The sequence below is a fragment of the Durio zibethinus genome, chromosome 14 (assembly GCF_047325235.1).
Source record: "Durio zibethinus cultivar Kanyao isolate XHJ-2024 chromosome 14, ASM4732523v1, whole genome shotgun sequence".
Lineage (NCBI taxonomy): Eukaryota > Viridiplantae > Streptophyta > Magnoliopsida > Malvales > Malvaceae > Durio > Durio zibethinus.
In genome coordinates, this window is record NC_143175.1 from 702,507 (window position 1) to 827,323 (window position 124,817).

Sequence of the window (124,817 nt, forward strand, 5' to 3'; positions counted from 1 at the left end):
AACACTGGAAGAGAAAAACAAATGATGTTCACAAGGAAGAAGTACACCGTTGCTTTATATTCATGAATTATTGTTTTTTGCTTCAAACATTTTTGTTTTTGGATAAGCACTGGAAATTTTGATTACTGCCTCCTAATTTTAACTCGGGTTTTGGTTAGATGTTCATTACATCCTGAATTAAGAAATTAAAAAACAAGAAAGAGATTGGACATCAAAATTTTACCACGGTTTTCTGATTTATCCTGAAAAGTTACAGCATGAATGATCACAAACTGGCAATGTAAAAATTTTCTTTTCTTTAATGTAATAAAGATTAACAAAGCATCTCGATGTTGTGTGGAGATTCTATGATGTCAAAATTTTTTCTTCAAGCCAGAATCCACTTTTAAGTGGCAAAAAACCTTGTTCCATCTCAGGAAATCAGGGCCCAATGGTGTCATCAACCTCAACCTCAGATAAAAGGGTTTAGCTCTTTTCCAAGAGTGTGGTTACCATACAGAATGAACTGATCTCTGCTACAGGGACTCTGCCATAATAATCAAAGAGAAACGGTTCTGGCAATAGCCCTTGTTCACGATGTGATAATGTTACTGCCTACCCTCGTACGAGATTGTGGTATCAGGATAATCTGGACGCTAGAGAAATCAAACTAATGACTTGATCAAACAAGGTAACTTCAATGTGCAAGTGTAAACATAATGTTTAAGCAATGGTTGGTCTATTCTGAATTTCATTTGAACTCTTATGGGATTTGTGACTTTTCTCCACCTGATTCTTACTGCTGTTACAAAACCAATGATCAGCATGAATCTACATAGAATGCAGGGTATTAAAACAAATAATCTTGTATCATGTATCAGCACAGAACAAATTGTATGGAACATACTCATCATGTTTCCGGTTGATGTGCTTCATAGCCAAGCACATAGCCAAGCACATAGCCAAGCACCTTTTCAGACAGTGACTAGTGGTTTAAGGTATGGTAATTCCTTTTGCCAAAAGATGTTATAAGAGCAATATCTCACATATGAACAACAAAGAAATTGCCTTTTCCAAGATAAACTTATTGTAAGAGGCCAAAATTTTGCTTCGAATTTGGAGTTTTGAATGTGGATGACATTTGCTTTATCAAGTTTGTGGAATAATCTGAGAAAATATTGAAATAAACTATGGTTGACATCTGAATTGGAAGAGGCAAAGCAAGGCAGTTGGTGTACATGTTTTGCTTCTTACATCTTATACATATAAATTTTTTAATGTCAAGTTGCCAAATGCCAAGCAGTTTAAAAGAAAAAAATAGTTCCTCGATGCAATTTTTGTTAACCTTGGTAGATCTGAGAATGGACTTACTTATCTTTTCACGAATAATAGGATAGCAAAAGTTAACGTGGTATTTAAAAACATAGCATAAACTGAAAAGCAAAGACTGAGAAACAAACCCTAGACTCTGAAAAACACCCATAGGGAACCAGCTGATAAGAACATAAAACAAAAGCCATAGAAGCCGAAGTTACAACAACTCATCAGGTTGAAAATTTATTCCTTATTCCTCTGCTCTGTTGTTTGTCAAGTCTGGTTGGCAGACTGATCCTCCCTCTATAACCATGGTTTTGCATGTGCGTATGGACAGCTGCCAGTTCATTGATGTTGCAAACAAGCTGTATGGTGCTAAACCAAGCTACGTTTCTTGCAGCAACTTGCGTCTTTCGTTGAGCATCCCGTGTTGTAGCGTCAGCTAATCTTGACGCCTCACTAGCCTGAATGATGGCTCGCAAATTCAGTGTGGATGCTGGCTGTGGTGGTGGTCGTGCTGGTTGTAGGTTCTGGTTTTCCATGGAGGATGGCAGAGTAGCAAATTAAGGGAATGACTTATAAGAGCAAAACAATAGCAAATGAAGTTAGTTTGATGATTCTTCTGGCTAGAGAGGAGGAGCTATTTATAGAGGAAGTCTGTCCTGAGATATTTATAAAATGGGAGGAATATTGAACCGATAAAAACCGGTTTTTATTCAATTAAACCGGAATCTTTATGGTGACTTTCCATAATAAATTTATAGATGGCTCATTTTCACTATTATAGTAAGTGACATCAAACATGATGGATGACATGAACCTTGTTAAAGACTTAAAAATATATGCATATCAAGATGCCTTGATATGCATGAACTGGTAATTTTATTTTTAAATTCTTGCCGATCTTTAACCTATGTGTCCAACTGCCCATAGTAAAATCTTAAGAAGAGACACGGGAATCGAAGTTAAGGTGACTGGTACTGCAAGCAGCGAGTGATGAATTGAGAGGAACTGCAAGAAAACAAAACCAGGATGGTGAAACATGAATTCTCCAATAAATCGCAGGCGGCAGATTTCATTAGTAACAAATTGAAAATGAACACTAAAATCAGATTGTTTCCGTGCTTAAAAAATCTGATAGCATGCCAATATTGTTGTTGAGAGCTGCTCCATATAATCTAAACTCTCCAGGGAAAGAGATTTGATAGTGCATATTAAAGTGCTAATGTGCAGTGCACACTATACACAGATTTCATTTGTTGTTTCATAAATCGTTGAAGTTTCAACTTTCCATTTTATGAAATCTTTACTTCATAATTGTTGAGCTTTAGAAAAAAATAATATGGAAATTTTGAGTTGGAAACCTTGCCCTGATCCTGAAATAATGGGATGACTAACAACTTGTCATTGCGCATTACTTTCTTACTTTTCCCTCAGTTTAAAGATTCTGAATGAAAAGAACTTTAATTTTAGTGACACACATCAAATGAAATTTGAGTTTTCGATTAGGCTTAATTTTCTGTTTATTATTGGATTAATCAGTAAATTGGCAAGTCCATTAATTAAAAATGATAAAATTAGACTAAAATTAGTTGGATCGTATAATTATTTTTAAAAGATAAAATTTAATAAATTTAAATTTATATTTATATGCAGCTTATTCTTTTATTTTTCCTCCATTTGACTCATTTTCTATTTGGAAGTAAAAAAAATATACACCAATCCCCAATCTTAGTCTCTACTTGATAATAAAGATGAAAAAAGATGGTGAAAATTTTGTTAGTTTAAAAGTTAAAATTTATAATAATTTTCTTTTTTTTTAATCTAATTATTATATTAACAAAATTTTTCATCCTCAATTCTTTTCATCTTTCTAATCAAACAAAGTATTAATTTTTCACTAATAAATCCTAAATCTGTCCTAATACATTAATTAAAAAATTTTATATTTATATGTAAAAAAATTATTTCATATATCCTTCAGTAAAATTTTTGAACTCCAAGAATAAAATTAACAATCTATACATACTCTTTAAAATATATTAAAAAATAATAAAAATTAAAATACGTGACGATTTTTAATTAATTTATAAAATTAAAAAATTTTCAAATATATAAAAATTAACTCTTATAAATATGCTTCTATTTAGTTTTAGAATTAGTAGTGTCAAAAATTTCCTTTTATATTGGCGATCATTCTCGATATTAATTTGTATTCACCAAAGAAAGTGAATTAATGTTCAAATATACATTGTTAAAATTCTATTTTGGTGATATTTTTCTTGGAAAACTATTACAATATAATTTGATGCGTCAAAAATGTGAAATGTAATAATAAAATTTTGACAAAAAAAAAAAGAAATATAATAGGAAAATATGTTTCTTAATTTTCATTTTTTATTAGTAAATGCAAGTTCAAGTAATTTGAATTTTTTTATTTTTTATTATTATTTTTCTTAGCATTTTTGCTATATTTAAGTATATATTTTTAAATTAATTTTTGACTCATGATACATAAGTTAATTTTATTTATTTAATTATGTGATATGTGCTTTAGTATCAATAAATATTTATATAAAATGAGTTCTCTTCTCATTTATTAATATAATATTGCAATTTTTTTTATTACCTACTGTTTAAGGCCTGCAACTAACAAATTTATCTTTTAAAATAACAATAGACTAACATTTGGTCAAATCATAGCCATTTATCTTCTATTTGTAACATTTGTAATTTATCTTGTATTTATAGCATTTGTTCAAATCATAGCCCTTTATTTTTATCTTACTTTCCTATATAAATTGGTATGTATGTAAACTTACAATTTTATTTTTTTAGAGAATCTTAAACTAACATTTGCACATTATACTTGATGATTGATTTGATCCCTATATGAATACTTAAGGGCAAAGAATGAGAATAAAACATTATGTCTTTTTGTAACTTTACTAATAACCAAAATTATTTAATCTAGTTATGAAAATCTTTTTATCACTCATTTAAAAACAGAACTTTTATGAATATGCATTAAATAACACTTTTAGATTTGTGAAATATGAGAGCAACCATTATAAACAAACAAACAAAACTAAATTCATTATAAACAATAATACTCAATATAATAACAGTATTCAGCCATGATTTCATATAGAAAACGTTTAAACATCAAAAACAGTTATAAGTCTATATAATAAAATTATTCAACCATGATTCCATGGAAAAAATAAAATAGAAGTCTAAACCAATCAATCTCAACGCCTTATGAATCACGACCAAGCATAAAGTGCCTTAGACCTAAGAAGGAGAGAGCTGGGGCTGTGTGTGGGTGACGGGCCAGAGAAAAAAAAAACTAAAAAATGAGAAATTGAAACAGACAAGTGTGAATATTGTGACTGTATGAGAGGTAAAAAGCTAAAATATACTCGCAAGGAGATAGGTTGATTGCTTGGTGTCCTTTTTTTATGTTAAGTTATATATATTTTTTTTATTTTGGATACCTTTTGCATGATTTTAAATGAAAAAGAATTGACTGTTAGATTTTAACCATATTATTATAGTAATTCCACCTATAAAAATTTTTATTATCTACATTAACGTTTTTTAGTATTGAAGAAATTGGGTTGATAAGAATAGTTTATTTGATAAAGTTGTTGATGCTTTATTTGAAAAGATGTTAAAATCAGCTATTTGTTTACTTATTTAATAAGTTTTTGGATGAAAATATGATGCATTTGAATAATTACATTGTTTGTTGTGAAGGTAACAACATTTAGATTAATTCAAATTAGTTACTTTGCTATGTTTTTTAGATTTGTAAAATTTTGACAATAATTAGACTTCAGAATTAAATGTGGTTGAATTGGTGTTTTTCTCTTTTGTTGATGAAAGGATTCTATGTGAGAGAAGGCCTTAGTAGTAATTATTGATACTTTCAATAGCAACTTGTTGCATGATCAGTTTATGAAGAAGAAGTAAATGCCTGCTATTTTAAATCTTTCTATCTTGGTCTTAACTTATGTTGATTGCAAGAATTGTCGAATGAATTAAGAGCATAGTTATAGGTGTATCTAAAAATATTTTTTATGATTCATAATATATGGTTGAATACTTGAATTTGTGTGCTTCTAGTGATCATATTGTTATTTTGGGTTATTCTCTAAAGTTGCTACATTGCTCCATCTGTCTCTGAATTGTATCAAGAATGGGTCTGGTAAAGAAATATCCTTGGCATCTTGTAATATTGGTTAGTCTTAAATGCTTAATATTGATAACTTCAGAAAACGCTCATGCACACTTGCATAGAAAACATAAGACTTCAGTAGTCAAGTTGATAATTTCTCTTGGTAAATTTGTTGGCGTTAACTGTTGATCTAAAAGATAATGCATGAGAAATATTAGAAAAATCAATTGCTCCTCTTTTGCAAGCTTTTAAATCTGGTTTTGAATCTTCTAAGATAACTTTGGTATGAAAAAATTGAATAAGGATTATAGTTTATTCTTCTTCTAATATTAGTTGGCATTAAGATGCACAACTAATTTTTTTTTTACATGATCTGGTATGTCATTGTAGTTGCTGGACTATTTGGCTGTCATCACTTTTATTGGAGGAATGATCTAGAGGAAGTAGAAAAATCAATGCAATATATGTGGCAGTTGGTTTATCCTAAACTTGCTTCTAATGTAAATATACATGTCTAATTTTCCTTCATTAAATAGCATTTGATAGATGGATTTGAGGTTCTATATAAGTTATTACTTGCAAGTTATTAATTAAAAAACATGATGTATTGATGCATAGTTGTTTTGTTTTATTTGAGGAATAATTAGTTCTGTTTGACTTGTAGGTTATTACTGTTAAACCTTCTGCAACAGAAATAAGAGCAGTTATTCTTACCTCATCATTTCTTTTGACTACCATGGATGGATGGAGACTTAGTCCCAAGCTTTGGTTAGAGTGAGTTAACTCTCAAAGTCATACTTTTTTTTTTTTTTAATATGATAATTTATTGTCTTTACAATTCCTTCATCCATAAGATTTTTAGTCAAATTAATTGTCAGGATTTAAATTTTAGGAAAATTGATCAAATAACTTTTTATGATTTGAATTATATTCCTATAACATAGATAATACCTAACTATAAATTAAAAACACAAAGTTAAGCAATTTTAATGGGCAAAGAGATTGTTTGGTCTTTGGAAGTTATGTAGGTATATTACATATTTAATTTTTATGCTATAGGTAGAGACCAACATATTATTATAGCAACTTTATTTATAAAAATTAAATATTATAAAAAAATTACAATTCCATACTAAAACAAAAGAGGGAAAACTAATGAGGAATATTTGTGTCATGTTGAAGGTGGCTCGTTCATACTGGGATTTTATATATACAAAAAGTGTGAGGACGAGAAAGGTAATAAACCATAAACAAAAAAAAAACAGAGGCCAATGCATATTGCATGGAGAAAAAAAATCATATTCCATAGAGAAAACAAATTACTTGACCATCATATTTAATAGAGAAAAAAACATCATATCCCATATAAAAAATAAAATATATAAAAGTCTCCATATATAATCAAATTACTTAACCATAGAAAATAAAATATATTCCATGGAGAAAAAAATGAAAACAATATTATAGAAGCTTCCATTTATACCAAAACTACTAAATCAAAAAAAATAAAATAGATAGTATACTAGACCAAATTAATCTCGAGCAGATCCGTCATAGTGGAAAGATGATCAACCAAATCTGTAGAAAACCCCGAAGCCAGACTCATCTCTGTAACGCCATTATATTTTGTGACATACTCGATGTATGCGTTTATGTCATCAAAGTTGTATATCAATATAATCCCCTTGTTTTGCTCAAGAGGATTATAGACTTTTTTACTGCATAGGTAGACAAGTTAGACTCCTGGTTAGCATCATTCAACGAAATAAGGGCGGGCAACCATGAAACGCTTTAAAGCTAACGATGAGGGGGTCGAGGCTGTGCGTAGACGTGGCCGACATGACATTGTAAAAAAAGCAAGAGAAAAACACAGGACTGTGAAAAAAACTAAAGAAATAGACAAGAATAACAAATGAAAATTAAAACAAAGAAACGCTGAATAGTGTGTCAGAGGAAAAATCTAAAATATATAAACAGCTAGTGGGGGTGGTGCTTTGAGCTTGTAAATTAAGAGTGAAAAAAAATTTTATAATTTAAAAATTGATTTGAAATTGTAGATTTTTTGTTTGGTTCGGATTAATTTTTTTATTCGATTTAAATTAAATACGAATATTAAATATGTATGTGAGATTTGGATTATATTTTAAATTTAAAGATAAAAAATAAAAAAAAATTGAATCGAATTAAATTATATATTTTTTAAATTTTTATAAAAAATATAATTTAATTTTAAAATCTATTTAAATATATTAAAAATTTATATTAAAATAATATATAAAAATTAAAAATCAATAAATCAAATCGAATTAAATTGATAAAATTCGATTTAGTTCAATTTAAATCAAATAAAAATTTTGATTCGAATTCAAATTAAATTTTAAAATTTTAAAATATTATATAATGTCTAAAGGTATTGAATTTGATCCGAATTAAATCGTTATTACTTTTATAATTTCATATTTTCTTACATTTTTTTCATTTATTAATAAAAATAATGAAAGCTAATTGTTCAAAAGTATTTTGAACAATTAAATATTTACTAATAAGTTAAAAAAAATGGCTTGAATCACTCAAAACGCAACAGTGGTGAGATTAGCGTCCCTGCCTTTTATGCTTTGATTACATAAGTATGAAACGCCTTATGAATCACGGACAAGCGTGCCTTAGAACTAAGAAGGATAGAGCTGGGTTTGTGTGCGGGTGAGCGACAGAGAAAAAAAAAAAAAGACTAAAAAATGAGAAATTGAAACAGACAAGTGTAAATAGTGTGACTCTATGAGAGGCAAAAAGCTAAAGTATACTCGTAAGCAGCAAGAGGTGGGGTGTACTTTAAAAAAATGTTAGGGGTCGTGCAAAAGCTTTGAGGATATAAACTGCCACGTCCTCTAATGTTTCAGAGTGAAAACCTATAACTCTTAGTAGCAAGTTATTCGTATTTACTTACAATTTTTTCATTTATTAATAAAAAAATGATCCTTTTTTTTAAATAACAAAAAACAATACTTGACAACAACTAAAGAGAAACTAATTGGAGGAAAGATTTACAAATCCAAGTTCAGTTTTACTGAATTTTTTTTTAATTCACTTTGAAATATATCAAGATTCATCTCTTTGATCATTTAATTTTTGACAAATCTTTTTAATAAAACATTTTTTATATAATGCGTTCTGCAATAACATTAATTTTTGTTTTTTAGAAAGACAGTAAAACAAGCACACTAAAAAAAAGCATGTGGAAGAAAAAGATCTATAAAAAAAAAAAAAGATAGATGGAAGTAAATAAAATTCTTTTTAGGATAACAAAAAATGAAACGAAAATGTAGAGGAAAATAACTAAGATTTTTAAGGTGTCCAGGATACCACTAGCGAGGACAGAGATGAACAAGCCAAAAGCTATGCATGACATTGAATTGAGTGGGGTTGAGATAAATTTTTAATTCGTATTAAATTTGATTTGATTTTATATTTTTAATAATTAAATTTGATTTGATTTGATGATTATTTTTTATTTTTTAATATTTGAATCTAAGCCTATTTAATATAATATAAAATTATACTCGATTTGATTTGATTTAAAAATAATAAAATATTATTTTTTAATATAAATATAAAATTAAATATATATAAATATATAAAAATAAAATTAAATAATTAATTAAAAATAATTTTTTTATATATATATTAGATAAGAGCAGGATGGGGCAAGATGGGTTTGTCTAAAACTTGATCTCGATTCGATTTGAAACTTAATTTTTTTAAAAAAAAATATCTTAAAAGATTGAGTCGGATCAAAATCCGTCTAGTACGAATTGAGCTATCATTTCTATCAAAAGCTAATGTAGCTAATTAAATTTTTTACTATTCAAATCGGATCGAATTTAGTTTAAATTTTTATGATAATATACAGTCTTATAAAATTTTAAAATTTGATATAAATTTGAATCGATATTTTTTTTAAATTGATTTGATATGAATCAAATTTTATTGATTTAATTTTAAATTTAATTTTTTATTATATATTATTTTAATATAATTTTTAATCTATTTAAATAAGTTTATATATAAATTAATTTTTTATTTACAAAATTTTACAAAATATATAAAAGTTAATAAAATATATAATTTAATTAGGTTTAATATTTTTATTTTTATTTCTTGATCTAAAATTAATATATATTTAATATTTAAATTTGATTTAAATTAAATAAAAAATATATCCCAACTAAATGTTTATAATTTCAAATTGATTTTTAATTTTTTTGATTTATTTTCTCAGGCATCATGTGATTAACCCCTCAACAAAAATTCAGAAGATTAGAACTTTAATTTTGTTTCTCACAAGAACCATGAAACAAGCCCATTCAAATCAAGTCAGTTTTCACCCTTTTTGTTTTGTTTTTATTTTATTTTATTTTATTTTTCCAATCTTTCAACCCTTTTGATTATGTGCAGTACTATGACTCGAAAAGTTTTAACTGACTCTTAAAATTGTCGGTCTCAGCTTCGAAACTTAAAAAAAACTGGCATTTTGAGAGTTTGATTATCCAAAAGCATCTCTCGACACGACTATTGCTAGCATTTCTGGAAAAAAAAAAAAATCTTGCCCGTCACAGGTCATACTTTTGAACAACAGGTCAATTTGTTTTTTGAAGTTATTAAATATTTACGAACGGAAAGCCATAAATCAAGCTAAAAGATGATATTTAGCCCAACGGTAAGATCACATCTCTTAACATGGTAATGCAACAACTTTATGCTATCAAATCTCTTTTTCTAGATCCTCCCACCCAGTTTAGAGAATATGGAGCAGCTCTAATCATCTCTACCAGATTTTTTAAGCGTAAAAGCAATTATCTGTTTTAGTGTTCATTGCCCACGATCTCATGGGCCCCACTTTTCTCACCTGAAACATCAATTCATCACCGTCAAATCCAATCAACCCGCATACCTCACCATACTGCTTCGTAACACAAATTCTTTGTACGTTATTTTAATTAATTTAATTTATTTAAATTATAAAGTCTAAATTTGAGTTTTTTTTTTTTTTTCAACTTGTTAGTATAATTATTATTATTTTAAATGGAAGTAGGGTGTATTATTTCTGTTATCTACATTTAGATTATCTTTGGTTTTTCGTGTTTTGTATATGCTTAAAATATTTCAAATTCAAAATAATTCAAATTCTTATGAATTTGAATTATTTTGAATTTGAAATATTTTTAAATTATTTTTCAAATTCATTTTAAGTGCTTTTCAACTTAATTATAATTTAAATTTTTATGTTTTGTATTTTAGATAATCTCAAATTCGAATCAAGTTTAAATTATTTCAAATTTTGAATGTTTTAAATTATCGTTCATGTAATTTTAAATAATTTTTGATTTAAATTATTTTAAATTTAAAATTTTGATTTTTTAATCAATGTGAATTGAATTAGTCTTCATTTAAGACTGTTCTTGATAATTTTGAAAATTTTATTAGATTTTATCATATTTAATCAAATATTGCTAATGAAAATTTTTTCATAACTTAAAAACAAATTAGTGACATAAAATTGTGTTCTTTAAAATGAAATTTATTCACATTAATAAACCATTAAAGTAACAACCTAATTTTTTGCTTACAATGTAACCAAAAAAAAAAAATTTAAAGATAGATCATTATTAGTTATAAGAAAAACTCTATTAAATGAGCTAAATACTAATCATTAAATCAACCAATACTTTTTCATAAGTGCAACTAAACTTAATAATTTGGTTTTTTAAGTCAAATTTGATAATATTCCAACTTTGTCTCCTTTTGTGTTATAAAGAAAGTAAGAAACTAGGTTTAGTTTGGTCAATATTCAATCATTAATTTCATAGTAATTTTTAAAATTTTTTAATTTACCTTCAAATCCTTATTTTGATATTTACATATAATATGCTCATAATTTTTTTTTTTTAACTCACAACCTTTAAATATTAATTCTAAAAACATGTTAATTGATTTAAAAAATAATAACTCGTTATAAAAACTTTTTTTTTACTCCTTCAAAACTGTTTTTTTAAATGGTACTCCTTCAAAATTTTTATTAATCTCAACTTGTATATATGTTTAATTTTTTATTTGTCATATTATTAAATAAAAATAATTTTTGTAGGAAAATAAAATATTTTAATGTATTTAATATACAAAATTAAGAATCACATAGAATAAAATGATATTATGAATATAATTAAATTAAATAATATAATTTTATCTTATATTTGATATATGTAAATATTATGATTGAATAATTTTATTTATTGAATAAAATTATCTTTATTTAAAATTTATATGATTTAAATTATTTATATAATTTTTAAGAAGATAATAAAATATATAAATTTAATATCATAAATTAAAAATAATTATTTTTATTTTAAAAATAACTGAATCATTCTATGCCAAAAAAGTAATTAATTTTTTTAATTATATTCTTATTTATATATATATATATCAAATATAATATAAAATAATTATTATTTTATTTTATTTATCATTTTATGTACTAAATTCGATTTAAAGATGAATTATCAGAAAAATTTTAATATTTTAAATCATGGAAATTTACATGACTAAATACTAACAAATAAAAAGAAAAGATAGCAGTAGAAGTTTCTACACGTAAGCTCATATAAGCCCAAAATTTTCGCCATCATAAAATTTTTTTTACTGCAATTAAAATTATAATTTATATAAAAATATACTTTTGTTTTTTTTTTTTTTAATTTATTCATCATCAGATTCTTTTCTGAGAGGCCACAAAATCGGTTGAAGATCCAACCAATGCCAACCTCTGTCTAGTGTTTCTCTATCAAAGTTAGCATTTTCCCCTTCTTTCAAGCTCTCCTTTTTAATCCATAATTTTTCCTGTCCCTAAATTGTCCACTCAAAAACCCACGTTGTTACCTTGCCCAAACTTTCATTGCTTTAGGGTTTTGGTTAAATTCTTGATTTTTGAGGTCAGATCAGAGCTCGAATTGGGGGTTTTTGATGGTCCTTCCTTTTTTGGGTGGGATTTTGGGGTTTGTTATTAGCCGTTTAATTTGTTGACTTTTGTGATTGAATTTGTTAATTTCTGGAGGTTTTGATTGGGTTTTGTGGGTGCCACATGTAGAGGATTATTGAAGCTCGGTTGAATCTTAGAGGGTTTCTCATTGAAGATTTTAGGGTTTGGTTTTTATCTAATAATTATAAAAAAGTGATCCTTTTGGGGTATGGTTTTGATTTGGTGGCTTTTAATGTATAACCATTAAGGGGTCCTCTGCTCTTTGTTGTAGAGGATCCCTATTGAAAAAAAATCGAAAATTTTATGATTTTAAGTTACGAATCTTGATCAGTCCAGGTGAAAGTTAGCAAGTGCTTTTAATTGCTTGAATCTTAGTGCTTTCGTGGTGGAAAAGAGAAAAAGTCAACTGGGAATTTGTTGAATTTGAGTTTGGTAGATACATAATTTTGTATTGTGTAAATTGTGGAGGAATGTTCGCTTCTGGTCCAGAAACTGGCCATGAAAAGAGTGGAGCTTCAGGGTCACGTTTGATTCCAATGCGCTTCGTCTGGCCTTATGGGGGCAGGAGAGTGTTTCTCAGCGGCTCCTTTACTAGGTGAGAGCTGAAAATGATCAAAATTTTGGTTTTTATGTGTTTTCCTAGACTTATTTGTTAAATTTATTATATTTGAAGGGTTTTTCACTAATTTAGGTTGGACATGGCTATTGATTTTATTTATCATTTTGTGCACAGGTGGTCAGAGCATATACCCATGTCTCCAATGGAGGGTTGCCCCACTGTATTTCAAGTTATTTGTAGGTTGAGCCCTGGATTTCATCAGGTTAGTCAGTTTTTTATGATCATTATCTGTAATTCAGATTGAAAAAAGCCATACTTGGAATTGAATTCTTTTGATAATGTGATGAAGTGTTCTTGGTTTTGCTAAATGATTGTGTAGATTTTTAGATAAAATTTTTGGTCCGGCCTGGGTCTGTATAGAATAATTGGACCTGTTTAAGGAACATATTTAACCCTATTCTCCTGTAAGGAGCACTTGATACTAAATTTTTAATCTTTCCTATCCAATTGAGTAATTTTGGAAATGACACTGAAATTCATTGGAAGTAAATGCTGCAAGTACCTTTATGTTCTGTTAATAAGATCCTAGTTGAGTTATTAAGTTCTGCATCCTAGAGATATTCCTGGATTCCTGCTAATGGTAAACTAAGCTTGTTAAGCTGTACCTTCAAATAGCTCATGTCCTGCTTTACAATATGTGTTGACATTTTATTATCATAAAACTATGACCATTTTGTAATTGTTTTTCTTTTTTAAAGTATGTTGTGTACCAACTGAAGATTTGGAGAATACATGAAGGAAATCTCCTTATATCTTTGCTCATCTGTGTGGTATCATGTGGATTCATGTGTAGTCCTAGCTCTGGGATGGACTTCTATTCCTAGCTCTAAAACTAATTTTCAAGCTTTATTCTGTTTACTGGCAGTTTAAATTTTTTGTTGATGATGAATGGCGGCACGATGAGCACCAGCCCTTTGTAAATGGTGATTATGGTGTGGTTAACACTGTCTTTATAGCTAGGGAACCAGATGTGGTTCCTCCAAGTCTTAGTCCTGCGACCCCGGGCAACATGGACGTTGATGATGTTTTTATTTGTTTGGTATTCTTCTTCTTTTTAAACACTTAAATCTTTTTTGTGTGTTTACATTAGTCCATTATTAAGTTGTTGTCATTTAGCAGTCCTTGTTCAAGTATTGAGGACCTTGAGGTGCTTTCTATAAAGGAATCAGGCTGAAAATTAATGTGATATGCTAGAGATTAGATGGATAAGAACTTATGTTCATTTATGGGGTAAATTATAGGAACCTGCTCCAACAATATCAGATGCAGATTTAGAGGTCTCTCGTCATCGTATGGCTGCGTTCTTGTCGAGACACACTTCTTATGAGTTGCTTCCGGAGTCAGGCAAGGTTTGAATGAATTACCTTTCTGTGGGAGCTGTTTATGTGGTAATTTATTGGGATGGCTTAAGGCTGGTTCTATCTGAATGTGTCCATTGTTGCAGGTTATTACCTTGGATGTTAATATAGCTGTGAAGCAAGCATTCCATATTCTGCACGAACAGGTAAATCTCACTTGCAAACTAAAAAACATGCAGGAAGGAAAAGAAATGCAAAGACACTCCACATAAAGGTTCCACTTCAAGTGTTTCCTGTTTTGCTTATGTCTGTCATCCAGAGAAAAGATAACTTTGTAGTGCAGTTTTTTACTACCTCTCTTTTCTCTTTCATTTTTATGTTTTTACTGTCCGCATCTTATTTGAAGTAATTCTTTTTTCTGTATTTTCTTTGTTATATATCATTTACTTTTTATTTAGATTTTTTACCTATTACAACTGTTTGCAATTGTCTAGGCAGATATCATCTTTGTTGATTTGTGTTACTTTCAGGGAATTCCCGTGGCTCCTCTCTGGGATTCTTGCAAGGGCCAGTTTGTTGGTGTTCTTAGTGCACTGGACTTCATTCTTATCCTAAGAGAGGTGAGTATGGAAGAAAAAGTTTTCAATTTTCCCCTCACATGTTAATCTAAGCTGTGAAAAGTTTAAGGAAAACTTTATTTGTAATTGAAATAAAAATTAGAAACTTTATTAAGGCCAATGTCCTTTTAGAGACCCAGAGATGCATGAATTAGGCAATTAGGGAAATGAACTTTCATGTAATAGATGGGTGGTTGTTACTTTCAAAGGAATCCTGGCATGAAACTAACCATGCTTCTTTCTTATTATTCTGAACTTGGTGGGTGTCCATGATTGTCTAGAGAGAGAAAGAGTAAGAGAAATATAGGAAGGAAAAACTGGAGAGCCACCTAAAACTGGAGAGCCTCGTGTACTTATATTAAGAGATTGAACATACAAATCAGTATATGGCCCTTCTTACTTAAAACAACCCCATAACAGTGATGGCCTATAGCTTACCTATATTTGATAGAGAGATAATGGTTTGAGGAACAATAAAGTTGTTCTTTTTAAAAATATTGGTGAATTTTGCAATGTTTAGATTTATTTAACCATGAGTACAAGTTTCTGTCAGTAAAGATTTCCTTCTGTTCTCCATGGCTAACTGTATGTTTTAAGTACCATAAAGCAATGGTATGGTAACATATTTTTATAGGAGTACTAATGAGGTGTTTTTTAAGCTTTCTCACAAATACTAGTTGAAATGTTGAAATACATGCTAGTTTTTCCTTATTTGCAATAATTTACCTCAAGTACCCTTAACATGTATAACCCTTTGAAGGACAGTTGGGGAATCATGGTTCAAATTTGACAGAGGAAGAATTAGAGACACACACGATATCAGCTTGGAAAGAGGGAAAGATGCATCTTAGCAGACAGATTGATGGCAATGCAAGATCATATCCTAGACGTCTTGTTCATGTAAGTGCTTCCATTTTCAGGATTATCTAGCATCTTTAATTCACCATTCATGTTTGTCTCTAATTTATTTTACATGTTTCCTCTTTTTGGGTGATTCATGAAGCTGGTAAATTAACTCATTATTACTTCATCACTCATTATTACTTCATCCTCTGCTTGTATGTTAAATGAAACTTCTAAAGTTCAACTACTGCTTTTGGCTAGAAAGATGAGTTAACTATTGAAATTATTACGATGAGCTGTTTTTGACCATTTGATCTTGGCCTGTTGCTTTTTGATAGTAGACTTTTCTGGAATCTGTTCATTACAAAGAGAGTGATTTCTTAGTCCTGCAATTCCAGGATGATTGTTTGGATTTCCATGATACTGAGGTTATGCAATCTTTATATTTCTCCCAAACTTTAGAATAGAATGAATTACCTATTTTTTAAGCTCTTGGAGTCATTCTCTTATAGCCCATGTTTCTAAAGAATCTTCATTGTAATTTTATTTATCATGTATTGACTAAAACTTGTTTGTGTAAGGTAATCTTTATCGCAAGAAGAGTACTTCTTTTGCTAATATTTGATAGGACTTGGAATTTACTGAAGTCTAACTTTTAGAAGGTTTGGTTACTTTTTTATCAGTACGATAGCATTTAGTACCATTGTATGCAGGCTGGGCCTTATGATTCTTTGAAGGATGTTGTTCTGAAGATTTTGAAAAGTAAGGTGGCTACGGTTCCCATCATTCATTCTTTGTCACAGGATGGTTCATTTCCACAGCTGCTACATCTTGCCACCTTGTCTGAAATACTAAAATGTAAGCTTTTCTTTTGTTGTTTGCTGATTCATACTTGTTTGTTGAGGGTGCATGAGTTCTTTCTAACCAGAAACTAACTTTCAGGTATATGCAGACATTTTAAACATTCTTCTAGCTCCTTGCCCATTCTTCAACAACCAATTTGTTCAATTCCCTTGGGTACTTGGGTACCAAAAATTGGGGAAGCAAATGGTCGGCCGTTGGCTATGCTGCAGCCAAATGCCTCTCTTGGTGCTGCCTTATCATTGTTGGTTCAAGGTAACCCATACCCATTGTGCTTATGGTTTCCGCTGCTGGTGCTCATTTTACAATAAGATAGAAATGATCACTTAGCTAGCCAAGTTAGACAGTTTTAAGCATTCTTTCTTGTAATATTGAATTAGGAATGTTACCTTTTGCATCTACATCTTTTCATTGCATGTTGAGCTTATTACCTTAGCCTTATTGGTAAAAGTTCTAATGTTTAATTTGACAACTGATATGTAAGTAAGTTCATTCTAGATGTTACAGATGGACATCGTTGAGGAGTTATGGCATCATCACTAATTTTATTTTTAGAGGCATTTTTTTTCTCCTTCCCTTAATTCCTTTTGAGAAGGATTTTTTTAATGCTATTAGAGTTATTAGTGATTGTCAGTATTTCTTGGCCTTTATGTCCTCTGTCCGGTTCTTTCTTTCCTCTCTCTTGTCTTTTCCACTTTTCTTGTTAATCATATTACAATATCACACCTTGTTTTGCAGCTCAGGTAAGTTCGATACCAATAGTGGATGAGAATGACTCATTGCTTGATATATATTCGCGAAGGTAATGCCTTTCTCTTTCAAGTGGGAAATGAAAAAAAGAAGAAACTGTTAGGATGCCAAACTAATTACTTATGTTCCTTAACAAAGGTTGCCATCTGCTTGTTTGCTTGACAGTGATATAACTGCTTTGGCAAAGGATAAAGCTTATGCACAGATTCATCTCGATGAAATGAGTATTCATCAGGTAATTGTGAATGCCATTTATGCATGCAGTGCCTGTTAGGTTAATTGCAAGTAGAGAAAGAGCTTTTCTTACTAGCCTAAATGTCCAAGCCCTTGAAAAAAATGTGGTACTCGACTTTTGCAGGCCTTGCAACTGGATCAAGATGCAAATTCGTTCAATGGACAAAGATGTCAGATGTGTCTAAGATCAGATACTTTGCACAAAGTGATGGAGCGGTTGGCAAATCCAGGTATCCTTTTCATCCATCCTCTTGATGAAGAAAGCTTCCTTTTTGTCTGTTTCTTCAATGAGAGGTACTCTCTACTATTGCTTTATTGCTTGTATTCTCACAGGGGCTAGGAGACTTGTGATTGTGGAGGCTGGCAGCAAGCGCGTAGAAGGAATTATTTCATTGAGTGATGTGTTTAGGTTCTTGCTTGGTGTTTAGCTCAAAAGGGTCGAGCTGTAATTCCCTCCGAGGGCTTTCATGTGGTGGCATCGTGGAAGATCCATTAATTTCATTGACTTGTGTTTTTATCTGCTCCACCATCCGCCTCTCCCATGGTGAATGGTCTTATTTGTTACTCAGTCGGGCTACATGACTTTGATCCCCAACCCCCTTTTTTAGGATAGAAGTTTCAAAGAGCAAGAAATGAATTTGTAAATTGTGAGAATTCCATTTTTCCCTTTCATTTCAATAACCTAATTATTGTCAACTCAATCATGCTGCTGGAGCAGCTCCCGTTTCTGTGTCTATGCTAACAACAGCAACAACAACAAAAAAAATGAGGTGCTGAACTCTACGGTGGCACACCATGCTCTTGTTGGTATGTACTTAAAAAATGGGTGGTTACTTTTTAGCTTCTGATCATCTATTGTGGCTCTATACAGTGTATTCACTTGTTTAAGTTCATCTTACTAGTAAAAGCCTGCTCCTTACCGTCCTATTCCAAGCTAATGAATTTTTTTTTTCTCCCACTGGAGGACTCCTGAAAACGAAAAAGGAATCAATATAATTTATATTTTTCTTAACATGTGACATTACGATATGTGATAATATAAAAATATGGTATAAACATGATATAAAAATAAGATACAAAATAAGAGACATGACTTAAAATTTTAATAATAATCATGAGTTTAATAAAAATAAAAAATATATATTTTATATATTTTTGTTGATATAAATGGTAACATAATTTTTGTACAAAATATAATATAAATATATGAATTTTAATATTTTATATAATAAAAATACACAAATCATCAAGATATTAGCATACACAATGATAATGAGTTGAGTTAAACAATGAGTGAATTATCTGTTCATTAATTTCATTTCACTGATTTCAATATTAGAACTCGAAATGTTGAAAAATAAGATTATAAACGATATATAATCATATATAAAAGCTAGAGCTAAGACCAAAAAAATGAAACAACGGCCAGACTAACTTAAAATGGGCTTCTTTTTTCTGTAAACTACCAGTTCATTCTAAATCCTGGAGCTACCCAAACCCAAATTTTCAGAACAGACATGGGCTATCCAAATTCATGTTGAAAGCTTGAACTAATTTTTTGAACCTTGGGCTTTATTGGGATTTTATGTCTCAAGTCAAGTCTCAAACGACCTAGGGCAGCCATTCTTGTCCTTCCTCTATATATAAAAGATCACATTGGCGATTCTCTCTCCTTCAGCTCTGCCGCCTGAACAGGTTAGAGGGTATTCAGGTCGCTCTTGAAACATCTAGCAGCCAACCAAAAATGGTCTGTTCAAGCTCCTCTTTGTATTCTTCTTGTTTCTTTTATGTTGTTTTTAAGCATTGAACCTGATTTGGTGTTGTTTAAAACTTGGAATTATTAGGTTCTCCAAAACGATATCGATTTGTTGAATCCTCCAGCAGAGCTTGAGAAGAAGAAGCACAAACTCAAGCGTCTCGTTCAGTCTCCCAATTCTTTCTTCATGGTAATCTATTAGGACTTTCTTTTTGTTTCATATATATTGACCCTTTCATCTATATCTTTGCGTATGTGTGTTGAGATTAACTTGTTCTTTTACTGCGTGAAGGATGTGAAATGTCAAGGCTGTTTCAACATGTATGTTCCTAGATTGTCTTTATTGTCTTTGGATCTTTAAACTTGTGGTTTTTGAATTATCTATGGAATTCATTTCATTCTTACATTTGTTTTTGTTTCTCTGGTTTATGCTTTTTTCTTGGTAGTACAACTGTGTTTAGCCACTCTCAAACTGTGGTGGTGTGTGGTAACTGCCAGACTGTTCTTTGCCAGCCTACAGGAGGTAGAGCTAGACTCACCGAGGGATGCTCTTTCAGGAAAAAGGGGGACTGATGTGCTAATACAATTGGCAAGAGTTTCAATTGGTCTGAATATGGGTCATCTTTTTGTTTCCTTATGACATATGTAAGTTAATTCTTGGAGTACGTTAAAGGATATGATTCTAAGCTTGTTTCTTCATGGTTTTGATCAACTATGGATTTTCTTGTTGCGGATTTCTTTTTGCTGCAATGAATGTTTTGAGTTGCATTTAATTGGTTTTTGGAAACAATGTCTATTGTTGGTGTAACTCTATAGGTATTGTTCTTTTATGCATGCCCAGTCTTATCTCTTCTCTAGTTCTAGAGTTCATTTGCATTACTAACTGATGCTTTAATGGAGTATTTTGGGATGTTTCTGAGTTCATTTCACATGTCCACTTGTGTATGTTTTATGCATAACATATCCTGCGTGGGTTGCATCTTTTCTATGGTAAGTCTGAGACATTCTCTTTCACATGGCAATGGTCCTTGGGGAAATCCCTTGGATTTAGTTGGGACGGCGGCTGAGAAATTAGTTAAATTTTGGAACATTTCCCGGACCTAATTGAATTGTAGACATGGGAACATAAATATGGCTAGAATGAGCATGTGCAATTGCATTTGCTATGTCTATCCCGACCTTCAACCTCTATATCAATGGCATTCTGGTGTAATAATTGAATTCATAAACAGAAACAGGGTCTTGTTTCTTCGCATAACATCCTATGAGCTCCAACACGTTCTTGTGGTCCTTCATTTTTGACCCAAGTTATCATTATAGACCATTTAGGGATCACATCGACATCATTAGATTTGATAATAGCAATCATTTCTGATTTAACTGTGACAACAGAAAATAATACTAACAAACAGAATCTGAGCAGAAATTATGATTTAAAGCAAAATGAATTTTCTTGCCTTCTTCCTACCATGTTCCCTGATCTCTGATTGAGCTTGAATTGTTATGAAGATAAAATAATAGGAAAGGGCAGAAAAATTGCATTACCCGGTTAGACGAGGATCATTGAGATTTGTATAATCGTTGATCTGTTTTAATAAAAGCAAAATAAGACACTCGAATTTAATCCAATTAGTTTATTAAATCATTCTTCAAAATTGGTATTTAATAAATTTGAACGAATATTAGTATATATAACTCAATTTTTTAACTTCAAATTACGATTATATATATATTTATATAAAGAAATTAGAAAACAAAGCATCAAACTCGAGTCGGTATCAAAGCTAATATTTGAGTCATAATTCTGCCCATGCACATTCGTATTTCTCGGTAAAATAGGCAGGTTATGGGTACAGCATGGATGCAAACTTGTAACAGCCGCATAAAAAATTTGAGCCACATCGTCTGGGGGATATTGTTGTTCTGTACATGTCTGCGTGTTAGATGAAAGCAAAGATCAGCACAAGATTGCAGTTAAGGAAACAGGTATGCAGAGCGTTCTGGTCTTCAGGCTGGTGAGAGTAGCAATTACGTCAGAAAAAGAATTTCCAAATTACCTGTATCATAAGCAAAGTAGCAACATTTGATGTGATGGGTTCTGAAGGAACTTGTTCCTTGTTTTTTGCAGAAGCCACCTGCAACTTGGGATTAGGGGCGTAACGGGCAGGCATTGTTCTTGATTTATTGGAAACCAAATGATTGTGTTAACTGATACAGCCATTCTCCTGCTCTGTTGACTTGATCACTGGCATCCTAATGTCAGGCGTAAATTGTTGGTTATAGTCCAAAGCTTCTCCAATCGTCGTATATGCATCTTCACCTTCCTTCATAGATGAGATGGCCTGAATGATAGTGCATCATAAGGGTCATTAAACCATAAGCCTGTGCATAATAATGGTCATTAAATCATAAGCTTGGCTTTTAGGAAAAAATAAATAAAAGGATGAAAAGATACTTGTGCCTTAATAGCAGCATCCACCATAGAATGCGCTTTTAGTCTTAGCCTTTGACAATTTCACTCACAACAGATCCTGATTCTGGTAAAAAAAGAGAAACTGTCAACAGAACTTGTCAAGCCACCAAAGAAATTGGAATTAGTTGGGGGTTTCTGTCATGGTGACAGGGGGTTTGCGGGGTAAGCATTACGTTGTCTCAAGTTAAGTAAAGCAAAAGAAGCCTGCACAGAAAATGATCAATTCAAAGCTATCAAAGAAGAGACTTTGAAATGGAAGAAATGAATAAACCACCGCTATCAATTCATGGAAGCCATGCCCGGTGTAGACACCCAATTTAGTTTAGGTCCAAATCAATTGGGTCGAATTTGGTCCAAATGGATAAGTTCATTTTATATTTATATTTATATTTTATTATTATTTATTAATATATATTATTTATTATTTATCTATTAATTATTAATATGTATTTTTTTGATTTTATCTTGATTGATTTTTGGCTAGGATTAAGATCAGAAAAAATTAGATTTGACCGTGAAATTGGAGGCTAGCAGAATCGAGATTGGATTCAAAGATTGAATCTAAATCCCAGAAGGAGTTGGGATTGATTAAGAACTCTTCTGATCAATCCCTATAAATAGGTCCACAAAGAACACAAAAAAAAAACAAAAAATACACAGAGAGGAAACAGAGGCTAAAAAAGGTTTTGGTGCGTTAGAAACAATTTTAGGAATTTGTGAGAAATTTTTTAAAATTTTTGAATTTTTTTTTTTGAAAAAATTTTAAAATTTTTTCAGAATCCGACGAAATTTTTCGGCAAAATTCAAGTTTTTTGGCCAACTTTGAAGTTTTCGACCTATTTTTTCAGATTTTGACAGACATTCAATTGGAATATGGATTTTGTTTAGAGAGAAAGAGGAGAAAAAGGAAGAAGAGAAGGGAGAGAAAAAGGAGAAAAAGGAAGAAGAGAAGGGGAAATGAAGCAATCTGTGAAAAAACAGAGGTTGGAGCCTTTTATACCTATCGAAAACGACGTCATTTTAACCTTACTATTCTCAGAGGATCCGCGCGTTTTGAAATCGGGCAACCTGACCCGAGCGCCAACCCGATCAACGATCTGCGTCTCTGCCTGGACCCCAGTCGAGCCAAGCTGAGCCATTTCCAGTCGAGCCGCACGTTTAAACCACTTCTGTCTCTCAAGTCGAGTCGCATTAAACCGAGTCAAGTCGTTTCAAAAGTTTTTTTTCTTATTTATTATTATTATTATTATTTATTAGATTAGAATAATTTGGTATTCCTTATTTTATTTTTATTTTATTTTATTTTTTTAATGATTTTCTTAAAATAAAATTCTAAAAAAAATATTTTCGAGCGAAAAGTTGAAAGTATCAATTTTTCTTGAAAATAATTTTTTAAAAAATATTTTTGAGGAAAAGGTAAAAGTATCAATTTTCTTTAAAAATAAATTTTTTAAAAAAATGTTTTTGAGGAAAAGTTAAAAGTATCAATTTTTTTCGAAATTAAAGTTTCAGAAAAACATTTCGGGAAAAAATTGGAAGTGCCAATTTTCCTTAAAAAAAAATCGTTTTGAGAAAAAGTTGAAAGTATCAATTTTCTTTGTACAAAAGCAATGAGTTTTTCAAAAGAAAATGATTTATATCTAAAGCTGAATCATTATTCTTTTTTTTTTATTTTATTTCTTTTCCTTTTTGAATTTTCTTTAATGTGAAATAATTCGACGATAAAGCATTTGTAAGTGAAACAATAGTTTCCTTGCATACTCTTGAGGTGAGCAAATTTTTTCAATTTTTTGCTAAAAGTGTTAGAGTCAATTGAGAATAATTTTCAATAATTAATTACTTGGTAAATTTTTAAGGCTTATTGGATAACACAAAATTAAGCTGGTACCATTTTTCGATGGGCGTTGTGAGGGTGCTATAACCTTTTTCACACGTAATCGTACTCTTGAATCTTGCTCTGGTTAGTAGACCTGAACCTATTCTTTTATGGGCCGTTAGGCTTAGGTGTTCCTTAAAATGATAGATTCCTTAGGTGACCAATCACACATAGATAAAAAAGATTGGTGGTGACTCTTAAAGATAATGTCTAGCGATGGATCTCTGGATCTAGACGTTATGATAGTTTGACGACTATGCTAGAAAAAAGTCGAGTCAGACCAACAACTAAATTTGTGTTATCCGAAAGTCTAATAAAATTGAACCTTTTTTGTATAGATTTTTTTTATTCATTCATATTTATTTACTTTTGTTAATTCTATCATTAATATGCATGTGCATAATATGAGCTCTATACCTGAGCTCTGTCCCTTTCGGAGAGAGTAAAGTACCTATTACTTTCGTGAGGTTTAATGCCTCTGCAGTGACTAGCGAAATACTCTTACTCAAATTGAACCATTTTCATTTGTAGCCTGTAATGGGTGAAGATTGAGGTACCTTACTAGTCTGTAATGGACAATGATGTAAGGAGCAATTTGGGAACCTTTAGACTTTAACCTTAAACCACATATATGAACCTTATAAATGCCTAACTTCTAGATAGAGCCATTTTCTTCCCTTTAGAATTGTTCAAAAGCATAGGATTCATTTTTCTTATTGGGTGTAATGTTCTAATTTCTTTAGTTATTTATTTACCTATTTCTCTTTATGTGATATGCTAACCTCTTCTCTTATTCATGTTTGCATGATTCATACTCATATTATGAAGTTTCATAAAGAACATTTGCTTGAAAGATGATCTTTAACAAAAATTTTTCACGGACTACACAAAACGACTAGTTTATTCTTCATTTGTATTAGCTCATTGTGAGTCACACAACAAAGTAAAGGTCCAGTTAGAAAAGATTCAACTGAAGATGAGGGATTATTTACCAATCGAATATGATTTTACCTTATCTCAAGAAACATCTATCCTCCTCAAACAAAATAATCTAGAAGATTTGGTTGAGATATGGAAGAAGATGAATCCATCAAGACAAGAGTAATTTTGCCAGAGACATGGGCATATAGCACACCTTCTTACAGTAAATGTCGATAATCAACTAGTTAAAGCTGCAGTGCAATTTTAGGATCCTACATACAAGTGTTTTATCTTCAATGAAGTGGATATGATGCCAACCATCGAAGAATATTCGACCTTGTTGGGCCTGTAACTCAAGACTCTTGACAAGATATATGTTAGAAAATACAAGTCAAGATTTCGTAAAGATTTGGCCCATCTCATAAGGATAGACAAGGAGATTATGAATTCTCACATAAAGAAGAAATAAGAATAGGTTTGCCTAGCTTGAAAATTCTTTCATGATTTCTTAGTGTAATATGCCGACGAGGAACATGGATTAGATGTATTTGCCTTAGCCATATACGGAATGGTGATATTTTCAAAGGTTTTGGGTCATATTGAAATAACAGTGGTTGACTTCTTCGAGAGTGTGATCAATGGCTGTAACCTTTCAACGGTAATATTAGCAGAGACTATCAGATCTTTGAGTTACTATCATCAGAATGGAAAATGTTTTATAGGCTGTATACAGTTATTATACTTATGGATGAAAGGCCACTTCGAATGGAGAAAATATGCTTTTTCGAAGCTTTATGTCCACAATCGAGCTTCGATCAAGGAATTCTGTGAAAGTGGGTGGTCAGAACAAAAGTCTAAAAAGGAATGGGTAGCTTTCTTACAAAATTTGATAGGTGCCAAGGTAAGATGATTGGTTGTATGGATGAATCATGAGCCTTTGTTATATCAGTATAGAGATAACACTATGTTCCCATTTTTAGATCTATGAAGAGCAACAAGTTATGCACCACTTCTAGTAAGAAGATAGTTTGGGGCAGAACAGTTCATTCCTATGACACATAAGTTTCATCAATTAGATTTTTCTTACAGCGAGCCTAAAGCATTTCAGAGGATGACTGAGGTGATTAAAGCATGGAAAAATCCTCGTAGAATGAGTCATGGACCATTTACTGATAAAGTCACTCCAGGGTATTTACTTTGGAGAGCAAGATGAAGACAGAGAATGATATTCACTTATAAAAACTTTTAACCGCTAACAGAGGGAGAGCTTGAAGAGACACCATTAGAATTAGAGCTTGCGACAAAAGAATTTGAGTATGAAAAAGATAAGTTAAAGTAAAAAATCCAGAAGCTTCAAGAAAAAAAAGATCAGTGGAAAGATAGAGCTGAAAGACATGAAGCTAGAGTTTGCAAGATTGCTAGAGAACGTGATACAGCTATTGAAGACCTAACAGAGCTACACCAAGAACATAAGAGGTTATGTGTGAGAGAAAGGGCTAATGAAATAACAATTATTGAGTTCACTGAAGAGAATAAGCAATTGAAACAAGAATATGCTGAATTAAAGGAAGAAAGTACCCAAGTACAGATAGAAAATAACATTTGAACAACTACTTAAGCAAGTTGAGACAGAGGTTGAATGAACAAGAAAACTACATTGCTGCATTGGTTAGAGAGCATAGAAAGTTATTATACCAAGTCTGGTGTGGTAAAAGAGAGAACCTAAGAAGACAAAAATACATTGAGCACCTAATGACCCAAATTTGTAAAGGGGTATGCAAAGTAAGAGAGATGGTAGAAGAGGTAAAGGCATTGAAAAAAATGGTAACCTCAGTAGAAGAATATGGACAGCATCTCTTGCACTTCATCAAAGAAGCCAAAACCAATATGAGCAGATCAAATGATTTTATGGTTATAACTTTAGGATGATAGATTCGATGTAAATGAAAGTTTTTTGAAATAAATGAAATCTTTTGGTTGAACACTGTCTTAAGGCAAATGTTCTCTTCATGCATTACATTCTCATTCAATACATTAAACAAAGTAACCATGAGTTAGTCATATAAGCTTGCTAATTCTAAGATATGGTATTCAAGGTTCAAAGATAGCTCCATCTAGCAAGAACCCTATCCATCGATATAACACAAGAGCCAGAGCCAAATAAATGGAGCAAAAAAACTCTCACCAATTTGAAAAATTAAAAAAAATACATGAAAAGATTAGATTCTAGAAGCTCTCAATAAGTTAAACAAAAAAAAAGGGATAAAAGAAAATACAAGCCAACAAGGCCCTTTATCGTAAGAAATGGTCGACATTTTATATCCTTCAGGTTTTGGTCCACAACAAGCTCAATCCATACAGGATATACTGTCATAATAGTTCGCATATCCTGTATACCCTGAAATGCCATCAGCTTCAAACCTTGGGCATTACTATGTGAACCTTGTCTTTACTGAAAATATAGTAGAACCAATCCAAGTTTCTGATCTAGATAACTTGAAAGAGAAAGAGAAAAAAAGGGCAAAAATGATAAAGTCTCAGGAAGATTCAAAGATTAGTATGCTTGAACAAAGATTACGGGCTAATGAAGGGATTGGATTTTATGGTTTTGTCGACGCTGTTAGGCTTTGTTTAGTCTCGGATGTAGTCATTCCACCAAAGTTCAAAGTATCAGAATTTAAGAAATATAATGGTACGAAGTGCCTAAAAACTCATATCACCGTGTACTATCAAAAAATGGCAGCCCATGCTTATAATGAAAAACTATTAATGCATGTCTTTCAAGATAGCCTTACAGGCTTTGGTGCCTGGTAGTATATCTAGCTGGATAGAATTCGTATCCTTTTTTGGAGTGATATGACCCATAACTTCATCAGTCAATATTGATATATTATGAATTTGGTTCCTGATCGTTTATCTTTACAGAACCTGAAGAAAAAGACAAATAAATCTTTTAAAGAATATGCCCAGAGATGGAGAGATGTAGCTTCTCAAGTGCAACATTCTTTGACTGAGAAAGAGACTATAGTGCTATTTATTAGCACTTTAAAATCTCTATATTATGAAAAGATGATAACGAATGCAACCAAAAACTTTGCTAACATGGTGATTTCAAGATAAATTATTGAAAGTGCCATAAATAATGGCAAGTTGAAAGGAGGTGAAGCATCCAACAAAAGAGCCCCAAAGAAAAAAGAAACTGAAGCTCAGGCTGTAAGCTTTGATAAACAGCAATTCGGGGGTTATCAACCCTACTTACCATAAGGATACCTTTCATATTATCCTGCTATAAATAACACTTCTCATTACCCATACCAACCATTCGCACAGTCATCTTATCCCCAAACATATCAACCTCCTTTTAGGCTTTAGAATACCACATATAGTCTTAGCACTCAACCTATCCCAAAACCTCAAACTCGTTTAGCAAGCCTAATTGGAGGTTATCGAAAGCAACAAACTACTCACTAAAAGCTTATATTTGACCCAATCTCTATGACCTATACAGAGTTATATCATGAGTTTTACAATAGTCATCTGATTGCTTCAAGTAAGTTAGAGCCACTCAAGCCACCTTACCCTAAGTGGTGTGATCTCACAGCCCATTGTGACTATCACTATAAAATTATTGGTCACTTCACTAAAAATTACACTGTCTTGAAACACAAAGTGTAATGACTGATCAAGGATGAAATGATTAGTTTTGATAGAAGAAGGGTAATTGCACCAAATGTTAATGGCAATCATTTGTCTAATCACAATATGAATGCTCTGAGTAATGAACAAGAGCATCATTTAAAGAGAAAAGTTACAGATATTAGGACCCCTTTCAGTCAGCTGTTTAATGCTTTGAGAAAAGCTGACACGATACAACCAGTGAGTCTACACTGTTATCATGGAACATATATAGTAGGCACTAGTTGTAAATATCATAGTAGGGCAATAAGTCACCCTATCGAAACTTATGAGTAGTTTCACCAAGAGATACAAAAGTTATTAGATTCATACCAGATAGAGGTATATGAAAAGAAAAAAGACTTAGAGAGTGTTAAAGTATCTATGATTGATAAGCCCGTAAAATTATTTTAAAAATCTATGACGATTCACTGTGGGAACAAGTCAAAGTCAGTTCTAGACAAACTCATTCCCCGATCGATAACTTTTAAAGTTTTGACTCTCTTTCCATATAAGAATGATAAAGTTATACCTCAGAAATATGATTATGATACAGTAATTCAGGGGCAAGAAGAGAATGTCTCTAAGACTGATGCCTCCAATATAACTGGTGTAAGAGGTATTACTCGAAGTGAAAGATGCTACACTCTAAAAATATTAGAGAAGGCTAGAAGAAAAAAAGTTAAGGTAGGAGAAGAATGGAATAACCCTGAAGTGGAACCTGAAGAGGATCGTCTGAAGTCGGTGTCAGAAAAAAAAGCTTGTGAATTCCTAAAGTTGATAAAACATAGTGAATATTTAATTGTTGAACAGTTGAACAAAATGCCATCACGAATCTTATTATTATCACTGCTATTGAATTTGGAATCACATCGAAATGCTCTGCTGAAAGTATTGAACTAGGTATATGTGGCACATAATGTATTTGTTGAATATATGAACCACTTGGCTAAAAATTTAGTCATTCTAAATTATATTTCATTTAGTGATGATGAGATTCTTTCATAGAAAAAAGGAAGTACCAAGGCTCTGTATATCACAGTCAAATGTAAGAGCCATATCATGGTTAAAGTTTTTATTGATAATGGCTCTACTATCAATGTCATATCTATGTTAACTTTGGTAAGGCTACCTATCGACTACTTTCACATAAAAGACTGTCAAATGATAGTGCGAGCTTTTGATGGGACCAAAAAAAAAGTCTTGAGAGATATCGAGATGCTCTTGTAAATTAGGTCGTGCACTTTTAATGTGAAATTTCAAGTAATGGATATCTTTTCGACTTATAACTGTCTATTAAGAAGATTATGGATTCACATGTTAGGGGTTATTCCTTTTACTTTTCACCAAAAAATTAAGTTTAATCTAAAAGGCCAATTAGTGGTAGTGTTTGGGGAAGAAGACATGCGAGTGACCCAACCTTTGAATGCCCCATATGTGAAAGCTACTGAAAAAGTGAAGGAATGTTCCTATCGATCTTTTGAACTGGTTAACTCTGTGGGTGAAGGATTTAAAAATTAATCTTTTTCAAAGATAGTGATGAGCCAAGTCATCAATAAGAGTTGGTATCCAGGAGTAGGACTGGGCAAGAACTTGCAGGGAATAAAGGAGCCTCCATCAGTGGTGGACAATAGTGAAAGGCTAGGCCTAGGCCATGAAGTACCAAAATGAGAGATCAAGAGAAGGCCAATAGGTAAAATAGTAAGATTAATGATTATCTCACACATGTATGAGACTTTCAGGCCTGGAAGATTTATATACCCAGATATAGAAAAAAGTATGGAAAAAACTTTTGCCTAGTTAACCATCCATGCTATTGAAGATAAAGTGGAGCTTATGTAAGAAAGGTGGGTCTGCTTTTGTCTGTCAGATTATAAGCTAAACAATTAGAGTGCCATTGAAATGCCTTTGACCTTTGAAACTAATTCAATGTAATTGTACATCCCAATAGCTATTGCCAAGATCTTTGGGGTGATCTTTCTTGTTTGGCTATTTATCTTTTATTATTTTAATAAAAATTAAGAAGGATACATTTTCATTCATTTTTTCTTGTGTTTTTATTATTGCCATTTTTTCAAACACATCTTACCAACATATCCCATTTCATTCAATTTCAGGTCCTTAAATAACAAGAAGATAATTATGATAACAATCAAGAGGTTAGTTTTGAGAATTCAATTAACGCTGATGAACTTGACAATGAAGAGAATTCTGAGAATGTTATGCCTCTGGACCTAATGAGATTGGTTGAACAAAAAAATAAGTCAATTGAGCCTCATCAGGAAATAATTGACTTAGTGAATCTAGGAAATGAAGAGAATAAAAAAGATGTCAAAATTGACACTTCACTTTCATGAGGAGATAAGCAACGTTTGACAGATCTACTTCGAGAATTCATAGATGTGTTTGCTTGGTCTTATCAGGATATGCCAAAGTTGAGTACGAAGATAGTAGAGCATAAATTACCACTAAAGTCAGAATGTAAGCTAGTCCAGTAGATACTGAGGTGAATGAAGCTTGAAATGCTACTAAAGATAAAAAAAAAAAGGTGAAAAAATAGTTTAATGTTGGTTTTCTACAAGTGGCTAAGTATCCAGAGTGGGTAGCTAATATAGTACCAATTTTTAAAAAAGATGAAAATGTATAAATGTGTGTAAACTATCGTGATTTGAATAGGGCTAGCCTAAAGGATAACTTTTTTTTACCTTACATTGACACACTGGTAGATAATACGATTAGACATTCAATTTTCTCCTTTATGGATGGGTTTTTAGGGTATAATCGAATAAAAATGATTGTAGATGATATGGAAAAGATTACTGTCGTGACCATATGAGGAACCTTTTGTTACAAAATCATGCCTTTTGGTTAAAAAATGCTGGGACAACATATCAAAGGGCCATGGTGATGCTCTTCTATGACATGATGCATAAAAAGATTAAGGTGTACATGGATCATATGATTACAAAATCTCATGAAAATGAAGATCATATTACTAACCTCAAAAAGTTATTTGAAAGATCGAAAAAATTTCAGCTCAAGTTAAACCCAGCTAAGTGCACCTTTAGGGTAAAGTCAAGTAAGTTACTAGGCTTTGTGGTCAGTGAAAGAGGAATTGAAATTGATCCAGACAAAATACGTGCTATTCAAAGTTTATAGCCTCTGAGTACACCAAAAAAAATTTGAGGTTTTCTGGGAAAGTTAAACTACATTTCACGGTTCATATCTCAGCTTACTTATAAATGTGATCCCATTTTTAAGCTTTTTCGTAAGAATAATCCTGGAGAATGGAACGAGAAATGCCAAGTGACTTTTAATAAAATTAAGTAATACTTGTCAAGTTCTCCCATGTTGGTGCCACTTGTTCCAGGAAAACCCTTAATTTTATACCTGACAGTGTACAAGAATTCAATAAGATGTGTGCTGAGACAGCAAGATGGGTATGGTCGAAAAGAGAAATTTATTTATTATCTGAGTAAAAAATTTATTGAATATGAGTCCAAGTATTTTTTTTTGAAAAAAATGTGTTGTGCATTAGCTTGGACTGTTAAAAGACTCAGACAATACATGCTCTATCACACTACTTGGCTTATAGCCAAATTGGATCCAATCAAATACATCTTCGAGAAGCCTTCTTTGTTTGAGAGAATTGCTAGGTGACAAGTAATGCTCTCGAAATATGATATCATATATGTAAGCTAAAAAGTAGTAAAAAAAGTGCTATAGCTGAGTTTCTTACAGATTGTGCTACTGAATAATATGAACCAATGAGATTGAAATTCCCTGATGAAGATCTAATAATTATTTCCCAATTAAAAAAAGATAAGCATGGAGAAAGTGTTTGAGGATGTATTTTGATGGAGCTATCAATGCTTTGAGACATGAAATTAGGATAATTCTGATCTCTCTAGAAGAACAATACTATCCTGTAACAGTAAGGTTAAATTTTAATTGCACAAATAACATTGCTGAATATGAAGCATGTGTCATGGGTTTACAAGCTGTTATAGATAGAAAAATGAAAGTATTAAAAGTGTTTGGGGACTCAGCTCTAGTTATATATCAATTAAAAGGAGAATGGGAGACGAGAGATTCAAAACGCGATTCATATCATAAGTATATTTTAGATTTGATAAAACAGTTTGAAGATATCCAGTTTGATCATTTACTTCAAAAAAAAATTTGATTATCGATGCCTTGGCTACTCTGGTTACAATGATTCAAATTAATGACAATACTGACATTCAACCTATCAAACTAGATGTTAAAGATATGTTAGCTCATTGTTTCAATGTAGAAGAAAAAGAGGATGGGAAGCCCTGGTATTATGATATCTTATAGTATATTAAGGATCAGCAATACCCAGTTCAAGCAACAGAGAATGATAAAAGGGTCATCCGAAGATTAGCTATGAGTTTTTTCTTAGATGTGGATGTTTTGTACAAAAGAAGCCATGATTAAGTATTGCTGAGATGCATAAGTAAGGCTAAAGTAAGAAAAATCATTGAAGAGGTGCATGATAGAATATATGAGGCACATGCCAGTGGACATATGATGGTAAGACGATCATGAGAGCAAGATACTACTGATTGACAATGAAGAGTGATTGTATTGACTATGCTTATAAATGCCATAAATGCCAGATATATACTGATAAGATCCATGCTCTGCCATCTGTTTTACATGTTTTGGCATCACCTTGGCCATTCTCAATGTGGGGCATGGATGTCATTGGTCCTATCACCCCAAAGGCTTCTAATGGGCATAGCTTTATTTTTGTGATGATAGACTACTTCACAAAATAGGTGAAAGCAACATCATTTGGAAGTGTGACACGGTCTGTGATCTGTAAGTTCATAAAAAGAGAAATCATTTACGGATACGGACTTCCAGAGAGAATCATTTAAGATAATGTCAAGAATCTGAATAGCAGAATGATGCAGGAAATATGTGCCCAATATAGGATCAATTATCACAATTCAGCATTATACCGTCCAAAAATGAATAGGGCAGTTAAGGCGATAAACAAGAATATAAAAAAATTCTTGAGAAGATGATCGATACTTATAAAGATTGACATGAAAAGTTACCATTTGCACTGCATGCATATCGAATGTCAGTGCGTACCTCTACTGAGGCAACTTCATTTTTTTTGGTTTATGAGAAGAAAGCTGTACTACTAGTAGAGACAGAAATCCCATCTTTGAGGGTTTTAAAAAAAGTTAAACTAGAAAAGGTTGAATGGATTTGAGAGTGCTATGAGCAGTTGAATTTCATTGAGGAAAAGAGATTGACAGCGTTATACCATGGTCAGCTATATCAAAGAAGAATGATGAAGGCCCATGATAAAAAGGTTCGACCTTATTTCTTTCGAGAAGGTGAGTTGGTTTAAAAAAAAATTCGTTCAAATCAACACGATAATAGAAAGAAATGAACTTCAAATTGGGAAGGACCACATGTGGTGAAATGAGCTTTCTCGAGTGGAGCGTTGATAATGGCTGAGATGGATAGAAATGATTTATCCTATCCTATAAATTTTGATACTGTGAAGAAGTATTATGCTTAAAAAAAAAATGAAAAAAATGAAATGAAAAAAAATGAAAAGAAAAAAAAAAGAAAAAAAAAAGGGAATGAAAAAGGAGAACTCAAAGCGAAAACTCTAAAAGGGTAATTTGAGTCATAAAGGATTTATCTAAGTTGAAAACCTGAAAATGCAGCTTAGATAAGGAGAGTACAGCATCAAATTTGAAAATTCATTGGTATGAAGGCTAGCAAATTCGGAGGAGCTCTAAGTTGTTAAGTGCATCAGATGATTAGGTTTTCAAAAGAACCTTGAGATGTGTTATCATGATTGTCCGATTGTTCATTTTTGGGCATTGTCTCTCTATGCCTATTTTTGTAATTCTTTCTTGGCCAAAGTTTGCCAACATTTTTGCTAATAAAAAACATTCTATTTCACTATTTGTGTGCCTTTTCTGTTGACTGTTTCCCAACCATTCTTATTCTTTTCTTTTTAATACCTTACAATGGAAGAAATGTGTAAATGCATTATTACTTTTTGAGTTTGAAATAATTATTGATAAATGAATAATGGCATGAAAGATTTCTACATTATACTGAAGAATTCAATAGTGATAAAGGCAAATTTGGGATGTTCAGTTCCTAATAAGGACAATGAATTTGGAAAGAGATTGCCTACAGAAAAGATATGAGAATTAAATGAAAGAGATGATTAAGAGTTATGCTGACTTGGTCTTTGAAGAACAAAGGGTTCAGGGCATAAGAAAAGAGCTTGAAAAACTTAAGTACCGTAATAGAATAAGACTTAATTAGCCAGCATTTGCATAGCATGCATTAAATTTCGCATAGCATATTTTGCATTCAAGAAAGTATAGTACATAAATTCAAGAAGTTGGGATATTTCAGGATCCCATATAAAGAAAATAGATATAAAGACTTTTTGATTTTTCAATTCTCTTTCGAGAAAAAAGCTTGTAAGGTAAGTCTCTAATCCTTGAAAAAAGATATCTCTTGGCATCGGGATTGATTTGTAAGACCTTTGGACATAATCTCCTGAAATTCCTTCAAACATGATCTTTGACTCATTTAGACATGATTGTCAAGGAGCAATTTATTTTTTTAAAGTCGTTGAGCCTCTGTTTATAGGAGCTTTATTTATTTTTCTAAAGTCGTGGAGCCTCTGATTAGAGGAGCTTTATTTATTTTTTCAAAGTCGTTGAGCCTCTGATTAGAGTAGCTTTATTTATTTTTCAAAGTTGTTGAGCCTCTGATTAGAGAAGTTTTGTTTATTTTTCCAAAGTCGTTGAGTCTCTGCTTAGAGGAACTTAATCAAAATTTCAACAAAAAAAAAAAGTCAAGTGGAGCCTTGAATGGGTGTTTACGTCTTTGTACAATTTTTGTTTTATAAAAAATATGCAAAAAAAGGCAGCTGTAGACACCCATTTGGTCCAGGCTCGGATCAATTGAGCCTGGTCTAAATGGGTAAGCCCATTTTGTATTTTTATTTTATTTTATTTTATTATTTATTAATATATTTTTTATTATTTATCTATTAATTATTAATATGTATTTTTTGATTTTATTTTTGATTAATTTTCGACTAGGATTAGGATAAGAAAAAATTAGATTTGACTATGAAATTGGAGGTTGGTAGAATTGGGATTGGATTCAAAGATTGAATCTAAATCTCAGAAGGAGTTAAAATTGATCATAAACTTTTTTGATCAATCTCTATAAAGAGGTCCACAGAGAGTACATAGAAAAAATAAAAAATACACAGAGGAAACAGAGGCTAAAAAAGGTTCTGGTGCGTTAGAAACAACTTTAGGAATTTGTGGGAAATTTTTTAGAATTTTTGAAGTTTTTTTTTTGGAAAACTTCTGAAAATTTTTTCAGAATCCAACAAAATTTTTCGACAAAATTCAAGCTTTTCGATGAGATTTTTCAGTCAACTTTGAAGTTTTTGACCTGTTTTTCTAGATTTCGGTAGACATTCAATCGAAATATGGATTTTGTTTAGAGAGGAAAAGAAAAAAGAAGAAGAGAGAGAGGGGAAATGAAGCAATCTGTGAAAAAATAGAGGTTGGAGTCTTTTATACATGTCAAAAATGACTCGTTTTAGCCTTACTATTCCTAGAGGATCCATGCGTTTTGAAATCGGATGACCCGACCTAAGCGCCAACTCGATCAATGACCCGAGTTTTTGCCTGGACTTCAGTCGAGCCGAGCCGTTTCCAGTCGAGTCGCACGTTTAAACCACTTCTGTCTTTCAAGCCGAGCCGCATTAAGCCGAGTTGAACCGTTCCAAAGGTTTTTTTTCTTATTTATTATTATTATTATTGTTATTATTATTTATTGATTAGATTAGAATAATTTGGTATTTCTTATTTTATTTTTTTAATGATTTTCTTAAAATAAAATTCTAAAAAAAATATTTTTGAGGAAAAATTGAAAGTATCAATTTTCCTTGAAAATATCAATTTTCCTTGAAAATAATTTTCTAAAAAATATTTTTGAGGAAAAGGTAAAAGTATTAATTTTTCTTAAAAATAAAATTTTTAAAAAATATTTTTGAAGAAAAGTTGAAAGTATCAATTTTTCTTAAAAATAAATTTTTTTAAAAAATGTCTTTAGGGAAAAGTTGAAAGTATCAATTTTTATCGAAATTAAAGTTTCAAAAAAATATTTTGGAGAAAAATTGAAAGTACCAATTTTTCTTAAAAAAAAAAACGTTTTAAGAAAAAGTTAAAAATATCAATTTTTATTATATAAAAGTAATGAGTTTTTGAAAAGAAAATGATTTATATCTAAAGTTAATTTTTTTTTTTCATTTTTTTTTTCTTTTTTTCATTTTTTTAATGTTAAATAATTCGACAATAGAATCTCTGCAAGTGAAATAGTAGTTTCATTGCATACTCTTGAGGTGAGAGAATTTTTTTAATTTTTTGCTAAAAGTATTTGAATAAATTGAGAATAATTTTCAATAATTAATTACTTGATAAATTTTTAAGGATTATTGGATAATACAAAATTAAGCTGGTACCATCTTTCAATGGGCGTTGTGAGGATGCTATAACTTTCCTCACACGTAACCGTACTCTCGAACTCTGTTCTGATTAATAGACCTGATCCTATTTTTTTAGAGACCCTTAGGCTTAGGTATTCCTTAAAAGAATAAATTCTTTAAGTGACCAATCACACCTAAATAAAAAAGATTGATGACGATTCCTAAAAATAATGTCTAACAATGAATCTTCGGATCTAAACATTATGACACATGGTCACTAGCTTCCTTTAGCCGTACAAATACCTAGGCAATATGCTTCTTGAAAGGTTCAGAACCTTTTTAACAACTTTCTCCATTTCGGTTTTCCAATATGTCATCGTTTGTATTTCTCAGCTCCATCAATAAAGCTTCCTGCCATATTATATATATATATATATATATATATATATATATATATATATAGGAAGAACAGCTCCGCTAGTGTAATTCTGCTCCATTGAGATCCTAAGTCCGCTAATTTCTTGTATAACAAAGAATACAACAGTCCATGCATCAAAACGACACACAATTAGCACATGATGTACACCACATTAAAATATGAACAACTGATGCTATTGCCAAGGGAAACCTGACTACCTGAGTATTCACCAAACAGCCAAAGGCAAGAGAATAATTTGATCTTAGACTAAATAATCAATTGGAAATTACTCAAACACTTACCTTCAAATACTGTTTGTTCACACTTTTAGATTTTCTTATTGGGGCCATCAATAACTTTCTCTATCTGAAATATTCCCTCATAAAACATAAGCCTGAAAATGTTACCTCAACTCCAATAAACTAGCCAAATAAGAAATTCAACATGATTCCTAGTCAATCAACGTGTTAAAAGCTGATAAAATTGAACACAAATCAAAGACCCCAGCACCAAATCACATTGCATAATCCAATACAGTTTGAAAGTAGAATTCTTTTTGTTAATAATTATAGACAACTTTAAAAGGGAGTTAGCAATGAACTAAAAAAAAAAAAAAGTTTCAATTTTTTCTTAAACCAACAAAAAAAAAATAAAGAACTGGAAAACCTCAAATCCACAATCAAAATTTTATTCAAAGTTGAAAACACCCAAAATTTTAGATATTAAAAAAAAAAACTCCAAAAGAATCTGTTCAACAACTGCTCTAAAACCGCCAAAAAATTTTTAAAAATTAAAACCTTTAGAAACCTAAAAATGAATAAATTTGGAAACCAAAATTCAAATTCAGTAGAAAAGAAGAATAAAGGCAAAGCCAATTTGGTTTAATCAACAAAGTCCCTTGCAAAACTGCTTCAAACGAAGAAAACCAAAAGCACTTTAAAAAAGCAATAAAGATTCAAACTTTTTACCGAAAATTCCTCAAAAAATCCCAAAAAAAACGCACAAGTTGGTCTAAAATCTCAACTTTTTAAACCCTAATTCACAGATAGGAGACAATCCCACTTACTAATTTCCGGCCTTTTAAGATCTGAATATAAACCATGAAAACAAACAAAGGGTTTTAGAGAGTGAAAGAAACAAAGTTTACCCAACAAAAAGAGATTGAGAGAGATTTAAAAAAAAAAAAAAACAAAATTTTAGAGAAAGAAAAAAATTTGAGTGAGACAGAAGGTAGCGTTGCCGCGAAACTTGAATATAAAGGTCGTTTGGCCAATGAGATTATTTTGTTTTTTATTTTAACTTTTTATTTTTTTTGGGCTTTTTTCCGTGAATCTTTTTGCTCTGTGGGGATGATTTGAAGGGTAATGAACGGGTTGCTAATCACCGTACACGTGGCAAGGAGAAGGATTAGATTGATGTTGTAGGTTGGGGATATTAGCAATCAGTCCCTAAATAATGTTAGAAAAAATCATCTATTATTAATAAATTATTTTGACTTCATAAATAACATTAATAAAATGATCATATCTTTTAACAAATATTAAAATATATATATGATAATTTTTTAATTTTGTTCTAAGCCTATTTTTTAAGTTAAAAATTCCATTATCTATGTAGATTGATAAAATAATGGCTGAAATTTTGAACCTAATAATAAAAATGAAGGGGATAATAATTACATCGTTTTCCAAAAAAGAATAAAAGATAATGGGGAAAAATATTCAAGCCAAAAAAAAATGATCAATATAATTTACTAGCTAGTACTCGTAAACTTAAAAGCTAAAACCGTTTTGAAAGAAGGGATAACGGAAAACTTTTAAAAGAAATGCTCCCAAAAATCACTCAATGAGCTTCATATCATGTTTGATATACATATATATAATTCTCATATATATAATAATAATAGAATAATAATGATATAGATTATAGAGCAAAAATCGGATATATATATATATATATAATAGTTGTCAAACTGATATCAAGTGTTCATAAAATAAAAGAAAAAAAAAATAAAGATTGTGACGAGTTAGCAAATTGGATAAAACTTCCAAATCTCCAAAAGTATTTATAAGATAAAATCAAGTTAATTACTACGAGAACAAATAAAAAAGAAAAGGAAAATTTGTCATAAATTCGACTTACCTTTCAATTACAAGCCTACTATTTCTAAATTCACTAGGATCATCCGTCTCCATATTATATTTGTGAGACCTTCCAGGGTGCCTGTTTCTGAATCCTCCATCTTTCCTAGGTCCCTTGAATTTCTGCAAGTTATTCATTTTTTGCCCACGCATTCTCTTGAAACTTCCTATGATCATCTCAAGTGTTATTAATTTAGAATATGATATATTTCACATTAGATAAAATGATTTAATTATTAAGAATAAAATTAATTTTTATATTAATTTTATTTATATTTTAAATAATTATGTTTGGATAAAAATAATTATCATATGATAAATGGTCATAACTATTTGAATAGAAATAAATTATTATTCATAAAGATCATGATTATATAAAAAGTCATAACTATATGAATAAAAATTTATGTATATTCATTCATTATAAATAAATCTTTTAGTATAACCATTTTTGCTATTTTTGATTAAAGGGTTTGAGATTTTGTTGTATCCTAAAGGCATAATTGCTTTTAAAAAAGTATTTTTCATGCCTCGAAACCAAAATTTTTTTCTATTATTTCTCTTCTTTTTTTTTTTAATTTTTTCTAACAATTTAAAGGTAATTATGCCTTTATATTTCGTATAAGTAAGATACAATAAAAAGAAGTTAACATAATTTGGAGATCATTATTAAAGAAGGTTCAAGATGTCAAAGAATTAATGTTTCTATAAACCAACATGTGTAATTTTCATAAAAATCTTCATTAAAGGTATGCATTTTATTTTTTATATAATTGCTAGTAAAAAGATTCACTGAATGAGATAAACATGTTAACAATTTATTTAATTAATGTGTAAAGTCAAAATACAATATATAAAATATTGATTACATTGCATAAGTTTATACATATACTGAAATTGACTCTAAAATTAGGTTTAATGGATTGCATTATATTTATTTGAAAAAATCGATGCTTATAAAGACTAGGATGAGAAATAGCCTGAAAACATAAAAGAGAAATACATGAATTAATTTACAACCAAAAGAATTATTACTTGTTATCAAGTAACAAATTAAATTAAGTTCTAATGGAATGGCTGATTGTTTAATTATCATATCTTGGTTATATATGGAACCAACAAATTATGCTATAGTTTCTATTAAAACAATCAGAAATAAGTAAAAGAATTTACCATGAGAAATTGGATGCAAGTAGAGAATATATGCAAAAAATAAGATTTGGCTACAAAATTAGTTTTATTATTAAATCATGGCAAAAATTGAGATAATAAATTAAGTCAAGCTATTTGTATGATTCTATCTTTATTGATCTTTATAAATCAAATGTTGATATATATATTTAAAATTTATTATTGGTTCAAAATTTGACTAATGTTTAATTTTCATGAAAACCAATTAAAATTAAATTAATATATGTGAATAATTATTATTAAGATATGAAGTTCATGGATTAATTGGTGGACAATAAATCAAATAATGGTTATTATCAAAAACATGGGCAGTGTAACATGTATTTTGCCAGTTGGGTGTATTACAGTATACGTGATTTTGCAAAACAAAATTTTATTATGAACAATCACAAAGTGAAAATCATAAAAAGCCATTAAAGAGTTAATCAATGGTTACAAAAAAGCATAGTTGCTTTTCGCATTTGGGATATTGATTAAATGAAAAGGCATGCCATTAAAAAAATATTGAAGCATTTATCAGTTACTAGTTTTTGAAGGATGTTCGTTAATGTCTAATTGGCATGTTTATAAATTAGAAAAGAACATGTAAATTCAATGTTTCACAGGCATCAATACATGCATGTGTTTCATTTTATTTTGTGATGGCATGGAGAACATTGGTATAGTTTGCCATGTATTACGAAAATGAACTGAATGGGATATAATTTTCTTTCTTATACATATAAGAAAAACGTAAACTATAGAGATAGAATGTCATCATCCAATTAATACATTATTAGTTAAAGACAATGAAGATATTTTTGCTTCTTGTACCCGAAAAAAATGCCTTTTATAAGTTGTTAAATTGAAAAGTAAACAAGTTTCCAAGGTTTTCAATATTTTCATGACAATGGCAAGGATGTGGTCGGTTATATACCATATTAGCATATGGGCTTAGACAATAATATTGGTTGCCTTAGAGTTAGCCAATCAATGATTTAACCAATACAAATTCATCACGAATTTTTACATGAAATACGAGTAGAACTAATATTATAATTATTTTTATACTATTTTATGAAAATGATTCTTTGGATTCATGTTTCATGACTTGCATGAATATAGTGATCTAGATATAAACATATTGGTTACATAATAATTGTGAAAGTATTTGAAATTGGAGTTAAATATAATATAGACTCTTATTGTATTAGGCATATTGGTCCTATGAGTAAAGTTTGAATTTATTATATATCCGAAAATGTTATGACCAATTAAAAGTGGTAAATAACAAAGATATAGGCTACATAATAGTGGAGAAATAAAGTTCTCATAAAATTTGAAATCAATTTTAGAGGTTTCAATAGTCATGAACTTGGAATTGACCGTTGGGCAATTATTATTTGCATTGAAAACTCATGATAACATTTAAAATAGTTGGTTTTCATTAAAAACTATCATTATAAATGAGATAACTTTAATAGCTAAATCTACATGATTTGTAAGTATGAGGTGGACCATTATGGTTAGCTTAGAATAATCATAAGCCAAAATTGATGCCATAATCTTAATCACGTTGTGGAAATTTTTTGTTATGTATATGATCTAATTCATGGATTGTACAAATGATTTATCATTTATTGTTTTATATAGTGAAAATTTCAAAGTATATTTACTTTAAAAGCCATGAGTGATTCAAAGGTCTTGTGAATTTGAAAACTTTTATAATAGCAAAAAGAATATTATTTGATCCATTTGGGTGATAGAAATAGTTTTGTTCATGATAATAAAAAATTATTAATAGTATCTATGATGAAATATATTCATATAAATATTTATAAATTGACATAAAATTCCTAAAAAGAGACCATAGAAGCATCATTATATTTGAAATATATTTATTGATATAAACTCTTATATTGAGTTAAAATATAAAATTTTTGAAACTTTTATTGAAATATTAAGATATCAGCTAGTTATCTTTCACTTAGGGTGGATTTGAAGGCCTCTTACATAAAAAAAAAAACCAAATAGTGAAAAGATAAATGAAATGGTAACTTGATTAAGTATATATGATATAATGATAATTGAATAAGATATTCTTTAATAAAAGAATGTATACTTGCACATGGTAGGGGTGATAAGAATCAAAAGAAATAAAATTTATCACCATAATGTTGTAAGATTTTAGTATAATTGTATGTGAAAATTATACAAGTTAATAAATCTAAACACTTATTAAAGTAAAGTCATAAAAGGTCTTTAAAAATCTTAAAAAGATTAAAATCGTTTGGTTTATTCATTGAGTTTATCTAATTGTACTAGAAGTATAATTGTATTGAAAATGTGTAAAAGTATAGAAATAGAATAGTTGAAGTTAAGAAATTTAGAGTTGTGGCTACAACCAAAACTAACTATTTCTTAAAATGATAAGAATGAGACAACAATGTCTAGAACATATAAATGATATACAAAATGAAAAAGTTTGGGGATATTAGCCTAAAGTGATTATATTAGAGTTTCAATCTCAAATGAGGGGTAATTACCATAAAAGAAAATTGAATTCCAAGATATTTGGTTAGTATTACTACAAGTAGAATAGATTTAAACCCTTATTATTAGATACCAATAATGAGAACCCAACTTTGAATTAGTAACCTCTAATTACAAAGTTTAATGGGTAAAAATAAGTTATTATTATGTGTCTGTTAAACATTAGTAAAATTTTTTCAAATTTTAGAAACTAATGTGACCCATTACGTGGAGAGAATAAGGTTTTATATTCGTAATGAAGTTTTAAATGTTTAAAGCAATTGAGACATAATGAAAACTCTACCTATATAAACATAAAAATGGTGCTGCTTCAACAAGAATAATTAGGATCTCTCTTATAAATGTTTATGAATAGGATAAGCATATGGCCATAATAGTGCTAAAAGTGATTCCAAACCTCTGACAGAAGAATAAATAAGAATTATGTGTGTTGCATCTTCAATTCTAATGCTAGGAGTTGATTTTAATCTACAAACACCATCAACTTCGTTATAATTCTAAGATATACACGTTAATTGAAGGTTTAAATCAAGATATTTTTTTTGTATTTATAATATTTATTTGTGTGAAAGATAAAAATTAAGCACCAACATTTCAAACTAGTGGAAGATTGTTGGTAATTTAGAATATGATGCATCATACATTAGATTGAAAGATTTAATTATTGAGAATAAAATTAATTTTTGTATTAATTTATTCATATTTTAAATAATTATGTTTGAATAGAAACAATTATCATATGAAAAATAGACATAACTATTTGAATATTTATATTATTCATAAACATTATGATTATACAGAAGGTCACAACTATCTAAATAAAAGTTTATGTCTATTCATTCATTATAAAAAAATCTTTTAGTATAACCATTTTTACTGCTCTAATTGGAGAGTTTGAGGTTTTGTTGTATCCTAAAGGCATAATAGCTTTTAAAAAAGCGTTCTTCACACCTCAAAGCCAAAATTTTTTTTTATTATTTCTCTTCTCTTATTTATTTTTTCTAACACCGTGACCCTCCATATAATCTATCAAAATTGTTGTTGGAATAGTTTCTTCCACCATCCATCTTAGTGTTTCGTCTAGATGGTGATTTTATTCGACCGTCAATGTTGTTTTCTCGTCTGCTGGATCCGATTTTACTCCCTCTTGACTCATTTCTCTTGGAATGTGGACTATCATTTTTAGATTCTGAATCAGTGGTAGAACCCCATTGAAAATCAAAACTTGTTTTTTTTCAAAAATTGCCTCTACCATAACTCCCTTGGTCCTCTTTCCTTCATTTAGATCTAAAATTGTCAAAATCATCATTGCCATCGGAGTCTAAATCAAGGTCTTCTGAGCCAAAGCTTAAGTCCTTTAATGCATCATTTGCAACTCTACCCGTATGCTTTGAATCAATTATATGACTTGATTTACAATTATGATACATTAAAAGTGCTTCATCTAAATCAAAATCTAGTTCATCTTTAAAGTCTGATAAAGTTACTTTTCTATGCATGTGTTTAGATGGCTTGCTATAAGATGGAAACCTTGTCATTTGACGAGCAAGAGAATTATCATTAAAGGCCTTGTTACCTTCAGGTTTAAAAAAGGCCTCATTGTCAAAGTAAATATTTGAAGAGGTTTTTTGCCATGGGTTATTTTGCTGAGAGTCTATCTCATAACTATCAATATTATGAAAATCATTAAACCCTATTCCATGTTTACTGCTATCAATATTTGAATACATTCTTTCATGGACCCTTGAGGCTTGGTCAATTGTATCAAAATCATCTTCAAGCCTTTTAAACTTTTCTCCACGAGACTGGTTGGCTAATGAAAATGTTTCACCTTTTACAAAAGAATTTACATACACGAAGGCAACAACATCTGCCCCATCTAATTCATCATCATTGAAGTTAAAATTTCAGGCATTAGAGACCTTTGGTCGATGGGCAGCCTTTTTCAACGTTGTTTTTGAACCATGTTGCATTTCTTGTATTTTACTCTCTATAAATACATCGGGTGGACACTTGCAATCACAATGAAAACATGCCATACACCTCATGTAATTTAAGAAATTGCACCTCAAATAGCACAACAACAAGTAAAAACAATGGAAACAGTGTTAGGATATGTCTTGAATCTCATAATCTCATATCAAAAGTTATAAGAGTTTTATCTTGTATCCCACATCGAGAGTTTAGTAAAAGTATAAGGGGTTTAACTCTTATAAATAAGATGTTTTAGTTTTAGTTTGGTAGTCACAGATAGTTAAACACCGAGAGAATAGCTAAGTAAGTAGGCTATTAAAAGGGTGTAATTAAGTTTTGGGTTAAGTTTTGAGTAAAAAGTTTTTGAAGACTTTTCTCATTCTAATAGTCTCATAGTTGTAAAGATTTATTTGATAGTGAATTAGGTTTAGAGTAGGTCATTTTGAGTTAGGCCGAAACAAATATATTTGTGTGTTTTTATTTTTTATTTGAGTTTGTTATTTTATTCGTGGGTGTTGCATGTGCGTGTTGATTTTCCAACAAGTGATTTTAGAGCTATGGTGTAATCCCTAACAAGTGATATCAAAGCAAGGTTTGAGGTTTAAGGTTCATGGGCCCAATAGATTGTGACGTAGTATTTCAAGATGTCTGAAAAAAGTATGTCCAGTATATCTATGCCTAAGTTTAAGATTTCGTTATTTGATGAAAATAGTAATTTCATGTTATGGCCAAGAGATTGTGAAGCAATGTTTCAAGATGTTTGAAGAAAATAAGTCTAATATGTCTATACCTTAGTTTGAGATTTTGTTATTTGATGAAAAGAGTAATTTCATGTTATGACAAAGTAAGATTCAAGATATATTAGTACAATAAATGTTAGATCAAGCATTAGAGAGTAGTAAACCTGAGGAAATGTCTGACGATAATTGAAATAAAATTTAGAAAAAAGCTGTTAGTACTATTAGATTGACACTAACCACAGAGTTAAAGTATAGTATGTTAATTGAAAGTACTCTAAAAAGTTTATGGGATAAGCTTGAAGGTATTTATGCATAGAAGTCATTAACTAACAGATTATGTTTGAAGATGAATCTGTATTCTCTAAAGATGAAAAAAGGTATGAGTTTAATAGATTGATTTCTCGATTACTGATAATTTTTATTGATGAGTTAAAAGATGAAGAGAAAACTTTAATTTTGCTATCATTTTTGCTCAAGTCTTATAAACCTTTAGTTCAAATTTTATTGGTGGGTAGGTTTACTTTGAAGTTGAATGATGTGACTACCTTGTTATGTGAGAATGAAAAGTTTATGAGAGCACAAAACTTATTACTTGGGGAGAGTACACTAGTTGTATAGGGTTTTGATCGAGAAAGAATTCAAAAAATGATTAATTGATCAAAAGAAAGATCTAAGTCAAGAGACAGAGATTATAGTGACATAGAATATTTTTATTATGGTGAAAATAGACATATTCAAATGTATTGCAAGAAGCTAAGAAGGGATATGACTGCTTTCAAAAGAGTGAATGATGAGAAAAATACAAATGAAAGAAAAAGTGATACTGCTATTGTTATTTCTGATGATGATGATGTCGTTTTAACGACTTGTGTGAATGAGACTCAGACTTTAAAAAGGGATAAAGATTAGGTTTTGGATTCAGTTGCTACAGTCCATGTCTGCAATAATAGAAGTTACTTTGTGGAATTGGATGAGAATGAGAAGTATAGGGATATTGTGGTTGCTAACAATAAAAAGGTACCAATTCAAGGCATTGAGAGTGTTCGCCTTAGATTTCATAATGGTATTATTAGGAAGCTTTGTCATATGAGGTATGTACTTAGTTGTAGCTATAATTTAATTACTTTAAATGAGTTAGATTCTCAGAGGCATACATATTATGATAGTAATGATTAGTTGAAAGTGTACAAGAATGGTAGTATGATTCTATAAGAAAATAGGATCAAAAATCACTTGTATATGCTTGATGGAGGCTCGGTTGTTGAGATCCCTATGATGAAAGAAAAGAAAAAAGGTAAGCGTGTTAGCTTTACAGATACTGCTAAAGTGTTTGGAGATTCAAGTTAATGGAGGATTTGTTAGGATTTACCTTAAATCTCGTAATCCCACATCAAAAGTTATAAGAGTTTTAAGTTTATCTTGTATCCCACATCGAGAGTTTAGTAAAGGTATAAGGGGTTTTACCCTTATAAATAAGATGTTTTGGTTTTGGTTTAATAGTCCCAAATAGTTAGATATTAAGAGAATAGCTAAGTGAGTAGCCTATTAAAATGGTATAATTAGATTTTTGGTTAAGTTTTGAGTAAGGAGTTTTTGGAGACTTTTCTCATTCCAAAAGTTTAACAGTTGTAAAGATTTATTTGATAGTGAATTAGATTTGGAGTATGTCATTTTGAGTTAGACCGAAACAAATATATTTGTATGTTTTTATTCTTGATTTGAGTTTGCTATTTTATTTGTGGGTGTTGCGTGTGCGTATTAATTTTTTAACAAGTGGTACTAGAGTTGCGTGTAATCTCTAACAAACAGTTCAACAATTAAACTAATATAAAGAAACAAATGCATTTTAAACGTTTATACTTGATAAGTATGAGTCATCATCCTTGTTTGGAAAAAGATCACTGAGAAACCATACATCAATAAATTAAGACTATCAACTTCTTACATATGCTCATAAGTCACAATCAACCTCCCACCCCCTTTATATTTTTATTATTTTCATTTTTAAGCAATAAAAAAGAAAAGGAAATAAAGAAACAGACAGATGGGAAAAAATAGACATGAAAAAAAAGTCAAGATCAATATTTGCAATCATCTTTTCTAGTACGAGTTTTCTTTCTTGAGAACAATTGATAACGGAAACTTCAGGCATTTGTTCACATAGTTGATGTTTTTGTTTTTAAATGGGAATGAGATATCTTATATATACATAAAGGTCTCAAGAACCCAATAGCTTAAGCTTTTGGGCTCAAGTGGTATTTAATATATATGTATAAACTCTCTGGTGTACTTTCGTGGGCTTCAAATATGACTTAACTCCTTATCAACTAATATTAAAGTCAAAGATTCGATTTAGATGTAACAAGTGTATGAAATTGAAATACCTAAGAAGGTGATTGTAATGAATCAATATGTGATGGAGTACAAGGTTAAGGCTGTGTTGATTGTCAAGTTTGAGAAACACTGAGAAACCCTAGGTAGGAAGGTTATGTGCTATGATTGATTCCAAGCTTGAGGGGCATTGAGACAACCTAAACTACATAGAGGCAAAGTTAAATACTGGGCCTAAGTGCACTAAGACCATTCAAGACGTGAGGTTGAATCCAAGTTTAAGAGGCTTTGAGACAACATAAACTCATAGAGTAGCAAGGTTGAATGTCGAGCCTAAGGTGTATTGAGACCATCCAAGACATCAAGTTGCCTGACCTAAAAAAATTGTTGCTAAGACTTACTCTCATAGGAGAACTAAGATGGTGGGATGATTCACATATGAATAAAAAATCTCACATTATTAAAAAATGTGAATAAGATATCTTATATATACATAAAAGATCAAAGAATCAAATAATTTAAGCTTTTAGATTCAAATAATATCTAACATATATGTATAAATTTTCTAATGTGTTTATGTGAACTTCAAATGTGACTTATCTTCATACCACTCATTTCCATTAATTTTTAGGTCATTAACTTTGTGGTATATTTTGAGTTACCATCCACAAATAGTTACTTCCACAATTTATAAATAAATTCTACGCATGTGAACAATTTATCATGGATGAAATCATACTAATGTTTTTCTTATTGATTGTGGAAGTGCCTTTTTCTACGTTGTTGCCAATTGGGTCTTTAATAAATGCATCGAAAGTCTGATCATTTTATTGCTTTTCATTGACCATCTCAATTGAAACCCATTGTTCAATGTGTGGTTTAAAAGTAAGATGATGACAAGATCAAGAGACTTATAGCATAAAAGATATGATCCCCAAGAGTTTTTTTTTTTTTTTTTTGCTCACTACCCAAGAAGATTACAGATAGAGCATCCCAAAGAAACCATGAAGCAAAACACAAGAAATAGAAAGATAGAGGAGCCTCAGCTGAAGCATATCCTAATTAACCTGACAATACAAATAAAAAGGAAAAATGCTAATTGCCAAGAGATCAAAACCCCAAAAACAGCTTTATGATGGGAAGCAAACATAAAACCATAGTCATAACAAACAGAAACATCAAGATTCCATAACATCACACTTATTATACGTTAGTAAGCCCTTGTTAACTTTAGTTTAGATTGAGATGCTATTTGGAATTCCCTTGCCAGAGAGTCCAACTTCACCCGTTGGGTAGAGCAAAGTGTATGGTACATTGACAGGACCAACCCGATTCTTCAATTTCTTGTCCATGTTCATCTTTAAAATTTCTCCTTCAATTTCAGCAAGTCTCTTATTAAAAGCTTCAAAAGCTGCCAGTGGTACTGAATGTGTTGTCCAGCCAGGGGTTCGTTGTCCAAGATACACCTCATCTGATGGGTGCTTCGACAGAATTTCTACCACAGTAATGCCAGTGAGGCATTGTAGCTGTGGAGCCATTGTTCTGAAGAAAGCCCTCTCAGGGTTCCTTTCAAGCTCAGAATATTCAGGGGTGCCTTTCTCTGGCATGAACCTGCGGCTGAGTGTTGGACGATTTGGGTAGTAGCCTCCATAGGCGTACTGGCCAAAGTTGACCGCTGCATGGAGAGCAGACGCTATCCAAATGATAATGGTGCAAGATTCTATCAGCTCTTCACGAGTTTGCATTTTAGGCCACCATGGCTCATGTTTCTTGTCGCCATGACCTACCTCTCGGAGTTCCTTCCACCAGGCTTGAAGTTCAGGGTCCTCTTGAACCATTTTATCGGTCTCGTAGTAGAAGGAGCAATAGTCTCTGACCCATTTTTCTAGTGCAAACCAGATATTCAACCCATCAACAGCATATGGATAGTCTGTTATCAGTAGTCGAAGACCATGTTGGGAATTTTCATCATCAACTGCAATTCCTCTGAATATAGTAAATAAAAGACCATGTTAATTATTTCCATTAAAGCATATGTATTAACTAGTTAGCGAAAAGAGGGTTTGATTCATTTTTCACTAAGATTATATTTACCTTTTCTTGAGATCAGTGGGGAGTGCCTGATCCATGAAATTCCAACTCTTATAAATATGTGACGACATCTCCAAGGAATATTTTGACGGGTAAAACGTTTTCTCTAGCAATCCACCCGCATTCACAAGTATTTCCCTGGCCAATGCATTAATAGCCATCGTGTCACGATAGTGAGGGTGGAGAAGTTTATAAATTGGATGAATCACACTCAGCTGTCTGTTTGTTGCAATCACGAATGGCTCTAAAACTGCATGAGTGTTCAACCTGAGATCAAATTGAACGACACCATATTAACGACAAACTGATTACCAATTTGCTTGGTAAAAGATATTTAAGCTTTCTTTGACAGATCCTTATTACCAGTGGCTTATTAGCTGATGATGACCAGAATCATTCACAACTACAAAAGCTTTAGCAAACTGCCAAATAGAACCCTCAACTCCATGATCTGCTGGAGTGTACACCTTGCTAACAACGCCGAATTTATCTCCATCTAGATGTGGCAAGCTCAATTCAATTGCCACTGGCTTCAATGTGCTGTCACCTCTCAAGAAGAGAATTGTCCTAGATGCGTGAATCTTTGTTCCTGTAGTACTGTTTAGCCTCCTGAGGTAGGGTATCACTGAATCATGATGATCCAATATAAATAGCCTATTGCTCCCCAGTGCCTGTGCAATCATAATTCCTTTCTATTAGCTATAAAGTTGATAGTTCTTTGGAGATAAATTAACAAATTACCTCTTCTACACTGAGTCCTTCTAAGTTATACTCGATTTCTTCTTTGGTTATGCAACTGTTTTGGTGACCATAAACTTCAGGATCTAGTTTGCTGGTTGGAGGGAATTCCTGCAGTTAATTTTAGAGTTTTAAGTTGAGATCTAAAAACAGTGTAACCTGTATGTATCTCATTTCAATCCAATCACTAATTTACGACAACAGAAGGGCGTTCTTGGCAGGAGATCAGGCCATATTGTGGTTTTGTGTTTTCTAGTTTCATTGCAATATCATATATATTTCATGGAAAACATGGGAGACGGAGAGGCCATATTATGGTTTAAGCCTTACTTTTAGAAGACGAATGAGAAGGGGGTTCACTCCAGCAACCATTTCTCTGGCGAATTCTTCATCTGTTCTCCATGCAGTAGTCTTATTCTTCTCTGCTCCCAAGTCATTAAAATATTAAAATGAATATATGTTAAGACACAATATATAGTACTATGATTTTGAGCGACATTTAATCAATTCTTTTTACCTTTAATCACTTGAGGCACTGGAAATTTTAAGAGTTGTTTCCCGTCTCTCCGAAAAAATTCCTTCATCATTGGTAAAGGAATTTGACTCACAATCTGATTGAGAGCATTAGTAGGAAGTGGAAGTCCATTGAAGTAGAGATTGTCTAATTCCTTAAAGGAATCGATTTCATTAGGAGTAAGGTCAACAATAGCTTCAAGTAACGGAATGATTTGCTTAACTAAACCTTTCAGACCAAAAGCAACAAAGTCGGACGCCTTCAAGTTACCAAATTGCTCATCTCTAGGGACGTAAACGTTAAAAATTCTAAACGGTAGAAAACACCTGCTCTCAGTATTGGGATCTATAAAGATAAGAAGATTAAGAATCATATTAGACTCCAATAAAACTAATGCTTTGTTGTTTACTTAAAATGTAAAACTTTGCACCCGATGCATGCTTACCTTCATCGGTCCTCCAATGTGTTAATTACTTTATATATATATATATATATATATATATATATATATATTAAATGTAGTTTTCTATATATTGTCTAACCTGATCTTGATGGTGGTCGACTTGTTCTTCCTCTTCGAGGATAAGGATACTCCGCCGACCCTCCGAGAACAGGGCGAGCGTGTTCTGCACCCTTATCAGGATTCCCCAAATCATTGTAGCAGTCATAGTCATATACACGATCCCTTTTCTTGAGCTTTCTTTTCCCATCTCCTCTCAAGACCTTTAGCTCTTCTTCTCTGTACTTAAGCAGCGGTGCAGGCGTTACATGTGGAAGGTATGTCTACAAAAATTAAAAAAAAAAAGTTAATATATAACTCCTAGTAATTCAAGTTTTCATAACAAATTAATGTTGCTTATTACCTTGTTGGAGAAGAAAACTCTTGGTTTTTTATATTTTCTATCAGGATAAACCCAAGAGTTGCAAAGAAAGTGAATTCGACCTGCACCAGGAACATCTTCAAGAGTAATAGTTTTTAAGAAGAACTCAGCAGCATGATTATTTTGTAGGATGATAGCTCCGGGAGTTCCAATCTCCTCATCCCACTCAAAGGAAACCTTATACAAGGAATCGCCACAGGCTAGTGGAGTACATGTCAGGTTCCAGTTCTCCAAAGATTCTAACTTCCCAAGCTTTCCTCCGTTTTCATTTGCTTGAAAACAAACAAATTAACTTAATCAAAATTTTTTACTTTCTTACAAGAGTTAAAGTAAATAAACGCGAGAGAGAAGAACTCACCAGGGTCAGCATTGTCAGCACTGACGAGCTGCAAAGTAACTCCTTTTCCTATTAACTCAAAAACACTATCAGCTACAGTCGTATGGATGGTATTGAAGCCGAAAACATTATTTTTCACTAAAACAACAGTGCCTCTGATGATCTTATGAGATTTCTTCTTCCTGCTGGTTACCTCATGGACAACATCACTAGCAGCATTGAGAACACGCCCGAGAATCATTTTTTTTTCTTTTTTTTTTTGCTTTAGATTATATTTGGTGTGACAAAATGAATGAAATCTTGGGTTTATTTATATCCAAAGATTCACCTTACAATCTTAATTAACTCAAAAAGAAAGATAAACTGATGTTGTAAATCTCATTAAAATACAATTTGTGGAGACCTGCATTAATTTAAAAATATTATTTATTTTAATTTAAAAATTTTATGATTTTATTTCACAAAAATTAATTCACATATTTAAATTTAAATATTTACATATATATCATATCAAATTTTTAAAGCATTTTAATGTGAGATTGAAGTGTTATAAATTTTTTTGTTAAAACTTGATGTTTCCGTTGAACTCAATATAAAACATATAAATTCATCAAATTACACCAAACATTAAGTAAATCTAACACAAAAAACACACAAATCACAAAATCACATCAGATTATAGAGTTAATATCCACGACAAACCTAACACAAACTAAATAGATTTATTGAATCACACTAAATGTTAGATAAATTCAATACAAAACACACACAAATTATAAGTTCATACTAAACATTGAGATTTTAAATATGACACTTATGGTATAACATTTAGCTCTTATAAGAGTTTAAAAATAATTTTTACGATATAATACTTAGTTCTCGTTTGATTAATAATAAATCTGATATCATTTGTAGATATCTATATTTAATTTATAAAATATTATTTTTTTTAATTTAAAAATCTCATAATTTTATTTCATAAAAAATATTTTATAAATTTAAATTTAAATATATATATATATATCATAACAAATTTTTAAAATATTTTAATATAAAATTGAGGCATTACATGATCCATGTGACCAAAAAGAAGAATCCTGAGCATGCGTAGACACAATACTAACTGGGCCTACGATATTTTGTAGAAGAAGCTACAAATGGCTACAAGAGTGGAGCCCGTGCCATTCCGATCAATATGGAAGCGTCCGTGGTGGTTAAATTCTAGATGGCATGGGAGACTATTGGCATACGAGTGAAAGAGTAAATTTCCACGACTGACAATTGATCGTAGGCAATAATTAAAATTAGAGCTGTATCAGATATGGGGGAATAAAGAATATTTTATTTTTGTTTTTAAATTTTATATTATTTTTATTTTTATTTTTTAAAATTTAAATTTATAATTATTTTATTTTTATAGATATTTAATATATATAAATAATTTTTTATATCTATATTTTTAAAAAATTTAAAAAATATTAATTTTAATTAATTTAAAATAATAATTTATATTATTTAATAAAAATATATTTATTAAATATATAAAAATATATATGTTGGATATAAATATAAAATGAGTGTTATATTATTTTTTCTCATTTCTTACTTTAATAAAATTTTAAAATTATATATATTTTCATTCTTATATTTATAATATAATTTTTATTTTTATATTTTTTAAATAAAAAATTAAAATGTTCATTAATTATGTATAAAATTAATATTTCTAACTAAAATATCTGTCGCTTCAGCGAGACTTTGGTAGACTCTCTCGCATCATGTTTAATACGTCAGATAGGTTGTTGTGGAAAGTATTACCAAAATTTAAAAGACTTGGTGGCAGTTGTGTTGTGTCATTTTCAAGTATTTAGTATCAAAATATTTCTGAAAGCTTCTTTATGGATTTTTTTGGCCAATATATTATTATTATTATTATTATTACTATTTAAGTCATCAGTTTCCTATTAGTTTTGCTTTTATAATCAAGATTATTGATTAATTAACTATTATCTAGAGGAAATTAACCCAGCAGTTTTCTCCAACCTATTATATATAAGCTTGTACAAGACCAAGCTGATCAGTTTATAAATTAAATAATTCTTTCTTCGTTTTTTGTTTCTTTAGGTCTTGGGTTTAAAAATGATAAGCATTATAGCCAAAGGAGTGGAGCGCCTTCGTGTTCGTGTTCGTGTCGGTGTTTATTTTTTATTAAAATTAAAATTTAATACTTTATCCATAAATCATAATATAACTGCTAGCATTGCAGATGAATTTTTGTGACTTAATCAATACTTGTCTTATGCTAAACATTGCTCACGCATTGCAAACTATGCATGTGCCAAATATTTGCCACATATGCTCAGATATTTGAGGTTTTTATTTTTAAATTTGGATCCGAGTATTCATCTCCATTATTTTTTTAGGTCATTAATGGATTAATATATATTTTATCATCATTCACAAATAACTTCCACAATTTATAAATAACTTCTATGCATGTGAACTATTTTTCATGGATGAAATCCTACTAATGTTTTTCTTATTTATTGCGAAAGTACCCGTTGTTGTCAATTAAGTCTTCAATAAATGCATCGAAAGCCTGATCTTTTTATTGCTGTCACTAGACATCTAAATTGAAATCAATTATTCAATGTGATTTAAAAATGAGATCAAGATAAGATCAAAAGACTGATAGCATAAAAGATAAGATCCCAACATCATCTTTCTTTTTTTTGGTGGCCCACTAGCCAAGAAGATTACGATAAGGCATCCCAAAGAAACCACGGAGTAAAACACAAAGAAATAGAAGATAGAGGAGCCTCAGCTGAAGCATCCTAATTAACCTGAAAATACAATTAAAAACGAAATTTGCTAATTACTAAGAGATCAAAACCCCAAACATAGCTTTATTCGATCGGAAGCAAACACAAAACCATAGTTTCAATAACAAACAGAAACATCAAGATTCCATACCATCACACTGATTATACATTAGTAATGCCCTCATTAACTTCAGTTTAGATTGAGATGCTATTTGGAATTCCCTTGCCAGAGAGTTCAACTTCACCCGTTGAGTAGAGCAAAGTGTATGGTACATTGACAGGACCAACCCGATCTCTCAATTTCTTGTCCATGTTCATCTTTAATGTTCAGCTTCAAAAGTTGCAAGGGGTATTGCATCTCCTGTCCAGTCAGGGGTTCGTTGTCCCGGATAAACCTCAGCTTATGCGTGCTTCGACAGACTCAGGACAATTACAATTGCTGCAAATAATATGATACATGGGACAAAAAAAGAAGAATCTTAAGCATACGTAATCCCAGCTTACGTATGCACTATGACGAAAACATTCATGGATAAGAGGACCAATATTAATTGCCTGTAGTGTTCTTTTTCTCTCCGTTAATAATAAATAATAATGGCAGAACTTGATTTTATTCAGTATATTTCAATTTAAAATTCATCTATTGGGTTTTACTAAACCCCAAGTTTGTCTAAATGAAATTTCGAGATCGTAATTTTATATAATTTACAAAATTGGCTCGTTTTTTAAATTTTACTATTAAACCTTAGATTTTAATTAATTTTGAATTAGATTAAATGTTAATTTGGAAATAAAGATGGGATCTTCAAATTTGATTTGATGCACTAGTAAGGGTTCTGACCATTTTATGCTGGTTAAATGGATATTTGATTTTTGGGTCCAATTTTGTGTTTTAAACCAATTACCTTCTTATGATTTATTTTAGATTCAATTACTTTTGGTCTTTTTTAAAATATTTTAATATAAAATTGGGGGCATTACATGATCCATGTGACCAAAAAGAAGAATCCTAAGCATGCGTCATAAATTCAATGTTGACTTCTTTTCCCAACGAAAGAAGAAATTGAATTCATTGACTTTAGTATTAGCGACATAGAATAGATATTTCAATAAAAATATCTTCATATATTTATCCGAGAATCAATCATAATACCCTAAAGCTTAAAATTTAAAGTAAATAATATTCGGTAACCCCCAAAAAAAATTTGTACAATGGCAAAGTAAAACAAAAAAATTTATATTAGAAAAACATAAACTAAAAAAATTGTGTTCTACTTTGATTTTTTTTTTTCTGTTCGGTTTAGAAAAACATTAAAAAAATTAATTTGTTTACTGCAGGTTTTGTGTTGAAGCTGTGGTTTAGGAGGCATTAGACACAATATTAACTGGGCCTACGATATTTTGTAGCAGAAGCTACAAATGGCTACAAGAGTGGAGCCCCTGCCATTCCTATCAATGTGGAAGCGTCCGTGGTGGTTAAATTCTAGATGGCATGGGAGACTATTGGCATACGAATGAAAGAGTAAATTTCCACGACTGACAATTGATCGTAAGCAATAATTAAAATTAGAGTATCAGATATGGGGGGATAAAGAATATTTTATTTTTGTTGTTAAATTTTATATTATTTTTATTTTTATTTTTTAAAATTTAAATTTATAATTATTTTATTTTTATAGATATTTAATATATATAAATAATTTTTTATTTCTATAGTTTTAAAAAATTTTAAAAATATTAATTTTAATTAATTTAAAATAATAATTTATATTATTTAATAAAAATATATTTGTTAAATATATAAAAATATATATATTAGATATGAATATAAAATAAGTGTTACATTATTTTTTCTCTTCTTCTTACTTTAATAAAATTTTAAAATTATATATATCCTCATTCTTATATTTATAATATAATTTTTATTTTTATTTTTTTAATAAAAAAATTAAAATTTTCATTAATTATGTATAAAATTAATATTTCTAACTAAAATATCTGTCGCTTCAACGAGACTTTGGTAGACTCTCTCGCATCATGTTTAATACGTCAGATAGGTCGTTTTCTGGACATTTAAAACTAGTTGTGGAAAGTATTACCAAAATTTAAAAGACTTGGTGGTAGTTGTTATGTGTCAATTTCAAGTATTTATTATCAAAATATTTCTGAATTCTTTATGGATTTTTTTGGCCAATATATTATTATTATTTAAGTCATCAGTTTCCTATTAGTTTTGATTTTATAATCAAGATTATTGATTAATTAACTATTATCTAGAGGAAATTAGCCCAGCAGTTTTCTCCAGCCTAGTATATATAAGCTTGTACAAGACCAAGCTGATCAGTTTATAAATTAAATAATTCTTTCTTCGTTTTTTGTTTCTTTAGGTCTTGGGTTTAAAAATGATAAGCATTATAGCCAAAGGAGTGGAGCACCTTCGTGTTCGTGTTCGTGTCGGTGTTTATTTTTTATTAAAATTAAAATTTAATACTTTATCCATAAATCATAATATAACTGCTAGCATTGCAGATGAATTTTTGTGACTTAATCAATACTTTTCTTATGCTAAACATTGCTCACGCATTGCAAACTATGCATGTGCCAAATATTTGCCACATATGCTCAGATATTTGAGGTTTTTATTTTTAAATTTGGATCCGAGTATTCATCTCCATTATTTTTTTAGGTCATTAATGGATTAATATATATTTTATCATCATTCACAAATAACTTCCACAATTTATAAATAACTTCTATGCATGTGAACTATTTTTCATGGATGAAATCCTACTAATGTTTTTCTTATTTATTGTGAAGGTACCCTTTTCTACGTTGTTGTCAATTGAGTCTTTAATAAATGCATCGAAAGCCTTATCTTTTTATTGCCGTCACTAACTATCTAAAGAAAAGAAGAAACCCATTATTCAATGTGTGATTTAAAAATGAGATCAAGATGAGATCAAGATAAGATCAAGAGACTGATAGCATAAAAGATATGATCCCGACATCATCTTTCTTTTTTTTGGTGGCCCACCAGCCAAGAAGATTACGATAAGGCATCCCAAAGAAACCACGGAGTAAAACACAAAGAAATAGAAGATAGAGGAGCCTCAGCTGAAGCATCCTAATTAACCTGAAAATACAATTAAAAACGAAATTTGCTAATTACTAAGAGATCAAAACCCCAAACATAGCTTTATTCGATCGGAAGCAAACACAAAACCATAGTTTCAATAACAAACAGAAACATCAAGATTCCATACCATCACACTGATTATACATTAGTAATGCCCTCATTAACTTCAGTTTAGATTGAGATGCTATTTGGAATTCCCTTGCCAGAGAGTTCAACTTCACCCGTTAAGTAGAGCAAAGTGTATGGTACATTGACAGGACCAACCTGATCTCTCAATTTCTTGTCCATGTTCAGCGTCAAAAGTTGCAAGGGGTATTGCATCTCCTGTCCAGTCAGGGGTTCGTTGTCCCGGATACACCTCAGCTTATGCGTGCTTCGACAGACCCAGGACAATTACAATTGCTGCAAATAATATACATGGGACCAAAAAAAGAAGAATCTTAAGCATACGTAATCCCAGCTTACGTATGCACTATGACGAAAACATTCGTGGATAAGAGGACCAATATTAATTGCCTTTAGTGTTCTTTTTCTCTCCGTTAATAATAAATAATAATGGCAGACACGTGATTTTATTCAGTATATTTCAATTTAAAATTCATCTATTGGGTTTTACTAAACCCCAAGTTTGTCTAAATGAAATTTCGAGATCGTAATTTTATATAATTTACAAAATTGGCTCGTTTTTTAAATTTTACTATTAAACCTTATATTTTAATTAATTTTGAATTAGATTAAATGTTAATTTGGAAATAAAGATTGGATCTTCAAATTCGACTTGATGCACTAGTAAGGGTTCTGACCATTTTATGCTGGTTAAATGGATATTTGATTTTTGGGTCCAATTTTGTGTTTTAAACCAATTACCTTCTTATGAGTTATTTTAAATTCAATTACTTTTGGTCTTTTTTAATTAATCATAAAATTGTTCCAATCTTGGAAGCACATGTCAACCCCCAAGAGTCAAACTTCATCAAGGCCTAATCAAATAAAAAAGAAGTGTTTTAAATTTAGATTTTATCCATTAATTGTTTTTTTTATATATTTAAGATTGTTAAAAATTAAATTTTTATAACTGAAATTAGTTAAGAGTATAACATATTATCAATAGATCACACTGTTATTTATTTTTATGTATGTATAATGAGAGAATGGGAGAGATAATTTATTAAGAATGAAAGAAAATGACTTGAACTTTAGCTGTTAACCAAATGTAATTTAAACGAAAATTATTGGTTGGAATAATTTTTATTTGATTTTAAGCACTAATTAATTTGGTTATACAACCTTGGTAGAGAAAAATGCTTTCAAATAAAAAATCATAAATTTCATGCTAATACCATATAAGCAAATAGTCACTTAATATTTTATTAGACCATATTTCTTGAATTAAGTTATAGAATGTTTCATTGTTCACATAATTATTGGACTACCTTTTTTTATCTATCGTAAATTAAGTAATAAAAAAAGATATCCATGATGCATCAAGAGAGAGGAAAAATACAACGGATTGCATACCTTTGGAATCAAAAAACACAAACAGGTCAGTGTCACATAAATATTGCACAAATATGTTGGGACTTGACTGTAGACACATTTTTTTTTAAAATTTTGATAAAGATAATGAAATAAAAATAAATAATAAAGGCAAAAAATAATCCTAATAGAATTTTAAGACAAGGAGGATTGTATTTTGAAATTATGCTGCTAAGAGGATTTTTTATAAATCAAAATATAACGGATGAATAGATAAGTTTTTTTTTTTTTTGAAAAAAATGGTTTTTAGTTTTTGAATTTGGTTTAGTCCTTGCAATTTAATCTTTATATAAATCATTGATCACGTAATCAAAGGAGAATAGTAGACAAAGAGATAAAAATTTTCAAAGAAGGTTAGAGTTAGTATTCTGATAAATTTTTTTAGAAGGATTTTAATCGTAGTTTTAAGAATTTGATTAGGGTCTAAGTAGTGTTGTGAAGGATCTTAAAATATAGAGAGTTGATTTGGCCTTTTTGTTGAGATTTTTTTTTTTAAGAATTTTGAAAATTCCAAAAAATGGTTAAAGTTTCTGATGAAATTCAAAGTTTCCGACCACTTCCCGGTGAAAATACCCAGTTGTTGCTACATTTCAGTCAGTCTCCCAAAAATCAATAAAATTTTCAGATCCCGACAGACGTCCAGCCAAGTTTGTAGTATCTGGCGACTTCTAGAGAGAGAGTAGCAGAGAAAATGAAATGAAAAGAAAAGAGAGAGAAGTAAATATTCAAACGATTATATTTTAAAAGAGAGAAAATGAAAAAAAAATATTTAAGTGATTATGTTTTAAAAATTATTTATTTAAAAATATCTCAATAAAATTTATTTAAATTGATATATAATAACGATAAAATTTAATGATATCTTATAATTAAAAATTGAGTTTGATACACATAATTCTTGCAAGCATAATCTTCATTCTTAAAAATATTAATTAAATATAAATGATAAAAAAATTTTTACTTAAAAATTAATTACTAATTTCATTATAATTTAAATTTGATCAAAATTTAATATAAGTTAACTACAAAATAATACTTTATTTTTGAATTAAATATTCTTATATGATTTATTTTAAAATTAATTTTTTAAATATATTTTAAAAGATATATATTATACTATTACTCTTTAATAAAATCTAAATGAAATGAGATATATATATTTAATATTTTAATTTCATTTAAATTAAATAAAAAAATCTAAAATTCCACGTTATAATTTCAAATGGATTAGATTTTTTTAATTTTTTCTATTTTTTTCAACCGCACACAAAAACAAAGTAAGCACGTGAAAAAGTATGCTCTTTTGTCTTTTTGGTTGATGCAATATCTGGCAAATCAGACTGAGGACACTATTCCTGAAAAGTAGATAGACTTGGCCAAGTCTTCTTTGGCCAGACTTTCCATTAAAAAGGCAAATGATGCATTACCAAGCGCGTCCGATGCATTGAAAATTAATTTGTACCTATGATAAAATATTAATAATAATCAACTTACTTTCAATTGAAAAAAATAAAAAAAAGTAAATATTCAAATAATTATGTTAAAGTCACTTATTTAAAAATATTTTAATAAATTTTATTTAAATTAACATATAATGATGATAAAATTTAATGATATCTTATAACTAAAAGTTGAATTTAATATACACAATTCTTGTAAGCATAATCTTCATTCTTAAAAATATTAATTAAATATAAATAATAAAAACTTCTTTACTTAGAAATTAATTACTAATTTTATTATAATTTAAATTTGACCTAGATTTAATGTAAGTCAACTACAAAATAATACTTTATTTTAAATTAAATACTCTTATATGCTTTTTTTTAAATGAATTTTTTAAATATATTTGAAAAGATATATATTATACTATTACTCTCTAATAAAATTTAAATGAAATAAAATATATATTTAATATTTTAATTTCATTCAAATTAAATAAAAAAAATCTAAAATTTCACGTTATAATTTCGAATGGATTAGATTTTTTTAATTTTTTTTATTTTTTTCAACCGCACACAAAAACAGAGTAAGCACGTGAAAAAGTATGCTCTTTTTGGCTTTTTGGTTGATGCAATATCTGGCAAATCAGACTGAGGACCCTATTCCTGAAAAGTAGATAGACTTGGCCAAGTCTTCTTTGGCCAGACTTTCCAATTAGGCAGCATGATATCGAATTAATTACATGTTTACTATAAAGAATGGTCTTTTTTTATTATATTTTGAATAAATTTAGCTTATTTATTTCTTGCTTTCTATCAGTTTAAGAATTCTGATATATCATTTACGGCATATCAAAGAAATTGATGTTGGTGTTAATTTGTCGATTGAGTAATTAAATCATACGCAATGATGAAAACATGGTCGCCCGCTCCAGAATTGGGTGAACTTTCTCGCAGCATGTTTAAACGTTGGGTATAGTTTTGTCTTTTGTGGAAATTACTACCAAAGTTCAAAAGAGTCGGTAGAACAAAAAAAAAAAAAAAAGTAGGTAGGAGTTGTTTTGCGTTCATATTTTCAAGCATTCCAGCAGAACTGTGAAATAAATATTTCTTTTGCCAAAATCTTGTTTTATTATTATATCGATTCAGTCATCAATTTCCAATTAGTTTTGCTTTTATTCAATCAAGATTATTGATTAATTAACGATTTGTCTTGAGGAAATTAACCTGTCAGTTTTCTCCATCCTAGTATATATACGCCTGTACAGGATCAAGATCATCAGTATATAAATTATATAGTTCTTTCTTTTTTTTTTTTAGCTTTTGAGTTAAAAAAAGTTAATATTTAATATTTTGTCAGTATAAAATTATAATTATATAAATAAAATTAAAAAACTGACACATATCATTTAAGATATATTTAAAAAAATAAAAATTTAATTAAAAAAATAAGACATGTATGGTTTTTTAATTTTATTTATGTAATTATAATTTTATATTGCCAATATATTAAATATTTACCCTTAAAGAAAATAAGCATTATATAACCCAAAGAGTACAATATTTTTGTTATTGGATCGGTGTTCAGTTTTTTTTATTGAAATTAAAATTTAATATTTTATCAATAAATCAAAATATAACTGTTAGCATTATATATGAAATTTTGTTAACTTAATCAATAATCTTCTTATGCTAAACAGTTGCTCACACATTGGAAACTATAAATGTGCCAAATATTTGCCACATTTGCTCATATATTTGAAGTTTTTGTTTTTAAATTTGGGTCCGAGTAGTCATCTCCAATATTTTTTGGGTCATTAGCTTTTTTATATATTTTGAGTCACCATCCACAAATAATTACATCCACAATTAATTTATAAATAAATTCTATGCATGTGAACAATTTACCAGGGACGAAATCATACTAATATTTTTCTTATTTATTGTAGAAGTGCCTTTTTCTTCGTTGTTGTCAATTGGGTAGTTAATAAATTCATCGAAAGCCTGATCTTTTTATTGCTGGTCACTAACCATCTGAATTGAAACCCATTGCTCAATGTGTGATTTAAAAATGAGATGATGATAAGATCAAGGGACTGAGCATAAAATATATGATCCCAATATTATCTTTCTTAGTTATTTTTTTGGTGGCTCACTAGTCAAGAAGATTACAGATAGGGCATCCTTAAGAAACTATGGTAGCAAAACACTAGAAATGGAAGATAGAGAAACCTTAGCTGAAGCATCCTAATTAACCTGACAATACAAATAAAAAAGAAAAATGTTAATTGCTAAGAGATCAAAACCCCAAACACAACTTTATTCGATCGGAAGCAAACACAAAACCATAGTTATAGGAAACAGAAACATCAAGATTCCATAACATCACACTGATTATACATTAGTAATGCCCTAATTAACTTTAGTTTAGATTGAGATGCTATTTGGAATTCCTTTGGCAGAGAGTCCCACTTCACCCGTTGGGTAGAGCAAAGTATACGGTACATTGACATGACCAACCCGATTCTTCAATTTCTCGTCCATGTTAATCTTTAATATTTCTCCTTCAATTTCAGCAAGTCTATTTTTAAAAGCTTCAAAGGCTGCAAGGGGAATTGCATCTCTTGTCCTGTCAGGGGTTCGTTGTCCAAGTTACACCTCATCTGATGCGTGCTTCGACCGAATTTCTACCACAGTAATGCCAGTGAGGCATTGTAGCTGTGAAGCCATTGTTCTGAAGAAAGCCTTCTCAGGGTTCCTTTCAAGCTCAGTATATTCAGTGGTGCCTTTCTCAGCCATGAACCTGCGGCTTAGTGCTGGACGATTTGGGTAATAGCCTCCATAGGCGTACTTCCCAAAGTTAACAGCCGCATGGAGAGCAGACGCTATCCATATGATAATGGTGCAGGATTCTATCAGCTCTTCACGAGTTTGCATTTTAGGCCACCATGGCTCATGTTTCTTGTCACCATGACCCACCTCTCGGAGTTCCTTCCACCAAGCTTCAAGTTTAGGGTCCTCTTGAACCTTTTTATCCGTCTTGTACTAGGAGGAGCAATAGTCTTTAACCCATTTTTCAAGTGCAAACCAGATATTTAACCCATCAACAGCATAGGGATACTCTGTTATCAGTAGTCGAAGACCGTGCGGGCAATTTCCATCATCAACTGCAATTCCTCTGAATATAGTAAAGAAAGACAATGCTAATTATTTCCATTAAAGCATATATATATATATATATATATATATATATTACTTAGTTAGCTAAAAGAGGATTTGATTCATTTGTCACTTATAAGATTATCTTTACCTTTTCTTGAGATCAGTGGGGAGTCCCTGCTCCAAGAAATTCCAACTCTTATAAATATGTGACGACGTCTCCAAGGAATATTTTGACGAGTAAAATGTCTTCTATATAATTCCATCTGCATTCACAAGCAGCTCCCTGGCCAATGCATTGATAGTCATCGTGTCACGATAGTAAGGGTGGAGAAGTTTATATATTGGATGAACCACACTCAGCTGTCTGTTTGTTGCAATCACGAATGGCTCTAAAACTGCATGTGTTCAACCTGAGATCAAATTGAACGACACCATATTAACTACAAACTGATTACTAATTTGCTTGATAAAAGATATTTAAACCTTCTTTGACAGATCCTTATTACCAGTTACTTATTAGCTGATGATGACCACAATCATTCGCAGCTACAAAAGCTTTACCAAACTACCAAATAGAACCCTCAACTCCATGTTCCGCTGGAGTGTACACCTTGCTAACAACACCGAATTTATCTCCATCTGAATGTGGCAAGCTCAATTCAATTGCCACCGGCTTCAATGTGCTGTCACCTCTCAAGAATAGAATTGTCCTAGATGCATGAATCTTTGTTCCTGTATGATCCAATATAAATAACCTATTGCTCCCCAGTGCCTGTGCAATCATAATCCATTTCATTTAGTTAGAAAGTTGATAGTTCTTTAGAGATAAATTAACAAATTAATTACCTCTTCTACACTGAGTCCCTCTAAATTATAATCGATGTGTTCCTTGATTATACAACTGTTTTGGTGACCATAAACTTCAGGATCTAGCTTGCTAGTTGGAGGGAATCCCTGCAGTTGATTTCATAGTTATAAGTTTACATTTAAAAACAATTGATTCCTTGGCAAACATGGGAGACAGAGAGGCCATAATGTGGTTAAAGCCTTACTTTGAGAAGACGAATGAGAAGAGAGTGCACCTAGCAACCATTTCCCTGGCAAATTCGTCATCTGTCCTCCATGCAGTAAGCTTATTCCTCTCTGTTCCCAAGTCTTTAAAATATTAAAATGAATATATGGCTATTCAAAATATATAGTACTATGTGAAGTCATAGATTAATTTTGAGCTCTCAAAGCCAATATTTAAGCTGTCATTTTGCAATATTTAAACAATTTTTTTCACCTTTAATCACTTGAGGCACTGGAAATTTTAAGAGCTGTTGCCCATCTGTCCGAAAAACCTCCTTCATCATTGGTAAGGGGATCTGACTCACAATTTGATTGAGAGCATCTGTAGGAAGTGGAATTCCATTAAGGTAGAGGTTCTCTACTTCCTTAAAGGAATCAAACTCATAAGGAGTAAGGTCAACAAAAGCCTCAAACAACGGAATCATTTGATTAACCAAGCCTTTCAGATTATAAGCAATAAAGTCTTGACGTTTTCAAGTGACCAAATTGCTCATCTCTAGGGACGTAAACGTTAAAAAAACTGTCCGATAGAAACCTCCTGCCCTCTGTCTTGGGATCTATAAGGAGAAGAAAATTAAGAATCATATTAGAATCCATCTCTATAATTACCAGTCTACACTTCATATGTAATACATTGTACCAGATGCTTCAATAATTTGTTCCATAAGCTGGATTCAAACCCATTCATCGGTCCTCCAATGTCATACTTTTTCTATATAATCTTGAATGTAATTTTCTATTGTCTACCCTGATCTTGATGGTGGTCGACTTGTTCTTCCTCTTCGAGGATAAGGATACTCAGCGGACCCTCCAAGAACAGGGCGAGCGAGTTTTGAACTCGTATCAGGATTCCCCAAATCATTGTACACAGCATAGTCATAGACACGATCCCCAAATTTGAGCACTGCTTTCCCATCTCCTCTCAAGGCCTTTAGCTCTTCTTCTCTGTACTTACGCAGCGGTGCAGGCGTTTCATGTGGAAGGTATGTCTACAAAAATAATAATAATAAATTTATTTAATACTATAACTCTTAGAAATTTAAATTTTCATGACAAATTAATGTTGCTTAATTACCTTGTTGGAGAATAAAACTCTTGGATTTTTATATTGTTTATCAGGATAAACCCAAAAGTTGCAAAGAAAGTGAATTCGACCTGCACCAGGAACCTCTTCAAGAGTAATAGTCTTTAAGAATAATTCAGCAGCATGATTATTTCGAAGGATTATAGCTCCTGGAATTCCAAGCTCCTCGTCCCACTCAAAAGAAACCTTGTACAAGGAATCGCCACCGGTTAATGGAGAGGTAAATGTAAGGTTCCAGTTCTGCAGGGCTTCTAACTTCCCAAGCTTTCCTCCGTTTCCATTTGCTACGTACAAAAAGAATTTAGTGGCAAAGCATAATGGCTTTTGTATCAAAGCATTGATAGGGCCCTGAAGATCATATATGTGAAAGCGAGATAATTTATTTCAATGAATAGAAAAATGAATAAAATTAAAGAAAAGCGAGAGAGGAAAGAGAAGTTAAGGCAAAGTCGAATAAAGAACGCGCACCAGGGTCAGCATTGTCTCCACTGACGAGCTGCAAAGTGACTCCTTGGCCTAGCAACTCAAAACACTATCAGCTACAGTTGTATGGATGGCATTGAAGTCCAAAACATTATTTTTCACTAAAATAACAGTGCCCCTGATGATCTTCTCGGATTTCTTGGTCCTGCTGGCTACCTCATTGACAACATCACTAGCAGCATTGAGAACACGCCCGAGAATCGTTTTTTTTTTTGGAATATATTTGGTGCTTTGGATGTGGCAAAATGAATAAAATGTTGGGTCAAGTTATAGCCAGAGATTCACCTTACAATTTTAATTAGCTCGAAAAGAAAGATAAGATGTTGTAAATGCCTCACGGAAAATATGATTCATGTGGCCAAAAAGAAGAATCCTAAGCATGCGTAATCCATGCTTACGTACATCATGTGCATGGGAGCAGGGATGGAAACATTTGTGGGACGAAAGGACCACCATGAATAACCTTTTCTTTTCTTTTGAAGGATATCCTTATCACTTGTTATTAAATCATTTCAGTTATAAACAGTTTCCTAGCTACAAATATTAGTTTTGTTTTCTGGTCCAAAAAATATTAGTTTTGTTTTTATATTAAATCAAGATTTTTGATTAAGAGTACATTATTTTATTAACAGATTAAGTAATAAAAGAGATAATCTATTTGGAATGAAAAAAAATGCCTTGAATTTTAAGTGGCTAACCAAATGTAATTTAGACGATGTTATACATTGGAACAATTTTTATTTCATTTTAATCACTATTTAACTGATTTATACAATCCAGATGTAGAAAAATACTTTCAAATAAAAAATTGTAAATTTCATGTTAATATCATATCATATGGAGATTTTCACATAAAATATTAATGGCCACCTTTCATGAATTAAGTTATAGGCTGGTAGTGTTCACATAATACTGGATCACTTTTTATCATAAATTAAGATAATAAAACAAAAGATAAATAGATATTTATTCTGAAAAAAAAAAACTTTCACTAACCCAAGTGGATAAATGTCATATAAATATTCCACAAATATGATAGGAGTTGGGACCATCTAATAAGATTGTACCTTATGCCATCATATTAAATTATTATATATCACTTTACTTTTTCAATCGTGCTAGATTTAAGTCATGATAACTCAATCCTATCTAAATATGCAGGTACAATTCGATGTGATAATTAAAATAATTATAATTATTTCCTAAAGTATAACTAGCCGTTTTGATTATTTCCTAGAGCACGAAAAAGCATGAGAAAAAAATACAATGGATTGGATGTGCTTGTGAATCAAAGAACAAATCAACACCCAACTTTGGGACCAGCTGCTTGGATTTTCGAGGATGGCAAAGAGCCTCGAGATTCATGTTCGTATCTACGACTTTTTCTAATATGAACAAATTGATCACCCATTGGTTTTCTCCTAGTATATGCTTTTAGTGGACCAGCATCACTTTATAAATATATATAACTCTTTCTTCATTTTTTTTGTTTTTTTTCCCTTTTGCTGTTGGGTTCAGAAAACGATAAAAAAACTTTTGTCGACAAACACATTAGTTTTGCATGTTTTGTGTTGAATGCTGGGGTTTATGTGGCAATAGACTCAATTTTAGGTAGGATATGTCTGGGAACGTATAATTTTTGTAGCAGAAGCTATGTCCAAACGAGGAAGCCCCTCCCATTCTGATCAATGTGGAAGCGTGGAAAAGTTTTGCATGGCATGGGAGACCATAATTGGCATACGAAAGAAATATTGGAGTAAATTTCCAAGACTGACAATTGAGTGTGAATCCATTACTGACCGTTACGTGTGAATGTGCTTTGTTAGAGTACATCAATTTCCAGGGCATATTTACGTTTGTGCAGGGGTTGTGGGGCAGGACTAGCCTCGTTGCAGGTGAGTTTTTGTACTGAGTTAATCACTACGCTTGTTTTACTCAACATACTTGCTCACTCATAACAAAAGTGTCAAATATTTGCAATTTCTTGCTATCGAATTCATTGGCAAATTTGCTCACGGTTCATTTAATGTTTTTGTTTTCAAAATTCTAGTCATGAAAGTCATTTTAAGCTTTCCAGTACTTAGTGTTCATCACGAAAAAATTTCGAGGAGGATAAAGCAAAAAACCATGTGAATGGTGCACAAACACGTCGGATTTTGGGACCGTGTAATAAAATCGATCGTACGTGGGGGGGCCAACATGTAAAATCATTTTCGCATGGCCTTTTCAATGGAACTCGGATGAAATTAATAACAATGTGACCATTTAATTTTCAAGCAAAGACCTGATCATAAGTTATATGTTGGTGGTACAACGAATAATGTTCAAAGTTGTTAAAATATTATAGAAGTCAATAAAATTGATTTGTTGCACTAATAGCAACATTTATTTGTAATTATAATACAATAGTATAATCAATTAAGTAGGAATAAACAGTAAGGAATGATTGCCCTTCGTAAAGAATTTGAAGAAGCATCAGATTGAGACGCTGTTTGGAATTCCCTTGCCAGTAAGTCCACCTTCACTAGTAGGACAGAGCAGAGTGTATGGCATATTGACTGGACCAACACGATTCTTCAATTGCTTGTCCTTGTTCATCTCTGCAATTCTTTCTTCAATTCCTGAAAGCCTCCTTCGGAATTCCTTAAAAGCTGCAAGTGGTGGTTCATCTAACGTCCATTCAGGTGTGTCTCTTTGCCCAAGATAAACCTCATCCGATGAGTGCCTCGACAGAATTTCTATCAAGGAAATTCCAAGGAGAGTCTGCAGCTGAGCAGTTATTGTTTTCAAGTAAACCTTTTCCGGTTTGGATTCGAGCTCAGCATATTCAGGAGTGCCTTCCTCAGGCATGAACCTGCGGCTCATACTTGGGCGGTTGGGGAGGTAGCCTGCATAAGGATATTGGCCAAAGTTAATTGCTGCATGGAGAGCAGAAGCCACCCATATGATGATGGTGCAAGAATCTATAAGCTCTTCACTAGTCTGCATTTTAGGCCACCATGGCTCATCTTTCTTGTCACCATGACCCTCCTCTCGAAGTTCCTTCCACCAGGCTTGAAGCTCGGGGTCTTGCTGAACCATTTCATCCGTCTTGTAGTAGAAGGAGCAATAGTCTCTGACCCATTTTTCAATTGCAAACCAAATCTCCAATCCATCATTAGCATATGGATAGTCTTTTATCAGTAGGCGAAGACCGTTTGATGAATTCTTATCATCAACTGCAACTCCTCTGAACAGAGAAGATGGAAGCATGGCATTTCCATCAAAAAATAACTAAAATGTACCACAAAATTTCTAATTAAAAGCTTTATATTTTGTAGGATCTGATTCAACGTCAGACTACCTCATAAAATTTCGTAGGATCTGACTCTGACAGGGTGAAGTCTAGCAATTAAATATTCCAAATTAATTAGTATCTGAATTGAGATTTGATTCATATCTAGAATCATTCTTGAACCATGTACCTGTTCTTGAGATCTTTGGGAAGTGCCTGTTCAAGAAAATTCCAATCCTTATATATTACTGACGACATTTCCATGGCATATTTTGCTGGGAAAACTGTACATTCTAGGATTCCACCTCCATTAATCAGAATCTGCCTGGCGAATGCATTTATGTTCATTGTGTCACGGAAGTGAGGATGGAGAAGCTTATGAATTGGATGAACCACACTAAGCTGCCTGTTCGTCGCAATCACAAATGGCTCAATTACTGCATGAGTGTTCAACCTGCAACCAAATTAAAGGCATAAGCATAAATCCCCTCTCAAATCGAGCTAATCATTGTATAATTGGTATATAATTATGTGTAAGCCTTCTTCGGCTGATAGCCATACCAATGGCTTATGAGCTGATGAACACCAGAGTCATTGACAGCCACGTAAGCTTTAGCCAGCTGCCATATGGAACCTTCAACTCCATGTTCTGCAGGTGTGTACACCTTGCTAACAGCACCATATTGATCCCCATTTGGATGTGGTAAACTCAATTCAATTGTCAATGGCTTCAAAGCCCCGTCATTCCTCAAAAGCAAGACGGTCCTAGACGCGTAAGTCTTTGTTGTAGTAGAGTTTATCCTCCTGAGGTATGGCATAATTGTGTCATGATGGTCCAATATGAATAATCTGTTGGTTCTCAGTGCCTGTTCAACCAAATACTTTCAAGTTAGAATGATTTAAAAACAAATAAAAGTTGAATCCGATGACAATAACTCTCAAGTATTCATACACTGTCCTTTTGAATGGAATCAAGAAATATACAAAACATTACCTCTTCTATGGTGAGTCCCTCTAGGTTGTGCTCAATGTTTTCCTTGGTTATGGCACTGTTTTGATTACCATATACTTCAGGATCTAGATTGCTTGTTGGAGGAAATTTCTGCAATTAAGAATTAAAAATAAATAAAAATTAGAAGACTTTAATATAATCTGTTAACCATTGAAGATCAAGTGGAGGAAAAGAATTTAATTCGAGCTCTGAGATACATTTTTAATGTTTTTCTATTTGTTTTCCTTCGATCTGCTTCCTTGACAAACAATAGGAAAAATAGAAATTCAGAGTGGTGCTTAAGCTTACTTCAAGAAGACGAATGATAACAGGGTCGATTCCAGCAAGCATTTCTCTGGCGAATTCTCCATCAGTTCTCCATGCAGTCCTACTGTCTGCTCCAATTCATTAAAATATCGAAGTAAATGGTAATGAACATTAGTAAATATGTGAAAAGTCAAAGACATTTAACTCTCAAATTAGCATATATTTGATGCATTCCTTGAATCACTTGAGGCACAGGAAACTTCAACAGTTGTTCCCCGTCAGTTCGAAAAATTTCTTTGAGCATTTCCAAGGGGATGTTCTTGATTATATTATCAAGCAAGGGGCCAGAAGGAAGCTTAACTCCTCCATAGTAGAGTTTAAGCACATCCTCAAATGAGTCGAATTCATTACAAGTGCGGTCAGTTAGATCTTCTAGCTCAGATATAATGAATTGAACTACAGACTTTAGTGCATAAGCAAGAACATCGGACATCTTCAAGTGTCCAAATCGTTCATCTCTTGGAACATAAATGTTTAAGCTCATAAGAAGTGGAATCCTGCTCTCAGTGTTATGATCTGTTAATTATTGGAGTAAGAAAACATTGTCAGACACGAAATATAAATTCAAAACAAGACAAATGATTATTGATTCCTTAATCCAGATCAATGTAATGTCTTACCCGATCTTGTTGGTGGTCTGCCTGTTCTTCCTCTACGAGGATAAGGGTACTTGGGAGATCCTCCAAGAACAGGGCGGGCGTGCTCGAGACCCTTATCAGGATTCCCCAAATCATTGTAATAAGCATAGTCATAGACACGGTCCCATTCTTGGAGCTCTCCTTCCCCATTTCCTCTCAAGGCCTTTAGCTCTTCTTCTCTGTATTTACGTAGTGGCTCTGGCATATCATGTGGAAGGTATGTCTAGAGAAACATCAAACATTTGTTAGAGGTATAAATGAGCGAACTTTGCTATGTTCATAATCTATTTATTTAATTAATGATCTAACGAACATAAATGAACAGAAAACGGATCTATTCAATAAAAGTATTTAAGTATATACCTTGTTAGTGAAGAAAACACGATCTTTGTGATATTTCTCGTTGGGATAAACCCATGAATTGCAAACAAAGTGAATCCGACCATGACCTGGAACATGTTCAAGAGTGACAGTCTTGAGGTAGAATTCACTGTGATGATTATTTTTAATCAGTACAGCTCCAGGTGTTCCAATTTCCTCATCCCATTCGAAGTTGACCCTGAATATAGATTCCCCTGCTAGTGGACAAGCTCCTGTAGAATTCCAATTCTCCAAATATGCTGGTTTTCCAAGCTTTCCTTGCAATCCATTAGCTACCAACACAATATCAAAGTTAAGGCCTTTAAACAAATTTTTTTTTTTACTTAATCTGCAAACAAAGTAAAAAAAAAATTACTACGAGCCATGTCTTATATAATCGAATCATTGGTTAATTTCGACCAATTCATGATAAAAAAAAAAGCTGTTAAATCCAGCAAACAAATTTGATTTTATATTATTCATGATTAATATATATATTAATAAATTGAAAGTAATTATGTAAAATAGGATATGTAAAAGAAGAAGAAAATGGGAAACTTTAGGGAGAAAAGAGAGACCAATTAACATTGACATTGACTTGGACTTGGTCATTCTTGAATTAGGAGACTTGAGACCCCCAAGTCTTTATGATTTTCGTAGCGAAGCGACCCCAGCTGCATTGATAAATTTTTTTTTCATTTTGATTGAATTATTATAGGATTATAATAAAAAAAAAAGATGAAATGCATATTTCTCTATTGAACTATATCATTTTTATTGCATTGGCACTTATATAATAAAAAGTTATAATTAAATATTTAAAATTTCGTTACATTCGACACTTCAATCCTCTTGACTAACACAGTTAGTCCAAAGATAATATCATTTTTTAAGGCCGATGATTAATTACCAAATATTAGGGGAATTCCTAGTCAACACTACATCATATTAGGGTCCATCACCAAATTAGTATTAGAAAAATATAAAAAAATTTATTTAAAAAAAGAAAAATTTTAAAATATATGTAATTTTAAAAAAAATAAAAATTCAAAAAGTATGATTTTAAAAAAAAAAAAATCAAAATATGGATTAAAAAAAGAATATATAAGTAAAAGATTTTTTCTTATGTTCTCTTTTATAATTTCAAAAATTAAAAATAAAGAGGCCTTTTTGCTATGTATTATGATTTTATGAATGTTTTTAATATATCATCCTTGGATTAAGGTATTAATCAAAAGAGATAAAATGGTTGATAGAATAAAACCTTCGGTATCTAATTGTAATTTTTTATTCTATAAACATTAATATAACAAAAGTAATATAATTCGAAAAGCAAATTAATATTTAATCTTAAAAAATAACAGGTGAAAGGCCCTTGAATCCATTGCCAAACAAACATGAAAGGGAAGCACAAGCATTGTTGTCCTGGATGGATGAAGAATAAAACACAGTAAATTGTTTCATTAAAAACAAACAAGTGGAAAAGCAAAGATAGAGAAATATAGTTGTAACATTTAATTAGCTTTGACTTGTATAGAATTTCACGTTGATTTTAGGTTTTGAATTGATCACATTGCCATGTCTTTTAATTGGAGATAGCTACATGACTAAGTCAGTAGATTTGTTTAATTGGAGATGTGTAGCTAAATTTTTTGTCATTCACCATCATTATATCTAACTGCTGGGGGCTCCATTTCCTTAAAACTTTTTCCAGTGTTTTATTTATTTATTTATTTTTATTTTCATACCTCGTGATGCACGAGTGGAGCTATTTTCATCACTTGAAAAGATACCTGTTTTTTGTAAAATAAACTTAAATCTTATGAAGTTAAAGGTTCATATTAGATCAAATTATAAGACAGAATGATAAGACAAAAAAATAATATAAAAAAATAAAAAAATATAAAATATTTTGTATTTTTATGATGATATGAATTATAATAAATAATTTTTATTTAAAATATTTTAAAAATATATAAATTATCAATATTTTATATTATATTAATATGAATTGTAAAATTTAGTTTAGATAGATAGATAGAATGTACGGTGTTCTAACCATAGTTTGATCGAAAGGTTAAGCGGAAAAAATTCCTGTCGGGTATGGGGGGAGTGAAAACTGTTACCAGCTAGTAAACCAAAAAGAAAGCAAATACTATAAATTAATGGCATCAACAAAACTAGCTTTTGTTTTGACTTTAGACAAGACAGACATGCTTGATATCTTATTATTTTTCAGGATTTTAGGATGAAACAAAAGCAGGAAAGAAGCAAAATTTATAAAAAAAAACTCACCACGGTCACCATTTTCAGCACTGATAAGTTGCAAGGAAACTCTTTTCCCTAACAACTCAAGAACCCCATCAAGAAAAGATTCATGGAAATCATTGAAGTCCAAAACGTTTTTTTTCATCAAAACAACAGTGCCCCTGATCTTCTCCGGTTTCACCATCGTCTTGCTCCCACTGTCACCACCGCCGGCGGCCGCGTTGAGTTGCAATGATTTGCTTCTGTAGGAAGAAAAAGAATATGAAGAAGATGATGATGATGTTGGTTTAATCGAATGGTTGAATTTGATAATTTTAGATAAAGGGGTTTGGGCCATGGAGGAGAATTTGTAGCGAAAAATTGGCCTAGACAGCTTTACCCCTATGTGGAACTGACAGGGAAGCTTCATTTTTGTGTTCGTATGGGATCGGAGAGTTTCTGTTAAATTTCCCTCCAATTGAAAACTTGGTTGAGAGTATAAAGCACTTTGGTCTTTATGCTTTTTATCTTATCGAATAAGTTCTCTCTTTTGAGATTGACCTAAAAGAAATTAACTCACTTCGAAGATTTTTTTTTTTAAATTTTCTTAGTTATATAATTTCTATTTTTTTGGGGTTATTTGAGAAACATGGAACCTTAATTACTTGGTAGGCAATAATTTTTGGAATTTAATTTTAGATCATAATGTAAGAACTATTTATTTTACATGATCATTGAACCAAAACTTGAATATGTCATATTTTGTAGATATTTTATTATGACAACTTATACGAAATATTATAGGTGAAATTTATGAAAGTTTTTATTAGAAATGAGTAAATAAAAATTTTTTAAAAAAATTCAAACCAATAGATTAATGAATTTAATGTAAAAATCAATAATATGTAAAAAAAATATTACAAATATTATTTATAGATGTCCTATTTAGTTTGAGGTGTTTTTTAATTTAATTTTAGGATTTTAGTATTTTATTTAATTTAAAATTATTTATTTTGTTAATTAATTGATTTATAATTTAAAAAAAAAAGAAAAAAATTTGATTCAGTTTGAAATATAATATTTTAATTGAAAAAGGAATGTATTAATTTGATAGGTGTACTTGGATTAAAAATCTAAAATTGACTTTGACTAGGAGATTGAAACCAAGAAAACCTTTTTTTTGTTGTGATTTGGATTAGAGACCTATAAAAAAATCTCATTAGGATCAATTAGATACAAGGAAAAATCAATAAGAAAAAAATCAAGAAAGAAAGTGTAAAAAAAAAATTAGAAAAATTAAAAGTTTTTTTTAATAATCTTTTTTGGTGTTTTGAGTTTAGATAATTAGGAATTTCTTTTAAAGGTTTTGTATTAAGAAAAGAAATTAAGAAGAAACACAAAAGGGAGGCATTCAACAAAAAGTTTTAATAGCAAAATTTCGAGGGTTTTAGAGAAACAATAAATAAGACAAGGTAATTTCTACTTTTTTTCTTCTTTATTTGTATATTTATTTATGTTACTTAGTTGTTTCTCTTTTTTCTTTTATGCATATTTAAAATAACTTTTTTTATAATAAATTCATGATTCCTACAAAATGATTAGATGATTTAAATCTTAAATTATGAATTCTCCAAATGATTGGAGAATTTCATAATAATTTTTTTGGTAAAAAATAAAATAAAATTTTAATCTTACTAAACGATTGGAGGATTCAAATGCCTTTTAAATCTTACCAAACTATTAGAGGATTTAACGACTTTTTTTCCAAAAGAAATTTTCAAGGTTTTCAAATAAAAATCCTACCAAACAACTGAGGGATATGCATTGATATAAAATTTTATCAAATAATTGGAGGATTTTATTGTTTGCTTTCAAAAAATAATATTTTAGAAAATATTTTAATGAATCTGACGATAAAATTTTTTCAAAGTAGGACACAATTTTCCATGAATATTCCTAAAGTGAAAAAATTATCTTAAATTACTACCAAACGATTGGAGTAACTTTAAGATTAATTTCTAATATTAAATTTACTTGGTAAAAATATAAACGTGTTTAAAGGCTTGGATAACACGAAATCAAACTAATACCATTTTTCGATAGGCATTGTGATGGTGCTATGATCTTCTTTACATGTTCTTGTACTCTCAAACCTAGATATGATTTTGTATACATGAATTTAACTTTTAAAGACACCTAAGTCAAGGTTGGGATTGTTCTTTAAAATGAGATAGATTCAATATGTGGCTAATCGTACCTAAATAAAAAAGATTAATGGCGACTCCTTAAAATCAAATCTAGTGATAGGTTTATGGATCTATAAGTTATGACAGTTTAGTGACTCCACTGGGGATAGTTGAAAGTCAAGCGAGTAAACTCATGTTATCCAAAGCCTAAGTTAAAATTAAGAAATTTTCTTTGAATGTTTTGTCTATTTATAATTGTATCATATTCTGTCATTCACTTATATTTACATAATATGAGCTCTACATTCAAGCTCTGTCTCTTAAGAAATAGTTAAATACCTATGCTTTAATGAGATATTATGTCTTTGATTGACCTAGCAAAACACTCTTACTCGAATTGAACTATTTTCATTTATAGCCTATAATGGGTGATGATTGTGGTAATTTACTAGTATGTGATGGAAAATGATATAAAAAATAATTTGAGAATCTTTAGATTTAACTTAAACCACATGTGATTAACCCAAAGAAGCCAATTCTAGGTTAGAGCCATGGCCACCTATTGTTAGAATGTAATCCAAGTTAGAACACATGAAAGAATTTTGGTAGTGTCATTTGTATGAGTTTTGTGATAAAGTTGAAAGAGTTTGAGTTTTAATCACTCTTTTATATGTTGTTATGCGGCATTCATACATTTATTCATCCATGCATCATTGAATTTTTATGTATCTAGCAGTTAATGCATGCATTCATCATTCATGCATCATTATGAAGCAAACATTAACTCATGCAACCATTCATGCAGTCATTTGTCAATCCATGTATCATTAAATTGTTATGTGAATACATTTATCTATCCGTTCATGCATCATTGATTTGTTATGTATTACATTCAATATGTGCATTCATTTATTCATTCATGCATATAAAAGAATGTTTCTAACAAGTTAAGATGATTTTTGGCATCTAGTACCATTATTATCCTAATTGTGGTAAAAAGGTTTGAGCATAGCTCAATCTCTGTATCAAGCCAGAATTATGGTAGAAGAACAAGCTTTTTTTTTTGCTTCCAAAATATGGAAAGGGCACAACAAAAAATAAAAGGGCAATTAGAAGATATGGTTGAATTATTAAAGAATTTGAACAAAAAAAATAGTGACTAACTAGATTAATGATCCAATATACCTACTTGGCTTTGGCACATATTCCAAATAGACATCTCAAAAGGCTCAATATCAAATACCATTTACGATAAGCTACCTCCACATGCATTTTGACATATTTACAATTATTGCTCATACTCATGTAGCTACCATTCTTGATTTAACTCAAGTTTCTAATCTGCATGATCCAAAAGAACAAGAGAAACTGAAGACAAATAGTGTAAAAACCAATAAAAGCTTTGAATCTCAAAAGAAAATGGATCTTATTAAAGAAAGGTTTTGAGTTATTAAAGGGATGAATTTTTATGGTTCAATGATGCTGTTGAACTGTGTTTAGTTCTTGTTATGGTCATTCCACCCAAGTTTAAAATCCCTAAATTTAAAAAATATGATGGAACCAAATGCCCCATAATGGATGTCACTATGTATTGTTGCAAGATGGTCGTACATGTATGTGATGAAAGATTGCTCATCCATATTTTTCAAGATAGCTTTATTGGATCTACTTTAAAGTGGTATGTCCAATTGGATAGGTTTCACATCTGTGGTTAAAAAAAACCAGCTAGGGCGTTCATCACACTATACAAGCACATCATATATTTAGCTTTAAATCATTTGTCTTTATAAAGCATGAAAAAAAAGACACTAAAAGCTTTAAGGAATATGATCAGATGTAGATGGACGCTGTCGCCCAAGTTCAACCATCACTCACTGACAAAGAGATCACAGTTCTATTTGTCAATACTTTTAAAGCCCTATATTATAAAAAGATGATTGAACATACCACTAAAAATTTTACTGATATGATGATTTCTAGGGAGATAATAAAAAATGCAATCAAGAATGACAAATTTAAAAAAAGTGGTACAAATGATGCAAAGAGAGATTATGCACCAAAGAAGAAGAAAAGCGATGCTCAAGTTGTAATTTATAAGGGGCAATAGGTTGAAGGCTTTACCCTATGTCAGCCTTATTTTATATACCTACTTTATTATCTTTCTATAAACAATCTTTCCCAAAATCTTTATCTTTGCCAACTTGTGCAACAGTTAAGCCTTCATGTAAATCTTTGTCCTCAAATAATAGTCATTCAATTTGCTACCCAATCAAGCTGCAAGCTAAAAAAGTCAAGAAATAATCAAAAGAGAATTCCAATCCTAATTATTGAGCTCTTGCCTTTACTAATAAAGCACAATTTTCTCACCTTTGTGCCTTTAAAAATAACCCTAAATCTATCAATAAGAAATTATGATCTAAATGATAAATGTGATTATCACATGAGGATAATTGGGTACTTAACTAAAAGATACAGATAATTGAAAAAGAAAATTAAAGAACTTATCAATAATGACATTTTGACTATGAAGCTTATAGAGTAATGAAAATCTGTTTTACAATAGTTTTTGTTTTGGATATGTGAAGTATCAAACAATTTTTAGGAAGATTTCAAAAATTTGAGTTTATTGTCTAAGTTTTGCTTTAACATATATATGCATGAGTTTTTACCTAAGTTTTGCTTTCAATTTTGTCTATACATGAATTCCTATATTACATGTGAAAATAATCTTGCAAGAATTGGTAATTATTGTCAATAACCAACATACTTAGTTATAACCAGTTCGTACTCCTATTCGATTGAGAATTATGCCATTCTAAAACCTGACTTCTTAAGTCTCACAAACTTGATTGTCACTTGACTGAGAGAAATTTCAATGATGATAATTTTCATTAAGTTTATGAGCAATGAAATTTGCAAAATCTTTGCAAGTCAATACATGAGGTATTCTCTTAAAAATTCTAGATTTTAGGTTATTTGATAAGTATCAAGGTTAGTCTAAACGCAACCTAACCTCTCTAATTTCTTTCTTGAGATATAATCACTGAAAAGGCCATATCCCTTAATATCCTTGTTCCACACTTTGATATATGCAATATCCCTTTTATTTCATTGTCCTAATATTTTTTTTTTTTTGCTTACATGTTGGGGCAAGTTTACCAAAAAGTCAAATTATCTAATTTTTTCAATATCATTTCCTTTAGATGACACTGATTTTATCTTTTGATATGAGTTATGAAAGTTAAGATTGTTACATTAGGACTTCATCTGATGCAATAATTTAAGCTTGAGTTATAAAAAAATAAAAAAAATAATTAAAAGTAACATCGTGCATATGAGACATTCAAATGATTTCAAAATTAAAAAAAAATCTTCTTCTAAAAATTACTTTTCAATGAAGATTTCCATATTTGATATAATAAATGGTCATCTTTCATATTTTTTTCATGAAAAAAAATATTTATTTGTTACCCCCTTTGAGGTTATTGAATTCTTTTTGGAAGAACCCTAACCAAGGATCACCTTCCACATTAAGGGGTAATTATAAAAGTTGGTATATTTGAGAAAGCAATGGATACAAATTTAAAGGCAAGAAATGAATGCCTACAGTCAAAAGGTAATTTTTCAAAATTTTAGGCTTAATTTGTCTAAATATGGAAAATGAAAAAAATAGAAAAAGAAATGAAAAAAAAAAGAAACAAGAAAAAGAAAATATGAAAATGCATGTTTTGAGAAGGTGAAAGGAAAATTTTATTGAGAAAAGAAATTATCATTAGTTCGATTACCCTTAAACACATTTTTTGGCCTATTTATCCTTTTTTTCAAAACCCTAAAACCTGACCTACATTACGTCTTCTGAAAAGCTTATTTTGATCAAGTGTGGATATTTAAATTAAAAAGCTTTTCTTTAAGAAATCACCATTACTTTTTTATTTTGGATGAATTTTGAATTTTCAAATGCTTAATGGAATAGTCAAAAAAAGAGAGAGAAAAAAAAGAAAATTGAATAGAGCTCTAAGGTGAAAACCCAAAATGACAGTTTAGAGTAAGATTGAAAGCAACGCAAGCAATGTCATTAAAGAAAGTGATTTTGAAAGAATCAATGAATAATGAAAACCTTTGAGAAATCCAAGAAGATGAAACCTAATTTGAAGATTTATTTTGAAATTTGAATGTTTCTTTCTTTTTTAAAAATTTTGAGCCTATCACAATTAGTCTTGACATTTGTTAAATTACCATATCAAGAAATTAAGATAGCATAAAAGTGGATTGTGCTTTAAAAGATGATTTTTCATTGGTCAACCCAAATGAAGACACATTGATTTACTTTTTCTTATCTAATGGCAAAATCTCCTATAAGACCTCAGAGTGTTGAATCATTTCATTCCTTTAAATAGATCAAGTTAAAATTCACTTTCATTATTCTATGTAATAATCTTTAATTTCTAAGAGATTCAATCACATATTTTTAAAATAATATGCATTTTTTGGATCATGGAATTGTTATATGGGCAATTTCTTTGGTTTTCATGAACATTGGGGCATATGTTGTGAAGATATATATATTTGAATTGACATAAATTGGTATGGATAAGAGATAGGTGTTTTTAGATCATTATGGTAAGAATGACTTTTTGGAACAAGAAAAATGATCAAGGTAAAAGGTTTGAAGAAGATCCACGGATAAGATAAATGGTTTGAAAAATGGAATGCTTTGAGTCAAAAGAAGGGGATGTAGGATTATTATTGAAAACTAGCTTGTTAGCTTATTCTAAATCTCTGTGACAAAAAATGAAAAAGGGCTTGAGGACCTATTTATCACAAATAAAGATTCATGACATTGATTTTTGCATTACATGCATGACATTCATCTCATTCATTATATTTCAGTTGACTTTGGATTTTGATTTTGAAAGGTTGAAAACTTGGAAATATGAGATTCTGATTCTCAATTGAGGAGAATTTGTTTGGTATGAGATTTTAATTTTTGATTAAGAAAAAAATTTCATAACAAAAGTGATAAGTTTTGGGCTAAGAAAATTTTCAAAATGAGATTTGTAAAAATGTTTAGCCTTGATTAAGGGGTGAAACCTTTTCCAAGATGAGATGTTTTATTTCAAAAGAAATGGTTTTTTTTTTAAGTTTCAAACCCTTTATCAAAGAGAAGGTTTTTCAAAGATAAGAAATGATTTGTAAGGCCTCTTAGCATAATTCTCAATACCTCTAAACATGATTTGTAAGATCTCTAGGCATAATTTTTAAAATCTTCAAACATAATATCAGAAAAACTAAAATTTTAAAAAATAGACTTTTTGATAAGATTTTGATCTTCGTAAGAGAAAATATTGATGATGTTTGAAACCTTTGGATGAAAAGAATGATTTCAAGAAGAGTTAGTAAATCTTGGTTAAAAAACTTTTTTAGTTTTAAAGATTCATAGCTTCCGTTTAGAGGAGCTTTTTTACTATAAGATGAGAATATCATATGTGAATCCTTGATACATTGAATTTTAGATTTAAATTTTTCAAATGTAAATATTTGAATCTTAGATGCAACTCTCTAAGATTTTCAAATGTAAATCTTTGAATCCTTAATGAGAATCTTGAAGACTTATGCAAATCTTAAGAATCTTTTGGTGAAAATCTCAAATTTTTGATTTGAATATTTGAATGAACCCCTGGTCTCCTTCAAATAAGATCTCTTTTGCATCTTCAAAGTTCTGAAATCTTTATTTAAAGGACTTAGGATTACGCTTGGAGATTTTACAAATCTCAATACGAAAACAAATTTAACTCAAAAGACTTACAAATTTTACCCGAAAGACTTAGAGACTATTTCCAGAGGTCTTACACATTTTTTAAAAGCCAAGTTGTAAATTAAGCTTTATCAAAAGCCAAGAACAATTCCCTTTGACATCTACATCATAGGACGATGTCTAAGAATATATAAACATGCAAGACCTTTTTGTTTACTAAACTTTTTTTTAAAAGAACATACATGTGGTAAATTGTTATAATTAAATTAACTAAAGACAAAGGAAAATACTTTAAATCAAATATATATATATATATATTATATTACAACATACATAGTTATCAGATAGCAATTGCTAACGTGAACACTTATGTAAATAGTTTTTTTTTTTCGACACGTAAGATAATTATTAAAACTTCTCATTATAATGACATATAAGATATTTATTAATTTTAAATTATTTATAAAAAATATATTTTAAAATTATTAAATTATCTAAAATTTAAAATTTAATCAAAAATCAATTTAAATTTTAATGAAATTTCTTTCTTCTATACATCACCTTATCTCAATCTAAAACCAATTTTAAAGCAATTTATCTTTTTCAATTTATTTGGAGTAAACATGAGTACTTATATTTATCACAACTTTTGAAAATATTATTTAATATTTTAAATATTTTTGATAAATAATCATTGCATTATCTTCAGTTTTTAAATATATTTCACAAAGAAAACGTGAAAATATATATAAATACCAGAACAACTTTAGAAAAGTTTCTTTTATATATCATCTCATCTCAATTTAAAACCAATTGTAAAGTAATTTATCTTTTTTAATTTATTTACAGTTAACATGAGTATTTAAATTTATTATAATTTTAAAATATATTATTTAATATCTCTAATTTTTTTTATAAATAATCCTTACATTATCTTTAGCGTTTAAATATATTTTACAAAAGAATATAAAAAAATATAAATACCAAAATAATTTCAAGAAAGTTTTTCCTATACGTTATCTTATCTCGATTTAAAACCAATTTTAAAGTAATTTATCTTTTTTAATTTATCTGTAGTTAACATGAGTATTTAAATTTATCATAACTTTTAAAAATATTATTTAATATCTTTAATATTTTTTATAAATAATTCTTACATTATCTTCAACTTTTAAATATATTTCACAAGAAAAATGTGAAAAAAATATATATAAATACCATAACAACTTCAGGAAAGCCCTCATTGTTAGTAGTTCTTAGTTATATAGTTTTTTCAATGTTCCACTAAGCTAAACATTTTTTTTCCTACTATTAATTTAGTCTATTTTTTTATTAATCTATTTTTACTATAGGAACTAACATGCTTTTTATGATAGGTACTATTTCACTAAACATATTATTTACTTATTCAAGTAGTAGGTATTATTTCATCAAACATATTATTCACTCCATCAAGTAGGAATTTTTTTTTCAAATTAGCTGCAATATTTTTTTGCTGTAATTTTTTTAAAAAAACTACAAAACTACAAAAACACATATTCTTATATTTTTACCAGTGTTGTTTGCAGATCTTTTATTTTTTTCACGGATTCTTCACTCAATCAAGTAATATATTTTGTCTTTTAATTTATTAGTTATTTAGTATTCCCTATTCGTATAAAATAAAAATGATGTTTTGATTAATTGATATAATAGATTTATGTGCCATAAATAGAAACATATATGCCAGTTGTACATTTAAAGAGTAAATAATTTCTCAACTTATATTCCCATTATGAAACATGTAACATAATTTTAAATCAAAAGATTGTTTTTCATAAAAAAAAATAAAATTGAAAAAGAATAATTCAGGGATAGTCTCATCAGTAATATTAATTTCAAGTTCATTTATATCTTAGCTTAAAAAAAATCTCAAAACCATAAAAGATTTTACTAAAATTCCTGACAAAGAAGATATAAATCCTATGATAACTCTGTAATTATGAAACAGAGAATTTCTTGTAACATTCAGCAAAATTTAAAAAAAAAACCTTATTTTTGTTATGCTTTGATATTTTAATTATATTATTTATATGTTACATATATTTTGAATATGAAAATAATTCAATAATATTAATTTATATTTTTATTTAAATTTAAATAAAATAAAAATAATCCATGCATCGCACGGATCGCAAACTTGTTTTATATATTAATGTTTTATTTTTTTATGAAAGAAGTAGTAGCCTAAAGATAATAAAAAGAGTATCAGATTAAATTTTAAACTTTAAATTTATTGAATATTAATGATTACATGAATAAATTAAAATAAACTTTAAATTAAACATGTTTCACAATTGCTCTTATATGTTATGTAACATATAGTCTAAAAAGATGATCTAAAAATTGAAATCTTATATGATGATCCGAAACTTTAAATTTGAATTTTAGTCTCTATAAAATAATTCATAAAAATTATATTCTCATACAAGTTTAATTTAATAATATTGATCCAATTGATAATACAGTTATTTCATCTCCATTAAATAACTGACATGATTATTGACTATACTGACATGACAATTAGAATTGATGAAATAAATTGTTAAATTATACAAATAGTCTCTATATTCATACGAAATTTGAAATTCAATTCATATATTCATATGAAATTTGAAATTTAATTATTGTACTCGTATAAAATTTTAAATTTAATCTCTCTAATATAAAAAATATTTTAAATTTTTTTAAATTTTCAAAATATTAAAATTTAAAAATATTTTAATTCCTCTAATGTATTAATTTTTATTATATATAATTAATTATTAATAATATTATTATCATTTATATTAATCAATTATAATATTTATAGTTTAAATTAATATATCAAAATTAATATTATTTTAACTAGTATTAATATATTATAATGAGAGCTTTTAATTTTTTTGTCTCCACAAAAAATTAATTAAATAATTAATTTTGAATCTAATTTAATAATATTTTAACAAGACTAATAACATGAAATTAATAGCAAAATTATTAAAATAAATAAAAATTTATTGAAAATAATATAACTTAAATTTATATAATTTATAACTAAACTTATCAAATATTTACTGAAAATAATTTTTAAAATAATTAAATAATTTTCTTAATTATAAAATTTTCATATTTTATGATTATTTAACTTATTTTGAGTCACAAAATCTCTAACATCCTATAATTTTTAGTGATAAATAAAAATGATTTTTAAATATCTAAGTTTAAGAAGTCAAAAGTTTATAAATCATCACAAATAATACAAATTGATTTAGATTTATTTTGTGAATTAGTTGATATATATAAAAAAAAAAGTCATGACTCCATCTTGTCTAAATATGCTGGTTAGGGGTGAGAAAAAAATCAAAAAATTTAAACACTGATTTAAAATTATAATGTCGATTTAATTTGAATCGATTTTTTTATTTTATTCGGATCAAATTTGAAAATTAAATGTATATATTAAGTTTGAATCAAATTTTGGATTGAAAGGTGAAAAATAAAAAAAAAATCAAATCGAATCGAATTATATATATTTTTTAAATTTTTATAAAATAAAATAATAATTTTATATCAAAATCTACTTAAATATATTAAAAAATATTATTAAAATAACATTTAAAAATTAAAAATTAATAAATCAAATCAAATCAAACTAATAAAATTTAATTCGAGTATAAAATGAAAGTTTAATTTATATTCGAATTAAATTTTAATTTTTTATAATATTATATAATATTTTAAAAAATTAAACTGAATTATTTCCTTTAATATTGGTACAATTTGTTTTAAATGGTGGGATCATCTAATAAAATCAATTGTACGTGTGGCCCACATGTATAATAATTTTCATGTGGCTTTTTCAACGGAACCGGTTTGGGGATCCATTCGTTTGAGCAGTGCGTTAAGGAAGGATTCCTCCAACGGAGCACAATATTTTTTAGAATTTGAATTATATGAATTGTAGTTGTTTATAGCAATCCAAAAAGTCAACACATTTTTTATGTCATTCATCGTTGAGCAAACCAAGGATCAGAGTAAAAAAATACAATTATAATTTTAATGTAATTAATTGCCAACATTCTGACGAAAAGCAAAATTAACACAAAATTTGAACCATAAAGTGTTTTTTTTTTTAAATCATATTCTAAAATAGAAAAAAAAGTTTTAAGTACTCAGAATTAATAAAATGATATATATATATATATATCATAGGATATAATAAAAATAAAATATATAACAGTCTTTTTAACATTATTTGTGAAATTAAAAAATTATATTATAAATGTATAAGTAACAAATTCAAATCAAATTAATAACCATGTGACCATTTGATTTTCAAGCAAAGACCTAATCATAGCTATAGATTGGTGGCATAAAAATAACATTCTGTTTGTTCCATTTTTTTTTTCTTTTATTTTGGATGTTACAAAATTATATTTTTTAAATATTTAAAATACTTATTTTTTTATATTTTAAAATTATTTTTTATGATTTTTTTATTTTTTGACATTAAAAATTACAGAATTTTGATTTTATAAAAAATATTAATTTTAATATTAAATTTATTAAATTCAAAATTTTTTCTTAAACTCCATTAATGTTAATGCAAGACAAATCAATAGGGATAGATGGAATATCCCTATCCTTGAATGGTGTGATCATAAAATCATCTAACACTATCTCCCGCATAAAACGAAAAACATAATATTCGCATTCAGTATTATCGGGTTGACGAGGTATCTAAAAATTAAATACAAGATATTAGAAAATATTTATCTACACAAACTCAGCATAAAAAAATAAATTTTACATTTACCAATAATGACACCTATTTCAATTTTTTTATCTTCTTATTGAATGTAAATATTAACCTAAATTGAAAAGAAAAACATTACTTAATACTTAAATAAAATTACTTATGAAGAAACATAAGATATATAATATAATAAAGTGTAATACCTCTTTATAAAAATTTGAATATCGAGGTTAGGCATTGCCGTTAGATTAACTGAATTAAGTAAGTATGGCATTAAAGATTTGGTATCAATCACAATAAGCACCAAATGATAACTGTAAAATAATAATAATGATATATTCAGATTACGCATCATATTAGATTTGGATACGGTTGGAATATAACTTACTGCGTATTATACGGGAACAAATAATAATCAGTTAATATCTTCATGCATTGGATCACATGATTAGTATGATAAGTGACTGTGCCACTTTGCTTACTAATGAAGTTGGGGTCAATAAATCTAAATATGTTAGTTAATTGTCTCCCCTTGAGCTCTCTATATAAGAAGCTGCACGATAACAATCAATATTGATAGTTAGTATTACACCGTAATATAGATTACTACATATTGAATGTGCATATTTGTATTTATAAGCTAACCTCATATAAGCAACGATATTAACAGTTGATAATTCATCCAATTCATAAAATTCTTTAACATCTTCCACACCAATGAAAGAAAATGATGGTTTATCAAATAACCTTTCTTCAGACTCAATGGTTATAAAGTTTCCTCTGAATAAATGCTTCAGCGGATATTTGGATTACTCATCCATCGTAGCCTGAGCAAAGATTATACTGTGAGTTCAAACATCTTGCTACAATATTTAATAAAATATAAGTATTAAAATCAAATCAATAAATATAATAAACGAATTATTATTAAAATTATAAACAAAATCATACTTCTTGGGTGGTAACGGAGGATGGGTTTGTTTCTTTCCTTGCAATGAAAGCTTCTCCTACGTGGACGATGCTATCAGATCGACCTACTAGCATGTTATACTGCATTGCTACCAACATGGACTCCAAAGCAGCAAGTCTTTGCTATTGCTCATTGAGGCGTTGCTCTTGGTTATCATTTCATTGCTGTTGTTGCTCAATGATTGCTTCATGTTGTGCACTTCTTATTCTCGAGGTTTTGTATTGATTACTAAAAAACTTTGATGGCAAGATAAATTTATCAACCCTATAAACCTGACCAGGGTTTTCTTTAGGGTTTAATGCTAAAGACAAAGGATCTTCGCCATACTGGGTTGTCAGTTCACCAGATTTGACTTTAGCAACATAATCATCTTGAAAGACAATAATAATATAGGCTGTAACAACAAATATATACAAGCTAGTATACACTCATGCATATAACCATAATGCCAATCATACATTATATTAAAAAAATAGTTATACATATAATCTTTTTTGCCATTTCTTCGGTTGCTTGATCTGTAAAAGATTCACCTTCCATAGATGTCCTTATTTCCAGACATCCCATCTAGAAACTTGGTGCCAGAGCTTACTGATTCTTATTAAATTATCGTAATAAAAGAATCAAAATGTATAAAATGAATGTTCATAAATTTTCATTAATCAGTATAAAATAAGTGTGCGAATACATATAAGCTTATACCTCACATTTGCATATCTCTTTCTCACTGTCTGATGTGATATTGTTGTTTGGCCAGAATGTTTCGTTGGTTTTATTTAATTTTTTATAAAAGAAAGAAGTTACGTCAATCACATATGAAGATCAAATGATGTATTGCATAAAAACTTATAAACAATTTTTTTGGTAATGAGTTTGCATACTGAAAAATATTTTAAAAGTTGATATTGAACAAAATTTATTCAATTTTTAACACTTATCACATCTGCATATGCCGCAGGTGGAACAACCAATACATCACCTTCACCAGCCAATGGTAAAATATATTGGATTGTCAATCTGCTTTTAAAGTCTCTGAATACTTTTCTAGCAGATTGCAACATAATCTTTTTCCAGTCAATTAAGATGTCAAACCATTCCTAAATAAGTTAACACAATTAGTATGAACACATTAAATTTTAATTAAATGATCATTTAACAAAATTTATGAAATAGTTGAATAAATATACCACAATCGACTACCATATATCATCTTTTAGATCATTAAGAACTCATCACCAATCGGTGTACGTAATTGAAATCCTACGATGGATGATGGCTCCAATATGGGTAACCATCTTGACAGCTCCTTCAGACACAGGCTGCCCATTTTGATAAAAGTCAACATGAATGTGTCACTCACTTTAATTTGTTTATTTGGGCTCTTTTTTTTTTTTCTTTTTTGGCTACAGGTGTATCTTGTGCATGTTCATTAGAAGAAGAATGATGTTGTTCGGAGTCCATAATACTTGCAATCTTGACCATAATTATATGACTTACATAAAATGATCGTCTAAATTTAACACTGTACGTACTTAAATACAACCAATACCATACTATGTACAAAAACACCATTAAGCACACCAATCAACAATGTGCTCAGACACACGCTTCAACAAATCACTCAGAAACACCATTCAACAAACTATTTAGCATATGATTTAGCCCTCCAATATCATACAATATCATTCAGCAAAATAATATCAAACAACAAGGTTCAGCAAACTATTCAGCATATGATTCAACCCTTCAATATCATACAATACCATTCAGCAAAATAATATTAGACAACAAGGTTTAGCAAACCATAATATTTAAGGCGTACTACATAGAAACAACATACATGCATAGGTCGTTATGGTTGGATGACTATGCTTACGGTGAAGTTAATGAAAATATGTAAACACATATGTAAATATTAAAGAACAAAAAAAAAAATCTCCATCAAATATTATAAATAATACAATAAACTAAAAAAAAGATTTATCAATAAAAAAAGGTGTACACCGTTGATTTGTTAAAGGTCGGTGGTGACGATAAAGATAAAGAAACCAATGATCTGATAAAAATGTGTTTATGGGTTTGGCTTGGTTGATTAATGTAGCTTTTAATCATTCTGTGTACCAACAGTTTGTGATTCTGATGTTCAAGGCAGGGAAATGAATATAAAAATTATTATTAAAGGTATTTTTCTGAAAAAAAATACCTTCAATAATCTCCTTAAAATTTTATTAGAGATTATTGAAGGCGTTTTTTACAAAAAGATACCTTTAGTAATCCAAAAAATAATTTTCAAATGAAATTATTAAAGGGTTTTTCCTTAAAAAATGCCTTTGATAATTTTAAAAAATTATTGAAGGTATTTTGAGTAGAAAATCATTTTCACTGATATCCCCGTGATAAGGATGGAATAAATTATTGATGGCGTATTATGTACAAAATGCCTTCAATAATTATGTACTTTAAAAGTTTTAACAAATTATTGAAAGCATTTTACAATAAAAGAAGCTTTTAATAATCTTAAAATTTTTTTAAAGGAAATTATTGAAGGCGGTTGTTATCTGTAAACGCCTTCACTAATTATCTACAAAATTTTAAAAAATTATTAAAGGCATTTTTCTTGAATATATGCCTTTAATAACCATGTTAAAATTGCATAGTGGTATATTGAAAGCATTTTACATTAGAAGATACCTTTAACAATCTCAAAAAAATTTAGATGAAAATTATTTAAGGCGTTTATTATCAAAAAATACCTTCAATGTTTATGTAAAAAATTTAAAAGGAATTATTGAAGGCATTTGTTGTTAACAAACACTTTCAATAATTATGTACTAAGCTTAAAAAGAATTATTAAAGGTATTTTTATGGAATAAATGCCTTATATAACCGTATTGGTATATTGAAGGTGTTTTTCAGTAGAAGACGCCTTTAATAATCCCAAAATTTTAAAAAAAAAAATTATTGAAAGCGATTGTTATAAAAAAATACCTTTAATAATTATGTACCTAATGAAATGTAATCAGTGAAGGCGGTTTTGTAGAATAAACGCCTTCACTAACTGTAAAAGATTTTAAGTTCTCAATTATTGAAGGCATTTTTTATTGGAATACGCCATTAATAATACCAATAATTTTAATTGAAAATTATTCAATGCATTTGTACATAAAATAAAATAAAAGCATTTAGTAAAGGTATTTTTCTATAATAAATGCATTCACTATCCGTCTTAAAATTTGAGCAATGAAATATTAAATACATTTTGCACTAGAAGACGCCTTCAATAAATTGCTTCAAAAAATAAAATGAATTAATCAAGGCATTTTTCTAGAATAAAAGCCTTCAATAACCCTTTAAAATTTAAGTTGTGTAATAATAAAAGCGTTTTCAACAAAAGATGCCTTTAATAATCCAAAATAATTTTTATCTGAAAATTATGGAAGGTATTTTTTTTATAGAAAATCATCTTCATTTATATTGTAAGATAAAAATGAGAGAATTATTGAAGGCGTATTATGTAAAAAACACCTTCAATAAATACATAAAAAAATTAGATGAAATTAGTGAAGGCATTTTTGTGATGTAAACGTCTTTAATAATCCATAATAATTTTACTACGACTCTATTGAAGGTGTTTATAATATATTCAAAAAATATTTAGGAAGAAATTATTGTAGGCGTTTTTCTTAGTAAACACCTTTCATAATCCGGTCCAATAAAAATCTTCCTAAAATTAGCACATCCAATCACTAACTTCAAGCTTTATCTTCATTATTATACTATTTCTCTTTTCAGACCAAGTACAATTTACTTTTCTTTTTTTTTTTTTTTTCAGTTTTTAGTATTTAAGCATTGTCTTTTAGAACCCTATTTTGACTATTCATTACTTATTTAGTTTAGCTTTTACTTCATTCAACTATTTCTTCAGCTTTTGCAATTCGTGATTTTCTTTTTGATGTAAATAATTTTCTCCAAAACCCACCTTATTTCACCTTATTTCAACCCTAACTATAAATACTCTTAGGTACTGTCTACGTTAGCAGTAGAGTTTTAACATTTATAATATTTGGTAGCTGATAAATTACTTCATAATAAAGAGTTCTTGTTTTGTGTAAGTACTGATCTTGTTATTATCTTTTTTTTTAAAACCTAGTAAACTTAAGTATTGTACATGTTCGTTTTCATATAAATATTTATATATATTTGGTTTGATAATGTAGCAAGTACTAAATGGATAAGAGTTGGATACAAAAGTCAAGATTAAGTCAAGAGTACAGAGATGGAGTGAAAATTTTTCTTACTTTTACATTTGAGAATACAAGTGAAGATAATATGATATTATGCCTATGTGTGAAGTGTGCTAATATCGAGTGACAAATGCGTCAAGTTATTTTTGAACATTTAATTTGTATTAGATTTATTTTGAGATATATTAATTGATATTTTCATGGAGAGTCTATACCGTCAAAGTCTTTCACTAGAGTTCTTTCACATGATCCTTTTATAGTATATGACATTGAAAGTATGTTGTGAGATTCTTTTTACATTCATAACCAATATTTTCATAATCTTTCTCCCCAAATTGAAGGATTTTATCAGTCCAATGTTGAAATAACTGAATTTGGTGAACCTGAGATAGGTGTACGTGACTAACAACCTAAAAAAGAAGCATCAAAGTTTTATAAGTTGCTCGAGGATATGAATGAAAAACTTTATGAGGGATCGAAGCATTCAAGATTATCTTTTTGTGTTCGTCTTTTTCACTTCAAATACTTATGTGGATGGATGGGAAACTCTTTAACTTTATTATTAGAGTTTATGAAAGAAATGTTTCCTTTTGTAAAAATCCCTGAATCTTATAAGGAATAAAAAAAGATGATTAATGATTTAAGTCTCGCATATGAAAAAATTCATAGTTGTCCCAATTATTGCATATTGTATTAGGGGGATAGAAAAAATCAAGAATCTTATCATTTGTGTGATATTTCTCGTTGGGTAGATAAAAACCTTGATGAAATGTTAAATGAGGATAGTGATGAGGTATGTGTAAAAAAGAAACGTATTAATTTTAATTTATTTTTCATTAATACCAAGACTTCAACGACTCTTCATGTCTTCCAAAACTACAGATTCAATGAGGTGACACTATGAAAAGTGGACTGATGATGGATATTGAGGCATCGTATAGATTTTTTGGCATGAAAATAATTTCATTCTAGGTTTCTAGACTTTGCATTTGATCTTTGAAATGTTATGCTTGGACTAGCATCTGATGGATTCAACCCGTTCAAAATGATAAGTACTTCTTATAGTATTTGGTCAATTATATTGATTCCTTATAATTTGTCACCATAGATTGCTATGAAGCAACAATCATTTATACTGTCTATGATAATTCCTGAGAAAGAAGATCCAGGTAATGATATAGACATCTACTCACAACCTCTTATTAAAGAGTTAAAGTAATTATGAGAAGGAGTTGAGACATATGTGCATAAAAAAAAACTTCAATATACATGTTGCTTTATTATGGATTATCAACGATTTTCTTGCTTATGCGAATTTATCTGGTTGGAATACAAAAGGTCGTTATGCTTGTCCATATTGTGCTGCACAGACATCTTCAAAGTGGTTACCCAATGGTAAGAAGTTTTATTAAATGAGACATCATCGATGGTTAGATGATAATCATCGATTTAGATTTCAAAAACATCTTTTTGATGGAACTGAAGAGTTGATGAGATCGTCTTGACCCATTAATAGGTCTAATATCTTGTCAAAGTTAAAAGATATCAATTTCATTTATAAAAAAATGACTCCATCAAGAAAAAAAAATGAGAAACATCTTTAAAGGTGTCTGACCTCGTATTACGCAAGTTGGTGATACTGATATTGAAGTTAGTGATCTTAATGTTCAAAGTGATTAAAAGAACGATGAAGCAGATGATCCCAATGAGTTTGAGTTGTGAAAAAAAAGAAGTATCTTTTTTGAGTTACCTTATTGAGAATATAATTTATTACGTCATAACTTTGATTTGATGCACATAAAAAAGAATGTTTATGAAAATTTTATCAAGATAATTTTTAATGTGAATAGAAGATTTAATGATGACTTAAAGAGTTAGCTTGACCTAATTGATATAGGGATTCACCTTGACTTTCATCCAAAGTTACTTCCTAATGGCAAATATCGATTGCCTGCTGCTTGTTTTGAGATTTCTAAAGCTGAAAAAGATATGTTTTGTAAGGTTTTGAAAAATGTTAAAGTTTCAAATGGCTATGCGTCAAATATATTAAGATGTGTGAATCTGAGGGAGTGAAAACTTTCTTTATTGAAGTCATATGATCATCATATTTTGATGCAAGACTTACTTTCAATTGCTTTACGTTCATCAATGTCAAAGCAAGTCACTTTTATGGTAATTGAATTGACTAACATATTTAAATCTTTATGTCAGAAATGTATGAATGTGAAAAAGGTTGACAAACTTCAAGATCGAGCCGCGATTACTTTATGCCATTTAGAGAAGATCTTCCCTCCAAACTTCTTCACTATTATGATGCATTTTATTATCCCCCTTCCATATGAAGCAAAAGTCGGTGGGTCGATTTATTATCTATGGATGTATCTTATCGAAAGGTATTATTTGTTAATAGATTTATTACATTTTTATTGATGATCAAGTCACTCTATTTAAAATAACATACGACTAATGTTTTATGCTATAGATTTTTGGAGAGGTTAAAGTCTTATTGTCGTAACAAACGCTATCCGAAAGGTTTTATTACTGAAAAATATTTAGCAGAAGAGTGTATGAGATTTTGTTCTCATTATTTGAAAGATGTTGAAATGAGATTTAATAGACCATCAAGAAATGTTAGTCTGCAGCATACAGAATCTGTCGACAATTATCTTTTTCAAAGTTTTGGACAACCAATAGGCAAAGCTGAATTGGTGGAGTTAGATGATAAATCTTGAGCACAAGCATATTGATATATTCTTTTTCATCATGACTTAATTAAATTATTTCGCACGTAAGTTTTTAGCAAGAAAATTATTCATTACATTAAGCATAATTTATTGTCTTTTTTTTTTTAATTGTTAATACTTTATCATGATGCTTTATAGTGAGTATAGAAATAATTTAAGAGATCCTACACATTATCGACGATCAAACCCTCGAGAGCTTGATAAGTTATTTGTTGAAAACTTTCATGAATGGTTAGGAGCAACTGTAAGTAATGCCATATTTTCCATTATGAGAAATCTACATAGAATGCTTACGGTATAACTAACATTAATAACATATATATTTATTTCATTTTTATAGGTTTGGAGTAGAAGGCTTGTTAGTGAAGAGGTAAAGTGTCTTTTATATGATCCGAACCGAATTATAAAATGATATAAAGGTTTCATCATCAATGGATTTAGATTTCACACTATATCCCATGAGAGATTTACAAGTACACAAAATTCAAAAGTTATAGTGACTTCATCAATTACTAGCCATGCTAGTGCAAGGGACACAAACCCTTTAGAGGAAAATGTTGACTATTATGGCATGATTAATGACATCATTAAGTTGGATTATTATGGCAAATGAAAAGTTATCTTATTTCGGTGTGATTGGGCTGATGTGAATAGTACAAGAGGTATTAAAAAAGATCAGTATAGATTTACACTTGTGAATTTTTTTCGATTGATTTACACTAGATAATAATTCATCGGTGAACCTTATGTTTTTCATCTCAAGTTAAACAAGTATTTTACTCTGAAGATCCCAAAAAATTGGGTTAGTTTGTTGTTCTTCGAAACACACTTAGAAACTTATTTGATATGAGGTTAGATACTAGAGATGATGTTGAACATGAAACTGAATGTTATCTTTTTGCTGAACAAAACTTGGATGAAAATGTTTCCAGTACCTACACTCAGTGGGTCCGCGAAAATGTTACTGAAGATATTTATGAACCATAAAATGGTCATCTATAATTTGTAATTCGAGTGTTTAAGACATAATATAGTAAATAATTGCATGTAATTATTGTCACAATCACTATTGTATAATTATTGTATTCTAAATCATACATTATTTTTTGATTTAATTAAATCGATATGTTCTTTATATATCGTAGGTTTTGATTTCTTAACTTCTCGTTGTCTTTATATATGTTCTAAACTAATATTTTTTCTATATTCACTTTTATGATGTAGGTAAGCTACAATACGGAAGAGTAGATTGAAAAGAATACATATCAAAGATATTAGCTTAGAACCATTTGCGACACCTATTGATATTGGTTATAGATTGAATCCTTTGAAAGGAAATGAACGTATTGTTGAATTTAACTCCTTCATTTCCAACCCTTCAACTGATATTGGATTTGACAATACGAGAGGTCCAGATTTAGATAGTACCTCATTAATTGATTATGTTTTAAATTTGAATGTAGGTATGATATACCATAATTTTAGAATTCAAGTATAATGATAAAGGTATTGTCATTTTATAAATTTATTTTTTATTTGTTGTAGTAGATAACAATGGTCAATGGAGGACCAGGGGCTAGACAACTTTGAAGGAATTGTTTGCACTATCTCTTAACGAGCGTACTGTAATGTCTGCAAACTCTGATAGAAAACCAATTGGTGAAGAGGCTCAACTGTTGGCTAGATTTCTAGGCACGCTAGCCCGTAATTGAATGAAATTGCCTATTCATTATGAAACATGGCATAAAGTTCCAAAATAAGTTAAGGCCGATGCTTTAAACTTTATTGAGGTATTAGTATAATTAATTACATATAAAAAAATTTTATTTTATATTTTGTTTACTTATTCAAACTTTTCTTATTGTATTATTACAGTCAAGATTTGTACTTGAAATACCAATTTCATTTGTGTTTAAGTCATTGGGAAATAAATGAAAAGATTATAAGCATAGTTTGAAGAATAAGTATTTCGATCGAAATACTACTGTAAAGGTGATGATGGAAAATCTATCTCGTAATGTGATTAGGTGGCAATATGAACAATTAGTTAGATTTTGCTTCTTAAGAAAAAGGAGAGGTATCGGTTTATAACTTTGTATAGTAAAATGAAATGATGAAAGTGTTTTATGGTTTAAGTTGGTAATATTTGTATTTCTATCATATAGACAATTATTTTTTATAACAGGAAAGAGAACATATTGGGATTGGTAGTAAAAAGCAACAAAAATATAGCCACACTAGTGGATTAAAAAGTTTTGCAAGAAAGCAAAAAGAAATAATAAGTTTATGATTTTAAACTTATTCCAATGAATGAATTTTTTGTGCCGTTAAAAGAAAAATATACAAATTAACAGTTATTGTTCTGTTTTAATAGTTGTGATAGTTTCAATTCATGATATTAAACTTATCGAAAGTTTTGAACTTAGTTGACACATATGATATGTATCAAAAAGTTATTGTTTACGTATATTTAGGTAAAAATTCAAATTTGTTGTTATTGTTGTATTTTAACAATTTGGATAGCTTTAATACTTGATATTAAACTTATTTGTTAAAACTTATTTGGACAAGAGAAAGCGAAAGAAAAAATGACTACTGAGATTAAAGTAGTATCTGATGGTTCTCTCAACATGCAAGAAATGAAAAATTGGATATTCATAAAAGTTGTTGGAAAAGAAAGGCATGGACAGGTCCGAGGCCTTGGATTGAGTCCAATACTATCTGCCTACTATGGACATAGCTCTTAGCAATTTATATTCTCAGCAAGTTAGTTTTCGCGAGACATTTCAATATTGAGAGAGGAGTTGCAAACTATACAACAATATTTTCAGCAAATGAAAGCAGAAAGAGAATAAGAGCGTGTCAAAATTGAAGAAGAACGTGCTAGAATGGAGCAAGAGCGTGTAAAATTTCAGTAGTTTCATAATCGATTCGATCATCTTATGAATTTTGTGCAACAACAATTTTTAGGAAATGATACTGGTACTCCACCAACTCAGGTATTATATTTAGTAAATATTTAAATTTTTACATATAAAAAAAGCTTACAATGAAGTGTTAAAAATTGTATGGTATTATTCAATAGGGTCTTGAGCACGTTAGTAACTAAGGTGAAAAAAATTTTTCATCAATTGGTAGCCAACAAAATGTCTGTAATCATTCATTTTAATTTTTATTTTGTTAATGTATTAAAAATATTTTAATGTTATTATACTAATTATTAAGCTTTGTATTAATTAGATACATATTTAAACGTGAATTAAGTTTATATTAATTTCAGGTTCTGAATTTAAGCTCTTTTATGAAAATAAAAATTATTAACAAAAATTAAAAAAAATACATTTTTACATAATGGCGGTATTTGCATTCAAAAATGTTGCTAAAGGAATAATTTAGTGACGTTTGTATCATAAAACACCACTAAAAGTAACGACTCTCTTACTAGCAAACGTTGCTAATTAAGTGACATTTTTTTATATAAATGCCACCAAAGCAATGGTGTTTTTCTCATAAAAATGTCACTAAATTGGCAGCATCTCAAAGATACAAACGCCACTAATATAAAGGCGTTTTCAAATACAAATACTTCTAAAGTAGCAGCGTCTAGAATTACAAATGCCACCAAAGCAATAGTGTTTTTCTCATAAAATGCTACTAATTTAGGGCATCTCAAAGATAGAAACGCCATTAAAATGGTGACGTTTCAGATATAAACGTAGCTAATATTAAGGTATTTTTTCAAAAACATTGTTATTTTTTATGACACGTGTATAGCCGGCACTCTGACTGGTGTTTTTTGTAAATGCCATAAATTTTTTAGTGGCATTTATAAATGCCGTTAAACGTTAAAAAAAATATCACTAAAAATCAAAACCCCTGTAGAGTAAGAGAGATAATCTATTTGGAATGAAAGAATTTGTTCATATTAGACCTATCAAAATCAATATTAGAAGTAAATGTTAATAAATGACGAACATAATACGAACATAATATAGCTTTTTATGATTTTGATAGTCATTTATTAACATTTAAATTATGTTCGTATATATGACTATTTCTAATATGAACAAGGTCTAATAAAATTTATTGATAGGATTATTGATAGGTCTAATATTAGAAGTAAATGTTAATAAATGATAACATAATTTAGCTTTTTATTTTTTTGAAGATATAACGAGTTTATGAAATTTATACTAACTTTAAATGGTGTGGTTATAAAATAATATAAAATTATCTCTCACATAAAATGAAGGACATAATATCCACATCAATATTATCGGGTTGACGAGGTACCTGAAAATTAAATTAAGTAGGTTTAGAAAATATTTATTGACACAAACTCAGCATAAAAGAATAAATTTTACATTTATCGATAATGACACCCATTTCAATTTCTTTATCTTCTTATCAAATGCAGATATTACCCTAAATTGAAAAGAAAAAAATTACTTAATACATAAATAAAATTACTTATGAAAAAATAGAAGATATATAATATAACAAAGTGTTATACCTCTTTATAAAAGTTTGAATATCGGGGTTAGGCATCGTCGTTAGATTAACTGAATTAAGTAAGTATGGCGTTAAAGATTTGGTGCCAATCACAATAAGCAGCCAATGATGACTATAAAATAATAATAATAATATACTCAGATTACGCATCATATCAGATTTGGGTAAGGTTGGAATTAAGATTGGAATATAACTTAGTGTGCATTACACGGGAGTAAATAATAATCAGTCGATCTTTTCATGCATTCAATCACATGATTAGCATGATAAGCCATTGTGCCACTCTGTTCACTAATGAAGTTGGGGTCAACAAATCTAAATATGTTGGTCAATTGTCTCCCTTAAACTCTCTCTATATAGGAAGCTGCACTATAACAGTCAACAATACTAATTAGTATTACACTGTGATATAGATTAATACATATTGAATGTGCATATTTGTATTTATAAGCTAACCTCATATAAGCAACAATATCAATAGTTGATAATTCATCCAGTTCACAAAATTCTTTAATCTCCTCCACACCAATGAAAGAAAATGATGGTTTATCAAATAACATTTCCTCAAACTCAATGATTATGAAGTTTTCTCTGGATAAATGCTTCAGCGAATAATTAAATAACTTATCGATGGTAGCCTGAGCAAGAATTATATTCTGAGTTCCAACATTTTACTACAATATTTAATGAAATATAAGTATTAAAACCAAATCAATAAATATAATAAGCAAATTAATATTAAACTTATAAACAAAATCATACTTTATGGGTGGTAGCGAAAAATGGGTTCGTTGCCTGACTTGTAACAGAAGCTTATTCTATGTGGATGATGCTATCAGATTGGCCAACTAGCATGCTATGCTGCATTGCTGCCAACATAGCCTTTAAAGCAACGAGTCTTTGTTGCTGCTCATTGAGGCATTGCTCTTGGTCATCAATTCATTGATGTTGTTGCTCAATGATTGCTTCATATTATGTATTTCTCATTCACGAGGTTTTGGGTTGATTACTAAAAAACTTCAACGGCAAGACAAATTTACCAACCTCATGAACTTGACCAGGCCTTTCTTTAGCACCTAATGCTAAAGATAATGGATTTTCACCATACTGGGTTGCCAGTTCATCATATTTGACTTTGGCAGCATAATTATCTTGAAAGATAATAATAAGAAGGGTTGTAACAATAAATTTATACAAGCTAGTATACAGTCATGTATACAACCACAATGCCAATCATATATGATATTAAAAAAGTAGTTATAAATACAATCTTTTTTGTTATTTTTTTGGTTGCTTCATCTACAAAGGATCCATCTTTTCGTAGATGTCCTTATTTCCAGACATCTCATCTGAAAACTTCGATGCCAAAACTCGTTGATTCCTATTAAATTACTGTAATATAAGAATCAGAATGTATAAAATGATTGTTCATAAATATTCATTAATGAGTATAAAACAAGTGTGCGAATACATATAAGCTCATACTTTACATTTGCATATCCTTTTCTCACATTTAATTGTGATATTGTTGTTTGGCCCGAATGTTCCGTTGGCTTTATTTGAATTTCTACCAAAGAAAGAAATTACATCAATTACATATGAAGATTAAAGAATGTATTGCATAAAGACTTATAAACAATTTTTTTGTAATGGGTTTGTATACTGAAAAATCTTTTAAAAGTCGATATCGAACAAAATTTATCCAATCTTCAACATTTATTGCATCTGCATATGACGCAGGTGGAACATGTAATACATCATTTTGATCAACCAACGGTAAAATATATTAGGTTGTTAATCTGTTTTTAAAGTCTCTGAATGCTTTCCTAGCAGATTGTAACACAATCTTTTTAAGTCAATTGGGACGTCAAACCGTTCCTAAGTAATTTAACACAATTAGTATAAACACATTGAATTTCAATGTAATGATCATTTAACAAATTTTACAAAATAGTTGAATAAACATATCACAACCGATTGCCATATATCATCATTTAGATTATCAAAAACTCGTCACCAATTGGTGTATGTAATTGAAATCCTACTATGGATGACGACTCTAATATGAGTAGCTAATTTGGCAGCTTCTTCAGATACATGCTTGCTTACTTTGATTGAAGTCAACGTGAATTTTTGTGCCATTCACTTTAATTTATTTATTTGTGCCCCTTCCCTTTCTTTTTTGGCCTACTGGTATGTTTTATGCATGTTCAATAAAAAAAAGAATAATGTTGTTTTGAGTCCGTAATATCTACGATTTTGATCATAATTATACAAATTACATGAAATAACCGTCTAAATTTAATATTATTCATAATTAAATACAACCAAAATCATATTACGTACAGAAACACAATTCAACAAATCAATCAGCATTGTGCTCAGACACACCCTTTAGCAAACCATTCAAAAACATCATTCAGCAAACCATTCAGCATATGATTCAACATACCAATATCATATAATTCCATTCAGCAAACCAATCAGCAATGTGCTCAGACACACCCTTCAACAAACCATTCAAATACACCATTCAGTAAACCATTCAGCAAACCATTCAGCATACGATTCAGCATATGATTCAGCATACCAATATCATACAATACCATTCAACAAAATAATATCACACAATAAAGTTCAGTAAACTATAATATTTGAAGAAAAGTACACAAAAATAGCATACATGCAATGAAAGATGCTTGGACGATTATGCTTATAGTGAAATTAATAAAAATATATATGCATATGTAAATAGTAAGGAATTGAAAAAAAAAGTTCTATCGAATAACATAAATAATACAGTAAACAAAAAAATAAAGACATACCGATAAACAGAGAGGTGCGCGTCATTGATTTATTAAAGGTCGGTGATAACGATAGGGATAAAGAAGCCAAAAGTCTAATAGAAATGTGTTTATGGGTTTGGTTTGGTTGATTAATACAGCTTTTAATTGTTCTCTTTACTAACACTTTATGATTTCGATGTTTAAGACAAGAGAATGAATATAAAAATTATTATTAAAGGTATTTTTTTAGAAAAAAAAACCTTCAATAATCCCCTTAAAATTTTAATTAGAGATTATTGAAGGCATTTTTTACTAAAAGACACCTTAGTAATTCAAAAAATAATTTTCATAAGAAATTATTAAAGGTGATTTTCCTTAAAAAAATGCCTTTAATAATTTTGAACACAAATTATTGAAGGCATTTTTAGTAAAAAACTGCCTACACTAACCATTCTGTGATAGGAATGAAATGAATTATTGAAGGCGTATTACGTAAAAAATACATTCAATAAATTCCTTGAAAAAATTATAACGAATTATTGAAGGCATTTTTTTGAAAAAAAAAACACCTTTAAAATTTCTTTTAACATTATTAAAGCCATTTTATACTAAAAAACGCCTTTAATAATCCCAAATATTTGTAAAAAAAAATTATTAAAGATGTTTGTTTTCAAAAAATACCTTCAAAAATTATATAAAAAAATTAAAATGAATTAGTGATGACATTTTTTTAGAATAAACACATTCATTAACCGTATTAAAATTTGAGCAGTGAAATATTTAAGGTATTTTTCACTAGAAAATACCTTTAATAATCCCAAATATTTTTAAAAAGAAATTATTGAAGGCATTTGTTTTGAAAAAACACATTCAATAATTATGTACAAAATTAAAAAGAAATTATTGAAGATATTTTTCTAAAATAAACGCTTTCACTAACTGTCTTAAAATTTGAGTGCTAGTATATTGAAGACATTTTTCACTAGAAGATGCTTTTAACAATCTCAAAAATTTTAAAAAAGAAATTATTAAAGGTATTTGTTCTTAAAAAATGCCTTCAATAATTATGTGCATAAATTAAATGGAATCAGTGAAGGTATTTTTCTAGAATAAACGCCTTCACTAATCATCTTAAAATTTGAGTAGTGAAATATTGAAGGTATTTTTCACTAGAAGTGCTTTTAATAATCCTAAAAATTTTTAAAAAAATTTATTGAAGGTGTTTGTTATGAAAAAACACCTTCAATAATTATGTATTAAATTTAAAAAGAATTATTGAAGGTATTTTTTTGGAATAAATGCCTTCACTAACTATCTTAAAATTTGAGTGCTAGTATATTAAAGGTATTTTTTTTACTAGAAGACGCCTTTAATAAAACGCTTTTAATAATCTCAAAAATTTTAAAAAAAATATTATTAAAGGTGTTTGTTCCTAAAAAATACCTTCAATACTTATGTACATAAATTAAATGGAATCAGTGAAGATGTTTTTCTAGAATCAATGCCTTTACTAACCATATTAAAATTTAAGTAATTAAATATTGAAAGCATTTTTCATTGGAAGATGCCTTTAATAATCTCAAATATTTTTAAAAAGAAATTATTGAAGGCATTTGTTCTGAAAATATACCTTCAATAATTATGTACAAAATTTAAAAAGAATTATTGAAGGCATTTTTCTAGAATAAATGCCTTTACTAATTGTTTTAAAATTTGAGTGTCGGTACATTGAAGGTGTTTTTCACTAGAAGACGCCTTTAATAATCCTAAATTTTTTAAAAAAAAAATTATTGAAAGCGTTTGTTCTAAAAAAATATCTTCAATAATTATGTACATAAATTAAATGGAATCAGTGAAGGTATTTTTTTAGAATAAACGCCTTCACTAATCGTCTAAAAATTTAAGTAGTGAAATATTAAAAGCATTTTACACTAGAAGACACCTTCAATAAATTCTTTCAAAAATAAAATGAATTAGTTAAGGTGTTTTTCTAGAATAAACGCCTTTAATAGCCCCTTAAAATTTTATTTATGTAATATTAAAGGCATTTTGTACACCATATGCCTTTAATAGTCCCAAACAATTTTTAAAAAGAAATTATTGAAAGCATTTTTAGTAAAAAATCGCCTTCACTGATATTCACAAATAAAAATGAAAAAATTATTGAAAGTGTATTATGCAAAAAATACCTTCAATAAATATGCCATAAAAATTAGATGAAATTAGTGAAAGTGTTTTTGGGGCATAAATGCCTTTAATAATCCCAAATAATTCTACTACGACTCTGTTGAAAACGCCTATAATATATTTAAAAAATATTTAGGAAGAAATTATTGAAGGCATTTTTCTTAGTAAATGCCTTCAATTTAAGAAAAATGCCTTCAATTATCTGGTCCAATAAAATTGTCTCCAAACTTAGCACATCAAATCACTAATTTCAAGCTTTATCTTTATTATTTTACTATTTCTCTTTCCAGACCAACTATAATTTACTTTCCCTTTCCTTTAGCTTTTAGTATTCGAGCATTGTCTTTTAGAACCCTATTTTGACTATTCATTAGTTATTTGCTTTAGCTTTTATTTCATTCGACTATTCCTTCAGCCTTTGTAATTTATGATTTTTTTTTTGTTTAAACAATTTTCTTCAAAACCCACCTTCTTCAAATACCCATTTTGTAAACCATCATCCACGTCCCTTTCCTTTTCATTTTTTTTTTTTTGGGTTTCCTCTATACCTGTTTTATCTTATTTCAACCCCAATTACAAATTCCCTTGGGTACTATCTACGTTAGCAGTAGAGTTTTAACATTCATAATATCAAGTAGCTGATAAAATACTTCACAACAAAGAGTTTTAGTTTTTTGTAAGTACTGGTCTTATTATTATCTTTTGTTTAAACATAATATACTTAAGTATTTTACATGTTCATTTTCATATAAATTATTTATATACATTTGGTCTGATAATGTAGCAAGTACTAAATGGATAAGAGTTGGATGTAAAAGTTAAGATTAAGTCAAGAGTACGGAGATAGAGTAAAAATTTTTTTTAATTTTGTATTTGAGAATACAAGTGAAGATAAGATGATATTATGCCCATGTGTGAAGTGTGCTAATATCGATTGGCAAATGTGTCAAGTTATTTTTAAACATTTAATTTGTATTAGATTTCTCTCGGGATATGTTAATTGATATTTCATGAAAAGTTTGTATCGTCAAGGTTTTCTACTAGAGTTTTTTCAACTTCAAGTACTCCCTACACCAACATGATCCTTTTATTGTAGATGACATTAAAGGCATATTGTGATATGCTTTTAACATTCATAACCAATATTTTCATAATCTTTCTCCCTAAAATGATGGATTTAATTAGTCTAATGTTGAAATGAATGAATTTGGTGAAACTGAGATATGTGTAAATGACCAACAACCTAGAGGAGAAGCATCAAAGTTTTATAGTTTGCTTGAATATATGAATAAAGAACTTTATGAGGGATCAAAACATTCAAAGTTATCTTTTTGTGTTCGTCTTTTTCACTTGAAATGCTTATGTGGATGGATGGAAAACTTTCTTATTTTATTATTAGAGTTTATGAAATAAATATTTTCTTTTACAAAAATCCCTAAATCTTGTAAGAAATCAAAAAAGATGATCAAGAATTTAAATCTTGAATATGAGAAAATTTATAGTTGTCCTAATGATTGCATGTTGTATTGAGATGATAAAAAAATCAAGAATCTCATCATTTGTGTGATATTTCTCATTGGATGAACAAAAACCTCGATGAAAGGTTGAATAAGGATGGTGATGAGGTCTACGTAAAAAAGAAGTCTATTAAGGTTTTACGTTATTTTTCATTAATACCAAGACTTCAACGACTCTTTATGTCTTTCAAAACTATAGATTCAATGAAATGACATCATGAGAAGTAGACAGATGATAGATCATTGAGGTATCCTACAGATTTTTTGACATGAAAATCATTTCATTCTAGGTTTTCAAACTTTGCATCTAATTCTCAAATTGTTATACTTGGACTAACATCTGATGAATTCAACCTATTTAAAATGATGAGTATTTCTTATAGTACTTGACCAGTTATATTGATTCCTTACAATTTGTCACCATGGATTGCTATGAAGCAACAGTCATTTATATTGTCTATGATAATTCTAGGAAAAAAAATCCCAGTAATGATATAGATATCTACTAACAACTTTTTATTAAAGAGTTTAAGTAATTATGGGAAGGAGTTAAGAGATATGATGCATAAAAAAAAAAACTTCAATAGACGTGCTACTTTAATATGGACTATCAATGATTTTTTTGCTTATGCGAATTTATTTAGTTAGAGTATAAAAGGTCGTTATGTTTGTCTATGTTATGCTGCACAGATATGTTTGAAGTGATTACCTAATGATAGAAAGTTTTGTTATATGGGACATCATCGATGGTTAGATGATAATCATCAATTTAGATTTTAAAAATATCTCTTTAATGAAACTGAAAAGTTGGAAAGATCGTCTTTATCCATTAGTGGATCTAATATCTTGTTAAAGTTAAAAGATATCAATTTCACTTATGAAAAAATGACTTCATCAAGGAAAAGAGTGAAAGACATTTTTTAATGTGTCTGGCCTTATATTACACAAGTTGATGATACTGATATTGAAGTTGATGATTTTGATGTTCAAAACGATAAAGAGGATAATGAAAAAGATGACCCCAATAAGTCTGAGTTATAAAAAAAAAGTATATTTTTGAGTTACTTTATTGAAAATATAATTTATTATGCCATAACATTGATTTGATGCACATAGAGAAAAATGTTTGCAAAAATTTTATAGGGACAATTCTCAATTTAAATAGAAGATCAAATGATGACTTAAAGAGTCAGCTTGACCTAATTAATATGGGGATTCACCCTGACTTTCATTTGAAGTTGCTTTCTAATGACAAATATCGATTACCTACTGCTTGTTTTAGGATTTCTAAATTTGAAAAAGATGTATTTTGCAAGGTTTTGAAAAATATCAAAGTTTCAAATGGCTATGCGTTAAATATATCAAGATTTGTGAATCTAAAAGAGCAAAAACTTTCTTCATTAAAATCACATGATTATCACATTTTGATGTAAGACTTACTTTCAATTGCTTTACATTCATCAATGTCAAAGCAAGTCACTTCTGTGGTAATTAAATTAAGTAACATATTTAAATCTTTATGTGGGAAATGTATGAATATGGAAGAGCTTGACAAACTTCAAGATCAAGCCGTGATTACTTTATGCCATTTAGAGAAGATTTTCCCTTCAAACTTCTTCACTATTATGATGCATTTGGTTATACACCTTCCATATGAAGCAAAAGTCGATGGGCCAATTTATTATCGATGGATGTATCCTATCGAAAGGTGTTATTGTTTAATAGATTGATTAAGTTTTTATTGATGATCATGCCACTTTAGTTAAAAATATATATGACTAATGTTTTATGCGATAGGGTTTTAGGGAGGTTAAAGTCTTATTGTCACAACAAACGCTATCCGAAAGGTTTTATTACTGAAAGATATTTAGTAGAAGAGTGTATGACATTTTGTTCTCGTTATTTGAAAGATTTTGAAATGAGATTTAATAAAACCATCGAGAAATATTAGTATGCAGCATACTGACTCTGCCTACAGTTATCTTTTTTAAAGTTTTGGACAACCAATAAGCAAAACTGAAATAGTGGAGTTAGATGATAAATCTTGGGCACAAGCACATCGATATATTTTTTTTCATCATGACTTTATTGAATTGTTTCACACGTAAGTTTTTTAGCAAGAAAATTATTCATTACATTAAGCATAATTTATTGTATTTTTTTATTGTTAATACTTTATCATGATGCTTTGTAATGAGTATAAAAATAATTTGAGAACTTTTGTACATTATCGATGATCAAACCCTTGAGAGCTTGATAAGTTGTTCGTCGAAAACTTTCATGAATGGTTAGAAGCAACTGTAAGTAATGCTATACTTCCCATTATGAGAAATCTACATAGAACGCTTATGGTATAACTAACATAATTAACATATATATATTTATTCCACTTTTATAGGTTTAGAGTAAAAAGTTTGTTGTGAAGAGGTGAAATGTCTTTCATAAGGTCCGAACATGATTGTAAAATGATATAAAGGTTTCATCATCAATGGATTTAGATTTCACATTAAATTTTGTAAGAGATTTAAAAGTACATAAAATTTAGGAGTTGTTGTTACTTCATCAACTACTAGTTATGCTAGTGCTAGGGACACAAACCCTTTAGAGGGAAATATTGACTATTATGGCATGGTTAATGGCATCATTGAGTTGGATTATTATGACAAGTAGAAAGTTATCTTATTTCAGTGTGATTAGGCTAATGTAAATAGTATAAGAGGTATTAAGAAAGATCAATATGGATTTATACTTGTGAATTTTTCTTGATTAATTCACACTGGATAAAAACTCATCGATGAACTTTATGTTTTTTCATCTCAAGTCAAACAAGTTTTTTATTCTAATGATCCCAAAGAATTGGGTTGGTTTGTTGTTCTTCGAAACATACCTAGAGACTTATTTGATATGGGGTTAGATACAAGAGATGATGTAGCATATGGAACTGAATGTTATCCTTTTGCTAAACAAAACTTGGATGAAAATATCTTTAGTACCTAAGCTCAGTGGGTCCACGAAAATGTTAATGAAGATATTTATGAACCATGATGGATCATCTATATTTTGAAATTCAAGTATTTAAGACAAAATGTAGTAAATGATTGTATGTAATTAATGTCGCATTCGCTATTGTATATTTATTGTATTATAAATCATACATTATCTTTTGATTTAATTAAATCAATATGTTCTTTATAAATCATACGTTATGATTTCTTAACTTCTCAATGTCTTAATATATTTCTAAACTAATATTTTTTATATATTCGCTTTTATGATGCAGGTAAGCTACAATACGGAGGAGTAGATTGAAAGGAATACATATCAGAGATATTAGTTCAGAACTGTCTATGGCACCTGTTGATATTGGCTATGGATTGAATCCTATGGAGAGGAATGAACGTACTATCGAATTTAACTCAGTCACTTTTAACCCTTCAACTGATATTGAATTTGACAATACAAGAGGTCTAGGTTTAGATATATCCCGTCAATTGATTATGCTTTAAATTTGAATGTAAGTATCATATACCTCATATTTAGAATTCGATTATAATGATAAAAGTATTGTCATTTTACAAATTTATTTTTTATTTTTTGTAGTTGATAACAATTATCAACGGAGGATCAAAGGCTGGACAACTTTGAACAAATTATTTGTACCACCTCCGAACGAGCATATTATAGTGTCTGCAAACTCTGATAGGCAACCAATTGGTGATGAGGCTTAATTGTTGACTGAATTTCTAGGCATGCTCGCCCATAATGGAATCAAATTGCCTATTCATTATGAAACATGATATAAAGTTTCAGCAAAAGTTAAGGCCGATGCTTTAAACTTTATTGAGGTATTAGTATAATTAATTACATATAAAAAAACTAATTATTTTAAATTTGGTTTATTGATTAAAACTTTTCTTTTTGTATTATTACAGTCAAGATTTGTACTTGAAATACCAACTTCATTTGTGCTTAAGTCATTGGAAAAAAAATGAAAAGATTATAAGCATAATTTGAAGAATAAGTATTTCGATTGAAATACTACTATAGAGGCGACGATGAAAAATCTACCCCATAATGTGATTAGGTGGCAATATGAACAATTAGTTAGATTTTGGTTCTCAAGAAAAGAAAAGGTACTAATTTATAACTTTGTATAGTAAAATGAAATAATGAAAGTGTTCTATGCTTTAAGTTGGTAATATTTGTATTTCTACCATATACACAATTATTTTTTATGACAGGAAAGAGAATAGATTGGGATTGGTAACAGAAAGCAACATAAATATAGTCACACAAGTGGATCAAAAAGTTTTGCAAGAAAGCAAAAAGAAATAGTAAGTTTATGATTTTAAACTTATTTCAATGAATGAACTTTTTGTGTCGTTAAAAGGTAAATATGCAAATTAAAAGTTATTCTTTTGTTTTAATAGTTTTGATAATTTCAATACATGATATTAAACTTATCGACAGTTTTGAACTTAGTTGACACGGATGATAAGTATGAAAAAATTATTGTTTATGTCTATTTAGGTAAAAATCAAATTTGTTGTTATTGTTCTATTTAAATAGTTTGGATAGCTTTAATACTTGATATTAAACTTGTCCAATTGATTGAACTTGATTTTTATGGTTGATATGGGTGAAAAAGTTATCATTTATGTCTATTTTGGACTATTTTTGCCTTTAAAAGGCAAAATTACAAATTAAACTTTTGGATGGCTTTCAACAGTCTGAATGGCTTCAATCCATGATATTAAACTTATCCAAATAATTGAATTTGGTTGCTATGATCGATATGTGTGAAATGCTAAAATGATTTTATTATTTGCGTCCGTTTAAGACTATTGTGTTGTGAAAGGGCCAAAATATAGATATATGATATTAAAATTATTTGAATTTTTTAAACTTGATTGACATGTATGATATGCATGAATAAGTTGCAGTTGATATATATCCTATCAAATAACATATGTTTTTGTATAAGAGATTGAGATGGGCGATAAAATTGGACGTGTGAAACTTTTTCACTTAATACACACAAAAAAGATGGATATTATATGAATATCGAAACACAAGAAATTATGGTAATTTGTAACATCTATTTTAACAAAAAGTAAATATTTACTCTTTTTAACATATTATCAATTAATCACTAAACTTAATAGTTGTATGTGACTAATTTACAGGAAAAAACGAAAGAAAAAATAGCTGCTGATATTGAAGTAGCATCTGATGGTTCTCTCAATATGCAAGAATTAAAAAATCGGATATTCATAGAAGTTGCTAGAAAAGAAAGGCATGGATGGGTCTAAGGCCTTGGATTGAATCCAACGTCATCTACCTACTATAGACATAACTCTTAGTAATTTACATTCTTAGTAAGTCAATCTTCGCAAGACATTTAAATTGTAAACTATGTAACAATATTTCCAGCAATTGAAAGCAGAAAGAAGACATGAGTGTGCCAAAATTAAGAAAAAATGTGTTAGAATGGAGCAAAAGCGTGCAAAATTTCAACAGTAGCATGATCAATTCGATCATCTTATGAATTTTATGCAACAACAATTTTTAAAAACTCATCTCAATGGTCCATTAACTCAGGTATTATATTTAGTAAATATTTATATTTTTTAATATAAAAAAAGCTTACAATGAAGTGTTAAAAATTGTATGCTATTATTTAGTAAGTTTTTAAGCACGCTAGTGATCAAGGTAAAAAAATTCCTTCATCATTTGGCAGCTTTCAAAATCTATGCAGTCATCAATTTCATATATTTTAATTTTTATTTTGTTAATGTATTAAAAAAATGGAATGTTATTATACTAATTATTAAACTTTGTGTTAATTAGATGCAATTTGAACGTAAATTAATTTTATATTAATTTCAATTTTTGAATTTAAACTCATTTATGAAAACAATAAATATTAATATAAATTTTTTATTTTAAAAAAATATATTTCTTAATTTCGCGATGTTTGCATTTAAGAATATTGTTAAATGAATAATTTAGTAGCGTTTATAGCATAAAATGTCACTAAAAGTAACAACGCTCTTACTAGAAAATGCGCTAAATTAGTGACATTTTTTTGATACAAACATCACCAAAGTAATGGCGTTTAACTTATAAAATTGCTACTAAATTAGCAGCATCTTAAAGATAAAAATATCATTAAAATAGTGGCATTTTCAAGATACAAACACCGTTAATATGGTGGTATTTTCCATATACAAACGTCACTATATTTATATTAGCGACGTTTTCTAGATTTAAATACCGCTAATATAGTGGTATTTTTTAGATACAAACACTGCTAATATAGCAATATTTTATAGAAAATATCATTATTTTTTGTGATGCGTGTATAACAGGCACTCTGATTAATGTTTTTCACAAACGTCGTAAATTTTTTAGTGACATTTATAAATACCGCTAAACATTAAAAAAAATACCACTAAAAGTTTAAACCCCGTAACGACATTAGTTTGGCATGTTTTGTGTTGAATGCTGGGGTTTACGCGGCAATAGACACAATTTTAGGTCGGCTATGTGTGGGAACGTATAATTTTTGTAGCAGAAGCTATGGCCAAACGAGTGACGCCCCTCCCATTCTAATCAATGTGGAAGCGTGGAAAAGTTTTGCATGGCATGGGAGACCATAATTGGCATACGAAGGAAATATTGGAGTAAATTTCCAAGACTGACAATTGAGTGTGAATCCATTACTGACCGTTACGTGTGAAAGTGCTTTGTTAGAGTACATCAATTTCCAGGGCATATTTACGTTTGTGTAGGGGTTATGGGGCAGGACTAGCCTCGTTGCAGATGAGTTTTTGTACTAAGTTAATTGCTACTCTTGTTTTACTCAACATACTTGCTCACTCATTACAAAAGTGCCAAATATTTGCAATTTTTTGCTATCGAATTCTTTGACAAATTTGCTCACAGTTCATTTAAAGTTTTTGCTTTCAAATTTCTAGTCATGAAAGTCATTTTAAGCTTTCCAGTACTTAGTGTTTATCACAAAAAAATTTCGAGTAGAATAAAGAAAAAAGCCATGTGAATGGTGCATAAACATGTCGGACCATGTAATAAAATCGATCGTACGTGGGGGGGGCCACCATGTATAATCATTTTCACATGGCTTTTTGGATAGAACTCAGATGAAATTAATAACCATGTGACCATTTAATTTTTAAGCAAAGACCTGATCATAGTTATATGTTGGTGGTACAACGAATAATGTTCGAAGTTGTTAAAATATTATAGAAGTCAATAAAATTGATTTGTTGCACTAATAGCAACATTTATTTGTAATTATAATACAATAGTATAATTAATTAAGTGGAAATAAACAGTAAGGAATGACTGCCCTTCATAAAGAATTTGAAGAAGCATCAGATTGAGACACTGTTTGGAATTCCTTTGCCAGTAAGTCCACCTTCACTAGTAGGATAGAGCAAAGTGTATGGCATATTGACTGGACCAACACGATTCTTCAATTGCTTGTCCTTGTTCATCTCTACAATTCTTTCTTCAATTCCTGAAAGCCTCTTTCCGAATTCCTTAAAAGCTGCAAGTGGTGGTTCATCTAATGTCCATTCAGGTGTGTCTCTTTGCCCAAGATAAACCTCATCCGATGAGTGCCTCGACAGAATTTCTATCAAGGAAATTCCAAGGAGAGTCTGCAGTTGAGCAGTTATTGTTTTCAAGTAAACCTTGTCAGGGTTGGATTCGAGCTCAGCATATTCGGGAGTGCCTTCCTCAGGCATGAACCTGCGGCTTATACTTGGGCGGTTGGGGAGGTAGCCTGCATAAGGATATTGGCCAAAGTTAACTGCTGCATGGAGAGCAGAAGCCACCCATATGATGATGGTGCAAGAATCTATAAGCTCTTCACGAGTCTGCATTTTAGGCCACCATGGCTCATCTTTTTTGTCACCATGACCCTCCTCTCGAAGTTCCTTCCCCCAGGCTTGAAGCTCGGGGTCTTGTTGAACCATTTCATCCGTCTTGTAGTAGAAGGAGCAATAGTCTCTGACCCATTTTTCAATTGCAAACCAAATCTCCAATCCATCAACCGCATATGGATAGTCTTTTATCAGTAGGCGAAGACCGTTTGGTGAATTCTTATCATCAACTGCAACTCCTCTGTAAAGAGAAGATGGAAGCATGTCATTTCCATTAAACAATAACTAAAATGTACCCAAAAATTTTCTAATTAAAAGCTTTATATTTTGTAGGATCTGAATCAACGTCAGACTACCTAATAAAATTTTGTAGGATCTGATTCTGACAGGGTAAAGTCTAGCAATTAAATATTCCAAGTTAATTAGTCTCTGAATTTAGATTTGTTTCATATCTAGACTCATTCTTGAACCATGTACCTATTCTTGAGATCTTTGGGAAGTGCCTGGTCAAGAAAATTCCAATCCTTATATATTACTGATGACATTTCCATGGCATATTTTGCAGGGAAAACTGTCCATTCCAGGATTCCACCTCCATTATTCAGAATCTGCCTGGCGAATGCATTTATGTTCATTGTGTCACGGAAGTGAGGATGGAGAAGCTTATGAATTGGATGAACCACACTAAGCTGCCTATTAGTCGCAATCACAAATGGCTCAATCACTGCATGAGTGTTCAACCTGTAACCAAATTAAAAAGCATGAGCATAAACCCCCTCTCAAATCGAAGCTAATCATTGTATAATTGGTATATAATTATGTGTAAGCCTTCTTCGGCTGATAGCCATACCAATGGCTTATGAGCTGATGAACACCAGAGTCATTTACAGCCACGTAAGCTTTAGCCAGCTGCCATATGGAACCTTCAACTCCATGTTCTGCAGGTGTGTACACCTTGCTAACAGCACCATATTGATCCCCATTTGGATGTGGCAAACTCAATTCAATTGCCAATGGCTTCAAAGTCCCGTCATTCCTCAAAAGCAAGACGGTCCTAGACGCATAAGTCTTTGTTGTAGTAGAATTTATCCTCCTGAGGTATGGCATAATTGTGTCATGATGATCCAATATGAATAATCTGTTGGTTCTCAGTGCCTGTTCAACCAAATACTTTCAAGTTAGAATGATTTAAAAACATATACAAGTTGAATCAGATAACAATAACTCTCAAGTATTCATATACTGTTCTTTTCAATGAAATCAAGAAATATACAAAACATTACCTCTTCTATGGTGAGTCCCTCTAGGTTGTGCTCAATGTGTTCCTTGGTTATGGCACTGTTTTGATTACCATATACTTCAGGATCTAGATTGCTTGTTGGAGGAAATTTCTGCAATTGAGAATTAAAAATAAATAAAAATTAGAACACTTTAATATAATCTGTTAACCATTGAAGATCAAGTGGAGGAAAAGAGTGAAAATTTGAGCTCTGAGATACATTTTTAATGTTTTTCTATTTGTTTTCCTTCGATTTGCTTCCTTGACAAACAATAGGAAAAATACAAATGCAGAATGGTGCTTAAGCTTACTTCAAGAAGACGAATGATAACAGGGTCGATTCCAGCAAGCATTTCTCTGGCGAATTCTTCGTCAGTCCTCCATGCAGTCCTACTGTCTGCTCCAATTCATTAAAAATATCGAAGTAAATGATAATGAACATTAGTAAATATGTGAAAAGTCAAAGACATTTAACTCTCGAATTAGCAAATATTTGATGCATACCTTGAATCACTTGAGGCACAGGAAACTTCAACAGTTGTTCCCCATCAGTCCGAAAAATTTCTTTGAGCATCTCCAAGGGGATGTTCTTGATTATATTATCAAGCAAGGGGCCAGAAGGAAGCTTAAATCCTCCATAGTAGAGTTTAAGTACATCCTCAAATGAGTCAAATTCATTACGAGTGCGGTCAGTTAGATCTTCTAGCTCAGGTATAATGAATTGAACTATAGACTTTAGTGCATAAGCAAGAAAATCAGACATCTTCAAGTGTCCAAATCGTTCATCTCTTGGAACATAAATGTTTAAGCTCATAAGAAGCGGAATCCTGCTCTCAGTGTTATGATCTGTTAATTATTGGAGTAAAAACAAAACATTGTCAGACTGAAAATATAAATACACAACAAGAAAAATGATTATTGATTCCTTAATACTGATCAATGTAATGTCTTACCTGATCTTGTTGGTGGTCTGCCTGTTCTTCCTCTACGAGGATAAGGGTACTCGGGAGATCCTCCAAGAACCGGGCGGGCGTGCTCGGGACCCTTATCAGGATTCCCCAAATCATTGTAATAAGCATAGTCATAGACACGGTCCCATTCTTGGAGCTCTCCTTCCCCATTTCCTCTCAAGGCCTTTAGCTCTTCTTCTCTGCATTTACGTAGTGGCTCTGGCATTTCATGTGGAAGATATGTCTAGAGAAACATCAAACATTTGTTAGAGGTGTAAATGAGCGAACTTTGCTATATTCGTGATCTGTCGTTCAATTAACAATCTTTGAAATTTTAAACTAAGATAAATGAATAGAAATCGGATCTATTCAATAAAAGTATTCAAGTATGTACCTTGTTAGTGAAGAAAACACGATCTTTTTTATATTTCTTGTCAGGATAAACCCAAGAATTGCAAACAAAGTGAATCCGACCATGACCTGGAACATGTTCAAGAGTGACAGTCTTGAGGTAGAATTCACTATGATGATTATTTTTAATCAGTACAGCTCCAGGTGCTCCAATTTCCTCATCCCAATCAAAGTTGACAATGAATATAGATTCCCCTGCTAGTGGAGAAGCTCCTGTAGAATTCCAGTTCTCCAAATATGCTGGTTTTCCAAGCTTTCCTTGCAATTCATTAGCTACCAACACAAATCAAATATTAACTGTTCTTTTAGTTAATCTACAAACAAATTAAAAAAAAAATTATTACTCATGTCTTATATAATCGAATCATCGATTAATTTCTAGCAATTAATGATAAAAAAAAAAAGTTGTTAAATCCAGCAAACAAATTTGATTTTATATTATTCATGATTAATATATATATTGATAAATTAAAAGTACTTAGGTAAACTAGGATAAGTAAAAGAAGAAGAAAATGAGAAACTTAAGGGAGAAAAGAGAGACCAATTAACATTGACATTGACTTGGACTTGGTCATTCTTGAATTAGGAGATCTGAGACCCCCAAGTCTTTATGCTTTTCGTAGCGAAGCGACCCCAGCTGCATTAATTATTATTATTTTTTTAATTTTGATTGAATTATTACAGGATTATAATAAAAAAAATGAAATACATATTTCTCTATTGACCTATATTATTTTTATTGCATTGATAATTATATAATAAAAATTTATAATTAAATATTTAACATTTCGTTACATTGGATACTTTAATTTTCTTGACTAACACAGACAGTCCAAAGACGATATCGTTTTTTAAGACCGATTATTAATTACCAAATATTCAACACTACATCATATTAGGGTCCATCACCAAATTAATATTAGAAAATTACAAAAAAAAATTATTTAAAAAAAGAAAAAAATTTAAAATATATGCAATTTTAAAAAAATAAAAATTCAAAAAGTATGATTTTTTTAAAAAAAATCAAAATATGGATTAAAAAAAAGAATATATATGTAAAAGATTTTTTCTTATGTTCTTTTTTTTTATTTCAAAAATTAAAAATAAAGACGTATTATGATTTTACAATGTTTTTAATATATTATCTTTGGATTAAGGTATTAATCAAAAGAGATAAAATGGTTGATAGAATAAAACTTTAGGTATCTAATTGTAATTTTTTATTCTATAAACATCATTATAACAAAAGTAATATAATTCAAAAAGCAAATTAGTATTTACTCTTAAAAAATTACAGGTGAAAGGCCCTTGAATCCATTGCCAAACAAACATGAAAGGGAAGCACGAGCATTGTTGTCCTGGATGGATGAAGAATAAAACACAGTAAATTGTTTCATTAAAAACAAACAAGAGGAAAAAGCAAAGATAGAGAAATATGCCTATAACATTTAATTAGCTCTGACTAGTATAGATTTTCATTTTGACTTTAGATTTCGAATTGTTCACATTGCCATGTCTTTTAATTTGGAGATAGCTACATGACTAAGTCAGTAAGGCTCCATTTCCTTAAAACATTTTCCAGTGTCTTTTTTTTTTTTTTTTTTGTTGGAAAAAGGCAGCGCAAGCTTTGTGATGCACGGGTGGAGCTATTTCCCTCACTTGAAATGATATCTGTTTTTTTGTAAAATAAATTAAAATCTTCTGAAGTTAAAAGGTTTATATTAGATCAAACTATATAATAAGATGGTATGACATGAAAATAATATAAAAAATATGTAAAAATATAATATATTTTGTATTTTTATATGAATATAAATTGTAACATATAATTTTTATATAAAATATTTAAAAAATTTATAAATTGTTAATATTTTACATGAGATTAATATGAATTATAAGATTTAGTTTTGATAGATGGATAGAAGGTTGGGTGTTCTAACCACGGTTTGATCAAAAGTTTAAGCGTAAAATTTCCGGTCGTGTATGGGGGGAGTGAAAACTGTTGCCAGCTAGTGAACGAGAAAGAAAGCAAATACTATAAATTAATAGCATAAACAAAACTAGCTTTTGTTTTGACTTTAGACAAGACAAACATGCTTGATATCTTGTTCTTCTTCAGGTTTTTAGGATGAAACAAAAGCAGGAAAGAAGCAAATTTTATAAAAAAAAAAAAAAAATTAAAAAAAAAACTCACCAGGGTCACCATTTTCAGCACTGATAAGTTGCAAGGAAACTCTTTTCCCTAACAACTCATGAACCCCATCAAGAAAAGATGCATGGAAATCATTGAAGTCCAAAACATTTTTTTTCATCAAAACAACAGTGCCCCTGATCTTCTCCGGCTTCATCATCTTCTTGCTCCCACTGTTACCACCGCCGGCGGCCGCGTTGAGTTGCAATGATTTGCTTCTGTAGGAAGAAAAAGAATACGAAGAAGATGCTGATGATGTTGGTTTAATTGATTGGTTGAATGTGATAATTTGAGATAAAGGGGTTGGGGCCATGGAGGAGAATTTATAGAGAAAAATTGGCCTAGACTGCTTGAGCCCGGTGTGGAACTGACAGGGAAGCTTCATTTTTGTGTTCATATGGGATCGGAGAGTTTCTGTTAAATTTCCCTCCAATCAAAGACTTGGTGGAGAGTATAAAGCACTTTGGTCTTTATGCTTTTTATCTTATTGCATAAGTTCTCTCTTTTGAGATTGACCTAAAAGAAATCAACTCACCTTTGAAGATTTTTTCCTTTTTCGATTTTGTTAGGTATATAATCTCTAATTTTTTGGAGTTATTTGAGAAACATGGAACCTTACTTGGAAGGCAAGAATTTTTGGAATTTAATTTTAGATCATAATGTAAGAACTATTTATTTTACATGATCATTTAACCAAAACTTAAATATCTCATATTTGGTAGATATTTCATCATGACAACTTATATGAAATTTCATTGCTGAAATTTGTGAAAATTTTTATCAGAAATGAGTAAATAAAATTTTTAATAAAAAAAATCAAAATCAATAAATTAAGGAGTTTAATGTAAAAATTAATAATATGTAAAAAAAATTATTTAAAATATTGTTTATATTTTAAATTATCGATAATTATTTAATAGTAAAAATTTTGTCAATATTTTAACTAAAAATATCTATTTAATTAATATATCAAAATTTATTAAATTTTTTTCAAATTTTACACACTTAATTTATGTGATGAGATCTTTTAATTTATTTTGATTTTTGATTTATTTATTTCTAATAAAAAATTTCATGAACTTCACCTATGAAATTTTATGCAAATCTTTTTCATTCAATTAATAATAAATATTAAATGAATATGTCATTGTTTATTTTTGTTAATTCCTGTATTTTTTTATTTAAAAAATTGGATTCAAATTTTAACTCCCATAATAAAAAAAAAAGTTAAACATGTCATTGATGGTATTAATTTCATTTTATTAGTTTTAATTTGACAGAATTGTTGGTTTAGGTTATCGAACTTTTTATTCCATGCAAGTTGATTTGGTGTGCCTTTGGTTGACTGATATATAACAAAGTCTTTTTTTATTATTCATTTCTTTTTCTTTTCCTGTAAAACCAAAGGACGACTATGTCACACTGAAAAACAAGTTTAATGTCACTTTCTAAAGGAAAAAAAAAAATCCTAAAAATCTTAGTGATATTTAAGAAGCCAAATTGTAAATCAAGCTTTATCAGAAACCAAGAACGATTCCCTTTGACATCTATTTCATAGGACGATGTCTAAGAATATATATACATGCAAGACTTTTTTGTCTACTAGACTTCTTTTTTCTTCTTGAAATGAACATGCATGTGGTAAATTATTATAAATTAAATAAAGAAAAAAAGAAAATGCTTTAAATTTTGTATATAAATGTTTTATTTTTTTTACAAAAGAAGCAGCAATATGAAAAAAATAAAAAGAGTAACAGATATTAAATTTTAAATTTTAAATTTGTTGGATGTTAATGATTACATAAATTAATTAAAATAAATTTTGAATTTAACATGTTTCACTAATGCTATTATATGACGTGTAACATAGAGTCTAGAAGGAATGATAGTTGATCTAGAAATTGAAATTTTTGAAGAAACATGAATTCTTAATAACGTTAGAATAGAATCCAAGCAGAGTTATATGATGAAAATTGATTATTGATTTTCTTTCTCAAGCCTTTTTAAAAATAAAATAAAATTAAAGATCTCTTTAGTAAAAAAAATTATGTCACATCGTGTGCCTATGTCAAAATTCTTCTTGTAAAAAGTGATACTTCTCAATCCGACAAGGTATCTATCTTTTTTTCTTTTTTTCTTTAAACTCAAACAAAAAATAAAATTCAAAAGAAGGGAATAAGGAGGCTTCTTCACAAGATTATAGTCCATCTTCCACTAACTTTTCATCTATAATTTTGGGTGTTTTTTTTTTTCTGGAAATTTTGAATATATGCAATTTGTATAAAGACATTAAAAATAAAAAACATTATTCTCTTTGAAACCATGATGTTTATTAGTGTTGAAATGACATGTCTTTTTTGAAAAACCAAAAAAAAAAGTTTTTTTTTTTGTTTACTCTTGAATTATATATAAAAAAAGTAATTTTATATTATTTTATTCTATTTTATTATAATTTTATGTATTAAATATGATTTAAAACTTATTTATTACTCTTGACTTATTCGAAGACAAAACAATTCTTTATCATCCCCTAAGTTAGATATTTCAAGTTCAAATCCTAAAATTAAAAGCTAAAATTTATGTGACAAGAAAGAAAATTATATATCTCTTATTGTATAATTTAAAACCCGATAAATTTATATTTTTTAGGAGACGCCATAAATCTGTTATGTATAAAAGCAATTCATATATAACACTAGTCATTTTTATTGGGCCAAATAGTTTGAATCCCATCACACTAACAGAAGTGAAATCAAATAATCAATCAAACACATAAGAGATAATAATTTAACATGATTCAACTTAATCGACTTATATTCATGGACGAAAAATAAGATCCACTAGTTGTAAAGAATTAAAAACATATAAATCATAGTAACTTCACTCAATAATCAATACTCATAAAACATTCACAATATTTTCTAGTCTTATGGAGTATTTTCAACTTAAATAAATACATACCCTTGTACACCCATGCATCATACCTATGTGGACCATTTCATTCTCCTCTAGTTCACTCAAACATATACACCCATAAGGACATTAATCTCTTCTAGTCTTATGAAGTGTTTATCCCATAAAATCTTACAACTCTTTTATATATTTTTTTCATATCTAACCTCATATAGACTTCACCTATTTTTAAGTATACAAACTTGTATTAAGAATCTTTTTTCTCTTAAAATTCTTCTTTTTCAAGTCAAATTTGCCTATAAAAAATTTATTTTCTCTTAGAATTCTTTTTCTAAAAGTCTTCTTATCTATCAAGCAATATCTAACCAATCATAAACAAATCTATTATGGGATTTAAGTCACTATTCTCATCAATCTCCACATTGACTCAAATTCTATCAAATCTTTTGTTTTAATGCTAGATATACTTTATTCCACCTGCAATGGAAGTTTCACAATCATTTTCTCTTGTGTATCTTCACACTTTACTTAAACTGATTCTCAATCCTCAAAACTTAAATTCAAATTTTTCTCTTGAATCGAGCCCTTCTTGGCTTGCCTCTTCCCATGGCTCGAGCCTTCAGTTCTTTTCACGTTTTAAGCCTTCAGCTTTGATACCACTTGTTAGGTCAAATAGTCTCAATCCCATCACACCAACATAAGCAAAATCAAATAATTAAATAAACACACAAAAGATAACAATTTAACGTGATTCAACCTAATTGACCTACATCAATCATAAGAAATAAGATACACTAGTTGTAGAGAATTACAAATATACAATCAAATCAAGTACTCATAATCAATACTCATAAGACATTCTCAATTTCTTCTAGTCATATGAAATATTTTCAACCCAAATAAACACATACCCCTATATACCCATGCATCATACCTATGTGAATCATCTTATTTTCTTCTAGTCCATTCAAACATACACACCCATAAGGACGTTAATCTCTTCTAGTTTTATAGAGTGTCTATCCCATAAAATTCAAAAACTCTCTTACATTTTTTTTCTGATACCTAATCCAATAAAGACTTTACCTATTTTCAAGCATATAAACTTACCTATTAAGAATCTCATTCCTCTTATAATTCTTCTTCTGCAAGTCAAACTTATTTATTAAGAATTCTTTTTCTCTTATAATTTTTTTCTGCAAGTCTTTTTGTCCATTAAGTAATATCTTATCAATTTCAAACAAATTTAATATGGGATTTAAGTCACTATTCCCAAAAATTTTGATTGATTGTTTGGATGGGATCTGTTTTTGCCATTCAATTAACAAACTAATATCATTTTATATAACATTTTGAATTATAGTTAGCCATCAACTAAGTTTGGCAGTGGTCTCTCACCTTATTATTACATTTTATCTAACCATTACAAATTAAACAAAAATTTGGTTAACATGCATAAGAAAAAATGTTGCAATTAAATGATAATATATATAAATGACATTTACATAGTATATAGAACAATGTCATTTTAGATGGGTTTTGTTAATGGGTGTTATAAATTAGGAATATGGTATTTTAAGACTTTTTATTACATAAATGCTACAGCTTGGAAATTAGTAGTGTAAACGAATAAAGTTTTAGATGAATTATCCGTAAATATGTTTGGTTTCTATTTGTTTATATTCATTTATTAAGCTTAATAAATGATCATAAATAGTATTTTTATATTCATTTATTAAACGAACCGAATACGAATAAAGGTGTGTTTGGTTTGTTTATGTTCATGAACAAGTTCATTTAAAATTTATTTAAAATTTGTTCGTTTATTATTCATTTGCTATTTGTTTATAATAACACTAATAAAATTATATTATGTTTTATCCTAATCTTATTTTAAGATTCATTTACATTCATTTATGTTTGTTTGAGATTTGTTTATTTAAATTAATTTAGTTATGGTTTGTTTATTATTTATGAACATGTTCGTTTATATATATTCGTAAACATGTTCGTTTAATGTTAATAAACGAGCTCATTTAACTTAATTGAACTCGAATATCCTATTATT

The 124,817-nt window shown here is 29.6% G+C and overlaps 5 protein-coding genes and 2 pseudogenes across 8 annotated transcripts; 2 read left to right on the forward strand and 5 right to left on the reverse strand.

The window, feature by feature from the left end:
* The first annotated feature begins 12,223 nt into the window (after positions 1 to 12,223).
* On the forward strand, positions 12,224 to 18,655 carry LOC111294052 (sucrose nonfermenting 4-like protein). Of its 2 annotated transcripts, XM_022887214.2 has the most exons (13): positions 12,224 to 13,101; positions 13,240 to 13,327; positions 13,991 to 14,164; positions 14,367 to 14,474; positions 14,570 to 14,629; positions 14,954 to 15,043; positions 15,806 to 15,940; positions 16,597 to 16,741; positions 16,826 to 16,999; positions 17,483 to 17,546; positions 17,660 to 17,729; positions 17,853 to 17,958; positions 18,062 to 18,655. In XM_022887214.2, the coding sequence occupies exons 1-13, from the start codon at positions 12,977 to 12,979 to the stop codon at positions 18,154 to 18,156; spliced, it is 1,434 nt and encodes a 477-aa protein (XP_022742949.2). In that variant the 5' UTR covers positions 12,224 to 12,976; the 3' UTR covers positions 18,157 to 18,655. The 2 variants fall into 2 exon arrangements, with proteins under 2 accessions (XP_022742949.2, XP_089599179.1); XM_089743053.1 differs by lacking the exon at positions 13,991 to 14,164.
* Positions 18,656 to 19,343: 688 nt separating this feature from the next.
* Positions 19,344 to 20,257, forward strand: LOC111295500 (small ribosomal subunit protein eS27y-like). The gene is made up of 4 exons (XM_022889007.2): positions 19,344 to 19,475; positions 19,573 to 19,674; positions 19,777 to 19,805; positions 19,931 to 20,257. Exons 1-4 carry the CDS (start codon positions 19,473 to 19,475, stop codon positions 20,055 to 20,057), a joined length of 261 nt encoding a protein of 86 aa, XP_022744742.1. The 5' UTR covers positions 19,344 to 19,472; the 3' UTR covers positions 20,058 to 20,257.
* A 17,998-nt stretch (positions 20,258 to 38,255) lies between these two features.
* LOC149514918 (uncharacterized) lies at positions 38,256 to 45,346 on the reverse strand (annotated as a pseudogene).
* Positions 45,347 to 49,090: 3,744 nt separating this feature from the next.
* LOC111293906 (putative linoleate 9S-lipoxygenase 5) lies at positions 49,091 to 53,129 on the reverse strand. Its single transcript, XM_022886958.2, has 9 exons — positions 52,866 to 53,129; positions 52,490 to 52,779; positions 52,169 to 52,409; positions 51,630 to 51,971; positions 51,443 to 51,534; positions 51,116 to 51,223; positions 50,738 to 51,045; positions 50,378 to 50,641; positions 49,091 to 50,269 (listed from the first exon to the last, which is right to left on the reverse strand). The coding sequence occupies exons 1-9, from the start codon at positions 53,083 to 53,085 to the stop codon at positions 49,519 to 49,521; spliced, it is 2,616 nt and encodes an 871-aa protein (XP_022742693.2). The 5' UTR covers positions 53,086 to 53,129; the 3' UTR covers positions 49,091 to 49,518.
* A 10,953-nt stretch (positions 53,130 to 64,082) lies between these two features.
* On the reverse strand, positions 64,083 to 68,632 carry LOC111293794 (putative linoleate 9S-lipoxygenase 5; annotated as a pseudogene).
* A 1,269-nt stretch (positions 68,633 to 69,901) lies between these two features.
* On the reverse strand, positions 69,902 to 75,896 carry LOC111295239 (putative linoleate 9S-lipoxygenase 5). Its single transcript, XM_089743054.1, has 9 exons — positions 75,466 to 75,896; positions 73,174 to 73,463; positions 72,793 to 73,033; positions 72,345 to 72,688; positions 72,155 to 72,238; positions 71,849 to 71,956; positions 71,416 to 71,720; positions 71,045 to 71,308; positions 69,902 to 70,809 (listed from the first exon to the last, which is right to left on the reverse strand). The coding sequence occupies exons 1-9, from the start codon at positions 75,845 to 75,847 to the stop codon at positions 70,056 to 70,058; spliced, it is 2,772 nt and encodes a 923-aa protein (XP_089599180.1). The 5' UTR covers positions 75,848 to 75,896; the 3' UTR covers positions 69,902 to 70,055.
* Positions 75,897 to 114,338: 38,442 nt separating this feature from the next.
* LOC111295420 (putative linoleate 9S-lipoxygenase 5) lies at positions 114,339 to 120,236 on the reverse strand. 3 transcript variants are annotated; one of them, XM_022888899.2, is made up of 10 exons: positions 119,840 to 120,236; positions 118,941 to 119,003; positions 117,629 to 117,918; positions 117,238 to 117,478; positions 116,789 to 117,130; positions 116,596 to 116,681; positions 116,289 to 116,396; positions 115,856 to 116,160; positions 115,483 to 115,746; positions 114,339 to 115,246 (listed from the first exon to the last, which is right to left on the reverse strand). In XM_022888899.2, the coding sequence occupies exons 1-10, from the start codon at positions 120,231 to 120,233 to the stop codon at positions 114,493 to 114,495; spliced, it is 2,847 nt and encodes a 948-aa protein (XP_022744634.1). In that variant the 5' UTR covers positions 120,234 to 120,236; the 3' UTR covers positions 114,339 to 114,492. The 3 variants fall into 3 exon arrangements, with proteins under 3 accessions (XP_022744634.1, XP_022744635.2, XP_089599181.1); XM_022888900.2 differs by lacking the exon at positions 118,941 to 119,003 and having other exon boundaries at positions 119,840 to 120,200; XM_089743055.1 differs by lacking the exons at positions 118,941 to 119,003; positions 119,840 to 120,236 and adding an exon at positions 118,187 to 118,451.
* Between the last annotated feature and the right edge of the window lie 4,581 nt (positions 120,237 to 124,817).

Coding starts and splice junctions, on each gene's coding strand:
- LOC111294052 (XM_022887214.2), top strand. CDS start 12,977: ATGTTCGCTTCTGGTCCAGAAACTGGCCATGAAAAGAGTGGAGCTTCA. Junction 14,475..14,569: donor TGCTTCCGGAGTCAGGCAAG/GTTTGAATGAAT, acceptor CCATTGTTGCAG/GTTATTACCTTGGATGTTAA. Junction 17,959..18,061: donor GGAGCGGTTGGCAAATCCAG/GTATCCTTTTCA, acceptor GTATTCTCACAG/GGGCTAGGAGACTTGTGATT.
- LOC111295500 (XM_022889007.2), top strand. Junction 19,675..19,776: donor CTCCCAATTCTTTCTTCATG/GTAATCTATTAG, acceptor TACTGCGTGAAG/GATGTGAAATGTCAAGGCTG. Junction 19,806..19,930: donor TGTCAAGGCTGTTTCAACAT/GTATGTTCCTAG, acceptor TTTTCTTGGTAG/TACAACTGTGTTTAGCCACT.
- LOC111293906 (XM_022886958.2), bottom strand. CDS start 53,085: ATGATTCTCGGGCGTGTTCTCAATGCTGCTAGTGATGTTGTCCATGAG. Junction 52,410..52,489: donor GAGTTTTCTTCTCCAACAAG/GTAATAAGCAAC, acceptor TAATTTTTGTAG/ACATACCTTCCACATGTAAC. Junction 51,046..51,115: donor AAGGACTCAGTGTAGAAGAG/GTAATTTGTTAA, acceptor ATGATTGCACAG/GCACTGGGGAGCAATAGGCT.
- LOC111295239 (XM_089743054.1), bottom strand. CDS start 75,847: ATGAAGCTTCCCTGTCAGTTCCACATAGGGGTAAAGCTGTCTAGGCCA. Junction 73,464..75,465: donor TGCTGAAAATGGTGACCGTG/GTGAGTTTTTTT, acceptor TTGTGTTGGTAG/CTAATGGATTGCAAGGAAAG. Junction 72,239..72,344: donor TGCCTCAAGTGATTCAAGGA/ATGCATCAAATA, acceptor ATTGGAGCAGAC/AGTAGGACTGCATGGAGAAC.
- LOC111295420 (XM_022888899.2), bottom strand. CDS start 120,233: ATGAACACAAAAATGAAGCTTCCCTGTCAGTTCCACACCGGGCTCAAG. Junction 116,161..116,288: donor AGGGACTCACCATAGAAGAG/GTAATGTTTTGT, acceptor TTGGTTGAACAG/GCACTGAGAACCAACAGATT. Junction 115,747..115,855: donor CATCAGCTCATAAGCCATTG/GTATGGCTATCA, acceptor ATTTGGTTACAG/GTTGAACACTCATGCAGTGA.